This window comes from Pseudonaja textilis, chromosome 2 (genome assembly GCF_049901715.1).
Source record: "Pseudonaja textilis isolate UNSWEBS1 chromosome 2, rPseTex1.2, whole genome shotgun sequence".
Taxonomy (NCBI): domain Eukaryota; kingdom Metazoa; phylum Chordata; class Lepidosauria; order Squamata; family Elapidae; genus Pseudonaja; species Pseudonaja textilis.
The window spans coordinates 205,773,852-205,918,030 of record NC_141991.1 but is presented as its reverse complement, the minus strand read 5'-3'; the positions used below and the strand labels follow the sequence as shown (position 1 = coordinate 205,918,030).

The window sequence follows — 144,179 nt, the reverse complement described above, 5'->3', positions numbered from 1 at the left end:
TTTGGTTGGTATTGGTTGGAGAAGGCCAGGGGTCTTCAAACTTGACAGCTTTAAGACTTGTGGACTTCAACTCCCAGAATTCCTCTTCCAGTCATGTTAGCTCAGGAATTCTGGGTGTTGAAGTCTACAATTCTTAAACTTACCAAGTATGAAGACCCTTGGAGAAAACAGTCCTCTAGGTCCTTCAGTGCTGAGGCATAAAGAATTTATAGGACAAAACTATTATCAAAAATTGTACCCAAAAATAAATTAATAATCAATGCAGGGCCAGCAGCACTGGAGTTTTATGTTCTCATTGACAATTGGCAGTGAATACATGAGCTACTGCAGTTTATGAGTTGTCTTTAATGGTATCCCCATGCGGTGATGAGGATATGAGTCACTAGATAAATGCTTCTGCCCCAGGTAAGCCCACATTTGGCATAGCTACCAAAGCTGGGGGTAGGCCCCAGTCTACCAATTCCATCTACTACTGTCAAGCAGAGCCACATGCCTGTAAAAGTTGCCTGAACTTGTTCTTTCATGAGTATCAATTGGTGCCAATGGGAAATCCTGATGCAGAAAAAGCAACTCTAACTTATTTGAATTTAACTTCAGCTACATTACCTATTACAATTGTTTGCATTGGAAAAGGACATTGACTGATAATACAATTGCTCCTAAGAAAAAGGAACTCCTTTTGCATGAAAACGGTTGTTTGCTATTCGGCATCATAGCTCTATTCAGTTTCCAGACAAAGAGAAAAGCATATGGTGCTACATTATTGAAAATATCTTTTAAAACATGTTGTCTTATCCTCAGGAACAAGGACTGTGAAGCATTCTTGAAAGAATTTCCCTTCCCCAGTGTAGTTCTTAAACTTTATATAATAGGTATAAAGATGTCTATATGTATCTGTGTTTATAACCATCTCCTAAGATTTAAGCAAAATATGAAGTCCAAAGGAACTAAATTGTCATAAGATTTTTAACCAGAATTTTATACTTTTAAATAAATAAGGCAGGAAATGTGTTTTTATCACAATATCAAGGATCTTGAACATGAAACAAAATGGGTGGAGGACAAAACTTGTCAAATAAATCTGTTGAAACATGCTGTCTTTCCATAGGCTTCTCACCTCTTTTAAAAGATAAGGACAATCTTAGCCTTATCTAATTCCTTTAATATTATTCTATTCTGCTAGGCAAAGGTAAAATAAATATATTTGTAAAAGCTTTACAAGGTGGCAAGATCAGGCACCTATTTCATACCAAATCCAAATTATTTATTATAGTCCTTTGCTTCATAATACTTCTCCACTATGTTTCTATTTAGCACCAGTTAATAAATTAATTTTCTTGTTCACTTCTGTTACTGATTTTCATTCCGTTTCATGAAAGAGGATTTGCTTTCAGATTATTTCAGAAATCCTCCTAGGTGTGGCATTCTTGCGCTGAATTAATTATAAGGAGGGCAAAGGGTTTAATAAATCTTTTCATTTTCCAATCTTCTTTCCTGTGGCCTGTGCTCCTCCCCTGTGCTTTTGGTGTTTCAGTTAAATCTGAAAAGAAAAATTCATAAGAACATTTTTCCATTAATCATTGTTAATGTTATTGATCCCACAAAAGGGTAGAAAAATTGTTAGAAGACTCCTCCTTCCCCTGGAGAAATTCAGAGTCATCTTCCACCAAATAACTTTGATTGTAAATATGCTTAGATAAAAAGAACAGTGGCAAGATCAGATAACTGTATTATGGTCTATTCTGAAATGGTAACGATAGGCAGTTCTAATATTTTTTTAATCACTGCTAAGACATTTATTAAACAGGATACTGCTAAAATTGCAATACAGCAGAGTATTACAAATCCATTAGATTTCTTTTCTGAACCAAAGAGTGCTGAATTAAGTTAATTATGGATCTCTATGCATGCCCATTATAGTTGAACCTGTACTGTGTTGAGAATACTTACTGTAATTATAAATACTCTCTGATACTCTTAAAGAAAGCTATATTATGTATTTATATAGTACAGAACAACAGGAATTTTTTATATCATATTTCACAGGTAATATATCTTATGCTACCTTAGAACTAAAAATCTTGATTGCTATTGGCAGCAACGATTGTTCAAGATCAAAAATTAATTTACAGAGAGTTTTCTGCAAATAAATGAAGATTCTGTATGTACACTGTTCTGTATGGACATTTACATTCTTGTAATCCTGCAACCCAGATTGGACGAGCGCGCAGCCACCGGATTGGTCGAGCGCGCGGCACTGATTGGCCATTCGGAATTGACCGCGATTGGCCGAGCCGATCGCGGGCGATTCGAACGGCTGTCATTGGCCACGGCGCCCGGCACCAAATCCATATAAGCCGCCGCATACCCAGCCGGAGCCATTCAAAAATCTTAAATAAATGAGCTGAACACAAGTCACTGCCTCGCGTCTTTTGTGCGTATCGGCCGATACGACACTGGCGACGAAGGTGGGATTCTGAAACAAGTCCCACACCGCACGTGGCACGCGAAACCGCAACCGGCAACATGGCCAGTGGCACCGCGCCACCCGCCCCCTTCAACCAAGCTGCCGAGGACTGGGAATCCTACATAGATAGATTCCTCATGTTCTTGGAGAGCAGCAATCTCAAAGACGCGAATGGGCAGAAGAAAAGGGCCGTCTTCCTGACTCACTGCGGGCCCGCAGTGTTTAAAATGGCGAAAGCCCTCGCCAAGCCCCTCGACGTAAAAGCGATGGACTGGGCCGATCTCGAACCCCTGCTGCGAAGTCACTACGCGCCCGCCGTGCCCACCCTCATCCGCCGACACGATTTCTACCGGCGTGATCAAAAAGAGGGCGAGAGCATCAGCGACTTCATGGCTGATCTACGGGACCTCGGGGGCCTGTGCGGGTTAACCGATCTCGACGAAGCTCTGCGAGACCGCGTCATCCTCGGCCTCAAAGACCCCATCCTGCAGAGCCGGCTCATAGCAAGGGGTGACATATCCCTCACCGACGCCCTCGCCGAAGCCACTGCAGCGGAGGCAACCCGGAGATCAGCAGCCCGGATGCGGCAAGCAAGCACCACGGAGCGCCCAGCCACGACCGAGACGACTCCGACCCCCGAGAGGCAACCCGAGGCCAACTGCCGAGCGACCACCTCCACGCACCACGGCGACCTCGACTCCCCCACCGACTCCGAGGACGACGAGGAGGACATCCACCGGCTGCAGGCGGAGCGCGACTGGCGTGAGCAGCGGAACCGCAAATCGAGGTTCCAATGCGGCGGGTGCGGCGGCGATCACCCACGGTCGGAATGCCGGTTTTTCGACGCGATATGCCGGCACTGCGACAAGCAAGGCCACATCGCCAAGGTATGCCGTGTTAAAAGGAACTACAGCCCCCGGCGCCGAGACTGCAGCCCACGGAGGCGAGACGGCACCCCCCCGAGGAACCGAGACCGCAACACCGAGAGCCGATGGAGTCAGGAAGGGAGGAACAGCTGTTTCAACGAGGCCCGACAACGCGAGGAAACCCACCAGACGGTCGTCATCCGCCATTCGTCCAACTGGGATGGCTGAAAGGTCCACGTGGAGGTGGCCATTGAGGACCGCCCCTGCAAAATGGAAGTGGACTCCGGGTCCTACCTATCCATGGTCGCATGGCGGGAAATCAAACGTCTAGTGCCAACCATACAGTGGCGTGAGCTGGAAAGCCAAAAACTCATCCTCAAGGATTACCAGGGGAACCGCATCCCCGTGGTAGGAATCGGACATTTCAAAGTCACGTTCAAAGGGCACACCGAGATACTACCCCTGACCGTCGTCGAGAAGGACCGCCCCAGCCTTCTGGGACTCCAATGGTTCGCGCCGTTGGGAATAGAGGTGACCGGCACCAATCACGTCGCCGAGGCGGACTGGGAGGAGCAGCTCATGCGGGATTTCCAAGAGGTCTTCGACGGCAGCCTAGGCAAGTACCGAGGGGCCCCGATAACTTTCAGCCTAGACCCCGCCATTGCCCCAATCCGCCTCAAACCCCAGCGAGTACCCTTTGCACTCAGGCCCAAGATCGATGAGCAATTAAATAAGCTCATCGAACAAGGAGTACTCGAACCAACGGACCATGCCAGGTGGGAGACCCCTATAGTCACCCCAATAAAGCCAGATGGCTCAGTGAGAATTTGTGGTGACTATAAGGCCACCCTCAACCGTGCACTGCAACAAAGCGCCTACCCCGTCCCAGTAGTGCAGCACCTCCTACACTCACTGGGGGGGGGCAAGGTTTTCGCCAAACTCGACCTGGCTCAAGCTTACCAGCAACTGCCGGTCGACGAGGGAACTGCAGAAGCGCAGACCATAGTCACCCACCGCGGGGCATTCCGCTGCAAGAGACTCCAGTTTGGAGTCAGCGTAGCCCCGGGGGTGTTCCAAAGTTTAATGGAGAGGCTCCTCCAGGGCATAAAAGGGGTAGTGCCCTACTTTGACGACGTGCTGGTATCAGCGGCCGACCAAAAACAATTGGAAAGCCGTCTGAGGGAGGTACTGCAAAGATTCAAAAAAGCAGGGCTAAAAGTCAAGAGAGAGAAATGCCAACTGCGCACAGCAAGAGTCGAATTCCTAGGGTACCTCCTAGACCAGCATGGAATCCACCCAACAGAGGGAAAAATCAAAGCCATCAAGGAAGCCCCAAGGCCCAGAAACAAAACCGAATTACAAGCGTTCCTGGGGTTGATTAACTTCTATAATGTTTTCCTGCCCCAAAAGGCAACCGCGGCGGAACCGTTGCATAGGCTGCTCGACAAGGCAGCCACCTGGAGTTGGGGAAGGCAAGAAGAAGACGCATTCAACAGAACAAAAGACCTGCTCACATCGGAGGCTGTTCTCATCCAATACAGCGAGACACTACCCCTCACCGTAACATGCGACGCATCCCATTTCGGCGTCGGAGCCGTCCTCAGCCACACCCTCGCCGATGGAAAAGAAGCACCCATCGCCTTCTTTTCAAGAACTCTCTCAAAACCGGAAAGGAATTACAGCCAGCTGGATAAAGAGGCCCTGGCAATCGTCGCAGCCGTAAAGAAGTTCCACGAGTACTTTTACGGCAGGACTATTTCCATCATCACAGACCACAAACCGCTGCTTGGAATACTGGCGGGGGACAGGGCCACCCCGAACATCCTATCCCCAAGGATGACGAAGTAGTCTGAATTCCTCGCCGCCTACAATTACCGGCTGGACCATCGCCCCGGTAAGTCAATCCCGCATGCAGATGCATTGAGCCGCACACACGCTGACCCAGCACCCACCATGTCCACCCTGAGCATAGAGACTTTGCCCAATCTCCCCCTAACCGCGTCAGACATTGCCCTGGCAACAAATAAAGACAAATGTCTGGTGCGGGTTCTAAGATGGGTGGAGAAAGGGTGACCGGAAAAAGACGATGATGAGCAATTCAGAACCTTCCGGAGCCGCCAAACAGAACTCTTCACACAAAAGGGTTGTTTACTGTGGGGGGACAGAGTCATAATCTTGGAAAAACTACAGAAAAGAGTCCTGGACATGCTGCATGAAGGGCACCCAGGCATCGTCAGAACAAAAGCCCTGGCCAGAAGTCACGCCTGGTGGCCAGGGATGGACAAAGAAATCGAAGCCTGGGTGGCATCGTGCAAGCAGTGCCAAGAATCCAGACCAAGCCCCCCCGCCGCCCCGGTCCTAGAATGGGAAACCCCCAGAGGGCCATGGTCCCGGATTCACATAGATTTCGCGGGACCCACCAGAGGACACACCTTCCTGGTGATGGTAGACGCTTACTCCAACTGGCTGGAGGTAAGCAACATGAGAACAACCACCACAGAAGCCGTCATCAAGGAGCTCAGCAAGCTATTCGCAACCCACGGCCTCCCAGATGTCATCATATCGGACAACGGGCCCCAGTTCACCGCACTACCCTTTGAAAGATTCCTAGCAGAACGGGGGATCCGGCACGCATTGACAGCACCAGCTCACCCGGCGGCGAACGGAAGGGCGGAGAAAATGGTCCAGTTCACGAAAAAGACAATTCAAAAAATAGAAACCGGGGAAATACAGGACAAAATCAACAGGATGCTATTCATACAACACATAACCCCGAACACAACAATGAACAAGAGCCCGGCAGAGCTGCTGATGGGAAGAAAGCTGCGATCACCACTCGACCGCCTACACCCCACATACAACCCAGAGAAGCCCCCCGACTCCACCAGCAAGCACCGGGCATTCGCACCAGGAGACACGGTCTATGCGAAAAACTTCACTGGGGACCCACTCTGGATACCGGCAACGATAACCCAGGTAACGGGTCCCCGCTCGTACCGGCTACTAACAAATGACGGGCGAGCATGGAAACGACACATCGATCAGCTAAGATCGAGAACCACCACGGGAAACACAACCGACACGCAAGCACACACAAACAGAGAACCAGAAACAGAGAGGGACCGCCAAGACACCAACCAAGAGGGGAGGGAAAACCCCAAAGAACAAAACAGACAAACCCACCCAAAAAGAAACCAGCAATACTCACCTACCAAAGCACCAGGGAGCGACCCACTCAAAGCCTCACCCGGAAGGAGCAGCCAAGCCAGCTCAACCAGCCCAGGAAGCCCGAGCGGGAGCAGCCAAGCCAGCTGAACCAGCCCGGGAAGCCCGAGCGGGAGCAGCGAAGCCAGCAGCTCGACCAGTCCGGGTAGACCAGGAGGGAGCTACGGCGAGAGGCCCGACTCACCCTTCCAGGCGGTTCCATCGACGAGGCGGAGAGCGACAACGATCCCAACCGAACCAGCCGGCAGCCAAGAAACAACTAATCTGCGCAGGTCCAGTCGGCAAGTATGGAGCCCCGCCTACTTACGGGACTAGGTTACGTAGGACTGAACCAAGAGGGGAGGGGTGTTCTGTATGGACATTTACATTCTTGTAATCCTGCAACCCGGATTGGACGAGCGCGCAGCCACCGGATTGGTCGAGCGCGTGGCACTGATTGGCCGTTCGGAATCGACCGCGATTGGCCGAGCCGATCACGGGCGATTCAAATGGCTGTCATTGGCCGCGGCGCCCGGCACCAGATCCATATAAGCCGCCGCATACCCAGCCAGAGCCATTCAAAAATCTTAAATAAATGAGCTGAACACAAGTCACTGCCTCGCGTCTTTTGTGCGTATCAGCCGATACGACATACACTACAGTTAGCAAAGACTGCTCATAAATTGCCAGTTGTGTCTTTGCTTTCACTGAACAGCTAAAAATTTGAAAAAGTGGCAACTGTTGGGTATATGGATACACCAACTAGGTTTGGGTGACTAAATATATAAACCTAGGTCTAAGTGTTTGTAGCTTTAAGCACCAAACTGCAATATAATTAGATAATTAAGGGTGCGGTTGCAAGCAGCAATAAAAGGCAGTGAGAGTAACGTAACACTTCCTGGTTACTGCTTCCTGGTCACTGGTCGCTGGTCTCTCTGCTATCTGCTGCCTGCTGTTTACTCCTGTATGAGACGTCTGCTTGTTGGCTACTGTGCTGGATACCGTTCCTACTGAACAAAAGGACTGTTTACTTGGTGAGCTGATATCCTGTGCATACTCAGCGTTGTCTTCGAGAGAAAGGTATCGGAAGGAGAAGATTTACAAGCAGATAAAGACATTGTACTGACTAGTTTAATGAACTAAGTTACTGGATAGATATATTGGATAATGACATATGGACTGATTGACTGCTTAAACTCTGTGTGAATTAAATAACTATTTAAAACTACAAACAGTGTTTTTGTCTCCAGTGTGTGTATACTCTTGGGCCCAGCCTCTCTCTCATTTGGCTGTCTGGCTTGACTGCTGCTGTGCACTCTGCTTGGGGGTTTGTCCCCAAACACTAACAGCAACAGACTCTCATCTCACAAAATGAGAACTACAGGTCTCTGATCAGTCTTAGAAGAAGCTTTCTAAGAGAAAAGAACTGCAAAGGAGAGAAATTCTATTTTCAAATAAATTGTGTCCGTATTATCATATTTAATATGAACAGCAAAAAAGGCGGGAAAGTATAATTGGTTGTTTGATTTTGCAGCCTTTTTAAAAAAAAATCCTATTCATACAACAGCCAACTATTAATTAAAAATAATAAAAAGCTTAACTTCTCATTCACATTGAACTCAATTCTTCTAATTTCCATGGACAGATCTTTGTAATTTTCTTGGCAGCAATTGGAAGGGGTTCCTCACTGACTTTTTTTTGAAAAAGTATTTAGACTTCCTAGTTTCGATAAAAGTCCTTGGATTTCCTACTTGCCTCTCTTCTAAGACCTAACCAGTCAAACCCTGCTTAGTTTCAGAATCTAGATATGATTAGAGATTATTATTATTTAAATATTTGGATTTTTGCATTGTTTTGCTTAATATATTGCTGAACCATCTTTACTGGAAAGTTAGCAAATGTATAATGACATTCCAGTTTAATTGGAAGCTAGTTTGCCTATCAGGTCTTTTTTCAGTTTTAAACTGGCATTCTTTTTTATCCACTAATACTTTAATAAATTTAGCAAAATTTAATCCCAGATATATAAGTTTTAGTTATTATACTATCCATCTGAATTACTGTTGTATTATGGCTTTCAATGACATTGAGACAAAATATTAGTAATCCAAAATTGGTGCTAGAATAGTTTTATATTTTAGGTCTTACAGTTTTAAAAAAATTGCTAATTGCTAGTTTGTCTGCTTTAAAACCTTTCTTTTCCTCATGCAGATGCCTTTTAGTATTAAACTAAGACAATTCTGAAGATTTATTCTCCCAACTAGGATTATAGCCCATGAAGAAAGACAAAAGAAAATACTTAAATGTCAAGAGGCCATTTGCATGTATGGATTTAAGAGCCTGTCCACATACTATTTTTACTTTCAGACAAGGAAATGGCATTTTAGAAAAGTACTGCATTTAATTATATGCCCTGAAGCTTGCAACTTGAAGCTTAGTTTGCAGCTAAGGCCTATATATTGCTCCAGAGCAAATTTGCAATTAATTTCCCATTCTCCAGCAATAAATAAGGGAAGGAGTGTAAGGCTGTATGGTGACTTCCACTCTCATGAACCACTATATTCCTCCCTTCATATTCCTTGCAACATAATCAAGTGCTTTTTGGACCAGCAGTATGAGATACCTAAGACATTTTGTAATTTTTTAAAAATAAATAAAAAACCTACATTAGTTTTTATAGATATTTTTTACCAATAAATCAAATTTATATGTAAATGTTAATATATTAATAGAATAAAGAATTATAGTTTCCCATATTGCCTGAAGAATGGGAGAGTGTCTTATCTTCTATAGCAAGATCATCAGTGGATCTGTAACTATGATTTATTTAATGGGATATAATATTTATAATTTATTAAAGTCCATTAGGTTTGTATAGAAAAGGACTGTCAAAAACAAGCTTCTATTGGAATACAAATAGTTCTCAAATTACAACAATTTGTTTAGTGACCATTCAAAGTTACAATGGCACTGAAAAAAAGTGACTTATGACCATTTTTCACACTTATGACCATTGAATCCCCATGGTCATATGATTTACATTCAGATGCTTGACAACCGACTAACATTTATGATGGTTGCAGTGTCCCGGAATCATGTGATCACTTTTTGCAACTTTCTGACAAGCAAAGTCAATGAGGAAACCAGATTCACTTAACAACTGTGTTACTAATTTAACAGCAGCAGTGATTCACTTACCAAATATGGCAAGAAAAGTCATAAAATTGGGCAAAAGTCACTTAACAAATGTCTCACTTAACAACATAAATTTGACTCAATTGTGGTCATATGTTGAGGAATATTCCTCAATGTACGACCACAATTGAGTCCAAAATTTATGTTGTTAAGTGAGACATTTGTTAAGTGACTTTTGCCCGATTTTATGACTTTTCTTGCCATATTTGGTAAGTGAATCACTGCTGCTGTTAAATTAGTGTGGTATTCAGCTTTGTTCGGGTATTTTCCCACATCATTATAGTTGTGCTTTTAAAGTTGCAGCAACGTTTCGGTAGAATCTCATCTGCCATCATCAGGCTTCTGTATTGTGTTCGTCTGTGAGTCAGACTTTTACGGTTGTTTCAGTTTTAAATTTGGGGCTAGCCTACTGCTGTGCCAGAATGGTTTTTGCTTCATCCTGATTGGTTGGGAGTCTTGGTCTGTGTTTATTGGTCTTGGAGTTTGCTGTGTTCTGCTTGATTGGTGTTTCTAATACCTTCTGTCTGTTTTGTGGCTTTTTTTGTCTTGGTTGGTTAGCAACATTGTGTTCCTGTATTGGAGGCTTTTAGTGCAGCTTGGCTCTGAGTAAATGGATGGCTATCATTTGTTAGGAAGCTAGGTTTCATCTGGGTGCCTGGTTGGGGTGTGTTTGAGCTGGAGGTATCAGGGGGGATCTGTTTGTGCCCAGGTGTTTGCCTGGCTTGTGGTGTGGAGATTTTTTTGTTTGTGAGTGGCACAGCAGTAGGCTAGCCCCAAATTTAAAACTGAAACAACTGTAAAAGCCACAGATGAACACAATACAGAAGCCTGATGATGGCAGATGAGATTCTGCCGAAACGTTGCTACAACTTTAAAAGCACAACTATAATGACATGGGAAAATACCCGAACAAAGCTGAATACCATACATGTAAGTACCTGTGAAAACTTAAGAAAACACACACACACACACACGTATGTAAGAATGTATGTATGTATGTATGTATGTATGTATGTATGTATGTATGGTATTCAGCTTTGTTTGGGTATTTTCCCAAGTCATTATAGTTGTGCTTTTAAAGTTGTAGCAACATTTTGGCAGAATCTCATCTGCCATCATCAGGCTTCTGTATTGTGTTCGTCTAAAAATAAATAAATAAATAAATAAATAAATAAAACATAAATAGGATTGAGGGGTTCTTGGTGCTCTCTGAGCTTGATTGTTCTCTTTAAACATTTCATTACACAAACTAGGTAACATCAGTGCTAGCTTTGATGACTAGCACTGATAATGTTACCTATTTTGAGTAATGAACTGTTTAAAGAAAACGATCTAGCTCAGAGAGACCCCTCATTTTCAATCTTAAGCTACAAATATTTCCCTTTATTGGTACAACATATAGGATTTGTGGTGATGTCACAAATATCAAGTGAACAAGCTTCATGGGTAGCCAAGTCTATTAAAGATTCATTGACACAGAAAAGTAACATTTGTTTAAAGGTAAGCACTTTGCTACCAGTATCTGTAATTAATACTAATGTGACATTAATTTAATGATAAAGTTAGTCTGTTGACTAGAGAGACAGAATCAAAGTGTAAATTCATTTAATGTAATTCATATATATTAGCATATTTATATTAGCATATATAAAATGCTTACAAGACATTTCTTACAATTAATTTCACATTAAATAGCTTGCTGAAATATGACAATGGAATCCCTAATTCATTTGAAAGAGAAATTGGTGATAATATCTCCTTTTATCAAAACTGCCAAACATAAACTTTCTAGAGCTAGCAATTTTAAATGTACACAATACAAAAGAGATGACAATACAGTATTTTCTGTTCAAAATAGCTTTTATAACGAGATGTAACTCTCAGAAAATATGTCAATAATTCTCAACATGTTCAGTGCTCTGCATTGTATTGCAGATGTTCATGTCCCCACATGTTGAATATCAATAGCAATTTTTCTATGGTGAGGCCATCAGAATAAATAGCCATTGGAGTTAAAGCAGGCCTCCCCTTTCCTTGTTTTACAATTTAGAAAGCGGCTTAAAGCTCACCTTTTATTAAAGATTTTTTCTACGTTTAATAAAGTTTTTACGTATTCACTCTGAATACGTGTGTGTGCGCGTGTGTGTTGCTTAGAGCTACTGGAGTAGGCAACATATGAAATTATAAACAGAGAGACAAATACTGCCTCAGACACAGTAACATGTTTTTGCATATCAATCTAGCTGAAAAAAAAGATCAAGCAAAAACTTATTTTCCTGATATAATTTTAGGCTTTTGGAAGCAGCTGTTACTGAATAAACCACAAAGAACATCTCAAATGGAAAACCCGTAAATAAATTGTTGGAGATAGTGAGAAATTCAGTATGGAAAAATAGAACCATTATGAGAGCCAGTTTGGTGTAGTGGTTAAGTTGTTGGCCTAGAAACCAAGAGACTGTGAGTTCTAGATTTCTAGATTTCATTAGATATGAAATTCAGTTGGGTGACACAGATTGTTATTGTCAGTGATGGGATTCAAAAATTTTACTACCGGTTCTGTGGGCGTGGCTTGGTAGGTGTGGTTTGGTGGGCATGGCATGGGAAGGATACTGCAAAATCTCCATTCCCTCCCCATTCCTGAGGGAAGGTTACTGCAAAATCCCATTCCCTCCCCACCCCACTAACCTGCTTTCCAGCTCCATTCTCCTGTGCAGGACAACAGAAGAAGACCCAGCTGATCAGCTGGAACTCGGGAAGTAAAGAATAGATGGGGTCAGGGCCAGTCAGAGGTGGTATTTGCCAGTTCTCCAAATGACTCAAAATTTTCACTGCTGGTTCTCCAGAACTGGTCAGAACCTGCTGAACACCACCTCTGGTTGTTGTGGGGGAAGGAAGTACTTTTGGTGCCTTGGGATACTTATAAAGTAATAAAGACAGGATAGAAAAGTCTAATAAATTGTACCTACAATGTACACTGTATACTGTATGTATACTGTCGCCCTGCCTATTTAACTTATATGCAGAGCACATCATGAGAAAGGCAGGGCTAGATGAATCAAAAGTTGGAATTAAGATTGCAGTAGAAATATCAACAACCTCAGATATGCAGATGATTCCACTCTAATGGCAGAAAGTGAAGAGGAACTAAAGAGTTTCTTGATGCAGGTGAAGAAGGAGAGTGCAAAAGTTGGCTTGAAACTCAACATTAAGAAAACTAAGATCATGGCATCCGGCCCTCTCAATTCCTGGCAAATAGATGGGAAGAAATGGAGGTAGTGACAGATTTTATTTTCCTGGGCTCCAAGATCACTGCAGATGGGAACTGCAGCCAATAAATTAAAAGAAGAGCCTAATGCTGGAAAAGCTTGAGGGCAATAGAAGAAGGGGATAACAGAGAATGAAGTGGCTGGATGGAGTCACTGAAGCACTAGGCGTGACCTGAAATGGACTCCAGAAGATGGTAGAGGACAGGAAGGCCTGTAGGAATGTTGTCCGTGAGGTCATGATTGATCAGACATGACTTTGCAACTAAAAACAACAACTTACAATGTAGAATGCATTTTTGAGCGATTTAATTTTCAATTCTTGTCCTTTTCCCCAAACCTTACATTTTAAATTGTTCATATGCAGGTCTTTTTTATTATAACAGCCAATAAAAGGGGCATCTTATGTAGCTGGTAACGAGCAAATGGAGGTAATGGAAAAATTAGGATAATTGAATACTATAACACAGAAGATTTGACAAAAATATAAGCTATAGCATAAATTTGGAAAAAATAAGTTGTTCATTCATTCAGTATTTTTTTTCCAAACCCTTCTTTCAATTATTAGTAATTCAACTTTGTTCTTCCAAGGAGCTAAAGGATGTGTAAGACATTTTTCTTCCCTACATATAACAAATAACATTGCACATTAATTATATTGATTCAATTAACATCTTATTGAATGTGGCCTTGTCTATAGACTAAATTCCTATTATTATCCAAGAATCCTTTCCCTCATCTAGTGAACTCATTAAACAGATGCTCCTGAAATAAAAGTGTCTTAGGTTTCTTTCTGGGAGATGAAGAAAATAATCAGGAATGATAGATGTCGTCATCATCATCATCATCATCATCATCATTTCTTGTAAAGTTTGAGCCACAAGAAAAATATAGGTTTTCTCAACTGAAAATCAATTTACGAATGAAGAGGAAATATAAAGTATGTGTCCCAGGATAATGTTGCAGGATCCAATCTGGATCAGTCACCAAGACATTTAGTCTTCTAAGCTTTCAGGTTTGTGCTGGAGCCCATCCTTCCTGCACTTCCTGCATATCTGAAAGCAAAAGTCAACTTCCTGAAAATCAAGCCATTTTTTAATTATTATTAAAAGTCAAAAACCCAGACTAAGTAAAACTTGTCTTTTAATTTGGAGGACATGGGGAGGAAAAAAATTAGAAAGGGAGTAAATGCAATTTCAGGGTAAAGGGAATGAAGTGTGAAATATGTTCTTATTAAACTAAACTGTATTTACTGACTTAATAACATGAAATGCATAATGCATTACTCAGCAGGCAGCACATGAAATTACAAATGCTGTATGTGCATTTTGCATTAATTCTAATCATCATTACAACTATGGTCTGTAGTCTAAATAGAGCTGTAAGTATGTTGGAGAAGAAAAAACACATAAAGGCACTATAGAATAATTCTCAGTTTTGGTTCTCATTTCTTTTCTTGCTCATTTCAATTTGTTTTGGTTTTTCATTTTTAAGCCCTCCTTGGAAGGAAATAAGGTCTAGGTGAGCTGATTAAGAAGGCAGTGACCAATAGGATCTGGTGAGAGAAAACTCATCCCTTACTACTTTCCAGTTTTCCTATCACTGTCTTTTTATTTTTATTTATTTATTTATTTTGTCAATTGCTTACAAGATAATAAGTATAAGTAAAAACATAGTTATGAATACATGGATACATATAAGAAAAAAAAAGAAACAATAGGAGGGATGGTAAGCACGTTGGTACGCTTATGTATGCCCCCTACAGACCTCTTAAGAAAAGGGTGAGGTCAATAGTAGACAATCTAAGGTTAAAGTTTTTGGGTTTGGGGAAGAAACCACAGAGTCAGGTAGAGTATTCCAGACACTGACCACTCTTGTTGCTGAAATTGTATTTCCTGAAATCAAGTTTGGTGCGGTTAACCTTGAGTTTGTATCTGTTGTTTGCATTTGTGTTGTTCTTGCTGAAGCTGAAGCATTCATTGACAGGTAGGACATTGCAATGTATTATTTTATAGACTATACTTAGATCGGACTGAAGGCGGCGTGGCTCTAGATTTTCTAGGTCTAGAATTTCAAGTCTGGGGGCATAAGGTATTCTGCAACAAGTAGAGGAGTGGAGAACTTTTCTTGTGAAATATTTCTGGACTTTCTCAACAGTGTTAATATCAGATACATATTGTGGGTTCCAGACTGATGAGCTGTATTCAAGTATTGGTCTAGTAAATGTTTTGTATGCTCTAGTTATTAGTGTAATATTACCAGAGAAAAAGCTAGGTAAGATTAGGTTAACAACTCTTAACGCCTTTTTGACTAGGTAGTTACAGTGGGCTCTAGCACTTAGGTCATTAGAGATGTACTCCAAGATCCTTGACAGAGTTTGGATCATCAACAAGGTCTTGACTATTCAGCCTGTATTTTATTTTCTGATTTTTTTGCCAATATGTAGGACAGAGCATTTATTTGTTGAGATTTGAAGTTGCCATTTGTTTGACCATTCTGATACATAGTCAAGGTATTTTTGAAGGATAGCAGTATTGTCTATGGTGTTGAATAGCTTTACATAATCAGCGAAGAGAACGCAGTTGCTCTTAATATGATCACAGAAGTCATTTATGTAGAGTATGAAAAGAGTTGATCCTAGAACACTGCCTTTGGGGACATCACTGTTGACAGATACATAATTTGATAGGACGCTCCCAATTTTGACCATTTGTTGTCTGTTTGACAGGAATGCTTCTATCCAGTTATTCAAATGTCCAGAGATCGTGTAAGATTTTAATTTTAGGAGTAGTTTGTCATGTACTACTGAATCAAAGGCTTTACAGAAGTCAATGTAGATTGTGTCTATTGCTTTGCCCTGATCGAGTTGTGTAGTCCATATGTTTTTGCAGTGTAAGAGTTGCAGATTACATGATAGTTTTTTTCCTGAAACCAAATTGTTTATGAGAGAGTAGGTTGTTTGTTTCTAAGTGGAGGATGATGGATTGTTTAATAACAATGACCTTATGATTCCATGACTTTACAGGTGATGCAGCATAAAGAGATTGGTCTGTAATTTTCAACTAGGCTGGGGTCTCCCTTTTTGAAGATGGGGATGCCTTTTCTGTACAGCTTTAACTAAAGGATGCATGTGTATTTCTACTCAGTTAATATGCATGTCTATGTCTGCTAAAGAGGGTCCAGGGACTATCCTTCTATACATCTAAATGTATATATTAGAAGGGACAGATTTGAACCCCTGGAATGGAATCATTGAATGGTATACCCCTGGCTTGAAGTTTGGCAAACTAATTATCTGATTTATAAAGAGCAGTTGCAGGAACTGGGTATGGCTAGTCTAGAAAAAAGAAGTACTAAGGGTGACATGATTGCAGTATTTCTGTATTTGAGGGGCTACCACAAAGAAGAGGGGTCAACTTATTTTCTAAATCATCAGAAGGCAAGACAAGAAACAATGGATGGAAACTAATCAAGGAGAGAAGGAACCTGGTGTCAGGTTTCCAAGTGATGAAATCTATTTAAAAAGAAAACCAAAGCCCATCTTCCAAAACAAATTCTTTTATTTAGGAAAGCATCAAATTGGCAAAGTCCATGGTAATTCCAGATCTGACACAACCCGCAATATTAAAAGTTAGAAACAATTCCCCAAAGTGTCATTTTCCAATAGAAGTAATTCAACGTCATAAATCTCCACCTCAAGGGGCCCCAGCATGGACAGTTCATTTCCCACGGGAAGGATAATCACCTAGCCAAAACAACTCTCTATCTCCACTTCTCCCCCTTTAGGAATGCGGCAAGCCCTAAACCCTTCCCCCCATGACTGCCACAGAGAAAGTAAGAAAAAGAATATACATTAAGCCTAACTAAAATGGCTACACATATGTTAATTTCAGGTTGGAATTAAAAGAAATTTCATAACAGTAAGAAAAATTAACCATTGGAAAGCTTGTCTTCAGATGTTGTGGGTGCTTCATCACTGGAGGTTTTTAAGAAGAGACCTTCTAGAACAACTACAATAATTGATTTAGGAAAGTTAATCTGAGCTGCTGTGCTCCTCAAGTGTGAAATAGAAAATGTGTTTATGTCAATGGCAGTGTCTACATTACTTTTGCTACAGGACTGGCATCTCTGGGACAAGTTACCCACATAATTTCAGTAGTATCTTGAAGCAGAGCAGAACACACTGAGTTATAGTACATATTATAACCAAACCACTACAAAATACCTGTGTGTTTTACTTCGGAACTGTTCATAAACTTTTTACAACAGTTTTCCGCTTTAATTCATAGCACATCGTTTAGACAAGGTCATTTATCATTCTATTACATTGTCTATTAATTTCTTGCATAAACAAATAGCATAATACTTGTCATGTATTCAGCTCACACATTACAACTAGCAGAGAATAAAGTCATTACGAAGATTACTGAAATATCAAAGAGAACATCTATGGAGATTTTCAATTATCTAAGTCAAAGGTGCTTTTTTTCTTCTTTTTAAAAAAAGCAACTGAACAATGTTTTTCCTTGAGGAAGAAGAACATGTTCTGCTTCTCATCCAAGAAGCTTCATCAATTCTGGCTAGATGATGGGAGGTGGGGCTGAAGAATGAAAGGATTAGTTCTAACAGGATGGTGTGTGGGGGAAATGGAAGAATTATGTTTCTTTGTAGTCATCTGGTCATTAGAACTCTCTCTGAGACTGTTTGAGGCCTCTTGAAGGTTTATTGCAGATATGTTACAGAGGTTATAGAGCCTCAAGTGGCCTCAATGGCTCAGACACAGTGTTACCATCAAGATTACTACAAAGAAATATTAACCTTCCATTCCCACAACACCATTTCCACCATCCTATCAGATATAATCCTTCCATCCTCTCCACCATCCAGCCAGACTTGATGAAGCTTCTTGGATGAGAAGTAAAATGTTTTCTTCCTCAAGGAAAAACATAGTCCAGTTCAGTGGTGGGATCAAACTTTTTTACTACTGATTCTGTGAGCGTGGCTTGGAAGGCGTAGCACGGGAAGGATACTGTAAAATCTCCAGTCAGAGGTAGTATTTGCCAGTTCTCCGAATGACTCAAAATTTCCACTTCCGTTTCTCCAGAACTGGCCAGAACCTGCTGAATACCACCTCTGATCCAGTTGCCTTTTTGGGAAAAAAAAAAGAAAAAACATCTTTAAGACAATCAGATTTATTTACAGCTTTCCTATTATGAGTGACATATAACAGGCATTTATGGTATATATTAACAATTTAAAGATAATATTTATAGACATCAATAGATTTCAAATATATATATTTAATTGAACTAAATTGTATTTTCTAAAGGATAATATATAAAAACCTGAAAAATGCCAGACTTTTGGAGCTGGTTTAACACTAGGAAAATATTTGGTTGGTTTAACACTAGGAAAAAATGCTCCTAGGTTTAGATGCTTATTGGATATAGAATATTATATTTCACTTATATAATTATCCATATCTCTGCTTGCCCAGTTTAGCCTCAAAGGAATAAGCATTATCAACAACTGTACTGCAAATTTATCTGCTTTCAAGGATGAAAGTCTTTTATCAAAGGTAACCTATGTCAAGAAAATAAAAACGATGCTCCTTTGAAGTGATTCATATCTTGGATGTAAAACTGATTTCCTGTCATCTGAAAGATATTCTACTAGCTGAAATATGATAAACAGTGATTTGACAATAAAGCACTGAAATATGGGTTTGTGGCAGACATATTAATCATGTAATGCTTTGCTAATCTGGTACAATGTTTGCAGTGATCACCTGTCATGGAGATAAACATTTAGTTACTATGATATTTAGGTTGGTGCCAGTGCAGCATTCAAGCAATATGCAAAGAAAAGTGTACCCTGAAGAATAATATAAAGTGACTATTTACTTTATAAGTAAGTAAGCCAAAGCTTACTAGTTGGACAATAACATATTATGTGCATTTTGCAGTGGCATCATTAAATGGATCGTAGCCAAAATAAAACTGATTTTAAAGCTGTTTTTTTTTTTAAAAAAATGACATGTTTCCAGGACACGGAAGCAATATTACTCTTACATCTGTCCAAGTAAATTGGGGGAAGTATATTTTAAGTTTCATTTAATAAACAGAATAGATGAACAAGCCTCTTAACAAAGCTTATGAATAAACCTCAGTGGAATTGAAAAATAAATGACCAATTTTCTCAATAAGAACCAACACCAAGCACTCACAAGGAATTGAACTACAATTCAAATTGATTTAGTCCTTGTAAAGATTTAAATGTCAGTGATTACTATGATTGATTTGATTGATTCTATATCATCAGTCCGGTATCACCTTTTAGCAACCATGTAGATAGATTTTGCTCATGATAATCTTTCCCTAATCTGTCCTTCAAGTCTTCCAACAGTGCACCCATTGGAACTGCAACTGAGTCCATCCACCTGCTGCAGGTTGTCCTCTTCTCTTTTCTTCCACCTTTCCTACCATTAGAGCAAGGGTCCTCAAACTTGGCATTTTAAGACTTGTGGACCTTAACTGCCAGAATTCCTGAGCTAACATGACTGGAGGAGGAATTCTGGGAGCTGAAGTCCACAAGTCTTAAAGCTGTCAAGTTTGAAGAGCCCTGCATTAGAGCCTTCTCCAAAGAGCTAGGTCTTTGTTATGTTCCAGAGTAGAATAATTTAAGCCCAGCTCTAATCTTTATTAGATGGCTCTAAGAATTATTTTGATAGCATATGAAATTCAGGAAACTGCACAATAATTTTTACACTTTATTAATTCTGTTTTTTAATATTAAAATCTGTATAGATTGACCTCTTCCATTGTGTTAGCCATTGTGTTATTCTCCAAATTTTCTGGAATAGCTTGGTTAGAACATTTCCTAATTTTTCATCTGTTGCTTTGCATATTCTGTGGACATTCTAACAGTTCCTGTAACTTTCCATCTGTAACAATCAGGAATCCTCCATTCTTTTGGAACTGATTTACTGATATGGTCTATTATTCTATTTGATAGAGCTTGATACTGCATACTATCACTTGAAACAAACTATCATTACAACCACTCTTTTTAACAGTTATGAGCCTGTGTCATGTTTCCCATTCTTATCTAAGGTGTTTGAAATAATGGTAAAATAAATCCAAGAACTTTGGAATTTAGTTCTGTTTTAATCTGATTTCAGACCAGGTGATTTAATCTGATTTCAGACCTTTGTCTCTCCTGGATAATGAAACAGTTCAGGATTCAGACAATCCTTTATTTAAGGGGAGTTGCTCAATACAATACATTCTTGAGAGACAGATATATTCCTCTCTCCCTTGTTTCATTAAATTTGTACAATTACAATCAAGAGTCAAATGTTAAATGTTGAATCAGTTGTTTGACAGATCATTGGCTATGGATGATCCAAATGATACTGATTATTTCAGTCTATTTCAGTTGGATTTTAATTTGTGAACAATAATGAAGTTGTTTTAGTTGCCTGGTGGATATAAATAGCAGCAACTGAATGAACATGTTAATCTTCCTGAAACTATGCCACTCAGTAACAAACATCGCATACTTCAGTAAAATTAGGTAAGATTCACCTTTGGATGTAATGTCTTGAATTGGTTCCAGTCCTTTAAGTTTAGCAAGGTCCAGAAGATGGTGTGGGAAGACTATTACCTAAAGACATGTGGAAATGACCTTGGGAGCAGAGGTGGTATTTAGCCAGTTCGGACCACTTGTGGTGTACTGGTAGCGAAAATTTTGACTGGTTCAGAGAACCAGCAAATACCACCTCTGGCTAGCCCCACCCATCCACCCTCGCCCTTATCTCTCATATATTCCCTTGTTTGTTTAGCCCAGCTGATTTACATGGCAAGTAGATTGCTGTGCCTCAGCTGAGCTAAAAAAAAAGCACAACTCACCAGCATTGATACAGATACATTGATACTCTCTCTAAACTGGTAGGAAAAAAATGGGAAACCCATCACTGCTTGGGAGGCAGGAAGCAGAGCCACAGACTAGAAAATCAGCATGTAAAAGATGTGTCAGCCCACAGAAGGGAGGCTGGCATAGGAAATGCTTCAGGAGGTCCCTACCTATTTTTTTCTGAGAATAAAAATAAAGGGGAGACTAAAAGGAAAGGAGAAAAGAAATGTTTACAGCCTTGAAAGATTCTGTTACTTACCCTTACAATGAAGATAAAGCTAATACTTCTGGTTGTGCTTCTTGTCTGATATACTTTGCAGGGCAAATGCTAAATTAAAGATCCATTACGTTTCATCCTTGTTGCTATGTTCGTCCTTGTTGCTATTCAACACCTGCCTAATGTCATGGTTCTAAGTAATCAATTCAAGACTCTGAGGCCTTGGCTACCTCAAAAATCCTGTTTATTGGGTACATCATATCGGCACAGTCAAAGAAACCAACACTGAATAATTCCCTCATTTTTTGTACAATTAAAAAATAGATACTGGCCATCACCCTTATGTCACAGGTCACTTTAGCAAACCAAACAGATGAACTTCTCAGCACTCCCTCCTGCCGTTTTAGGGCACGTTGATCTGGCCTTGGTTCTCAGGAGGCTTATCGTTGTTATATTTGGCACAGTGGAGGAAAACATTCTACATTCCACAAGTCTCCCTCCCCGCCCCTTGATATAAGTGAAGATAAAATATGTATGGTGGAAATCAAACATGTTTACACAGATTTTTTTTGGCAGATAAATGTAATTATTCCAAATTGTAAAACATAATCATTTGTGATGTTTTCCCTTCAGTCATTATTATTGTTAAATGACTGGGATTTACCAGACTCTAAAGAGACTGTCTCATACAATAAAGCTCTGTTCTGTTATTTTATTTATGACCAGCCAATTTATCAGAGCCAATTTTAAAATTCTTGCAGTACGTCTGATATTTTGGCCACAGTAAATATTATTGTTAAGGTATTATACAATGCATTTTTCTGTTTAAATAAAAGTTTCACTGGCATCTGATCAAGGGTTGTGGCTCAGTCCCCAGTCATAGACAAATTCAAAGGAGAATACTATTTGATTTGTTGATTACAAAATACTATTATTTTTGTAATTGAATAAAAAGAATTGAAACTGAAAGAAGTCAGTGTGTTTCACTGACTTCGATCATGTTTATTACTGTGGGAAGTGTAGGAAATGATTTAATTTTTTACAAAATTCACACTCACTCACACACACACATGTACACACTCTTCTGAGTTTTGTTCTTGATGTGATATTCGACCTTTCAGATGACATAATGAAGATGTTGAAATGGATGGAAATATTTGCAAGTAGATACAAAAAAGTACAAAGAATTAGTGAATGTGTATCTTCACATGACCAGTAGAAATTAATATAGGATGTTACATAGCAGGTTCTATTTTTCCCCAAAATATGACTATATAACAGCAGGTAATCCTCAACTTACAACCATTTTGTTTAGCAACCATGCAAACATACAATGGGAGAGAAAAAAGTGACTATACACCTTAGGACTATTATAGCACCCTCACAGTAATGTGATCAAAAATCAGGCCCTATACAGCCATGTATTTATGACAGTTGCAGCATCCTGGGAGCACATGATTACTATCTGTAACTGGCTTCCCGGTTGACTTCTAATAAGCCAAGTGAAGCAGGGACACTAGATTTGATTAATGGCCGCATGATTCAGCTTACTGCAGAGAGGTGCTTAACAACCATTGCAAAATATATCATACTATCAGGTGTGATTCACTTAACAACTGCCTTGCTTGGCAATGGAAATTCTGGTCCCAATTGTGGTTGTAAGTTGATAAGTTAGATTTATAAACAGATGCTATCCCTATTGACTCTTTAGAGTTCATGCTAAAGGTGGTGATCTTCCTGGATTCACAGCCCATGCTTGAGAAGCAGATGACAACTGTGGCCAGGAAAGACCAGGGGTGTCAAACTTGGGTCGTCATGGCTTCATCACATGACGTATCATGACTTTTTCCCCCTTTGCTAAACCAGGTGCGGGTGTGATCAGTGTGTGAAGCATCCAGCTGCGGACCACGAGTTTGATGGCCTTGCTTTACACAAATTCATTCAGTTTGCCAACTGTGCCCATCCTTAAACCAAGAGGCCCTTAATACAATCATCCATGGTTTAGTTATCTCATGTGTGGACTGTTGCAATATACTCAATGTAGGGTAACCCATGAAGATCATTTGGATGTTACAGATGGTCCAGAATGCTGTACCATAGAAAATAATGGGTATGCAATGGTATGCCCACATTAAACCCTGTTTTGTGAGCTGAATTAGTTACCACTAGGTTTCTGGGTTCAATTCAAGGGGCTTGTTATTAACTTTCATACTGCATATAGCCTGATTATCTGAGGGACTGATGGTCTTCCACAGTTGTGGCATGACCTACACAACACAATCAGACAGAGTCAACATGAGCTAAATTCTACCAATTAAACCATGTGATCTTATGGGACCAAGGAAGTGGACTTTCACTGTTATAGCACCTGCCTTCTAGAATGATATCCTGACCTTATTTAAATAAGACCTTAAAATCTAGTTCTCCATGACCATGGGCTAGAGTGAGTGATAGACCTCTGTGTATGATTGATCAGATAGAGTTTCTTTTTCTAGACATTTTTTGCATAATTTGATATCACATGGTTTTAGATTGTCTTCATTGTACACTGCCCAGAATTGTCATGTAATTGGGTGATCTGTAGGTTAATTAAATTAATAAATAAAGAGAATGGTTCTACAGTAATTCAAGAAGTACTGAACAGGAGAATCAACATTTGTAGAAAGAATTATGTTGTTTTAATGTGGGACATTTCTCATATGTAAAGAAAAAAATCTTTTACATTTTTACAATTCTTTTACATTTTCAAAAATGAGGATTTTTTTTTCTGGGAAAGTATGAAAACTAAATAGAGATTGGTCCTACTAGTCTTCAACTTCCATGGATTTGTAAGGAGTGAAATAACTAAACTCACTCCTGAAAAATAAATTTACATCTGAAGAAGCAAATCTTTAAAACTTATATGAAATTATATGAAGTACACAAAATCTGCAGACTAGAAGTGGTATGTGACAAAAATGTTTAAATCTAATAAGCCTTCTTAAATATTCCACTAGGGATGCCTGATATTACCAACATTTAAATTATTCTAATTGTTTTCAATTTGCGCTCTGAATTCTTAAATATGATCATTAATTTGTTCCAGCTTTTTTCCTGCCAGCATCAAAACAAAGAACACTGCTTTAAGAGCAGACCAAAGTTGTGTTTTTCAGATAATTAAATTAATCAAAGACTTTATAGAAAAACGAGGGCCTACAACCAAGTGCTTAATTGCTCATAAAGAGACATTTTTGTTTATTAGACATATGCAATTACAATGTGCATTGGCTGCATGCAGATATATTTTTGTTGACAGAAGTTGGAAGCTGGGAACAAAATTGATGCCAATCACAGGCTGCTTCTTTCTAATATTTTTTTCAAGCCATTTTAAGAGATTCAAACATTTACCAGGCATGCTAAAGAACAGTTAGATTCCTCAACTTTTACTATTAGTGGTATGATAAAATATGTCAACGAAACAAAGATACAGATATGAAATGTCATTCATTATATCTCACTAGCAATAGTCAAATCCCCACATTTACAAACTATGTTATAGAAAAATCCTGGATGAATTTGTTAAAGCCACTTAAATCCATGTTCAGTAGGCCTGCACAAACCTTAAAAGAAAAACTCAATCTTGAGTTTTCTAGAAAGCTCACATTAGAATGTTACTTGGTGATATTCTCCGTATGCAGACCAGAAGAGCTGCAATCAAGGAAGTTACAAAAATATCAAATAAGTTCTTTAAAAATCTTGTTTGAAGTAAAAAAAAATTTTTTTAACTTCATGCTCAAATATATATTAACTCAATCATGTTCATGGTTTTTTAATTGGTTTTAGGGAATGTCCTAAGTTTTAAAGACTTTCTCTAAGTTCAGTTGTATTTTAGCAAATTATTCCATTGTTCCCTTTAATATCTAAGATTAGAAATAACATTTTAGAATGATGATAGCTGCCCCTTTATTCTGACTTATGATGATAAAACTCATCAAATATCTCAAGCAACCCTAAAATAAATTTAATTTTGTATTAAAATGTTCCCAGTAATATAAAACTGCAGGAAATAGTGCTAGTTTAAAAACAAGCAAATAAAACTGCAGCAAATAGTTGTAGTTTAAAAACAAGCAATCCCTAAACTTATACAAGGTGGCATTCTTTGAACATTCATTTATACCAAATATACTTCCAGCTTAAATCACTGGAACTAACAGAAAATGATGTTGATTACAGTGTGATTGATCACTCTGATTACAGTACAACAGCCTACAGGACTTTTATTGCTGACTACATGAACTTTGCTGACAGAACCATTTATATGCAGCTCTGGCCCTGCATGAATTTCTCCAAGCATTGAGTCAAGCTGTTGGGTGAACCCTGCCTTGGTGTTCCTGGTTGTCATGTTATTAAATTGCTCCAAACACATTGTGGTATTTTAAATCATTTTTCCCATTATTGTTGATTTTATTCAATGGACTGTTAGCTGCCCAGTATCATACGTTGAATAGGAAGCCGAGTAAATCAAATTAATAAATAAAGTCTGTATTTTATTATTATAAAGACGAAATACCCTCCTCCCTCCCCCCAAAAGAAAAAAAACCTTAAGACAAGCAAAAGTGAAACAAAGGGGGGCTAAATTGCTTTCATACTTATTCTTTGGTTCAGAGATGAAAATTACTCAAGGTGGCAAGTCATGGGAAAATTTAATGTGGAACTAGACAACCCATGCCCAATGGGACCATCATTTCAGGGATATTTTCTTATCTAAACAGAGAAACAGAATGGCCATGCATGGGCAAAAAAGCAGTAGGAGTAGAAATGACTTCTGACTTTCTGTCAGCTTTCCCATTGAGTTATCTTTGGGGAAGTTGGCAGGATCAGAAATTCTTCCTCCTTCCCTGCCTCCCTCCTTCCCTCAGTTTCCTGCAGTTTTCCATTTATTTTTCTTGTGGAAAGCTTGCAGGGAGAAGTCAATGGAAAAGCCAGCATGAGCTTACAAGTCTAAGGCTAGCGGGCAGGAAAGATGTGCTGCCAGGTGGGGAAGATTACACAAGGTTTCAGGTCAGGAATGGTATGTGGTAGGTTGCTTTGTAGATTGGGAACTCCTAGGGATTATGCTGACCAAGTCAGGTAGGGCACATGGGGAATGGTATGAGTCAAAATAGTGCCTGCGGGTAAGAGGTACCATACAGATCAGAAATGATGCATAAGGAAGTGGTGCAGATTAGGAAGAATATGCGAGGGCGCTGAGGAAATGCTGCATAGATTGAGGATAGCAGGCAGGAGGTGCACAGGTTGGGGAGGATGTGTGGCAATGCAGAACAGGTGTCAAGAAGAGTGCTTGAGAGCACACTAGAGGTACTATGTGGGTCTGTGATGACCCAGAGAATAACACAAATGTAACAAAATCCAAAACATAAATAAATATCCTTTAATGCCTCCAACTTGGCCCCACTGCTCAATAATTCTCAGTTGGAGATAAAAATTATTCAAAATTAGTCTTCAAAAGAAAGCAATACAGTCTGAACTTAATGAGTAGATAGAGGTGAAATTAAAAACTAAAACAAACTACAATGAAAGAAATTCCACAATGGACCAAGATAAGTAACTACCAACTTCAAGGAGATAACAAGGCACAGTCTGTTGGAAGGATGCCAACCAAGGTAACTTCAGCCCAAAATAAAATACACTTTGCTTCTGGCAACACTGTGTTTTAACCGTCTCTCTTATATACTATTCTTCCCAGCTGCAACCAATGAGGGGGATCATGGCCACTCTTGTAAGCCTAGTTGTTTCCTTTTGCATTCCTCCCTGCATGTCCTAGGATGAAGAGGGGATGGGCCTCTTCTTCTGACTGCCCAGCCAGCCTCTGCCCTTCCCCAGCCTCCTCCACAACCTTGGGCGCCACAGCTCCACTCCCTGTTGGCTGTTCCTCCTCTCCCTCAGAATCCAACTCTAACAAGGGCATAACAGGTTTAGAGAAGGTATTGAGGGGGCGCATATCAGGGTCAGTCTGTGGGGATGTGCAAGAGGTGCTCTGTGAGTTGATACAAGCATGCAGGCTGGCACAGTTCAGGGAAGGCACAGAAGAAGGCAACACCCAGACAATTGCCCATCAGCCACATTTCAAAATGAGTTACAGAGAACTATGCGAGCACGAGAGGGATAGTAATTAATTAACTATGATTTTTGTAAGACATTCCTGTAGTCCAAAGGAAGGTTATGCTGAAATTGCAACTAATAAAGATGACACTGGAGTGAGGATTTGTTTTAAAATAGGCTCATCCTGTGGCTAAAAGGCATGGAAAAGTATTTTCTTATGGGCAGTGATCCATATGTGATAAAGCTAAATAACATGTCATATCTAAATCTGAATATAATTTGAAAAATAAAGTTCAGATTATTTAGCTTTTAATTTATATTGGAGATTAAGGAAGGATTAAAATCATTTGCCTTTTGTTGTAAGACAATGAGAATTAGACTTTCCTGTGCTTGCTCTTTCATTTAACACTGGAATGAGCTTTCATTAATTCAAATAACAGACATGGAGAAATTCGGATGGGATCTCTAGTAAGGAGCAAAATTTAAATACCAGCTAACTCCATTCCAGATGCTAAACTATATCAACCAAAACCTATAGTCATATTTTTTTTTCCTTTTCCTACAGCATGAAGTCTGTGAAGCAAGCTGGATATGATCTATACCTGGAGGGAAACGTATCTGAAAATCCAGTATAAGTTCACTGGAAATTATTATAAATTCACAATGATGGATGAACAGCATGAGAATTTTCAAGCTTCTTAAATTGGTAAAATAGTCAAGGTCTTTTTGCCTTTCAAGACTATTATTTAGTGGCCCATGTTATATAAATAAGATGTTAAACGGAACTGTAGTTGTAAAAGCGTTTATGTAAGATAATGTTATGAATGTGTGTGCCTTCATGTACACATGCAAACACACTCACATTGAACTAAAACTATAACTTTGAGGTGCAGGAAGACAAGCACACTTTCTCTGGGATGAGAATATTCTACCCAGCTCCTTAGGGTAACAATCAGAACAGAATGTCCCAAAGATGCTTTTTCAAGAAACAACTGGATTTTCTTGTTTTTCTTTGAAGATGTTTTGCTTCTTGGATGAGAAGCAAAATATCTTCAAAGAAAAACAAGAAAGTTCAGTTGCCTCTTGAAAAAGCAGCCTTGGGGAAACCATGATATGGATGACTGAGAATCTCCATAGACTAGTGGTCCCCATCCTTTTGAGTACCAGGGACTGCTTCCATGGAGAAAGGCTTTTCTGTGAGCCGGAGGGTGCGTGATTTTGCATGCTGCCTGTATCCCATGAATGGGGCTTCACTTGTTTGCATGGACCGGTTGCTGACATGCCGCGGACTGGGGTAAGTCCATGGATGGAGGTCAGGAACCCCTGTCATAGACAATTAGAACAGAATTTATTGTTCAAAAAGAGGATCTATACAATTATAGATGAAGGGGTGTTTATCATGCTACAAGATTTAAAATAATGTCTTGCTGTTTAATATATGAGTAGAACTTGAATATACACAATGACTACTTTTCATTATAAAACTTCCTAAAAATGGAGGGAAGATTAATTATATGATTTTGTTTCCCTATTTTAGAGCCAAGAATTTTCATGGTATTATTGTAATGACAGTTAAGAAATTACAAATAAATTACAACTACACACACAAACACACAATTTATCTTATTTTATTTATATGTCTTATTTAGAGACCATTCATCTCACTCACAATATATATTAGAAGCTTCCAGATATATGAAACTGCATACTCCATCACTTTCGTTAAGCATATTGTCTGGGAAACTGAGAGTTTCAGTAGGTTCCATATATTTAAATACTTTATAGTTGCGATACACATTTTCTGCAAATTTTACTGTATTCTTTTTGTAAGAGCAAAGTAAAGGTCAACATTTTCTTTTAAACTAAATGTATTCCAAGAATTTGTATATAGGTTTCTTTGCAGTCTTTAGGAGCCAGACAATCATTGCAGCTTTGATTTCTTTCTGTTTCAAAGGAGACATGCTAGCATCCCATTGATTTTAAAAAATAAATCAACAACATTGTCCATTGTTGTCTCATTAGCCAGCATATTCCATTTAACAATTTTATGTGTTGGAAAACTATGTGTAGACACTATTTTTCTGGGCAATCAATGAAAAATATTCCTATGTTGTAAGTAGTGAAGTGATTTATTGCATATTACTGAATTATCAGTAATGTCTTTTATAGCCTATATCTTAATTGCTATTTAAAACATTTCATAAAATAGTAATAATAATACTTATGACCATGCTGGAAAATCTACACAAATTCCTAATGGGGGATCTGATTTTGAAAAGCTAAAAAAATCCTAATCTTTTTAGGAAAACTAAATTTAAGATTATCATGGAAGGATGACTCTGGATGGATGGTCTTTACCCTGTGAAAAGATATCTGTGGCTACCATGGAAAGGCTTCTGTAATTTGGCTTTCTGAATTTATCTGTAAACAGATTTTAATCCTGGTCAGAAATTTGAGGGGAGCCAGAAATCAGAACTCAGCTATCATAAAAGCCAGTTGGCAAGATCAAGAATTACACTGAGGGTCAATGCAGAAAGCAAGGGCACGAGGTAAACCAACATTAAAAAGTAAGACAGAATCAAAGGATAGCAGAAATAGGACGTTTCTCAGTGAGAATCAGAGTGGGTCCCCAATTAAGGTGTTAGTCTAGGACTTGCAAAACCCAGGTTCAAATACAAGTGGAAGCTCACTGGTTCTTTTTAGCCAAATCAGGAGTCTCCAAACTTGGCAACCTTAAGACTTGTGGACATCAACTCCCAGTGTTCTGGACTAGAAGGCTCATAGCCTGCAAATCTGATTGGCCCGCTGAAAGCCGATTGTGATTGGTCGCCATAGACTGATGCGATTGGCCAGTAAACGGGCTGCCGCGATTGGCCCTGCCAAGAGCGGCAAACTCAAATCGCCTTCATTGGCTGCCTGGCTGCAGCCAGCCCTATATAAGGGGCTGCTGCGGCTGGGGTTAGTTGCTCAGATCTGAAGTCACAAATAAAGAGCTTTTGTTACTATCTGAGTCTTGCCTCCGTTCTTGAACCATCCTCCCAGATATAACACTGGCGACGAGGATGGGATGCGGAGGCAACAGAAGCTATTGAATTGAGCTAGCCGAAGGAACACGTGGCTGACAGAGCGCAACGACGGCGACATGGCCAGCAGCGCTATACCACCCACACCATTCGATCCAGCTAGCGAAGATTGGGATTCATACATGGACAGATTTCAAATGTTCCTGGAGTCCAACAACCTCAAAGATGCCACGCCCAGCAAGAAACGAGCCTTTTTTCTAACCCATTGTGGACCAGCTATTTTTAAGATGGCTAAAGCCTTAGCCAAGCCAGCTGAAGTTAAAACCATGGATTGGGACACCCTTGCTCCCATCCTGCGCAACCATTACGCCCCAGCCGTGCCAACTCTCATTTGCAGGCATGAATTCTACCAGAGGGACCAATGTGAGGGTGAGAGCGTTGGGGATTTTGTGGCAGACCTGAGGAACCTGGGTGGTTTGTGTGGCTTCGCCAACCTTGAAGAAGCCATGAGAGATCGCATCGTCCTTGGCCTCAGAGACCCAACCGTCCAGAGCAAGATCATGGCCAAGGGAGACATCTCGCTTGCAGATGCCATAGCAGACGCCACAGCAGCCGAAGCCACTCGTAAATCGGCAGCATGAATGCGTCGAACCAGCGGGACCAACCGCCAACCCACCAACAATATTGGGAAACTTTCAGACAAGTACACATCAACCGCCCATCACGAGGATGTCAAGTCATCCTCAGACAGCGAGGAAGAAGAAGTCCACAGGCTCCGGTCAGAACGTGAGCAACGGGACCAGCAGGGCCGCAAAGCCAACTACCAATGCGCCGGATGCGGGGGAAACCATCCCCGATCCGAATGCAGATTCTTAGATGCCACATGCCGTTTTTGCGAGAAACGAGGACACATCGCGAAGGTATGCAGAAACAAGAGAAATTCCAGCCCCAGACGGAGAGGGAGCAGCCCAAAGAGAAACGATGACAATGCCACCATGCAGAGGGACCGCCCTAGCAACCAGTGGAACCAGTACAGCAGACCCTGAAGGTTTAACGACGCCCCCAGATGAGAGGAGGCTCATCAAACCATCACCATCGGCCACGCTTCATCACTTGACGCTAAAAAGATCCAAGTAGAGGTCACGATTGAAAACAAACCATGCAACATGGAAGTCGACTCTGGGTCATCACTATCCATGGTATCCTGGAGAACACTCAAGCAGCTGGTCCCCAACATCCGACGCCAAGACCTCAGCAGTCAGAGACTCATACTAAAAGACTATCAAGGCAACCGGATTCCAGTCGCAGGTACCCGCCATGTGCAGGTCTCGTTCAAGGGACATAAGGCAATTCTACCACTCACCGTCATAGACCAAGACCGGCCAAGTCTATTGGGTCTTCTGTGGTTCGCGCCACTAGGAATCGGAGTGGCTGGCATCCATCATACTGAAGACAATGACTGGGAGGCGGCTCTCATCCACGATTTCCGAGAAGTGTTCAACGAAAGCCTAGGCAAGTACAAGGGGTCCCCCATTTCATTTAATCTTTGCCCCGACATAGCACCCATTCGTCTAAAGCCACGCCGAGTTCCCTTTGCTCTTAAATCCAAAATTGACGAGCAACTGGACAAATTAATTGCGCAAGGCATGTTAGAACCTATTGACCACGCCCGATGGGAGACACCAATCGTCACCCCCATAAATCTGCGGTGACTACAAGGCCACCCTCAACCACGTGCTACAGCAGAGCGCCTACCCAGTGCCAGTTGTTCAAAATCTCCTGCATTCACTTGGGGGTGGCAAAATATTCGCAAAATTAGATCTGGCCCAAGCGTATCAACAGCTACCAGTTGATCCCGAGACTGCAGAAGCCCAAACTATAGTCACACATCGTGGTGCATTCAAATGCAACAGGCTCCAGTTTGGTGTAAGCGTAGCCCCAGGCATCTTTCAAAGCCTGATGGAGAGACTATTACAAGGGATAAAAGGGGTCGTGCCCTATTTTGATGACGTATTAATAGCAGCACCCACAAAAAACCAATTAGAAAAACATCTCAGAACAGTCCTACAGAGGTTCAAAAACGCTGGCCTCAAGGTTAAGAAGGAAAAGTGCCAGCTTTGCACAGAAAGTGTGGAGTTTCTTGGCTACCTCCTTGACAAGCAATGAATCCACCCCACAGAAAAAAAATTGGCAGCTATCAAAAATGCCCCAAGACCTAAAAACAAAACCGACCTCCAAGTCTTCCTGGGACTTATTAACTTTTATAACATCTTCCTGCCCCAGAAGGCGACTGTTGCTGAGCCGCTTCATAGACTACTCGATAAAAGGGCATCCTGGAATTGGGGACGTCGGGAGGAACACGCCTTCCAGCAAGTAAAAGAGCTCCTTACCTCAAAGGCAGTACTAATTCAGTATAACGAGACACTACCTTTGACTGTCACATGTGACGCCTCACCATTTGGGGTAGGGGCCATCCTGAGCCACGTCCTACCAAATGGCTCAGAAGCACCAATTGCATTTTTTTCACGAACTCTATCAAAAACAGAAAGAAACTATAGCCAATTAGATAAGGAGGCCCTTGCTATTGTCTCTGCAATAAAACAATTTCATGAATATGTTTATGGGAGACCGTTTTCTATTATAACGGATCATAAGCCACTACTTGGGATCCTGGCGGGCGACAAACCTACTCCACACATTCTCTCCCCCAGAATGACGCGATGGTCAGAAATTCTTGCTGCCTACGACTATCAATTAAAGTACTGCCCAGGGAAATCTATTCCCCACGCAGATGCCTTGAGCCGCTCACCGCTACCCGAGCCACAGGAAGACCCAGCTCCCACACTCCCCGTACTGCAAATAGAGACAATGCCATCACCTCCACTAACGGCTCAAGACTTCGCTTTTGAAACCAAAAGAGACTCTTGTTTGGCACGAGTTCTTGGCTGGGTGGAGAGGGGATGGCCAGATTATGACACTAAGGAAATGTTTAAGCCATTTAAAAACAGACAAACGGAACTTTTTTCACAAAAAAGGTGTGTTTTGTGGGGAGACCGAGTTGTTGTACCAACTAAGTTACAAAAAAGGGTCTTGCAAATGCTACACAATGGACACCCGGGCATTGTACGTATGAAAGTTACGCCTGGTGGCCAGGTATAGATAAATAAATCGAAACCTGGGTCGCCTCTTGTAACAAATGCCAGGAAAACCACTCAGCTCCAACTAAAGCCCCACCAACAGAATGGGAAACACCCAGGGGTCCTTGGTCTCGCATTCATATTGACTTTGCGGGACCTACGAGAGGCCACACCTTCTTAATAACTGTTGATGCCTACTCAAACTGGCTTGAGGTCAATAAAATGAAAGCAACCACTACTGAGGCGGTCATTAAAAAACTGAACAGACTCTTCGCCACACACGGGTTACCAGATGTCCTGGTCTCTGACAATGGGCCCCAATTTACTGCCTTAGCCTTTGAACAATATTTAGTGGAACGGGGCATCCGACACGCACTCACATCGCCAGCTCATCCTGTGGCGAATGGCCGGGCTGAATGAATGGTTCAGTTTACAAAGAAAACCCTACAGAAAATGGATCAAGGCAACATCCACGACAAAGTCACTAGAATGCTGCTCCTACAACACATCACACCAAACAGCACGACCAACAAGTGCCCAGCTGAACTCCTGATGGCCAGGAAACTCAGATCGCCTCTAGATCGTTTGCACCCTGCCTACACCCTGGAAAAGCCCCTGGGTTCCAGCAGCAAGCACCGTGTTTTCAAGGTAGGAGACCTTGTTTTCGTAAAATCTTTTCTGGGGATCCCCTTTGGATTCCTGCCCAGGTAACTCAAGTTACAGGCCCCCGCTCCTACCGTCTACTCACCACTGATGGCAGACCATGGAAACGCCATATTGACCAACTGCGCTCCAGACTAACCACATCTTCCAACCCTGACCCTAACTTTGACACTAGGGGGGGAGGGGAAGCAGTGAACTCAGAATTAGAACCAACACCTGTCTATTCCGAGCTATCACCGAGATCACCGCACCATGGTTGGCAACACTCACCAGCTGCAACTGAGACTGGACAGTCGAATGCTTCACCAGGAAGCAGCAACCAGGCAGGTTCAGCAAGCCCCGGGAGCCAGAACAGTAACAGCGAGGCTGAGGACTTCATCACCCCAGAGGCACCAGAGGAGAGCCCTGACCATGACACCGGTTCACCGTTCCTGTTTGATCCAGCAAGCAGTCCATCTGAACCCGGGTTTGAACAGGGTCAAGCGGAACTGCATAAGTCAGGCAGACAGGTGCAAAGACCTGCTTACCTGCAAGACTATATTACTCAACCCCTTAAACAGAACCGAGAGGGGAGGGGTGTTCCGGACTAGCAGGCTCGTAGCCTGCAAATCTGATTGGCCCGCTGAAAGCCGATCGTGATTGGTTGCCATAGACTGATGCGGTTGGCCAGTAAATGGGCTGCCGCGATTGGCCCTGCCAAGAGTGGCAAACTCAAATCGCCTTCATTGGCTGCCTGGCCGCAGCCAGCCCTATATAAGGGGCTGCTGCGGCTGGGGTTAGTTGCTCAGATCTGAAGTCACAAATAAAGAGCTTTTGTTACTATCTGAGTCTTGCCTCCGTTCTTGAACCGTCCTCCCAGATATAACACCCAGAATTCCCCAGCCAGCTATATCATGGAGAATTCTGGGATTTCCCTTTGTCTTAATAAAAATAGTATTTTAACAGGGAGAAAAGTCTTCAGGTTAAACATGTAAAATTAATTTCCTCAATTCTCTGTGATTGAAAATAGATTTCTTATTGTACAAAACTGTAGTATAAAGGTAGAGAGATAAAAAGCAATTTTGATTCTTCCAAGCTATATCATACTGCTCAAAAGATAGATTCTTCAGCCAAAAGCAGCTAAATCTCAGGGAGAAGTAAGAATGGGTCAGAATGTATTTATTTATTCATTTCATATTTGTAGACCACCCATTTCCCTCAAAGAAGAAGGATAAATTCAAGAGGAAAAAAGAAGAAGAGAGAAAGAATCAGAAATAAACCACCAGATGGGAATTAAAATTGGAAATTTGGGTTTGGGAAACATCCTTCAAAGAATTTTTAATTTGTTCATTTACTTATTTAATCAGCTTCTATGGCCATCCCTTTCAAACATATCAGTCTTGGAGGCCATATAAAACAAGGTAAACAGGAAGGAGTGTTAACTACGGTATATTTGCTAAGTTGAATTATTTATTTTTAAAAATAGTAAAGGTGGGGTGGAAAAACCCTTTAAAATCTCCAAAGGCTTTAGCCATTTGGGGGGCGGGGGAGTTCTAAATATCATATCTAGAGTTTCCAGATGGTAACTTGTTAGAAATAAAGAGTTACTGCTTTCTGCAACTCTTTACTGCCGTTTAATGGTGCCACAATTCTTACAAACCAAATCTGGTAGCCTGAACCCCATCCAGAACTTCTGGAACTACATGTGATCCTGCAAATTTAGTTACCGTAGTAATAACTGAAATGTTCCCAGAAAGCTGCTACCTAGTATGTTGCATATCAGAAGGAGCCTAGAAAGCAAAATTCATTCAAATGGAATTGAAATGAATATGCAATGAATATCAGATTGCGTGATGGGAATTCTGGGATGAAAATACAGAAAAATAGAGAAGAAAAGGGAGCTTAATTTTTATATTATTATAAGTACAAAATGTTTAAGAACATAATTCCAAATTGTAAAAACTATTAACTGATAAAACAAAGTATAATCCTCAAGCAGAATAATAATTCTAATAATATATCAACTTGCTAAATAATATTGACCTTTTTTCACAGACCCCAGGGCCTTTTAATTATAGTAGAAATACGTATGCCAAAATGTATTAAGTAGCTTGAAAGAAAACAAGTATCTTTAACTAACCTGGTTTCCGAAAGGTGCTGAAGTGCAATAAAAAATTAATATCATTTATTGAAGCAATAAGTATGTTAGCCTGACTGAACACTGAATAATGTATAAAGTTCACACAGGAATTTAAGATGAAGACATGTAATAGATATATACATATTGCATTAGTTTTACTGGCAGTGGATGTTATTTCTGATGTTTATTTACAACACATACACGCACACACACACGCACACACACACATTCCTTTAACTACATAGGAAAAATTTCACAATAGCTCTTGCTAAAGTTGATTAAAAACAGACTTTACAAAATCAAATGTAAATTGTGATACATAAGAAATAAGATTCAGATTCTCGACTTGTAAATATGTATTACTAGATATACAAGAAAAAGACAAAAATTTAATCATTTATAATGGCTTATTGAATGAACTACAATGGGGTAGACTAAGCCATAAACAATGTTTTATAAATCACAATGTCTAGGTCAGAGAATACTTTTAGCAAATGCCAAACTCAAGTGTGGGCAATGTGAGAACCTGGTCCAAAAGAAAACTAATAGTTGTTTCATTCATATGTATATACACAAACACATACACCCACACACATATATACAGAGAGAGAGAGAAAGTGATGTGTGTGTGTGTGTGTGTGTGTGTGTGTGTGTGTGTGTGTGAACAAGGGAGCCATGAGAGAAAGCAAAAGAGACAGCAACATCCAACATACACTAAAGGATCGTATTGTGTCATGGGAAAGAAGGGAGCCAGAGACAAGGGTCTGCAATCAATGTTTTACTGGTAAATACTCAATTTCAACTGCAACACACGCTGGCTAATGGCTGGTGGGTTCCCTTATATAGCAGTGGCCTGCCATGCCATTAGCCAATTAAGTAACTGTATTTCCCCACGCTACTAACAGCAGGCTATTCTGTATCCGCGACTGCGCGGACACAACAGATTAGACAAGTCCTGAAGAATCAGCTCAATGGGAAGACCTAGATCCATACCCTTCCAATCATCAGATACCCAACTAATATAGTGAGCTGGCCAAAGAAGGACATTAAAGATGCCAGTGTGAAGACCCAGAAACTCCTCACAATATACGGAGATTTCCACCCCAAGTACAACATCCAGATTGTACACCAGGCAGAAAGAGGGCAATCAAGGTCTGGTGAGTGACAAACCCAGTCACGGTTGAAGCCTGGAGCATCCAGAAATATATCTGTAAGTTGGTGTCCAAAGATGAATTGCTGAGAGAAAGTCTGGGTAGCAGCAGATGTGAGAGGAAGATCAAACAGAAGTATTTCCATGGCAAGATAAGACTCTGCACTTTCTGTGCCATCAAAAGAAAGATAAATCCTACCAATGTCTGGAAAGGGCTCGACTAAAAAGCAACACCGAGGCACTGATCATAGCAGCACAAGAAAAAGTGCAAAGCACCAGATCCATAGAAACAGGAGTCTACCACATTAAACAGGATCAAAGGTGCAGACTATGCAGAGAGGCCTCAGAGATAGTCAAAAGCGTAGTGGCAGGGTGTAAGATGCAGGCAGGAACAGCATACACTGAACGGCACAACCAAGTACTATACCTAGCATTGTGTACAGGAACATCTGTACAGAATTGGGCTAGGCCCTTCTAAATCTAGATAGCAGATCCCACAAAATGTTGTTGAACATAAGAAAACTAAAATTCTGTGGAACTTCCAGATCAAGACAGGCAGGCAGGTACTGGCCAGTCAACCAGACATTTTGGTAGCAGACAATGGCCAGAAAAGAGCAATGGTGATGTAACAGTAGCAAATAACATCAACATCAGGAAGAAGGGTAAGAGAAACTGGAGAAGTACCAGGTCCTGAAGGAGGGACTAACATTTCTAAAAATGTTTCTCTCTAGTGAATGATTTGCCAGCATTTTCTTTTTACTCTGAGGAGAGAACAAGTCAATAATGTAGATAAGGAGACTACAATAACAGAAAAGGTTTAAGAGGAAGATGAAAATGATTTTTCCCTCAGTTATCATTCTGTTGCTATCAAAAATGCTGCATAGCCATAAAATAAATTTCTTGTCACTACATGGAACAGATTGTTCTCTTACTCAGGTTCTTTCAATTTAAGCAGTTTTTCCTGAGAATATTTGCAGTACAGAATTGTTCTATGTGGTATGAGATATGATACTTGAGTTGAACAGTCCACAATATTACTGACAATTTTGGTCAAGAGGAAGAAACATGTAATTGTCCCTGTTTCCAGAAGGATGTTTCTGTGACTGTGTGTGTGAAACCAAAAGAAAATGCTGTAACAGAGGTGGGATTCAAATTTTTGTACTATCGGTTCTGAGGGCATGGCTTGGTGGGTGTGGCAGGGGAAGGATACTATAAAATCTCCAGTCAGAGGTGGTACTTGCAGGTTCTCCGAACTACTCAAAATTTCCACTACTGGTTCTCCAGAACTGGTCAGAACCTGCTGAATACCACCTCCGTGCTGTACCGCTTTCAAAAGCAACAGAAAAGTAAGCTGTTCTAAAGAGTGTTTGGGTGTTGACACCAGGTATAGTTCTAATGTTAAGTATTGCATTGTTCTTCTTATTTATTAAGTTATTCCTCCAGTTGTTAGCTGCAAGTGTGTATTTATGATTGCAATAGGCTATAAATCTTATTAATAAGTAAATTATAGATTAATTTTTACAATAACCTTTATAGTCAGACTATTACTGCTGATACACAGAGTGGATACCCTGAGGTTCTTCTAAATTTTCATGTTTAAAGATGCCTTTTTAAAATGTAGCATTTGGGAAGAAAACCATGCAGGCTGAATACTGCCGTATAAGAAAAAAAAATCACTATTTCAAAAGAATAATATGTCTATTTCATTTTCAATTGGCAAGACTGCTGAGAGGTCACAAAGGATAAGGGAAGCAGAAAAAGATTGCAGGACTTCTAAAATTAAAAAAAGAGAAACAGAAAGAGATGTGAGAAAGCTGAAATAATACCTCATATCCCAGAAGCCAGGTATTTGAGTAATTGTCACCATCAAAGCTATATTACATACTATGCCTGGAGTATCTATTAACAACAAACTGTATTCAGAAAAAAAAAATCAATGTCACTGAATACCTTTAAAGTCAAAAACTTCAGAAGCAAAGGTGCCATGATTACCAATTGCCTCTTAACATCTTAACATCTCAGTCTTTTTCCATTCTTCTATAACAGTGTTTTTCATCCTTCACAACTTTAAGATGTGTGGATTTCAACTTCCATAGTTTCCAAGGCAGCATAAATTTTCCAGCTAAATTTGGCTGAAGATAGATAGACAGAAAGACGGAGAGACAGACAATAGGAGACAAAGAGATTTCATTCTCTATTCCTGAATTCCTCAGTTCCTGAAATGGTCATAAAATTTTATGTTTACATTGTATAACTGGAGGAAAAAATACTAATAAGATTTTCTGAATATTTTTTGTCTGTCACAGTATAATAAATAAAACCTTCAAGCACACATAAATAAATCAAATCAAAGGGACTTTTCTTTAGTTTCCTTTATGGTAGCCTTCTATAAAGGCTCTTATCCATTTTCATCTTTTTTTTTCAGCTTTTCAAACTAGCTTTAGAACATGGCTACATTAATTTAATGAACCCAAAATAGTCTCAGAAGTTTCCTATATTGGTGGTTCAAGATCTGGGACCTTTTATCAATCAGAAACTTTCTTAAAATACTTTCACTGGTAAAAGCACAAGAACCTGACCTAATGTAGGATGAATCTGCATAGTTTCTTTTGTCTACATTCACACAGCTTCCTCAAGAAATGATGATCTTCTTGTTCTCTATTGGAGATCATCCACTGTCTGCTCTCTAGGAAATTTTTGGTCATATCTTCTGCCAATTGACTGGAAACTATCAGTTGCACATACTGTACCTTTTTTCTTTTAAATTTAGGGTGCTATTCTATATCATATCATCTCTTGATTAATTTTCTCATTAGTTCCTTACTCCATTTCTCCATATATGAAATCATCTTGACTTTTTACCATGTGTGTAAATATTTTGGATATGGGATAGGCCATGGAAAAAAAAAGATGAAGTCAAAAAGATGGAGGTTCTTAATATTTTTTTAACAATTATATTAATTTGTTGGCAGGCAATACAGGTAGTCCTAGACTGATGACCACAATTGAGCCCAATATTTAAGTTGCTAAGTGAGATATTTGTTGAATGAGTTTTGCCTCATTTTACAAACTTTCTTGCCACATTATTAAGTGAATCATTGCAGTTGTTTATAACACGCTTGTTAAGTGTATCTGGTTTATCCATTGACTTGGCTTGTCAGAAGCTCACTAAAGGTGATCACATGATCCTGGGACACTGCAACCATCATAAATGTGAAACAGTTGCCAACAGTCTGAATTTTGATCACATGATCATGGAGATGCTGCAATAGTGTGAAAAATGGTCATTAGTCGCTTTTTTCAGTAATGTAACTTTGAACGTTCACTAAATGAACTTTTGCAAGTCAAGGATTACCTGTACTCCAGTTAGAGTCCAGAATTTTTTTTTCTTTCCACTTTCCACTTACTTGAACTTAAGGAGTATTGCAATCTTAAACTGATAGGCTCATTTTCTATGTTATATGAACAGGCACTCAGTAATTTAAAAGATCAATTAAATTCATATTCCTGTATGCTCATCTTGATCCTGCAATCCAAGTCAGTTTTCTCCTGTATCAGAATAGACATCTCACATTTTAGAGTCTTTTCTCATCTAGCAGTTATGATTTGGAATTGACTGCCTCTGAACAGATTTGGGATCCATATCCTTAAAAAATCATGCTTCTTTTTTTCAGGAACTTTATGAAACTGGGGGGGAAAACTATTCAACTGAAATACTCAATAATTGTTAAATTAGGATAGGTTTGATAAATTTGATAATGTCATCACAAATAAAAATGCTAAAATATTAGTATGTTAACTTTACATGTAGGCTAAGCTTGTAGGAATTGTTTGCAAGACTAGTAGCCTAGAAATTATAATCAAAAACTGGGACCAAAAGTAAGAATAGTACAGCAACTTTGAATTATAAAAATGAAAGCAGGAGTCAGATCCAAAGGATACAAATATGTAGTATGAAAGCTTAGGAAACCATTGTCCCTGGATAAAGTTTACCTGGAACAAGAACTCTTTCTATATTTATTCTTGTTGAAGAATGTTTAATAGTCTGCCTGGGTTAATGGCACTAGACTGAGGTCAAAAACTTAATCATTGTCTAAATAAATACTGCAATCTCAGAATATTTAGAGCAGCTGCACAAAGATCTAACTATGGAATTGCTGCAGTTCTGACACTACTTAAGAGATATCATGATTAAGAATCTCATGTAATGCTGAGACCCCAAAAGTTGCTATATGGGTGAGTACCCAATATAAGTATAATGAATAGTCTAATAGTTAGATTAATAGTTTGAAAATGGACATTATTTTCACATCAAGCAATGCAAGTTCTGCCTCTTTTGTACATGCATTATATGAAAGGCTTGGTGCTTGTATCATGGTGGTACAAATACTACTAATATACTCTATATTAAATTCTCGAACCAATTATTAATACATGTCAGATATTTAAAACTACACAGTTTATGAAAAGATTAATTCTTTAATTACCTAGCATTCCATGGGTAGATTGGAATGGTCATTAAAGTATCTCCTAGACAGAACACAAATAAGGCAGAAATAGCATGCTCCCCAGATATTTTGAAGTTCATCTCCTGTAAGTCCATGTATTTTGAGATCAACTGGTGTTTTCTTCCATGGTATATAACATAATATAATAATTATTGTTGTTGTTCTTACTTCTTTATTTAATACATACAGTACAATAGAATGGCTTTGACTATCAATTCATCCTTTAAAGGATATGCATAGCCTTTAAAATTAGTGTACCTTTAAAATTAGTGTACTTTCTATTGGATCAAATACTTAGTTCATTTAATTCTGCTTTTGTTTTTATCTCTGAAAAAATTGAAAACAAATCTTGGCATTCATGTGTTAAATGTTATTACACTGACATATGAATCAAGATCCTATTTTAGATCAGTAGAAAACCGACTAAGTGACAGGAAAAGACAGAGCAAGCAAATACAGCAATAAAAACAGCTGTTCTAAATTCACAGATTTTCAGACACTATTTCTGAAATTCATTGCTTTATATTTAGCATAGTGACTCCACTGGAATCTCACAGGCATATTTTCTCACTAAATCATGTCAGTCAGGAGGCAATGAAAATAATGACACATGGTTGTCTCCTCCCCTCCCCTTCCCCTTAGCCAAAGTAATTCCTGGACTGTGATTAATTTCACACAATTATCTATTGTAATTTGAAAGGCAACATTCACAAAATTGTGTGCCTTCTGGATGTGCTATACTTCCCCTTTCATAGTCTCAGAAGGCAACAAAGCCAGACTGAGGCTTCCTTGAGAAACTTTCCCTTGTGCCTAAGTTCACATAAATAATTCTTTAAGACATACTTCCCTCAAAGCGTGAGGGATGTCTTATCAATATCACTGCATTAAATTATTTGGAACTTTTGCTTTAATGATGAGATATGAACCATACATGATGTGATCCTCTTAGATTTCATCCTGCTTAAAGCATAATTTCTACAAAGTCACTTGTAAAGCACATGTTCTACTGCTTCTTGGTCAAAACACCATATTTAATTGATACATTATATATAATCCTGATTATTTTGTTTTATTATTTTTTCAGAATTATAAAGTTTAACAGCCTCATGCTAAAAAGAGAGACTTATAAAAACATTAGTAAATAGATGTTGATGCCATGTTCCAGAACAATATTTTAGAGGTGGAAATGTAGGGACGAATACTCAACCCCAAACTTTCATTACTGCATACAAAATAATATGAGTGGAAGTGGAGAGAGATTGCAACAATTATTAAAAAATACAAATGTATAAAATCAGTAAAATTGCTGGGCTATTAAATAAGAATTTTGATATATTCATGGGAGGACTGAAAAGAAATATGCCTTAAATATTTAATTATGCATTTGGCGTCCCAGCTGACTGCTCCAATGCTGGACTTTTATTATAGAAATGAAATTTCGATTAACTTGGCACCAACACCAGAAGGATATCACTTAGAGTTTTCAATGATAAAGAAATGAAAGAAGTAAATTTAGGGAACCATTTGCAATAAAGATGGCTTTTTGCTCATTTAACTTGTTAACATTCTTAGAGGCCCTTGATAATATAAATGGAAAGGCAGCTAATTTAAAGAAGAAATGCTATCCCTGCATACTTATCACTCCCTCCCAAAGTATCTCTTTAGCTCCTTCAGAATTTCATGATAAGCAAACTCTTTTCCCAAGAAACAGTACAATTCTTGGAAACCATGAGACAGTTGGAATACCAATTTTTCATTATTGGTACACAATAATTTTTACAGATGTTCCTGTGAATCATTTTGGCAACCATATTATGTCATTGCTTATAGTAAATTTTTGTGATCTTTTATTTTATTTATTTTATTTATTTATTTGATTTGTCAATCATTTACAAGTTAATAGGTATAAGTATAAACATGAATAAGAATACAACAAATAGGTACGAATAAATGGGGACAATAGGACAGAGACGGGAGGCATGATGGTGCACTTATGTACACCCCTTACAGATTTTTTAGGAATGGGGTGAGGTCAATGGTGGATCGTTTGAGGTTAAAGGAATGGGGGTTTGAGCATGTAACAACAGAGTCAGGTAGTGCATTCCAGGCATTGATCACTCTGTTACTGAAGTCATACTTTCTGCAATCAAGTTTGGAGCAGTTAACATTGAATTTGTATCTATTGTGTGTTCTTGTATTGTTGCGGTTGAAACTGAAGTAGTCATTGACTAGTAGGACATTGTAGCAGATAACTTTGTGTACTACTGTTAAGTCGAATCTTCTTGCACAAGCTGAATATATGAGCTGTTTCTTTTGCTTCTTTGCACAATCTGCCCTTTAAATCATTTGATATTCTCTCAGTTCTGACCTTGATTGCACTAGTTTGAATAACTTGTTCTTGAACAGCCAAAATCAAGCCTTCAGTTTCTTTTTCTAATGTTCCAGTTGTGCCTTTCATTTTCCCTTCAATAATTCACAGCAATTATAATGCTCTTTCTTGAATGCATTCTCTTTGCATTTTTATTATACTATTGCAATATTGCAATATTCATGTTTTTGTTTCCCGTATATTCAATAAGTTTCAATCTTATTGAATACACAGTTAACATTATTCTTAACAATTATTTTCATGATTAGCCAATGCATGCTTTTATTATTTGACAATATGTTTGATTTGAATTACAATTATTATTGTTACTGTTATAGCCATCTCAAAAAAGTCCCCAGAATACAAGAAGATGGAACAATTCCTGGGAGGGAATGTCACCTGACCTAGTAACCCATCACAAAAAAAAGGGACAAGATTGGACAAAGCAATAGTTATAATCCGAGGGGAAATAAATAGCTGGATTCTGCTTATACTCTTTCCATATATCTTAGAGAACACTGAAGAATGGAAATACAGGGTGGCATGAAGAAGTAAAAGTCATTCTGAAATAAGTCTTGAAATTCCCCACTGTTTCAGGTAAGTAATACTACCTAAGTTCCTAGAGTTTTATCTTGCTTGCACTATTTAAGTTTGTGTCTCAGCTATTTTACTGTTGTCAACTACTGGAATGAGTTTTTCTAAACCTTTCAATGTCTTTTTGTTCTTTCCTATTCTTTTCTGGCTCTCTTTTTCACACTCACCATCTTTATCAATTCTACAATGTATAAAATTGTACCTGTTAATCAATTCTATCATTTCATTGTTTTACATTCTTCTGCTTTTCCATTTGACATCTTTTTTTTGGATGTTCAAGGACACATAAAAACTGAAATCCCATCTTACTTCTAGAATGATCATTCTTAGCTTTTCCTCAGTTTCTACAACCACAAGGTAGCATTGCCTGTATATCTCAGGTTCCTTCCACTGATTTTGACACCAGCCTTTATTTGTTTCAGACCTATGAACCATACGATGTATTCAGTGCTTAAACTGAAAAGATAGTGATAGAATGCAGTCCTGACTGATTTTTTTTCCTGATAGTAACCATTCGCTTTACCAATGATTTTCTCATTGTCCTTTGCTCAGTTGCTTTGTAGAGATTTATTATCAGAAGAATCAGGTGATAGGTATGCTCATTCCTTAAGAAAAACTTCCAAAATTTTGAATGGTCAACATACCCACATAATATTACTGTATATTGTTTGGTATTTTCCTGTTCTGGAGCCTGTTTTTTCATTTCATTGCCACATTTTTAGGCTCTGCAGAATGTTCAGCAATATCCTGTTGATGTGTGGAATAGGGCTATTGTCCTGGAATTATTATTTTTTTAATTTCCCTGATTAGGGATTGGGATAGAGGCCAATCTTTTAGCTAGGCTATTGGGGTCCCCCCCAATGTTTGTTGGCTGATGATCTTTTTGATTTCCATGCCAGTTGCCTTTAAGAGTAATATATGGATTTCCAGTTTGCCAGTTGTTTTAGAACTCCTCTAACTTCCTCCTCAAACATCACTGGTTCTCTTAAATGCCACCTGACCAAGTCTTCTTGTACAGATTTCTGTGCTTTTTTCCCCTTTTTTTCACATTATGTTCCATCATTAATTCATTTCCATGTTTATCCCTTATGATATTCACATGAGATTGAAAAGTTTCTGTGATTTCTCTGATGCTTTTAAACAGTTTCCTTGTTTTCTCATTCTGATATTTTGTCCTGTTTGTTTGTACTCTGAGTTGAGATAGATCCATTTAATTTATTCTTTCTTCTTTTGAACAATATGTGTCATGGTTTCTATTTTTTTCTAAATCTCTTCTAGCTTTTGTCAGCTTTCTTTCCTTAGTTATTGCTATGAACTTCTTTGACAGCCAGTGTGTTCTTCATTTCCTTCTGGTTCTATATGTGCTTTCTATCTTTGCCTTTTACAATCATTTATCTTCTTTCTTCTCTAGTCCAGGTCTATGAATGTGTTTCCAACCTCAAAGTTATATTCTTTTGGAAAGGATTCCAGGTTGCTTGGTTTATATCTTTTCTAGTCTTTTTTAGACTGATGTGTATTTCTGTAATTAGTAGGTGAAGGTCTAATCTGCAGTCAGCACCTGGTAGCATTTTGCAATTCAACATAGAGCTTTTCCATCTGTTCCTACATCAGATGTAATCTATTGAATGCAATGTTTCTCATTTGTGTCCAGCTATGGAGCTGAGTTTTGTTCTGAAACATTAGCAGTGCACAGTCCATTTCCTACGCTGTAGTCTATCAATCATTGCCCTGCTTCTCTGTGAGTTCCTAATCCAAATTTTCCATTTCCAATCCAGATTCATGTTCAATGTTTTCATTAACATCACCAACAATTATTATAACATACTTCTTTGGTATATATTTATTCTTTGTATTTATTGCTTGTTGTAACCCTTCATAGAATCTCCCAACTATTTCTTTAGCTTTTATTCACTTTCTCTTAGAATTTTATTCTTGTCTGTATCATTTAACAATATCCTGCTTTCCTTGATTCCTACTGCAGATAGTCCATGTTTCCACTTTGTTTTTAGTGAACTCCAAATGTTTATTTTGGTTCTGGATATTTCAGCAATTGAATTGGCTGAAGGTTTCAATCCAGTTATAACATAATACTTATGCCTATTTGATAAAGTTCTTGTTGTTTTTCCAGTACCTAAATAGTAACTTCCAGATATAGTGGTATTGTTCTTCAATAACACATTTTCTCTTGATTTCTTTTTCCAATGAATTTTCTTGGTGGATGTAAAGAGGTTGATTGCCATTACTTTATTCTTTCTGGTGACTCAATAAACAGAATTTCAGAAACTTTACTTGTGATAGGCTGGCCATACAGATTATTCCCTGTTGGTGTTATCACTGCACCATTGCCAACGGTCAGTGAAGTGGGCTGGATTTTAAGATAGTCTCTGCTCATCCTGTCACCATGCCATCTTTGGATTACTGTAGAATTGAATTCTGACCCAACAGTTCACCACCTCCTGCTGACAATGTGTCTCAAAGTTTATGACTGCTTTTTCATCCTTACTTATCGCACTTTTATCACAGCCAACCTTCATAGATGTAGTCCATCTCACTATCAACCACCTGAGGATACAATCCATTTCTTCAAATTGAAGTATGTACTTGGTATTAGTTTGCTTCAGTTGGACTAATTCTTTATATTCTTTGACTTGTAAAAGATCAGGGTCAGTTATAAAAATTATCTTTGCAAGATAGAGTTGAGTCAAAAATTATATAAAAAAGGAAATTTTGTGTTTCTGGTGAGTAGCCTTGTAAGCTTATTGTGATTTTTAAAAGCTGGCATTTCTGTGGCATGTCTAAGATCAATGAATTAATTACATATTCTGAAAAAGTAGATTATTGTTGGGAGAGAGAGGAGATAGAAAGGAAGTGAAAAAAGATTAATGAAAAGCTGAGAGACAGTACTGCATAAAGTATCAATGTGTAACACACAAATATTCTTGTACTGAATAGGGAATAGCCATATGCAATTTGATAAGCAGCTTGAGGTCTATATTTAATCTATGTGAAATGATACTGACTTTTCTAATGGATCTTATCTCATGTTTTTCACAGTCTAATCAGTCTTCATAATTCCTTTTCTCAAATATCTTCACTTTCAGATCAAAGACAGAATTCTGATGTTTCCCCAAAAGCTGTTGGGTTTTGACATTTCTGATCTCAGATTTTTATCCATTTCTTCTGTACATACAAATTGATTGATTGGCTAATATAAAGGTGTCAGGCTGCTGACAAATTATGGCACATAACTGGGGGGAGGGCAAGCCACCTTTATGTTCCCTTGATTCTGAGAGGTCATATTGTTAGATTTTTAAGTAGTGTTGCCAGAGAAACTTGTACAGAATTTTGCTCTTGTACTTACAGCATAGTCTGTTGCTGATTAGTACATTTTTGAGATTAGAAGGTTGCTGGTAAGCAATAAAGATCTACCACATTAAGTCACATTTATCTGTTTTTTTCTAATTCACAAAACAACACCATCCATCACCTTTATTTTTTTCTGTAAACTGTAAATGTACTTGGTCAGCATTGCCTTTTATTTACTATTTAATGTTATCCTAGAGATTCTTCACTTTCTATTTTCCCTTTCATAATGAGCACTTCTAAATCTCTTTTATTTTCAGCTAACAAAGCAGTTCTGTCTTCTTATCTCAAACCAATAGTGTTCTTGCTTTTATTTTAATTCAGTTGTCATCTTTACTGGTCCTTAAATTCTTTTATTTACCATACAATTAGACTTGATTCATACCTTTTGATATTCTGAACCAACTGTTTCTTCAAATTCAGTTTTACAGTTGATTGAAAAGATTCTTCAGATGAATAATCATGGGTTCTGATATATACAATAAATTTAATAGATTCTGTCTATTGGCATGATAGGCTCAAGCAGTTTTGCTATAGTCAATAGAAGAAAAATATACCTTATTGCTTATATACTCTTTTCTCCATAGTCTAAATTAGTATCATGTCTCTTTGTCTCTTAAGAAACCTGATTCAATTAGCATTTTCCTTCTGCTTATGACTATTCTTTGTAAGGGCCCTTGATCTACTATTCACTGGCGCTCCCTCTTATTGGCAAAGCTTCCTGATCATGTCTTCTATAGGAAAACATTTTTTGTCCCTCTATAATCTCATTTGTAAGAGGTTTTAATGTATATTTTTCACTTTTCCTACACCTCGTTTGTTCTGTTTAATCTCTTCTCTGGATATGCTTAAGTATTCCTGTTTTACTTATAAATTTTCCTGTAATTACTTTCATTTTCTTTGGAACTCCCAGGTTTTCTTTTCATTATTTTTCCTCTGTTTGTTCATATTGATTGATACTTTTCCTGGTCCTTTACTTGAAGTTGAAAGTTTGTGTACTTTCACTAAAAGTTCTCCAATCTGAATTAATTTTGGTAATTCAAGAGGTATTAAATTCTCATTTGTGCTCTTAATTCTCTTTTAGTTTCTTCAAAAATTATGAAATTTCTCACACTGCAATCTGTCTTTTGCATATAATTTTTCTTAGGACTCACCCAGAATATCTTACAATTACCCCACAACAAAGATGACATATAGGCATCTTGTAGTGCTTAATGAGAGCAAAAGAAAATAGTAAATACCTTGAATATCCATTAAATCTGATTAATGCTTCCAATGCTTTTGATACTTAGAATTAACTAAGATGTTTCAAGAATAAAACCAAGTCTGGATTTCAAGCCAATAAAACTGCAAAATTGGGTGGCATGAGGCCAAAGTGGCATAGATTCTGGGAGAGCTAAAGCAACCTTGGGGGTGGACTGACATATTGATCACATGGGTAATGAAACAATTATAATTTCAGGCACAGGTTGTAATTCCATTTTATCAGCACCATTGTAACTTGGAACCTCTAGGAACTGAGCAGGCTGAGCTGGAAGGTGGGGTTAAATGTGTTATCGGTTAGAGTAATTGTGCAGCCACAAGAGATCCAAGTCTAACCTCCCATGAATTCTGTTGATTCTTATCTGTTTCACATGCAAATAATAACAAAGGTTATTCTTTACCAGATAAGTGGGATGCCTAAATATGATCTAGCATGGAAAAACAATCACTGGAACTTCTATTAACATTTGGTGGTACAATAGTATATCAATCACCCTGGATTTCAGACTGTCAGTGTATTTCCTTTATGAAACTTTCCACAGAGTTTTGTGACAGCAGATGTGCTAATCTAATTATGTTGTGATAAAGATCCAGTATAATTATGTATTTTGTTGGTTTTTAAAAAATGCATGAAAAAGTAGGTTCAAAAGGATTGACAAAAGAATGCATCAGAAAGATTTGAATTATTTGAGGAACTGAGGAATTTACACTAAGAACATATGCAAGGAAATACTATACAAAGGCATAGAGTACATTGCCAAAGAAAATTGGTGTATATTGTCATCTTCATCTCGAGCTTATCTTAATTACCACTATGTTCTATAATACTAACTGCACTACTATACAAACAGTAAAATCATTTCACAGATAACATTTTTCCTATTCTAGCCATACCCTTAACTCAGGGTATGGCTGCAAAGAAAATAAGAAAACAGTATCATCAACATTGCCTTCACAATATCTGCCCTTTTTGTACAGTAGGAACTTCAGCTCTAAAGTTGTTTAAAAAAACAAATTGAAAGATTAAACACTATCAATTCTTATGGCAAGCCCAGTGGAAGAAGGCACATATAATTTGTTAGCTGAACTTAGTACAGAAGATGAATTTAACCTAGAGACTTTTATTTTGAAAAAAAATCACTGGGTAGTCTCAACACATGACACACCAATTGCAATCACAATGTAAGATATTTAAGGTCTATATACCCTGTTTCTCCAACAATATGGCCTCCCCCAATAGGAAGTCCCAGCATGTTTTATAGGCATGAAATGAAATTAAGCCCCTCCCCCCAAATTAAGGCCTATATTAAAACATGCAAAATGGGGGGAATGGTGGGGGGACTTGCCGTTAGGAAGTACTTTTGTTGCACACCCGGATATGGTGCTGCCTGTGTTGACCCCAATACGAAGTGCCCCACCGTCGAGGTCAACATCCAAGCCATTGCTGCCCGCCCGCCCAAAGATGCAAGGGGGTGGAATTAAGTCACCCCTGAAAAGACACCTAGCCATTTTTTCAGGGCTCAAAAAAATAAATAAAACCCAGCCTTATTATATGAGAAACACAGTATTTGCGAAGAAACTATGATCACTGCTAAAAAAGCAAAATTATAATGGGATGCTGCAATTGTGGCTTATACACATGGATAATCACCATTATAGATGAAACATGGAAGGTAAATATACCAGTACACTACTGTAAAGCTAAAAGTAACATTTTGATTGTTAGACATGTTTCCTAACGCAGGGGTCCCCAACCACCGGTCCCCGGACTGGTACCGGTCCGTGGATCATTTGGGACCGGGCCGACTACTTTGCTTCGGCGCCATCTTGTTCCGACGTGCTGGATGAAGTGCTGGTTTTGATGCTGTCCCTCAGCCTCACTCGACCAAAAACGTCAGCTCCACGCCGTGCGTGGCTGGAGAAAAGGGGACGTGGTAGCCACGGAAAAGCTGCTCTCCCTAAGAAGGAGGCTCCCGATTCACCGGGCTTATGCCAGGAGTTCTGCGAGGTGCTGGTGAAGGGAGGCTACGCCGCCGCTGATTACCTGGATCCCAACCTGAATGAACTGCCCTCGCCCTCTTTGGAAGCGGCCGGCAACCTGGTCAAGGCTCTGGTGAAGCTGTTCTTCGATCGCCTCACTGACACGCGGCTACAGGCCACTCAGGTGGCTTTCCAGTGTTTGGGAAAGGGGCTGTTAAATCTCGAAGCGGGTAAGCCAGAACAGAGCAATGGGGGCAGCAGGGAGCCAAACTGGGTCCTCTATTTAAACTAGGTGGAGGCAAGGGGTTGCAGCGAAATGGGGAGAGAGAGATCCGGAAAGAAGAGGGCTCTCCAGGTATTTGGAATGAATCCTCGGAATTCCTTATATGCCTGGATTTTAAAATATTCTGAAAGAAGGAAATGTGTGTTGGGGGGAGCAGTATTAAATATCTAAAACATATACATTAACCATGAGTATTAAATCCAATCCAACTTTGATTATAATTAAATTAAGTCATAACTAGCTTTTCAATGAGTGGAATATTGTCTCCATATCATGATCAAATGAACCAAGAAGAATGGCGGCCTACCAGCATAGTAGCAGGGATTATGGAAGAGACTGCGTTTGGACCTTCATTCACCCAGTTAGTGCATGATCACCTGTTGCAGCTTTCCAAAGAGTTTGAGCATTACTTCCCCATCGCAAAAGACCCCAGGCTGGGGAAGGAATGGATCCGGAACCCATTTGTGAACAAGCCAGGGGAATCAACTTTAACCCTACAAGAAGAGGAACAACTAGTTGAAATTGCAAATGATGGTGGCCATGTTTGAAACAACTTCAAATCTCTTTGCATTCTGGAGTAAAGTCAAAGCAGAACATCCTGACATTGCCACAAAAGCACTTAAAGTCGTGCTTCCATTTTCAACCTCTTATCTTTGTGAGGCGGGGTTTTCTGCATTGACAGCACAAAAACAAGACTACGGAGTAGACTGGATATAAAGAGTACAGTTCGAGTTTCACTGTCTCCCATCACCCCCAGATGGAACTGTCTAGTTGCAGGAAAACAAGCCCAGAGCTCCCACTGATTCTACATTTTGGTGAGTCGATATTATAGTGTAATAGTAAATAAAATAAAAAATAAAAATAATAAATAAATAAATAAACAAACCCTAACCGGTCCTTGAAAAAGTGTTTCTGCGTGAAACTGGTCCCTGGTACAAAAAAGGGTGGAGACCACTGTCCTAATGCCATAGACTAGAAATTATCAGTAAGAGATGGCAATTATCATAATTTTCTGCAATGAGTCTGTCTGAGATATCCATCAATACACAGGATTTTATGTTAAATAGACAATTGTTATGACGTGCCAAGTCACTCAAGCCTTATTTCCAAAAAGATACGCATTCAACTGTTATACATCAGTTTAACTAAAGAGAAAAGCAAGATGTATAATTCAAAATAATGCAATTCCTAAACCACAGTGCCACCCAAAGGTTTGTAAAACATTAATCTACAACCCAACACAGAAATATTTGACTAATTATTCCAAACCATGCCATCTAGGGACCACTACTGATTAGTACACAGATGGTCATGGGGTAACCAGATTATTTTAAAAAGTAAATTGTAGAGATTATAAATTCATTAATGTACCATGCTTACACATTCTCCATTGTACCATAGTTCTGTTGATACCAAAGTCTTTATAATGGAAACATTCATGCATACATTTTCAGAACTGATGTATAAAATATTGATTAAAATTAAAGTATAGCATACCATGCCACCAAATGCTGTAAAAGCAAATAATTTAAAGTGGTATAAATTATTACAGATCAGATCCAAAGCCAGTTTCTGATACTTGAATGGGATTTTAAAAAGAGATAAACTAGAATAATGTGTGCATGGGTCCTGGTGACTCCTAGGGTTTTTTTTTTTAAGTTTCAGTTATAGCAGCACTACAAGACTGGGAAACTATGACCTCTTAATTTTATCAATCATCCTGTCTTAGTAAGGTAGTCTGAACACAATAGTTCCTCAATATCCTGAGGAACGGAGGATTCTTATTTTTAATTTAGCTGTCATTCTATGACCTCCTTTCTCTTATGGAACTTAATTCCATTGTTAATTTCTACAGGACAAATTAAAATATTGTATATTGGGTCATTTCACTATATTCATTGACACAGTAATTACACAGAGATACATTGAACGTGAACACATATGGTTTCTGCAATATACCTTCTTTTCCCTTCCACATGTTTTATTTGACATAAAATACCTTTAGTTAAGATAAATATGACAAATTAACTTTACATAAAATTAAGGCTTTCTTTATCCCTTTTATTTTGAAGGATTTTATACTATTATTTTACATTTTCTGGAAAATTCCATGCCTATCACACACTTCTAAAATTCCTTTTAGTAAATTTCTTTTATCTCCTATGTTACTATTAGTTTTCTCTCCCTGATTTTAATGACAAGGCAAGATGAATATTCTATTTACTTTTTTATTACAAAAATTATAGGTTGATGCTTATCCTTCTCATCTTTCCTATATCTTCTCTTATTGGTATCTTATGATTATATCATGTTGTTGTTTTAATGTACATTTGAGACCTTCTGCACTGGAGGCAAATTCCTTGACTGTCCAAAGACTATTGTATTTCTATTATATTCTTGCATCAGTAACATGTGGTTGGTTCAGTTTAAAAATAATGAAGTAAGGAGTATTAGTGAAATGAACAATGATAAAGTGAACATATAGAATAAATAATGAATTTTCAGCTTTCGTTTGCAGGTCAAATCAGTTCATACAACTGATTTCATTTTAAAAATTGGGCAAAACCTCTTAGTCAATCCCAATCCCAGTTAGAATAGCTCCCATAGAATGATTAACTCTTTTGAGAGGCAAAGCAAAAATAGTGAGGTTTTTGTGACTGACAAGATCATAAATTCCGTATTCTAAATAATTTTTTTAAATAGGGAGAAAAGCAGTCCAAATTTTTGCATAATAGGATCAAAAACAAAACCACAGTAACTCTGGTTTTTCATTGTTTGTTTTTTAAAAAAGTATTTTTATTTCTCAAAGTGTCTTGCTCAGTGTAATCCAATGACGTCATCTTGCCTAGAATAAGCCCAAAAGAACTCAAGGTCGAACCGCTTCCAGAGTTCGACTGTACCATAAGTGGGCAACGTTCACTTAACTTCATAAAATCCATGTAAGGAATAACTCAAACTGCATTTCCAAAAAGACACTAAAACGGGATAGGATGCTGTTATCTCCGCTACCTAAATAAATCGTAGTTCAACTGATCATAGTTTGGTTCCAATACCGCTCTTAAATTATGATTTTTAATATAAAAAATATTTCAAATGCGCCTTCTATTCAACTTTCCGGGCAAATCCTCATAGTAGACCCACGTTACCTCAAAGGTGCTTTTTCAAAAATCCAGTTGCCTCTTGAAAAAGCACTTTTGGGACAGCCATGACTGGGATGACTGAGAATCTCCACAGACCAGCATAGGTGACTGGAGAATTCTGGGAGTTGAAGTCCACAAGTCTTAAAGTTGCCAAGTTTGGAGACCTCTGCCATAGATATTTAGATGCGCGTTACTTTCTTCGTAACGGTAAAGATAAAGCTAGAGCGTCGCCCGGAAGCCGAGCGAGTGAAAACGGCGCAGGCGCGTTGTTTCGTTTGCGGTGCTGGGCGGAAGCGTGCAGAGGGAAGAAGTTGTCCGTGTGAGAGGCCGGTGCGTTCTTGGTGAAGACTTCGGAGCGGCAACCATGGCGCAGGTTTTGAACCTCAATAATGAGGTGAGCTTCTGCATGGCTGTTGCCACATTGCTAAGGGATAGCCTCCGTTGTTAGGGTGGCCCTTCGAGTTGATAGGGAAGGAAATTTTGGATTTGAAATGTTGATAGAAGTTGGGGAGAGAGGGTGAATGCGTGTGTTTCTCGGTGGGTCGCTGGGCGTCTTCTGTCTAAGGATAATGGACACGCTGGCTTCGGATGGTGGAGGAGAAGTCCCAGAAGGCTGGAAAGGGTCGGAGAGGAGAGCTGGTTCTTAAGAGGGTAGGAGTGGAGGAAAGGGGATGCGGAAGATCCTAAGGGTACCCCTTCCAAGAATTTTAGATTAGGTCATTGAAGATGTCTATGGAAATTCTCAGTCATTTAGCTCATGGTTGTCCCAAAGGTGCTTTTTTTCTTTAAGAGGCAACTGGGCTTGCTGGATTTTTTTTTTTTTAAAGAGGTTTCACTTTTCACCCAAGAAGCGTCTTCAGCTCTTTAAAGCTGAAGAAGCTTGGGTGAAAAGTGAAATGTCTTTGAAGAAAAAGACAGCAAGTCCAGTTGCGTCTTGAAAAAAAAGAAACACATTTGGGTTAGTGAGGAGGGTGGCTCCTGCTGGTCACTGGGCAATAATTAGTGGGTGGAACTGGCCTCCATGAATGCACTAGCTAGCAATACCAGGCCCAGAATGCTCATTTGAAAAAGAATGAAGGGGGGGAGAATCTGAAGATTACTGGAATAGCTGGTACTAAAGTACAGTAAATAATCACTGAATTGTGCAGGTGGCTACATGTGGGCAACGATACACATTTTACATTTCTATGGTACTTTTCAAAGAAGTAACTTGCATATGAGTTTCTTGAAGTCCACTTTATTAGGCTACAGATAACAAAACAGGTGCTTTTTCCTGTATTTTGTTCAACATTTTGCATTGATGTCCTGTCTTTATTTCTGAAAAAGATTTTTTTAATATATTTTTTATTTTTTAATTATACACCCGTATTGCATGTGAACAGAGTTGGTTCTGGGTATCATTCATATTAATCAAAATCACATTAACAATATTAGTAATCTACCACATTTATCCAATTTAAATCATTAGGTTTTTCAAGTATAAGCAAAAAATGCCTAACTCCTCATCTTTATTTTTATTTTCATCTATATCTTATTCAATCCAAACATTTCTCTATTATATATAAACACATTTAACTACGTTTCATTCCATATTGATCCAATTCACTCTAACATTAATAGTCTCTCTCAGGTTTATCAAATTTATGTAAACCTAATATTATTTTAGCATATATCTCCCTTTTTTGTATTTCAATTTTTATCCATTTTTCATATTAATTGACAACAGTATGAAGAAGTTTAACTTCATATCATTCATATTAATCCAATTCATGCTAACATTATTAACACAATCAAATTTATATAATCTAATATATACATAAGCTAAAAAAAACCTAGCTCCTCCATCTTTATCTTCATCTGTATCTTCCTTGTTCAATCTAAACATTTCTCTATTCTATCTAAACAATTTTAACTAATTTCCATTCATATTGATCCAGTTCACACTAACATTGTTAATCTGAAGCACATAAAGCTGTCTAACATCTATAAACTTCTAATCTTTCTATTTTTATTCATTCTATAAACAATTTATGTTCTAATATTTCCCCTATATAATTTTATTTCTGCCTCTCTAACTTGTAATCAGGCTACTTTAATATTTAAAGGGCAATTTCCTATCCGTCACCACTTCTTACCCATTTTTTAATTAGCCTCCTACACTCCTCATCTTTATCTTCATCTATCTCTTTTTTGTTAAGTCTTTTATTCTAGACTCCCCATGTTAAATTTTCAGGAGTTTAGGAGTCACTTTTCCTTTGGTCAGTAGATGGTGCTCTCAACTTACTTTTCAGCTTAAGTCTCTTTAAAATTCTTTTCCACTGACAGAGTTATTTTTAGAATCTCTTTTAGGATTCCCTCCCCCCCTCAGGGTAACTTTTAAAATAAGAATTATCTCACCAGCAAGACAGTCTCTGTTCACCAACTTTGCTCCAGCACTATTCTTGGATGTTCCATGATGATCCCAATTTCATGGCGGTCATCTTGGCTGTCTCTTCTCTTTGTTGTGGCGTAGAGGGAAAATCTCCTGAACTCAACAGGAGATTGCGATCTCTCTTGTGGCCTTACACAGCACTCCTCCTTAGCTTTGCCTCCCCTCCATCCCACAAACAGGGAGAAGCCAGAGCAGGAATGGAGAGGTCCGTTTCACTGCATCTGGTATTGTAGCAATGTCAGCTGGACTCTATTTCTGAGAAAGATGATTTGCAGGGAGGGAGGAAGAGGTTTTCCTTACTTTATCCTTTTTGTGACAACACTGAGAAATAAGATGAGCTTACAGAGACTGCTGCCAAATTATCCAAGGAATTTTGTGGTAAAGTGTGGCCTTGAACCTAGTAAAATCTTGTAGAAAGTTATGCTTCCATTGTAAAACTAATGTTTTATATGTGAAATGATCTGTTTAATACTTTCTAGAAGAATTTAATACATTCTAGAAGAGAGCTGTGGTGGTGCAGTGGTTAGAATGCAGTACTGCAGGATACTTTTGCTGCCTGCCAGTTGCCTGCAATTTGGCAGTTTGATTCTCACCTGCTAAAGGTTGACTCAGGCTTCCATCCTTCCAAGATGGGTAAAGTCAGAACTCAGATTGTTGGGAGGCAATATACTGACTCTGTCAACCACTTACAGACTGCTGTAAAGCACATGAAGCAGTAAATAAGTGTAAGTGCTATTGCTAGAAGCATTTCAAACTTAAAACAGAGCAGCTCTAAACTCGAGACAGTCTTTGAATTTCATTGCATCTCTATTAGAACAGCAGTCTCATGCTTTGGTTGAAAAAAAATATCACTCAAAGCATTTTGTATACCTGTAATAAAATTACTACATAGAAATCTCACTATTTCATATTTTTTCCTGTTTAATGAGGAGATGTGCTTGCTTCCTGCCTAATCAGTAGGATACAACATTCAGTGTTTCTCTGCTTTTACGTACCATCTCTGACTGACTTTAGAGACCAGGGAAATAACATCTCCAACATCCTGATATTTTAGGTGCTCAGTGATATGTTAGAAAAGCATGGAGACTTTTTGCATTGAGTGGTAGTATTCTTTCCTAACCAGCACTTTTCTGGGTTTACTTAGAGACATATCCATAATCAGTTTGGAGAGAAGCAATCTTTGTAAAAATCAGGTTTTTTTGCCTATTATTTCTCAGTAGGAAATAGCAGTCAAAAATCTTCCGCAATAAATAAATCTAGGTTACACAAATAATAGTAACTATACCACCCCATGTCTTTTTGCCCTGCCATGCAGTGCTAGGACTCAACTATTGGAGCAAAGACTATCTCCATTATCAGCAAGCCACTGAGCTACCATGTCTCTTATGCAGTGCATTATACATTGTCTATTATTAAATTCATTTTTTATCTGTCTGAGGATAATTTATTAAGCCATAACTTACTTGGATTTTATTGTTTTACTCCATCCACTCTGTTTTCATTTAATTCTTTCATTTTATGTTAGGGTTTGATTAGCCAAATTCACATTTAGCAAGACATTGAACTACTGGGGAAAAGAAAGTTATGTAATATGACATTAAATGTTTAACCCATTAATTTTGAAAATTTGCTAATTTAGAGTGTTGTTAAGCACTATATTGCTTAACAGATTTTTTGCTCATGTTCTGTGCGAAAGCATTTTTTCATCTTATATAGTTGAATTTCTAATGTATTTTGTTATCAGAGCAGACAAAGAAGTACACTGCATCACAACACTACCAATTTTATTAGCATTCTTGTGTTGTACACAGTCGATTTGCTCAAGTTTCTCAAGCTAAATATTATCACCTTCAGTGCAACTGAATATGTCAACTTTATTTCTACTAATAGAAAGTTCTTTTGCATAAGGAGATTGGGCAAGATAACATTTTAACACTCTAGTAACAGTAATGCTGTTGCGTGTGTGAAAGTAAGTTGGAGAGAGGCTGCACAACATGATGGTAAATGTGAGCGAAGGTAGAAAAGTGTTCTCAGGAAATAATCTTGACAAGTTTCTAGACCAGGTGTCAGCAATATGTGGCTCTTTGGGACCTCTGCTGTGGCTCCCTGTCAGCTGAACCCATCACTAACTCACCATGCCCCTCACCCTCCCCTCCCAGTCACTCCTTGCCTGGCCTGAGAAGGTAAGGGCAATGCCCGGGCTGATTCTTTGGCGCCTCATCTCTTGCTGGTGTGTCTTCTGGCCCTTGTTGGTGCTGGGTCACTTAGTCACTTGGGGAGACATGCAATCAGCTCTCCAACCCAAGACACGGCCAGTCCAGCCACAACTGATGCCAGCCTCGCTAACATGAGGTCTGGCTTGGTGGGAATGGGATCAGGGAGGTGGGGACGACGGGAAAGTGGATGGGCCCACAGTGCCTAGCTGCAGCTTTAAAACTTGCACAGGGGACTTTTTGCTGCCCGGAGGTCACTTTTCAATCAAATCCTCTGGTGGCACCATTCCGCTGGAGACTAAAGAAGCTTGGGGCAGTGGGAAAAGGGGGCTGGCCCCGCCAAACCTCACCCACCCACCCCAGGGGCCAGGCTTAGAAAAAGCTGGAGCACCCTTGCCAAAGATGCTTGCCTGGCAGCTGATCAACCCACCCGCCCTGCCCACTTTTGCTGCACTTTGGCTGAACTGGACGATTGCTTGAGGGTCTTCCGACTCGTGCGCACCCTGCCACAACTGGTCAGGGAGTCACGAGAGATGGAGGGGGAGGGTTGTCTTCGGGGAAGCTGATGTTGTTCCTCAACCAACCTGGATTTTCAAAAAGTTGCCAAGAAGAAAGGAATAGTGAAGATCCCCAAGGAGAGCTCGGGGGGGTTGACCCAGCCTCAGCTTTCCAAGAGAGAAGAGGCAGATAGACACACACACACACACACAAAGAGAGAGACAGACACACAGAGGTGAGAGGAGAGATACACAGAGGGGGGAGAGACATAGATACAGAGAAGGGGGGAGAGAGACATAGAGATACTGGGAGAGATGGGGAGAAGGGGAAAAGGGGAGGTGAGAGCATGAGAGACAGATAGAGAGATAGAGAGTGGGAAGGAGAGATACTGGGAGAGAAGGGGAGATGGGGAGAGATGTCAAAAGGGTTTTGTGGTTCCCAGTTCTCTGGGAAGGGTTTTGTGTTAACACCCAGTTCTCTGCCCTAATGACCATCTGGGTAGGCATAGTGAGGGGTCATGTGACTGGGTGAGAGTGAGTGACATTGAGTTGGCCACACACACCCAGATTTTGCGGCTCCCAGATTTTTCTGTGGGCAATGGGTCCAAGTACCTGAGTGTTTAAGGTTGCAGATCCCTGTTCTAGACCTTTGGTCTTTCTAGGCTACCACATATAGCATAAGATAGAGTATTTTTTCATATAGTGGATTTGTATCCAAAATGAAAAAGAAAATTATTATTCTCATAAAGCCAGTACACATAAGGCAAGGGAAGCCTTTATTTGTTTTCCAATTGGTTTTTCATTCATTCACATTAAATTCACAGACCACCTGGATATACTAATTTTGTGTTGGTCATTCACTTTTGTATTGATACATTTTCATTCAGCAGACATTGATTCCTATAGGAAGAAGGAGAATCTGGCGCCTAAGTGAAAAGGGGAGTCAACCTAGAATTCCTATGTATCTGGAAGATAACTAACTCTAACACTTCATGAGCATGTTTGACCTTTATCAAAGTCTAAGCAGGTGCCAACCATGAGTTGATTCCTGCACATGGGCTTTTAGCAATAAATCAATAATTGAATCTCCATGTGTTGATCTGGTTTTTCACACCTCAGCAATTCCTCATTCTATCTCTTTATTTTACCATGAGTAAATTTGGAAGTTATTTGGCTGCAAAATAAAAGCAATAACAATGAGTTTTGAATTATTTGCAATTAAGAATAGGGTAACTCAAATCTGACTACCATTTCTATTTTCTGTATGGGTATGTTTTCAGCATTGAATTTAATGATTTTTTAAATTATACTATGAACTTTTAAATAAAGGGTTATCCTGGAAGTGTTCTTGCTTCAGTTTTAAAGTTAAAATTAAGGTATCCATTTGAATTTACATAGGTAAGATTGAAGCAAGTGGATATAAATGAACACATTTTAAGAAGTGTTGCATATATGAACTTGTGCAAATATTTCTTGAAAACATTGCTAGGTGGCAGCACCAAATAAGCAATGGATTTCTCATCTTTTGTCAGTACTTTGTAAGATTTCTTACAAATAAGTTAATTTTTCCAAGTGATTAATATAAATGGATCAATTTGAACAGCTTTCATAGAAAAATTATGGAGGCTGTTTTAATATGTGGCTTTTTACACATATAGAAGTATATACTGTATTTGACTCCATTGGATTTATAGGTTTGTTTGAAATAAAATAATTTCATTCTTTCTGGTAAATGACAGGGATATAGTTAAATATCTTAAATATAGTTTTGAGAAATTAGGAATGGAATAAATACTTCTGCTTTGTTTCTTTTATGGATGCTTTTCTATAATTTTATTTATCAGAATTGTAAATTGGTCTATTGTTCAGTTGGTCCAAACCCTGTGTCAAAGTATATAATATTCGGTGGACCAAAGGATGGGTATTGATTTAAAATTACATATGAAACCCTTTTCCAAAAAGGTAGTGAGTATGACTACAATGACAACCTCTATTTGATTTCATTTATAACAAAGATTCTATCTAATTCATAATGATTACTCTTAAATTCTTTATTTCAGTTTCTTTCTATCGTGTTCAAAATTACTTCGTTGTAATTTTTAGAGATCTTTGAAAATTATACCGAAGTCTTCAGGAGCCCTGGGCTACATGAAAAAAATTTTTAGAATGACAGAAGGCAACTTTTGAAAAATGATTTAGTAAATCAGTTTCTAGCCTGAGTTGCATATTTGAACAAGTTACGCACTTCTAGGAAAAAATCCATAAAATCTCTGAGTTGAACTCACCTTATGATGATTTCATAAATATGTCCATTTGGCAACAGTATAAAAGAATTTTGTCATTTTTTTCTAGAGCCAAACAATAAAATTAAAAAGGCATGTTTAAGAAGTTGATTGAAACACAAAGTACTTATTTTTTAAAATTAGTATAAATTTAATGTTGAATATAAAGCATTTTCTGTGTTGAGTATTGCATCTGAATAGTTACAAAATTAGGTACATTTTGTGTTTATACAAATGTAGACTTTTGTGTCAGAGTTCAGCATTGTTTTATTATCTGACATCTCGTTTTCCTCCAAGGGTTTAAGCCAGTGGCCCCCAACCTTTTTTGTGCCACGGCCCAGTACCGGCATCACAAAATGATCCGCGGCCCGGTACCGGCATCAGCACGCATAGCAAGGCGAGCCAAGCGACCGGCCAGCCAGCCGTCCCCCGCTTCTCCCCATCACCTTCAACTCCTCCTTTGTACCTTTGTCGATGGGCTTTGGGATGGTCGCTCGGCTCGCCTTGCCTTGGGTGCTGAAAGAATCCTCGTGCCTTAGTTTCGCTTTGAAGCCGCCCCCGATGAAACTAAGGCGTCAGGATTCCTTCAGGACCCAAACGCCGCTTTCCAACCTGAAAAGCTCACCGGAAGCACTTTCTCATCAAAACAAGATGGCGGCACTCAGCAAACCGGCAGCCCGGTAGAAAATGTTCCACGGACCGGTACCGGTCTAGGGCCCGGTGGTTGGGGACCCCCTGGTTTAAGCCATATTCTATGGAGATTTCTCTTCAATTTATTATAATATTTAACAACTATTTATGGACTTTAAATTCCTTGAAGATAACAAAAGAAGTCATATATAAACTGGCAGCTATAGCATTCTATCTATCATCTATATCTATCTATCTATCTATCTATCTATCTATCTATCTATCTATCTGGAATTTCCATTACTAAGTGATGTAATTATAAAGTGCAAGGTCTTGTCACTGCATTGCTAAGCAACAACAATTCCAGCACTCCCTGTTAACCAGTGTTAACTGAATTACATTAGTTGTTGAACTCACCCCAATCCAAACCATTTCCTGGCTTGGTTCTCTTAACCCTCAGTCTCAGTAGGGTAAAGGATTACCTCAACCCCTGCTCCCCTCGACCTATGCCCTCCTTTTCTGCTCTTTTGTCTGCACCGTATCTTGCCTTCTGGGATAGAAATCAGCCCCCAAACTGTACATTTGGGGGTGCTTGCCATTCTATGGCTCGGGCTTCTTGATGTTTTATGATTCTGGTGTTGCAAGAAGCCTCTGAGCAGTAGTGTGAAGTCACAGCCACCTTAGCAGTGAGGTGCAAAACCTGGGAAGCCTGAGCTGCCCTAGCCCAGTCTCAGTCACCATCATCACCCAGGCCCCTGCTGTCCAGCATTTGTCTCAGTGGACCTTCATCCCACTAATGATGAGACATGTCTGAGCTGGTATTAAATATAAGCCAATTCTTGGCCATGTAAGGTCATCTTCCTCAGGTCTCGTGAGGAAATCGCCATGTGCAACCTTGGGAAGAAAGTTTTGTGCAGCCAGCAGCTGCCTTGCAAAGGCCTTGGTCAGCAGTGGGAGCAACAAAATGGAAAAGGTAACTAGGACAGCAGCGACCAAGAGTGTAGCAGCCAAAAGGGCATAGATTGAAGAGGGGGAGAGATAGGTGGATGGGTTAAAGTTCCCCTGCAGTCAAAAGTGTGGGTAGGCTGCCAAGCCCCAGATTTTTTATTATGCAAGGGTGGGGGCACTGCAAATGGCTGTGATTTTGGGGACCAGTGATAAGTCCCTTTGCTCAATGCCACTGTAATTTCAAATGGTCTCAGTGAATGGTTATAACTCGAGAAATGTCTGCAGGCCATTTCTGGAGTTTAAAGCTCGAGGCTTTTCCTCACAGTTCATTGAGGTTAACAGACTCTTTGTTTTTCATTCTGCAGCCATAAGATTGGAGTGTACTTAGTGGTTATAGAACAGCATGTTGCATTTTGAGGAGTCCTGATTCCTATCTCGCTAGCTTCAGTATGAACTGAATTCTGAAACTTCATAGCTCATGTTATTTGTTTTTACTTCTTGTTATTTCCAAGTCCTGATAAGATTTAATGTCCTTGTTCCTCTCTTTGGTACACCATCACTTCCTTACCCATCTAATCACAGGATCCTTATTCAAAAACACTCTCTTATTCCTATAATTTGTTAAGTAAATATATTTTTTTAAAAAAACAAGTCTAAATTATATCCATCTGACGTCACTGTATTTTCATAGTCTATTTTCCTATTGCCAAGAGTAAATCAAAGTACAGAAGAAAAAGATAGAACAATTACAACAAAGTCCAATATTTTGAGATGTTTATTTTTAGAGTTCTACTATAGCTCCTAAGGTCATTTGCAACTACAAAGAGACATTTTGGAGGATCTTACACGACTTGAAGTTTAAAAAAACTCAATCCTGAGTACACAGGTTCTCTAGTCAATATTCATAATTCTTCCTTTTATCCAACAGGATAAAAGGCATTCAGCTCATCGGTTTGAGGCTAGGCATCTGTGTACCCCTGTGGTTAAATTTATTTCTAAGGATGTCTTATTCTTTATTATTGCTCCTGGTTTTTTGTGCCTACGGCATATGTACAAGAGAAATTAACTTTGCTAATTAATAAGGGACTGAAATTAAGTGTGTTTGTTTTGTGTCCTTACAATTTTAGTGGTTTTATAATATGGAAATTGATCATTTTTGGTTTACATGATTTGTATAACTATATTTTTTATAATTGAAATAAATAGAAACTAAAAACAAAAATCTCACAACTGTAGATATTATCCATAATGTATGGCTATCATAGCATTTTATTTTCAGTTCTTGCTGATTGCTACTGATTTGTTGTCTCTCTACATAGGCTTTTAATCTGGCAAAAGAAACTTTTTAGAAATTGGAATGTTACTTAATAACTCTGTTCCTTGTATTTATGTCAGGGTAGGCGAGGTCAAGAAACAGGCCTGGCAGGGATTTCAAGGAAAAATTATTTATTTATTTATTTGTTTGTTTATTTCAATATTTTTTTTTCTGAAAGTCTCCCGCCCCCCTTTTTTAATGGCTCATTCATTCTTTAACCATTTCCAAGGACAGGTCTATATTCATTATTAACTTAAATACATTATAGAACTTGAAAGCCAAATGGATTTATAGATTATAGATTTATAAATAAACAGTCTTCTTTCTCTTCCTGCTTTTTAATGGGATTAGCAAATTTTTGACACTTCAATAGATTGCAAGGTAATCCTGTGGAAATCAATAGATATTGTTATTAATAAAGTTAATGTAAACTATACTCATAGTATGGTGGAATATTTGGAGTAATCCTAAATATTGGTTTGCATACTCCATTTTATCTGAATAAACTGTGAATGGAGACTTGCTAAATGGAATCAGTGCAGATCCATTGTATACTCCAGAATTAATTCACACAGCCATCTAAGTCACTCAGTCTTTGGGAAGCAATGAAAGGTCAAAGAGACCTTGAATTCAGTGTATCTTCTGCCTAATCATTATTATGCTTCCTTGAGTATTATCAGAGGTTGGGAGTGGCTGAAATGGCAAAATTGACTATTTTGATTAAAGAAAAGAATATAACTGCTTTTGTTTCCACATGGAGACCACTTCTGAACTTTGTACTTGAAGTAGAAAATAATGAAACTTTGACTTTGGTTTTTGCCAATTAGATTGATAGATTTTTATACAAATGGCTTGTTTATATTATGAACAAACAAAAAGTTGTGATTTGATGTTAATGCCTTATTTTACTACAACAAAGAGAGTCAGAAATCAATGTTTCTTTTTTCCTACCATTCCTCACTTCTCCCCCGCTTTTCCTTCCACCGTTCTCTTATTTACTTTTGTATTTTGCATCTTACCTTGTAACTCAATAAAATGTTAAACCAGAAAAAAAAGAATTATCAAAGATTGGGAAAAGGGAAGGGAAGGGAAGGCCTCCAGGCACTTTAACAGTGATGGCTAACCTTTTTGGCACCAAGCGCCCAAAGCGTGTGCACGCATCCCCTAAGTTTAACACATGCATGCCATGCGCGTGCACCCCACGCGTGCGTGGCACAGACCTGAAGACCAGCTGGCCAGTGGGAAGCACGCGCATGCGCAGCAGAGCTGAGCTGTGCCCAGAGAAAGGGCTCTGCATGCCACTTCCGTCGTGTGTGCCATAGGTTCGCCATCACGGCACTATAAGATCGCACCCTTTTAAAAAAAAATCAGAAATATTTTCATGAACAGTGTCTTGAACATGATGGCTTACAGTTTTCTGATTACTGAGAATACAGCACTAATAGGACTATTTTTTTTGAAGATTAAGAGAAAGAAACATTTACATCTTTTTGTTGTGTTCTCGTCATCCCAAATCAATTCATTGCAGGATGAAGTTATTCTCATGAAGGTATATGAGTGTAATGTAGGCGGGAAGACACGTTTTTTCAATTTTCCAATCTCAGGCAGAGAGTGAATGATTGCCCCTTCAGATAGCTTCTCTGCTGGAGTGGGAATTAGAATTTGGATCTCCAGTCCTAACCATTACATTACAGTGGCTCTTATGCACAGCTTAATAGTGTGAAATATTGGAAAGAAACTATTCTGTTGTCTCAGTGCTTTTTTTGATTCTTTGGCAATACAAGTAATAAGTTCATAATTATGAATGTATGTTCATTAGTAAGAATTTTCTGCAATGAACTGAACCATGCTTTTTTTTTCATTGTCTGTGAAATAATGTCAATGTTGTAAGCAATCTTTCTTTAAAAAATTATGAAATTTCCAAGCTCAGAATCTCAGATGGAATTCAGGCAAACAGTATTTTGTCCTAGGAACCTTTCCAGCAGCTCTCCTTCAAGTTCAGATTGCCACATCATCACCATCAGAACATTAAAGTCAAATTGTGATCAACATTTCAGGCATATTTGCTTTCAACAAAAGCAAATTAATTTAAAGTTAAAGTGTAAGCATAGTAGGCATATTTGCTATATGTTAACATTGTTAAATGAGTGTGTGTCTCAAGAGTATTATACCTCTCTGACTCTTTTACTCTGAGCAGTTTGTATAAAGTGTGTGTGGCTGGGCCACGTAGGCTAGCTAGAAGTTGACAAAAATAAAACATGTGGCTTCTTACTTGGCTGATGCAGAATCAAAATATGCAAGCTAGGTCATGGGAACTTGCTGTAGACTATATTTAAATGTTTTTAGCATAGCTGTGATGAAAATGGTGCTTATTCAAACTGATTTATCTACAGGTGTCTGAAGTATGAATTTAAAAGGCATCTGGCACAGTTGACCTGTAATTATTATTCGGATCTGTCATCACAGATATCCCTCTAATTCGGTGTAACCAATCCTAAACTCCTGTGTGTACATTATTCATTCTACTACAACCTCCCTCTCCTTTTACATTTGGCTCTTTGCCACCAAAAGATCGTTCTGATTTGCTTTAATTTTGGCTTCTGGACTATTAATTAGTGTAGTATTCAAAATACATTTAATTAATGGCTTTCTAATTGGAATAAATAAACTTGTATATTTCATCCCCAGATCTTTATGTAAACAATATTATTGGGATTCATGTAATCTTCCATTTAACTTTCCTCCAGTGCCTGGGCATTTAGTTCAGTGTATGGAAACAGCAATTTTGACTTCGAAATTTAAACAAGGATCAAGCCCAAGTTGGTACTTGAATTAAAAAAAACAAGGTACACACACTGGGATGAAGGGCAGGCAGAAGGAAGAGAGAAGAAAGAAGGAAATTGCAAACATCTTCCATAATGTGCCCAAGGAATGTAGCCATTTGGTGTCAAAGTCAACTCAAAAGGCATCTTTGTTTATATATACATATTTGGAAGATTCTAATGTGTATATTGGAATAAGTTTTCAATTCAGTTGTGTAACCTCAATTTGGTGTTTCAAAGATATGTCTGATACCACCATCAGTCCCTAACTTTAATGCTTTGGTGACCAGAATCATTTCCACTTAAGAGTTTGACAAGGTGCTCGTGCAAATAGTGTATTTAGGGGACAGTGGGATCCCATATTTTGAACAAACATTTGAATTGTTTTGGAAATTACAATTAAGCCTATTTTAAACTTACACTAAAGTGGAATGTGTATTACTGTGTACCAGATGGATGAAGTTGGTGCTGTAGAGATAATTCTATTTCAGGAGAGTATACAGGTGAAAATAAGTTTCACTACTGATCTCTTTCTGGAGATCTTGGCCCTGCTTTGGTAAGAAAAGTGATGGCCAAGATTGATTCCAAGATCCGGAATAAGACTTGTTTATTAAAAAGTAGTGATATAGTGAGCAGGAAGACAAAAGGATTTGAAGTTTCCCCAATCTCAAGGTCATTTTGTAGAATAAGGATTCCCTTTCCCATGCTGTATGGTTTATCAAGTGAAAGATTAAGGACAGTGGTCTAGTTATCATAAAGAGACTCCAATGAAGCAAAAATAGCTGCACATCTCAATCCCAGGCTGACCAATATCCCATGGCTGAAAATTATTGAGATCTGGGTAAGGAGGAACAAGCTTAAATTCAACTTGTTGAATTTAAAGAGTGACTCTATGTTTTTGGCTATGAAATTTCCATCTTTAGTTTTGAATGAGATATAATTTCCCCAGAAAGAATTGTTGTGCAATTTTAGGAACCTCCTAGATTCACAGCTCCTGTTTGAGGAGGCCATGGGTTCTTTCCCCCATATATGCCTGGTGCATGAATTCCAGCCCTTAGACTAGGAATCCTTTTTCACAATTGTTCATGCCTTTGTCACTTCATGTTTGGACTATTGCAGTGTGCTATTTATGGGATTATAATAAAAGACCACTTGGAGCTGGATCAAAGTATAGTGATAGGGACATGTACTGACACATCTCAATATCCCATGTAACTTCCATTCCATTACATGAGAGCCTTTAGTTATCAGTAAACCTCTGGGTACAATTCAAAGTGTTGATTGTGACACATAAAGCTCTTAATGAAATAAGATTTGTATCTCAGAAATACTATTTTTCTCCCAATGTTTCAATTCCTATCCAGTAAGAATTGAGAATTGGCATGCTCCAAATTCCATATTTAAAACGGTGTCCATTGATGGGAGTTAGACTTCTCAGGCCAGGGTGCCTGCCATCTGGAATAGTTTCCCTGTGGTAAATTCTTTTTAAAATGTGCTGTTTTTTTGACTGTAAGTAGTTAATAATATGTAGGGTGCTGCCATGTGTTGCACTTTTGTGCATGATGTTGCATAATGTTGACAAGTGTAATTTGGACATTCTCCTCCACGCTGCGATGAGAATCCAGGAATGGGATATGACTGCTCCCTCTGATGTCATCAAGCTGAGTCTGCCATAGTATAAAAAGCCAGCCTCTGCTGTTAGCCCCAGCTTTTTGACTCAGCTCTTTCCACATCAATGAGCTAGTGTCTCTGGAAGTTTTGCATACTCAGTAGCAGCATCGAAATAGCAAGGAAAGAAGAAAAAACATCATCAGCACAGTTCCCCGGGACCTGGTAGAGCTGTGCCATCCAGGAGAGCAGGGGTCTGCTCTCCTGCAGCATCGAGGCTTTGGCACTGACTTCAGCTCGCTCTTTCAGCAGAGCCTCCCACATAGTTTCTCTCAGCGCGATCCTGGAACAACCACTCCACAGTTGATTTTTGAAGCACTGTTATCTGTGTCTCTCAGTGTCAGGATTCCAGCAGTTACTCCAATTAAATCATGAGCCTCGAGCCACACTCCCAAAACTAAAAAGGATTTATTTGAAGTTGACATTCTGGCATTAGCCTGGGCGTAGCCAACTCTGAGACACGTAATTCACTGTCACTCTTGATCCTGCTTCCCCACACTACCCCTCTGGGTGTATCATCCAATGAAACACATCCATAGCCAAGAGTCATCAATCATGCTCTACAATTAGATTTTTGCAGAGCAGAAGCTTCAGTCATCTAATCAGTCCTGAAGAAAATATGAATAGAATGTACTTTTGATTCCACCCTGCTGCCTGCTCTTTGAAACTCCACCCCCTATAAAACGTGCATACAAAATGTTTTATGAGTTGATACTCAGCTGTTTTCCCAAGCCGCTATGATCACTCGGGGTCTTTCCTAGACCTAAGGAGCATGTTCTTCAATGAGGTGATTCTTACGCATAAATTAATACCTGTAAATAATGCATGAATTATTGTTATAAGATAAGCACTACAAATTGCTGTTATTGAGTGATATATTTTTTATGTTTTTAATGTAATAAATGTTCAATCAAGTTTGAATAGGCCTCAAATTAGAGCAGCTACCTTTGGGCCTCACAGGAGAACCAGCTTACCTGGCCCAGGCATTAAGGCAACACGTTCTTAGAGGAAGCTCACAGCGCCTCTTGTGTTGATCCTTCTGGCAACATGGAGAGTGATAGGGCCCATTCTGATCACCCTGGCCTTGATGAAGCCCATTATTCAGAGGCACCCATGAGAAGAGAAAGCAGTGAGGCCATTCTGCAAAAAGGGAACCTGCAGACAAAATTAGAACCAAGGCCTTTGCGCCCAAGAAGGTGTCAAAATCCAAACTCGGGGCTGAAAAAAGGCATGCTGCATTGGAAAAACCATTTGCCAAGATGAGAAGGCGGAACCAACAATCCTTTCAATCAGCAGAATTGCAGGTCTGTCCAGAGGCTGTGACCTGGGCAGGGGAGGGTGAAACTAATTCTACCAGCCATCTACAAGCATAGTCCCCAGAGAGAGTAGATGAAGACATTTTCCCCAAGATTTGAGTAAGTCTGGACCTAACTCCAGACAGGCAGTCTTGGTTCCAGGAACTTCCAATCCTCAGGGTTATATGACACAGGTTGGCCAAGCCTTCGCCCACTGGATCCTCCCACAAGCAGCAGACCTAATGATATCAAGGACATGGTTTCGGTGGCCATCAGATAGGGTCTAGCTGAAGGGTTTCAACAACTCCTTCATCCTTTGGGAAGGGTTCAATCCTTATTCCCTGCCTTTTCTCAGGGGGTCCCTCCTACCCAGAGGGTGTTTCCTAGACCCCATGAGTATAGTTGCCCTTCCACCCATTTTGAATGGGGTGACTATGAGGATAGGGACTATATAAATCCTTCAGAACATAGTCACTCCCCTACATCAGAGGAGGAGGAAGGCGAGATCAGGGTTTCTAATCTGTCAGAGGAGGAAAGGCTTAGGCCTGAGCAGCCCTCCTCTGCACTCCTACAGAGCTGGAAGATGTACTCAAAGCTGAAGACGAGAGGTCTGAACAGACCCTCAAGCGCACCCACCAGGCCGTGGCTTGGGCGGTCCGGGCCTCTATGGTAGCAGAGGTTATCGCTACGCTGGCTGCATCAACTGCAAGATCGTTTGCCAATGACTGATTTCAGGTCTCACCAAGATCTGAATAAGATAATCATGGTGGCACAATTTATGGCTGACGCCACTTTAATCTCGGCAAAATTTGCCTCAAGGTCATTGGCATCCTTGGTGGCAGTGAGATGTCTTCTGTGGCTGTGAAATTGGCAGTCAGACTCTCATCGCAAATGGAAGCTGGCATCAGCTCCATGGTCTGGTGAGAAACTGTTTGGGGAGGGCCTGGACCCTTACCTGGTGAGACCAGGGACAAAAGAAAGGTCGTTTCATTGGGTTAGGTTAGAGTAGGAATGTTGTCCCGCTCCATACTTCTGACCTTCCTCCTTTCAGTCTGAGTCCAACATTCACCAGAAGCAGCAACCTGAGAGTGTGGGCAAGCAGCAGCAGTTTGCTGGTAAATGGCCCTTTCGAGGAGGAGGAGGTTGTCCATTCTGACACACGAAGTGACTGCCTTCCCTCCTCCCATTGGAGGCTGTCTGGCCTTCTTCGCCTCCGGATGGGAGGAGTCAACATCAGACGCCTGGGTGCTCAAGACAGTGAGGTTGGATCTTCAATTCGAATTCCTCTCCCCCCCCCAAAGTTTTTTGTTTGCTGTCCAATATCTCAGGACAGGTCCAAACATTTGTGGAATCGGCCATTCATTATCTAGTGGACATAAGGGCCATACAGGCGATTCCAGTGAATTAATGGGGACTAGGGTTCTACTCAGCTCTTCGTGATCCCAAAGGTCTCGGGGGGTGGAGAGCAATTCTCGAATTCAAGTCTTTGAATAAGTTCATTCCCTACAGGTGTTTCACGTTGCAGTCCCTACATTTCATCCTAGAGATTGTTCGGGAGGGTGACCTCCTCTCATCCATAGGCCACAGAGGCAAACCTCCATATTCCTAACTGGCTCCATCACTGCCAGTTTCTGCACTTCCGTTACAACAACACTACCAGTACCGGTCCCTTCCGTTCGGCCTCTCATCAGCCCCCAGGGACTTCACCAAAATCTTGGTAGCTTTGGCAGCATCTCTTTGAGCTCTACCGGTGAGGGTCCAATGCTAGCTAGATGACATCCTGATCCATTCATCTTCGATCCACTTCACCCTTCACAACCTTCAGTCCATGATGCGGCTCCTGCAAGATCATGGGTTTTCCATCAACTTTAAAAAAATTCATCTGCTTCCAATGACCTGGTTTCTTCATCTTGGGGCGATCATTGGCACGACTCTCCTTGCAAGGTCTTTCTGTCCCCAGATTGGAAGGAGAGTCTAAACGACCTGATCCACCAGATTCGACAGCAGCACACAGTTCTTCTGTCTCTCCTGTCCCAGCTCCTTGGGAAAGTGATTTCCTGTATTGGCATCTTACTGTGGGCCCGTCTTCATGCCTGGGCTCTGCAATGGTTCCTGCTGCCATTTCAATGGGTGGGAACCAGCTTCTCTACCATCAGAGTCCGAGTTCCTCCATTCTTTCTGGTGGTGGCCTAACCCAGGCCATCAGGAAAGGACAATTTTTCAAGGAACTGAAGAGGATCATGATCATGAGAGATGCCCAGTCTTTACAGCTGGGGAGGTTCATCTACAAAGCAACATAGCTCAGGGGAATTGGTCCCAGACAGACAGGTCCTGCTCCATCAATTGGCTAGAACTCAAGGCATTTTCCTGGCTCTAAAACACTTCCGGGACAAGGTGAAGGGGTCCCACGTGTTGGTCATGACAGACAATGTGGTCGCCAAGGCCCATGTCAACAGATGGGGACCAGGTCCAAGGCCTTGATGTGGGAAGCCAAATGTCTGAGGCAGTGGGTGGAGAGACACCTTCTATCCCTCAGAGTAGACCACATCTTGGGGGTCGACAACACCCAGGCTGACTGGCTGAGTCGGACCAAGGTCGACCACTCAGAGTGGAGTCTCCACCCATTCTTGTTCCAGGAACTTTCCGACAGATTCAGATCCCCAGCAGTAGACCTATTTGCCACTCCCCAGAATGCACAGGTAGTCAGATTCTTTACCAGGTGGGCTTCCAGTGGTGCTTCCGTCAAAGATGAACCAGAGACCGTGATTGTGTGTGGCTTTGATCTGTGCTTTTTCTGTTGGAGGGGTCCTCAAGGGACTGGATTCATCTGACCCTTGGAGGGGTGGGGAAGAGGGGGAGACCACCAGCTGGGTTGAGGGGAGCTACATCTCCCCTCCCTGGCTTGGTATACTCTCCTAGAAGATAGGGAGATGTGGCAGTTTAATGGCTGCCCTGAAGATGGGAAGCTTTGGGACAAGTATGTGCTGGAGTGGTGAAGAAGACTTTGAATGCTTTTTGACAACCCCTAAAATCAGAAAGAAAGAGTCCTCATTTGGAAGAGTGGTAGCAGCGAATGGGAAATAAAAGGAAAATATAAAGTAAATAAAAAAACGGAAATAAAAGAACTATAGGAAACCAGAGACTAAATTTGGAATAATATACAGAATTGGGCACTAATTAGGCATTGGATAAAATGCTGGACTTACCTGGAATGAATAAAATTTAATGTTAATACAACGGAAAAGAGAATTTAAAAAAAGAACTTTGAAAATTGAAGAAATATAGAGCGCCATCTAATGGTTAGAGATATTTCCTCTTCTATGATTTTATGGAAAATTACTGGTTCTATAAATATGTGAAAGAGAAAAGAAATGAAATAAAAGATTAGTAGCATAACAAGAACCCTGGAAGTCTTTTAAAAAGTGGGGATTGCAGCAAACTATAAATGAATGTAATATTTTGGGACTGTTTGGTGTTGACTGTGACAAGAAAACAGAAGAAAGAGAAAGTGAGATAAAAGGAGACTTTTGGCAAGGACCATAACAGAAAGTTTGACTTTTAATAAAATAAAGAATAACTCAAAAGATTAAAGAAATGGAAGAAATAAGCAAAGAATTTAAGTCGGAACTGCAAACTGTGAGAGGAATGTTAAAAGAAAGAATGAGACTACTGGATATATTTGTTGGCAAAGTAATGGCGTTGCAGTTAGTAGAAGAACAAAGAAAGTTCAGAGAGGAGGTGTTAAAGGATAAGGAAAGCAGCCCAGATGAATATGGAGAACAAGGGCCATTGCCAAAAGACATAAAAGGATTTAAAATAGAGGTATTAAAGACAGAGGCAACAAATAAAAGACAAAACGCTCCCAATACTAAGCAAAAGACGATTCAATACAATTCTGTATTGAATACAGAAGCCTGATGAGGGCAGATGAGATTCTGCCGAAACGTTGCTACAACTTTAAAAGCACAACTATAATGACGTGGGAAAATACCCGAACAAAGCTGAATACCGTGTGTGTGTGTGTGTGTGTGTGTGTGTGTGTGTGTGTGTATTGTATACAAATTTTACTGTTATGAATCCTTTCCTTTTTATATATACATATCCTAAAATAGGTAATTGACTATTCAAATGATATTAGAAAACAGAATATGACAAATTTGGGGAAAGTCAAAATATGAATTATAGGCTATGGAAGCCAAAAGGGAAACTTAACTTTCTGTTTTCTTTTTTTTTCCATTGGTACATATGAAATATAAAATGTAATTGACTATAGAAAGGATATGAGAAAATAGAAAACATGATAAATTAGAAGGGGTCATGTGGAAATATAAAGTATTTATAATGAGAGTATTTTTTATGATTAAAACGGGAATGAAAATATATTAAAATATATAGATAAACTTTGGCTAAGTGGAAAGAAAGAAAAAACATGATTATTATATAATTATAAGAAAAGCAAAGATAAAGTGAGAGATATTAAGTTACTATTGTGATTTTTTTATAGATATATACATTTTAAAATATACAGTTGATTATTTAATGGATAATAGAAATGTATAATGAGAGTACTTCATTATAGTATTTACATACAAGCCATGCCCAGCCAGTCACATGACCACCAAACCACACCCACAAATTAGGCCATGCCCACATAACCAGTTAGTAGTCTCTAGGATTTATAATTATGAGTTTGATGGTCCATGAGGTCCAAAAGGTTCTATTATATATTGGCCTAGAGAAAATTAAGGATGATAACTATGTATAAAGCAAAATAAAATAGGTGGTAAGCTGAAAATGGCAATAATAGGGAATAAAGAATTGAAAATATATGTGTGGATGAAATGATATTGATACTGAATTAATGAATTAAATATGAAATGGAAATTTATTTAAAATAAGTGGAATGGATAATGACATGAGGTGATATACAAGATGGATGGAAATGTAAGTATGACTATGTATAAACGTTGTAATCTGGAACCACATTGCTCACATGAAGAGATATGTAAAAAATAAAAATCTCTTTTGGAAAAAAAAGATTATTCACCAGATTTCCTATTAAGGGAGCGGAGGAGACCAATGCACTTCAGAGCAGATGACTTCCAGGTCTCCTCTATGCCTTTCCCCTCTTCCTATCATTCCGGCCGTACTTTGGAAGATGTTGGAGGAAAAGGCGGAGCTGATACTTCTGGTGCCTGATTGGCCCAGGAGGCTCTGGTTTGCCGACCTGGTGAATCTGTTTGTTGCCCAATCGTGGAAAATCCCAGCCAACAGGATTTCCCTCCACCAAAGAGCCTTACTCCCTGGACTATCAGTGGTTACGGTTTGCCATATGACATTTGAATGGAAATCTCTGAAGGACACTAATCTACCAGACAAGGTGATTCAAACTGTCCAGGCATCTCGTAAGCCTTCAATCCACCGCATCTATGATGCCACCTCGAGGGCCTTCTGTAGTTGGTATTTGAAGGCGGCCCAGGACCCCACATCTGCTTCAGTTGTAGATGTGCTGATGTTCCTCCAGGATGGTCTAGATAAAGGACTCGCCTAACACTCTTCACTGTTAGGTGGTGGCTTTGTCATCAGTGTTGTCATGGGAAAATTCTTCTTTGTCCCACCATCCATCAATTCACAGATTTTTGAAGGGAGCCTTCAATCTTCATTCCCCCAGTAGTTCATAGATATCCCACTTGGGATCTCCAGAAGGTACTCCAGGCCCTGACAGGACCCCCGTTTGAATCTTTGAGATTGGTGAGCCTACGTTTTTTGATGCTCAAGGTGGGCTTTCTGGTGGCTATAATAACATTGCCCAGAAGGGTTTCTGAGTTGGCAGCTCTCTCAGTGATGCAAGATTTGTGCATCTTTCACGAGAACAGAGTAGTTTTATGTTTAGACCATTCTTTTGTTCCAAAGATTAATTCTTGGTTCCACAGGGCATAAGACATAGTCCTACCAGATTTCTGCCCTAGGCCTCAACATGAGTTGGAACACAAGTGGCATATGTTGGATTTGCGGAGAGCTCACTGTATCTATGTTAAACGTACTGCTACATTCGCAAGACAGAAGTGATGTTCATGTCCTTCCAACCGGCTTCCTTGGGAAGTAAGGCTTCCTCATCCATGATGAGCAGATGGATCAGGGCATGTATTTCCACTGCCTACAAGACTTTATCTCTTCCAGTTCCCAAGAAGCTCACAGCTCACTCTCCTAAGAGTGCAGCGACCTCAGCTGCCTGGGCTACCCAGGCGTTTTATCAAGGAGATCTGCAGGGCTGCTACCTGGGTATTGCCTTCTCCATTTATCCAGCACTGTCAGCTGGACTCCTTCGCCTTTGCAGAAGGAGCATTTGGGAGAAGGATGCTCCAGAAGGTTCTTCCAGTGTTGGACTGAACCCTTCCTTGGACATGGAGGCTTTGGTATGTCCCATTCCTGGACTCCCGTCGCAGCATGGAGGAGAATGGGCGTTGGTATATTTACACTGAGAATGCCCTTTCTATACAAGCTGCTAGAGAGTCCCACCCTGTGTTCATCTGGTCTTGGTTGGGAAAGGTTCTTTTCACTGTTTTATCTTCCAGAGACACACTAGATCTGTCAAGTTTCTTCACCAAAAAGCTGGGGCTAGCAGCAGAGGCTGGCTTTTTATACTGTGGCAGACTCAGCTCGATGACATCAGAGGGAGAAGTCATATCCCATTCCTGGACTCTCTAGCAGCATGTATAGAAAGGGCGTTCTCAGGTAAATATATCAGTGCCCAATTTAAAGCAGCACTTTGATGGCCAAACACAAAATATCAGCAGCTAGGGATTTTGAATGAATTACTTTCTGCATATTTATTCTCAGAATTGCAATAAAATAGACATAGTGACTTCCAAATGTATATTGAATGCTTAGGATCACACTTAAAGCTGTCACTTTATTTTATAGCATGATCCACTAACATTCAGTGTTGATATATACCTATTAGATTAATATTACTGTGAAATTTTCTTAGATTTTGGGAATTTTAGCTATGTATTCAAGACAAAAATTCTGATCTGGGAAAGATGGCATAACTTGATAACGCTTGTAATATTTTTATTCCATAGTGGCTTACTCTATTTATACCTTTATTAAGATCTTTTTCCCCATTTGGTCAAACTTTTCAAATAGTGTCTTACATTTTTGGCTGTGGGTTAGCTTAAATTGGATGCCTTTCTCTGTTCAACTTAAAAACAAGCCCACAATGCAGCCAAACATAACATTTTATTCTAATGCAATATTTCTTTCCAATATTCGCCACCCCTTACAAGGTCTTTACAATGTATAAAATTTGGATGTGATTCAGAGAGAGTTTTTTAAATATAATTTATATATATTTTTTATAATTTTATAATTTTTTATATATATTTTAATATATCCTCTTAACATTTCACTGTCCTCCTTTTTATTTTGTTTTAAATTTTCTTGCAGGTTATTAGATTGAGTTGAGTGACCTGGACACTTTTTATTTTAAAAAATGTAGGGTTGTTCTGGGTGTAATTATTAAATACCTGTCATTCTAGTGTGTGTACAAGTAGAAACTGGAAAGTATATTTGATCCTCAAAAAACTTGATTTTTTTTAAAAGTTTTATAGAATGTATTTTTTGCTAAGTAAAAAAAATTTATAAGAGTAATTTGAATTTGAAATATAAATTGTAGTAACAGTGTAACATCACAAAATTAGTGGTTACGTGTAATATGTGGAAATCACCAGACTGAATTAGAAAACAGAATTTGAAAAATAAACAGAGTAAAAGGTGATTTATGACTATGTCATAGTGACAGTTCCCCTGCTATGCCTTATAATTGATTAGGTGTCACCAAGTCAATGTAAACTATTGCAAGCCACACAGGTGTGTGGTCTGTCCCCAACCTGGTCCTTGCGATCTTCTAGTTTTGCATCCTTTGCCACTGTAATTGAATTTATCCCAACATACTGGTGATTGTTTTCTTCTCTTTGTAATTAGAGACAGAATGTCTGTGAATATTAGATAGTGTAGAACATGACCAAGAAGGTGCTGTTGCTTTAGTGACTTGCTTGATCAAAGCAGGAAGAGAGTGTGAGACTAAATAGCCCTTTGGATTCCTCTAGGTTGGCAATTTTTTGTTCGTGATCAACAGTTAGAATTTGCTTTTGGTTGAATTAGTTACTAAAAATACACTCTTCCTCCACATAGTGTTCTAGAAAGGAGTAAATATTGGATAGGAAGTTAAATATATATGTTTTAGTGCATAATGATCTGCTGTTATTCTTTAAATTGTAGGTTTTTGTATATGCTGGATTATTGTTACTTTTACTTATTATAGTTTGTGAGCTTTTCACTCACAAGAGCTACAACATTCTGTGCATTATTATAGTTGATGTACTTCTTTCCTGTAGATGTAAGGTTTTGAAATTTTATTTATGGTGACTTTGAGTATTTAAAAAGCTACATGCTAGGCAGAAATTCAGTTGGTACAGCTATTCATGCCATGGACATTCTGTGAGGAAAAGAGCTGTACTTGTTTAACTGTTGATTACATGCCAAAATCCAATGTCAGGAGACATTTGGCTAAGCCTGGCTAAAATAAAGTTGAACCACCAGATTGTTTTAATGCATGATGGGAAACATGGATGAGTGGGCAAAATATGATAGAAAACTTGGTAGAATGTGAACCTTGTTGGAAAGCTTTTAAAGCCTGGCCAAAATCTTGTAACAAGAACCCCAATTTAATTAACTGTAGATACTTTTTATCAATAAACTCTGTTTTCATATCCATACCTAAAATAGCCAAGAAATCTTCTAAATAAAATATGTTTCCTTTTTACATGATTATTTATTGACGTTATGTTGGTTTGAACTTATTTCCTGAAACATAATCTGGAATAATATTTAAAGAAAAGTATTTATTATTACAGAAATAATTTATTTAAATATGCACTCTGTAAGAGGATTTCTTAAAATACAGTTCTTCCTGTTTATATTAACAAAGTATTGGTTAATGTGAAATAGTCCTCTTGGATAGATTTCTTATTTATGGCTTATGCTTTTGAAGATGTAAACTACCTTTCTACCAGGCAGTTAACTTCTTAAGAATTTTTATAAGTTTAATTTCCTCTTTAAAATCAAATTTTATTTGAGGTAGGTACCATTGCCCTATATTTAATTCACCTTTTGAAAACTGAACAGCATGAGGAATGAATATAACTCTCATGCCCTTAAAATACAGCATTTCCAGACAGGTACCTGAAATGTAGGAGTCCACTCAATTTAGTGCCTTTTTCAGTTGCTGCAGTTGTATAATTGTGGGTTTTCTCTGTGAGTATGGCTAAGAATTCTTATTTTTGGAGTGGCATTTTACAGATGTTTGGCACAGAACTTTAGTGGCTTGCTCATAGTTTCTAGATCATGATTTTATATTTCCTTGCCCACTTTTTTTGGGGGGGGGCAGGGGTTGGAGAGGGATGGAAACCATATATTTTTGTCATTCAGAGATTTACTAAAGTCATGTAGGAATAGAGGCCTTTGTTTCAGTTGCTTTATGGAAAACAAATCAAGGTGGCTGGCTCAGTAGATTCATTCATCTTCAAATTAAAATAGTTTACCTTCTCTTTTCTAAAAGTATACTTAACAGATAATCAGCTATGTATTCCCTTGCTAATTCAAATTTTCTTATATCCATTATATATGGGGAACTTTTTAAAAGTTCGGTTATCAAGGATAAAAGTTAAAGTAATACCTCTTAGTTTTGATGAAAAAGCTAGATGATTTAGCAAAATAGCAAGATGCTCTTATAGTTGGTCCAAATCAAAATTGATACCAATGAGTAAAAAATACCTATTCATTTAAGGAATAGCTATTTGTACTGGATCTATTACATAATTAGGTATGTGTGTACCAAAGGACATAATTCAGTAACAGTTAATAAACAGATTTCTTCAGATATTAATAGATGGGAGCCATTAAACTCATTACAATTTGGGGAAAGATGAAAGATGATTAAATGATGAAAAATAAAATTAATTTATATTCTGAGGAAATTCAAATTTATATACCTGGAAAATATCTTCAGAAAATATATCCTTTGTTTAGAACATTTCTGTGGTACTCTAGAAAATTCAATTACTATTTAATGCAGGAGGATTTTGGTTTTTCATATGTGGAATTATATTACCATGCTTAACTATTATCAAGTATTAACTATTGATTTGGGCCACTTTGTAATATACATATATAGTAACTTTATTGGCTGGACAAGATTTAACTATTGAAACTCTGGTACTTTGGGGAACAATTGCATCCATTAGAAAATTATGAAATGTAATGTGTGGTTTTTTTTTAAAATCGCCCATTTTTCCATGCCAAATTTTGCTGGGATTGTCATTGTTAAGCAATGCACTCATGTAACATTGTTTTACAATTGCATCACTTAGTAATGAAAATTTTAGTCCTGGTTATCATTCTTAACCAAGCTCTACCTGTATTCCTTAATTGTCTGACAATTTTGGAGAAACTTTTTCTACAATGAGGAAATTACTTGAAAATTTTGGTAAGTTAAGGAGTGGTAAACTGGTATTTTAGTGTAAAGTATATTGATAATAATACATCTCTTCCTGCCCTTCTCATTCACAGGTTGTCAAGATGAGAAAAGAAGTGAAGAAAATCAGAGTTTTAACAATTCGAAAACTAACAAGGCATATTGCTAAACTGAAGGGAAAAAAGTAAGTTTAATTCTTTTTTGTACTTCTATGATTTTTGTATAGAATAAATGGGAAAATATAATTGTGTCTGATTTCTGACCATGTAAGCTGTTATATTGGTGGAAGAAGGCTAATTCAAGTCAAACATGTCCTCATGTTTTGTATGCTTTTAACATTTAAATTATAGTACCTGAAATCCTATTTTATGATAGTTTGATAGTCATATATCAGAATGGGTTAGTGGTCTGTATGAAAGCATAACATGTAAAAAATTGTAATGGCCATAAATGACCTTACATGAAATCAAGTATTTTTTTAAAAAAAATTTTTTAAGTCTTTTTTAAAAAAGACTCTGATTTTAACATTGTACAGTGTGATAATCTTTACAGAATAGTAGGCTATTACTTTAGTGGGCATGCATTTATCGGAAACTATTAATACTGACCAGAAAATACATTAATTTTAGAACAAGCAGACCTAGACAAATGTCAATTCCTTATAGAGAACAGTTGTATTATGTCTGAGTCTGATATAGTTGGAAGAGAGTTAAAAGAATATATGCTGCTTTTATTGCTTTAACAGCCACATTTGACTTGTTTTCACATTTCTTACTTAGAATCAAACTTGCTTCCAGTTCAGTTAAACTTTTTTTTAAGTAAAACATTTTATGAAAATATTTCAGTTCTAATTAGATAGCAAGGAACAGTTAACTCTCTAACAGTTATTGTTACTTTAGGATCAAGAAGGAAGAATATTTATGCCTATTATTATGACTTGTTGCACATTTGTTAGATATTTAGACTGAATTTGACATCTTTTTCTACCTATTGAGTCTTTTCATATTATGTGAAGATGATGATGATTAGATTCAGCTAGGTCACCCAACATTGCAATTTTTCTACTTTAGTTCCTCTTGATGATACTGCAATAGCAGAAGAAAATTAAATTTGTTTTTAGCACTTGTCTCTTAAGGTATTTCTTTAAACTGTTTGATCTATCATTTTAATTACAAATATATTTAAAAAGCTGATTTTTTATGCAAAATGAAGAATTGTCCCCATAAAACTTTGTCTCATATATTTAAATGTTATGTTGTATTTTTAATTATTAACAATTAAGGCAAAATGAAATTATATTTGTTACATATGCAATCCAAAATTTTAAATATCCTTTTATTCCAAACCTGGGCATTCTATGGCCCATGGCTATCCCTTTCTGGCCCATAGTGATGGCAGCTCTATTGGTTTGACCCTCCACAATAGTCCCAGTTTCACATATGTCCCCTTGGGAAACTTAATTGCCTGCCCTTGTTAGTATTGCTGGAGATAAATTATCTATAAATATGGAAAGAAAATACATCCCGAACGTTTTTAAAATAGTTATTTTCATAGTTGTAAAAGTACTAATATTTATTTATATTACTCTGCTAGTTTCCAAACACTTGGAATGTAATTCAAAAGAACATGCCTAGCAAGCATCACAATAAATTTAATACCTGAAATAACTTCTTCTTAAAAGGGAGACATTAGTAGAATTCCCCATCATATGAATATGGGTGTCTTTTGAGAAGTATATCTCTAACAGTTAACTGATCTCTTTGTGCTTAAAAAGATTTATAGGTTTCCAGTAAAAATAACATTCTATTCAAGCAGGTGAGTTCTAAGTTAGGACCATGAATATAAAAAGTTGCAATTAAATTTGGAGATACTTTTGATAATATTGTAAATAAAACCATTGATTGGTCCTTAAAGTCATAGAAGCACCTAAAACTTAACAAAGCAAGTACGTGTAAACAATTACATAACTTTAAAAAGAACTTAAACATAATTATTAAATGTACTGTGTTAACAGACATCCTTTCATGGTAAAACATGTATGTAGCTATATTAGGCCTGCATGAAATATATATTTTGGAATAATATACATACACACATACATATACTAGGCCTGAACATATGGCCCATGAGACACATGCTACCCACAACCAGCCTTGTGCAGCTCACCAGTGTTCTTTGAAAAGTAACCAATTCATTACAGCCCAACATCACCATCACCTTGGCTTTTGTACCACTTCTACCCTATAGAGCACCTCCAAGCCTCACAGACATTGCCAGCTCTATTTCTGCTGGTGTGAAACAGCTGACTGGCATGCCAGTTATTATTTGTGGCCCGCAATTATTTTTTAAGGTATCAATCTGCCAGTTCCACTCTATAAGTTGTGCAGACCTGAGAAACACTGTCATTTGCATGCTAGTAAAATAAACACAGAGGATAATCCAACACAGATTAAATTCCTACTTGGAAAAAGAAATACTAGGTTTTCAAAACAGCTTTAGAGAAGACAAGAAACACAAGACATTATAACCAATGTATAATGAATAATTGAAAAAGCCAAAGAATAGCAAAAAAGAAACCTGACAAAGCAATGATTGTGTTGATGATGTTAAGCTGTTGATGTCAGGTTGTCAGCCTTAGGAAAATGGGAACACCAGAACAATCTCATTGTCCGCAGGTGAAATCTATAGGCCAGGAAGGTATACTATGAATACAACATAGTGAAACAGACTGACTCCAGTTGGTAAAGAAATAAGAATAGGCTGCATTTTATCCTTTTATTTATTCAACCTATATGCTGAATATATATTAAGTAAAGCAGGATTGGAAAAAAATTGAGCATGATTTTAAAATTAGAGAAAGAAATATCAATAATCTGCTCTATGCTGATGACACTACTGGGACAATGCAGTAGTGCATTAATAACAATATAGAACCCCTCTGCAAGTTCTATTAATAAAAGTTGAAGAACAAGGTGAAAAAATGGGACTAAACTTAAATATAAAAATCTAAATATAATAGTAGAACAATCAACCTTAGAATTGACCTTAAAGCTACTAAAGTGATACATACCTTCTGAGTTTTAGGCTCAATCATCAATAACATAAACAAGCAGTCAAGAAGTAAGCCACAGACTAGCACTTGTTAGAGTAGCCATAAAGACCTTGGAAAAAATATTGAGATGCCAGATGTGTCTTTACTTACAGAGATCAGAATTCTGATATTCTATGAAAGTGACACTATAAAAGCATATATTAAATTGTGAAGAAATAGGATAGAAAGAGTATTGATGCCTTGGAAGTTTGGTATTGGAGAAGAATCCTGAGAATGCATAGACAGCCAAGAAAACAATCAAAGGATTGTTCAACAAATCACCCAGAGTTCTTATTCAAAACACGTGTAAAATATTTTACTTCAAAAGCTAGGTCTTTTTGACGTTAGTCATCACAAGAAAACCTGAAGGACCAGGTCAGGGACAGATCACTATGGAGGAAAACCTATGTGGCTACTAATAGTTAAAAACAATTTGATCACATATAATCAATGAATCATATACAGATGATCCTTGTCTTATGATCAGTTGCTTAATGACCATTTCAACTTAAAATAGACATAAAACTACTTACAACCCATCCTTGAAGTTAGGACTAACGTGTCTTCCTGTGTAGTCACGTGATTACATTTCAAGCTCCTGGCAATCAGCTCACATTTATGATCCGTTGCAGCATCCTGAAAAATAGTAGAAAATGTCCATTAATATACTGGATTTGCTTAATGCCTGCAGTGGCTTGATTTACAACCATGTAAAAATGTAAAATTGAGTCATATCACATGTTGACCTGTTTAACAATCTTAGTAACTTTTAATGATCCAAATTCTGGACTCAATTGTCATTGTAAGTCAAGAACTATCTGTATTGTTATGCACAGTGTATAACATCAAGCATTCTTACAGTTTTAAACATAATTTATTGTCTATAAAATAATAATATGCCAATTGATAGATGATAGAGCTTTGGAAACCAATTAGGTGGCTTTTCAGAGCACTACTCCACATGACAAAGGTTGCAGCTTTGTCAGATCTTCAAAGGTAATACTGTGAGCAAAGCGTTTCCCTAAATGGCTTAAGAAAGGTGGGGAGCATAGAAGATAAATGTTTGTGATCACATATGTAGGTATGTGATACAATATGAAGTACATGCCTTTCTTTTTTAGGGGTAGTAAAGATGCAGTGTTGAAAAATCACAGACGTGCGCAGAGATTACTGGAAGAAATTCATGCTATGAAGGTAGTGCCATGCCTATTGTAAACAGCTCAAATTGCATGCAATTTAAATTCTACATATAGTTTGAAACTTTTGGTTTTCAAAGCTTTTTCATTTAAGTGAGCTTGTGGTTATAGCTCTTGTATATGCCAGGTTTGTCTATTTATGTCTGAGAAACGACCAGACTGTAAATTTGATGAGACACTACTGTAAAAAATTTTTATTTATTTTATTTATTGTTTATTGGTATAATTGTCAAGGTGATAGTCAAGTTTGATTTTAAGTGTTCCAAAATTACATTTTTCCAACATTACTATGAATCTCAGACTCCGTTCTTGAGGTAAACGGTTTTGTTAAGTGTGGCTGCTGCTTAAAAGCATGGATGGCTATTACAGTGGGTGACATCATAGTTCTTAGTCTGTTTCTTACCAACTCCTTACATTTTTATGTGGTGCTGTCACTGTTCTAATACACAAAGCAGCAACTGACAAAGTGGATTGAAACCATGGCATTTTTTTTAAGCTAAGGCATTCATTAGTTTCTGCAAGTCTTTTATTTCTTTTACACAGACATGATGGGCCATTAAGAGACTGGCAAGCTCTCAGCAAACATTTTTATAGCAACTGTTAATTATACAATGTATTTGTATCATACATCAAAATATAAAAATAATCTTTGAGGTTTACCCTTATGATTAAACTGCAGGAATGTTCTTTCTCCCTATTAATGAATGCTTAATTTTGTCTCATAATTAGATCAGCAATGTTAATTTAGCTTTACATACTAATCCTTGCAAATATTTCAAACTGAGAAATTTTAACCGGATTAATTAATAATAGCTTAAAACAGTCTCTTCAAGTGTGTAGCCTATAGAACAAGTTAAAATGGTGTGGAACAGCTTTCAAAACAATACATATTGAGGACTTCATATACTTATCATGCTTGAAATCTCCTTTTTATATAATTGCATACAATGCCGTCCCACCCAAGCAAAAGCAACAGAGTGGAGCTTCAAGTCTTTCTCTTTTAGATGCCCTTTGTCCAGTTCAACCTATTACATGTACAGATAGTCCTTGCTTAAGGAAGTTACTGTATTTTTCGCTCCATAAGACACACCTTACCATAAGATTCATCTAGGTTTAGAGGAGGAAAACAAGAAAAAAAAACTGAACTGGAGCCTGAGAGGACCACAGATAGGTGTCCTCTCATGTGCCAACTCTGTCTATTGACTCCTGTACTGCAGAAAAGAGACAGACGAGGCGGGCAGTCACAAAGACAGAAGAAGCAGGGTCCAACACTGTATCTCAAAGGTCCAAAGCCCAGACCTGGAACAAACAGAAGCAAAGGCACTCTGGAACTGTGTAGCAGAAACCACATTTATTCAGGCACTCATTACTCCTGTCCAAGTTTGGGTGTAAAGTCAGCTTTGGGAGCCTTTGCCTCCCAGCATCTTTTGTAGGGGGGTCCACATCACTCCGCCTGTCCACACCTCTAGCAGTTCAACCATTATCTGGTATTCATCTGGCTAGCATGAATTTTCATGAAGGATGAATTTCCTTGCAGCAAACAGCCTGGTCAGCTTCAGCATGTTATCGCAGCTCCAGCACATGGCTCACCAGGGCTCCGTTCCATTGTGCCCACCACTGGTCAGCTGAGTGATGGCTGGATCCTGGCCTCCTGTAGCCCCACCTATCAGTGGGCTGGCCAATCAGAAACACTGTCATTGCCTCCTCCGTGTCTTCTGCCTCTGCCAGGGAATGCTGGAGCCTTCACCATCGAGCAGCTGCTCGGCGGTTGGATCAGCCTCCTGGAATACCAGCGATCAGTGTTCCAGGTGGTAGGGATCACTGCTACCATTCACCTCCTGTCACTGCCACAACACCAACCCCAGGTATGGCAAACCCCCAGAGGGGGCTTGACACTCTAAAAGGACCCTACCGCCGCAGCCCGGTCTGTGATGCAATATTCATTCCATAAGACAGACATTTCCACCCACTTTTGGGGAGCATAGTGCGTCTTTTGGAGTGAAAAATTCAGTAATTGGGACTGGAATTTCTGTTACTAAGCAATATGTTCTTTATGTGTAACATCACATTGTTTTACAACAGCAGTTTCAGTTTTCTCAGTTGTGGTTTAGCTAAGAACCTGCCAGTTGTGCCATTGTTAGGACCTCATACCTTATTGTGCTTGCCGTCTCTTCTTTTACCTTGTTGTGCTTGCTTCTGCTTCAGTTCCCCCCCCCATCTAAATCGCTCCACCTCTGCCCTTTTAGCCACCCTACGTTCCATCACTCCTACTGTCCTGTACTCCACTGCACATCACCTTGCACTCCACCTTTCATCCATGCCACCTTTGGTCTCTTTTTCTTCCCACTATTGAGGTGCACCAAGCTCTTTGCAAAGCATCTGCTAGCTACATGTGGCTGTCTCAAAGTGGCATGCAGCATTCCTCATATAGCTAGCAGCTGTCTTGTGGAAGGCTAAGCTAGGCATACCTGGTTAGACATAGGAGGAAGAAGATGGCAGAAGTCAGCTGGTGGAGGCAAGGGAACAGGAGTGGGGGAGTGGTAGACTGTAGGATGGCAGCCAAAGGAGTGAAGGACAGTGGTGGTGCAGGGCATCCCAGGCAGTAGAGCACATGGAGTGCAAGGCAGTGAAGACAGCAGAGGTGGCAGAATGAAGGGCACCCAAAGCATCAAAAATGGGAGGAAGATAGGTGGGTGGGAAGAGTTAAAACATACCCAGTGGTTGTAAATTTGGGCATGCTGCCAAATGCCAGATTTTGATTATATAGCCACAGGGACACTGCAACAGTCATAACTTTGAGGAACAGGTGTGTCATTACTTCAGCAATGTCATAATTTCAAGCAGTCTGATGATCCAGGTGGGATACATATAAACACAGTCACAAAAAAACAGGTGAAGCCCCTTTTATTCCTTCACTTTGCTTCCAAGCTCCAAATATCCTTGACTGGAGACAAAAAACTCTCACCTGAGCAGATACCAGAAGGAGGAAAATGCCATTTAAATTATAAAGAGTAAAAAACAACACAAACTAGGCAAGATAAGGGCTGGAGGACATCCACAGATAACAGAACACACACTGGGAAGGATGCCAAACTCAGAGAGGAACCATAAACGAGATATTTCCATGCTTTGTTTCCAGCTCTCGCCAGTATGCATGTCCATTCTCTTATCCAAATGTCACAGCTGCAGCCCATGAAGAGGATCAAGGTGCTCTCCTTCCAAGTAGACCACGTCTCTCCCTTATCCTCTCCTCCCTGTGTGCCCTAGGATGGAGAGGGGATGGGCCTGAGTCCTCCTCTGACTGCTCAGCTGGCCTCTGCCCTTCCCCAGCTTCCTCCACAACCTCTGGAGCCACACTTCCACACCCTGTCAGCTGTTCCTCCTCTCCCTCAGAGTCAGTCTCCACCAGGGACATGACGCAGTCATTGAATGAATACTCATTAACCAAAGACTGCTGGTAAACGCTTTGTTATCTAGAGAATTTAAAGATATATCTCTACTATTCTTACTCATTGGGCAAGTATTTATTTATGGCCTGCTTTTATTTTATAAATAACTCAAGGCAGAAAACAGTTCTTCCTCCTATTTTCCCAATAGAGATGAGTTGTGTTGAAAGAAAATGACTAGCCTAAAATATTGTCAAATTTTTATCCCATCTTTATTTTATGTATATTTTATTTTGTATGTATATGTGTATGTATAAATATACATTTGTGTGTGTGTGTGTGTGTGTGTGAGAGAGAGAGAGAGAGAGAGAGAGAATGAAAAATGAAGCCTCATGATACACAAGAAGCTATTTTATTGAACAGAAATAGTTCTTTCAACTAGACAAGTTCCTTTTAAGGAGTCAGGAATAGATAAAGTTGGACTTCATAAACTGAAATGTATTTTGTAAGAGCATATGCGAATTAAGCATCTGTTCAACTCTAGTTTTCTTTTCCAGCCCCTGTGCCCAGAGGTGGTATTCAGCCAGTTCTGAACCGGTAGTGGAAATTTTGAGTAGTTTGGAGAACCGGCAAATACCACCTCTGGTTCCACTCCCATCTATTCGCTGCCTCCCAAGTCCCAGCTGATCGGAGTCCCAGCTGGTTGGCTGGGTCTTCTTTTGTTGATCTGCACAGGAGAACAGAGCTGGAAAGCAGCTTAGTGGGGTGGGGAGGGAATAGGGATTTTACAGTATCCTTCCTCAAGAGTGGGGTGGAAATGGAGATTTTTGCAGTATCCTTCCCCTGCCACATCCACCAAGCCATGCTCACCAAGCCACGCCCACAGAACCAGTAGTGCAAAAATTTGAATACCACCGCTGCCTGTGCCTAGTAAGCTAACCTAGAGAAGTAAAAATTGGCTTAAGAACCATGTGCCCTCAAACATTTTTGAATAGTCTTTTTCCTCTGGAAATAGTGTAAAACTATCAGAGCCAGAATTGCAAATTATATTACATTTATTTGGATCAAGTTGTTCTGACAAAAACAAATTTAGTGTGATAAATTGCAGATCAGCTGACAGTCATTTGTCAGTGTTTCTACTTCTAAGAGAAGCCAGCTGGATTATTAAAGCAGCCACCATTATTCTTTTCATTGCTACAAGATGAAATTTTGATGAATTCCAACTTTATGATAGGTGCAAACACAATTCTTTAAAGAGGAAGTCCTTGATCATCTTAGACCATTGGACACAACTGAAATTTGAAGTACTAATATTAAAAGAATATAGAGAGAATGCCCATTTAGAAATGGTGGATGTAACAATTCCTGAAATATTAGAATGCTGCTCGCTATTATTTTTATTGACTATTCTCCAGAATTCTAACGGAGCCCAAATAATTTTTTAAAATTAAAAAGCACCTGCATCTATCTATCTGTCTGTTGCTATTATTTCATGCTGCTCATTTCAAATTGGCTCCGAGCAACTGATTTTTGCAGCATGCCAATTTCTAATATTGTTTAATTTAGACAGTGTCATTTAAAAGCATGCGTACACACCAAAAGATTATGTCAGTTGCAAGTAGCTTGGAATATGAAGAGCTATTGAATAGTTACTACTGTATTTAAAGTGCATGGATAAATATCTAGCCTCTTGAATATTTACATTACCCTCAGTTTGCCATCCAAAAGGTATAGTTTATATTTAATTATATCAGATTTACTCTTAAGAATGCATTGCAACAAAGTGGGTTGGTATGAGAGATCTCTTTCCCTTCTGTTTTATTAAGGAAGAATAACTACTACCAGGTTTCTCATATAATAAGGCTGGGTCTTTTTTTTTTTTTTTTTTTTTTTGAGCCCTGAAAAAATGGCTAGGATGTCTTTTCAGGGTGAATTAATTTCTTCCCCCCCCCACGCACCCTCACCTAGAGTGCCCCGCGGGCAGCCACGCCTCACCACCAGCCACTCCTAATGGCCGATCATGGTGGAGCGCGAAGGGCTCCCTACCCCCGTCAAGCGCTTTTGCTGCAGACCCGAGTCAGCGGGCGAGCGGCATTGGCGTGGATGTCCGCCAGCAGCGGTTCAGCCGTTTCCCAGGGCTCTGTAGCTTCCACAGTTCCCGTCGGCGCTGGCGCCTCTCTTGCCAGCGCCGTCTCTAACAACAGTGTCTGAGTCGCTCCCGCTTTTCCCCCTGTCCCCACAACAACAGATGGAAAAAAACATTTTCAGGCACCTGGGAGCACTGCGTGCTGCGTTTTCGTTTAATCCCGAGCGTCTGGTTCGGCGTGAGAAGAGCCGAGCGAGCGTCTCTGCCGCTGCTACCCTTGGTACTCCAGCCTCAGGCTCTGCAAGTTTCCAAAAGTCCTGGTGCACAGCCCATTCCTGCATTCCAAGTGTGCCCAGGCCAAGCTGCAGCTGTCCCTCTCTTGCCAGTGCTGTCTCCAACAACAGCGACAGCAGCGGCGGGAACTGTGGAAGATACGGAGGTGGCTCTGCTGCCTGAAAAGTAGCTGAAATGCTTCCACAATTCCCACCGCTGCTGCCGCTGTTGTTAGAGATGGTGCTGGTGAGAGAGGGACAGCTGCAGCTGGGCCTGGGCGTGCTTGGAATGCAGGAATGGGCTGCTCACCAGGACTTTTGGAAACTTGCAGAGCCCGAGGCTGGAGCACCAAGGGTAGCAGTGGCAGAGACACTTGCTTGGCTCTTCTCATGCCCAACCAGCCGCTTGGAATTAAATGAAAATGCAGCACGCAGCACTCCCAGGTACCTCAAAATGTTTTTCCCCCCTATTGTTACCCTGGATGTGGATGGGGGGAAATCGGGAGCAACTCAGACGCTGTTGTTGGAGATGGCACTGGTGAGAGAGGCACCAGTGCCGGCGGGAACCGTGAAAGCTACGGAGGCCCGATAAGCGACTGAAACGCTGCCAGCAGACATCCATGCTGCCGCTGCCCACCCGCTGACCCGTCCTGCAACCAGCACCATACCCGGGTCTTCAGCAAAGGCGCTTGGGAGTAGGAAGCCCTCCGCCATGATCGGCCATTAGGAGCAGCTGGTGGCAAGACGTTGCCTGTGGGGCGCTCCTAACGGCAAGTTCCCCCCCCCAATTTTGCATGTTTTAAAATTGGCCTAAATTTGGGGGAGGGGCTTAATTTCATTTTATGCCTAGAAAACATGCTGGGTTTTCCTATTGGGAGGGGCCATATTGTTGGAGAAATATGGTATTAGTAAGATTTTTTATAAAATATTCAGCTTTACTTATTTAAAACCTAGAAATGTCCTTTTGTGAGGAAAGAACATGGCATAACATGAGCTAAGTGGATGAGAAAAATTGGGTTAATTGTTTGCAGGAGTTCTTGAAGCTATTGGAACTAAAAGTGTTTATAGTTTCTTCAGACTATTTCATCAGAACTGTATGAGACATTTATATTAAATACCAGGAACAAAGAACATTATGACCTTGGTTGAATATTTTTTTAAACTTGAGGTTAAGGAATTTTTCCACTATTGATGTTAATGGTACTTAAAGTTAAAAAGTGACACTACCTTCAGTTAGAATTTGAAATAGATTAAGTAAATACTACAGACTTGCAGATTCATTATTTTTAAAAATAAAATCTATTAATCAAGTTCAACTTCTAGTAACTATGTGATGAAATCAATAAATATCTTTGGATAACTATATATAACTATCATACACACGTGCACACACACACAACAACAACAACAACAACAACAAACCTAGTATTTGACTTTTCCTTCCTCTGGTTATTTACAGTATTTAGACTGGAATTGTCAAGCTAAGCAAAAGCCCTGTGAACAGTTCAGTTCTACCACCCCTCATCCCAAATAATGAATATTCTAATTTGGAAGGATGGATAACTATGAGCAAATTAATTTCTAATTTTGGAAACAATGGTTTATATTTAAGGGTGGATGGTCTTACAAATACAGACTTACGCTGATAAAAATATTTATGATCGGAAGCACTAGGTCCCCCCCCATGGCCTTCCCCACTCTGAGATACCTTGTGCATCAGCAAGGAGTGATCATATTCAAGTTATGTGATTCACACCTACAAATCCTCGGATTACGAATGTAATTGGCAGGCTCCATGCCATTTGTAATTCAAGGATTACCTGTATAACGAAAATTTCTTATGGCAGAAGCCTCCACACTTTATGGAATTCCAAGAATGAGCCAGGAAGATTGTGGAACAAAAATGCAAATATAATTGGGAAGCACTTATATTGTAATATTACCCAGGAGATCTATATTCCTCTATATATTTGTCAGCAACACTTTTAACCAAAAAAAAGGTTATTATTTTTACCCTGTGCATGTTAGACACTAAGCAAATATATATAGTGTAGCAGAAATTTTGAGTTGTTTGGAGAACCAGCAAATACCACCTCTGACTGGAGATTTTACCGTATCCTTCCCCTGCCATGCCCACCAAGCCACACCCACAGAACCGGTAGTAAAAAAAAATTTGAATCCCACCACTGAGTTGAAATTATATAGAAAATACAGATGAATATAAAGATAATCAGAAAATGTTAAAGAGAAAAAGAGGCAAAACACAAGTGAGGGAAAACAAAAATGCATTGACTTCCAACTTTTTTTAGCTCAGTAAAGTAGAAAATAGAATTATAGCTTCAACTTTCCCAACTTAATAATTACTACCCTTTTCTATAACAGCAAACTATTAAGCAAAACGCAAAGTCAAGACCATCTTTTTCTATTTCAGTCATAAACTCCAGAAAAAGTTTCCAGGTAGAAACCAAGCTGAATATATTCTTTCACTAATTAAAATAGTCAATTTTGCCTCTCTCCTAGTTCCATCACGTTTTCCATCCATTCTTCTATTGTGGGGATTGATGTATCATTCCATTTCTGCACTTAACATATACAATAACAAAGCTCCAAATCATTTTTCCAGTCCCTCACCCAATAATGCCAAAATAAAAACTTCAAGTTTCAGTTTTATATTCATTTTTGAGACTCTTCTGCATTATAGCATGGATCTGTCCCCAATATTTATTTGCCTTATCAAGGCTTGATATTTATTTGAAAGTTATCTATTAATTTTAGCTTTACTTCACACAGGTTTCCAAGTGTTTTTTTTTAAATCCCTGAACATATTTAGTTGTAGCAGCCTCTTTCTCTATTGTTTTTTTAAGGTTTTATCTCCTGAACATTGGCTAGCTTTAAGTTTCCAGAAGTCAACCATATTTAGGCTTCAGGTGTAGAAATTAAAGGATTTAATTTCCCTATAATTTTCACTTTATTGAATCAATTTTTAAATCCATCAATAAGTAAGGTTGTTGAGTGGTGTGCTTGTGTATACACACACAGATACACACACTACTGTAGTGACTTCAGTGGATATATATACATACGATTGGTCTCTGTCAAATTATTTTTTGTTTCATGAATTAGTTGGCGTAAAGCAAGAGATGACATCATTGATGGGTTAAAAAAAAATCTGTCTATTTGGCAGGAAGAGTTTAGGATGAAAATGATCCTTATACCACCACCACCACCCAAAAAAAATTTGAAAAAGAAATGAGGTGCTGCGAAGAATGCCAAAATAGGAAAACAGTAATGGGGGGAAAACTTCGTAGGACTGGGTATAAATGAATCCTAACTGCAATTTTCAAGGAGATGATAAAAGACAGCACTTCAAATGAAAAAGAGAAGATACCATCCCAACTAAATGCTGACTTTCAAAATGGGAGTATTTTAGGAAATAGAACATTTAAACATTATAATTTTGGCTTCTTTGGTTGCCCTGCTAGATAATGTTATGATCTAGCTTTTCCTTTTGCATAATTTAGTTTTTCTAAAGTTGATAGCCAAATTACTTTCCTGCAATAGCTAGCAAAGAGCATTTTGAAGAACTGCTGTTTTTAACATTACCACAAAATTACTATCTTGTTCATTGATGGTTGCATCTTAAAGAGAAGACATTAAATTATGATTCTTCTATTTGAAATAGTTCCTTTAGTGATTTCGTCTAAAAAGCTCAGATCATAATTTCCAGTTTAAAGTTTAGTCTGAAGTCATTACATCATTTTCTTCTGGTGACTTCTTAAATAATAGGTAAGTATACAACATAAACTCCTTAATGCACATTTGCAGGATTTATGAAGTATCATCCTATGTGTAGTTCCCACTGATTTTGGTGGAGTTTACTCCTAAGACTAAATTGAAAGTTCATTATATAGTTTATTTTTCATTTATTTTAGTGCCACATATTTAAACCTATGAGCAGAGACTCTCTTCTGTTTTTAAAGAAAGGTAAAGGTTTCTCCTGGCCAGTCGTGTCCGCTTGTAGGGATTGCTGCTCATTTTTGTTTCTTAGCTTGAAAGGAGCCAATGTTGTCCGAAGACATTTCCATGATCTGTGGCCAACATGAACATATGCTTTTTAATAGGTACTTCTTGTAGGCAAATTATATCAAACTTTAATTTCTCTAATTCTCATAGATCCTTGGTTCACGTTGTTCTTTGACTTCCACCTTTACGCCTACTGCACCTTCTTCCTTTTCAGTCGCTATTTGGCAGTCCTCTTGGAATTCAATTAGTGACATTTCTTTTTCTGTCTCCTCTCTTTTCCTCCAAAATATTCTGTATAAAATAATTCTGCTTTCTCAATTGAGTCAATTCTATGTCTCTGTTCTTGCCATGTGAACATTAAACCTTCTGGAATCAGCCATCTATAATTCACCTCTTTTTTAAGTAGAATTTTAGTCAGAAATCAGTATTCTCTTCTCATCTCTCTCACTCTTCTGGGTACTTGTTTCAGGACCACAATCTCCTTGTCTTTATATTTCAATGTTTTCTCTCTTGCCACCTGCAATATTTGCATTTTAATAGCTTTCTTTGTAAATCTGATGTGAACTTCTCTTGGTAAGCTATTTCTCATTGCATATCTTGTGAAGACTCGGTGAACCTCGTCTATTCCATCCATCATCTTCTCTTTGGTTATTTCCAGAGCTTCAGCCAAGATTTCTATCATTATCTCAGCTAAACTATCTCAGTTTGTCCCTTTTCCTCTGTGTTTTGAAATCTGAGATAAAATTCTGATCTATCCATCTCCCATCTCAACATCCCACTTTTATCTTGTTCAACCACAGTTAATCTGCTATCAATATCTCCAATCTTATCTCTTTGTTTATCTTCTTCAATTTTTTGGAATCTGTCATCATACTTCATCGTTATTTGTTGAATGTTCTCCATCCTTTCAACAGTTTTTCCTGTTTTTTGTTCAATGTTCTCTGTTCTCTTTTCAATATTCTCTTTCGTTCTTATTTGTATATTTTGAATTCCTTGCATAATCATCTGCAGGGTCACTTTTTCCTGTTCTTTTTCTTGCTGTAACATCATCTGTATTGAGCATTGTCCTCCAGATGGTGAAAAGGAAGGAGTAGAAGTTGAGAAATCAGGGGCTGTTAGTTTCCTACTCATTTCAGACAATTCAAAATCTTCAGATTCTTCTAGGTCTTAATCCACTTGTGAAATAACCAATTGTAATTCCAAGTAAAAATAGTGGGAAAAAAGAAGCCAAATAATAACAATAAGAAGAAGAAAAAAATTCTTCAGGTTCTTGTATAAGTTAATCCAATTGATTGGTTAGATAGCAGTAAAAACTCAAAAATTGAAGAAAAGACCATAAACACACAAAAAAAGAAAAAATTGTTAAATCCTGGAACGGGCGGAAAAATAAAAAATAAAAAACTAAAGAAGAGAAAAGAAAAGTTCTTCAGGTTCTTCAACACCTTAATCCAATTAAAAAGTCTCAGGTATATAAGGATGCATAACAAAAAAAAAGAAAGCCACAAAAAAATACCAATATGGAAGGTAAATAGAAAAAAAAATACAAGGGAGGGAGAGAGAAAAAAGAAAAGAGACTACTCCCTTTAAAAAAAAGAAAGAAAAAGGAAGGAAATCATTAATACTAAAGCTTTTCCTTCAAAATAAAATGCGAACGTAAAAATTAGACTTCAAAAACAAAAAGAAAGACAAAAACAAGTTCCAAAAGGACAAAGATCCAAATAGCTATTACAAAAAGTAAGCTAGTAAAGAGGGGGTTTGTTAAATAGCCCAGCTTAAAAAAGTAAAAAGAGCACACTGCACCTTGTTTGGTTATCCAAGGCTTTTGTTAAAATTTATAACTCTCTTCTCCAGAATCTTATCACCTTTTTTTTCTATAACCTTCAACACAACAGACTTCAGCTATTGATAGAAACCCAGAAGAGCACCTGCAATAATACTCTCCCATGCTCTTCCCTGTGTCTTATCAAACAGGCAATGTCCTTGAAAAGAAGTCTCAGTTTTTTCTCTGCTTTGTCTTGTCAAGAAAAAAAAGAGAGCCTCTAGTTGGCAGTGTTACAAAGTTTCTTCTGCTTTCACTTTCCCCCTCCTTTTCCAAACAAGATACAATAAAAATTATTTAAAAAGGGGAAAAGATATTTAAAAAGATGACTTGAAGGGAGTGTCTAGCCTAAAATATTACAAAGTCAAAAAGGAAAAAAAAAGGTGGAAGAAAGAAAAAAGAAACAGTCCAGTTTCAAAATCTAAAATCATGTGTAAAAAATCCAGGAATGAGAAAAAAAATAAAAAAAATAACTTTGACTTCCTGTTTAAAATCACCACTTAATCACTTCTGTCAAAATTGTTATAGATTCTTTCTTTTCCTTAGGGTGTCCTTTCAAATCTTAAAATAAAGAAAAAATTCTCACCAAACCGGCACACTTTCTCTTTCCGTTCTCTTTCATTTCGGAGCTGTCCCAACTTTAGCAGCTTTAATGGCTGCCTCTTTGCCGCTGGCAAAAAAGAGCTTCTCCTAGATCTACCAGGGACTTTGCGGTGTCCCTGGGATTGACAGGATGCGCTCTTTACATTCACCGTCGCTTCGGGACAGTTTAGATCCATTTGGACTGTCCAGGAGCAAAGATATCGGCAGCGATCTCAGACCTCCAAGATTGCATGCTGTATCGTCACGACGCCAGCTCTGCCCTCCTAATCAGTGCAATTTTTAATTAACGATACATTAAATTATCAAGTTAAAATTTGCACTGGTATACTACTTTTGGATAGCGCCTCCATCATGCCACTCGCGGGCTAACGGTAATCATTGACCTGAACAAAGTTGCAAAGCTCTACCAATAACACTTCCTATTTAGAGATTATTAATTAGGAGATGTAGAGGAAGGCAAGAATATTCATGAAACCATCTCCTTTTTCAATTTGTGCTGGTAAAGAGGTCTGAATAAAAGTTGTAAAATGTGGTCAGATAAACAGGATTCCTGTTCTCAGATTTCTTAGATGGATAATGATAACTGCATTTAGTATATGCATTGCATTCAAACTTATCTCAAAATAGTTTGATTTTGAAACAACCATTTTAGATGTTTCAAGATCAGGACATGATTTGAAAACTTTTCAAGGTTGGAAACATTTTACAGCTATATGCTGCAATTGTATGGAGTTGCCAGAGAATTCTGAGATTCAGTGGATGTTGGACATTACTTCAAAGTGGGTTATTGGTTTATTTTTAAATTTTCTAGCCTGCTGATATAGCACTGGAGATGGATCATATCTCTGGTACTACTGACTGCAGAATGGCATGCTGGGCAAAATGGCAGGTATTCAAGCAGCACATGATTCAGTAAAAAGCCATTCAGGATCTAGTCTTTTCTGCTTTTGGAAAAGATTTGGAAAACTGCTGTGATTCGGCTACAACTAGATTCTTATTGCTGTTGGATTTTAATAAGTACATCTTACTGCAGTATGTACTTTTAAAAAAAGTTAGGTTTTTTTATTGTATTGCATTAAAATTAAAAGTATAGCAGAATTTTAAAAATTGAAAGTGGTGTTGATATAGCTGATTTTCCTTTTTTAGCAATTCATTACCTTATAAAGAAGTGACATTTTAACCTAACTAGTATGTGAATGGTTTGCAGATATATTTAATATTGAGCATATTGAGAAATATTATTGCAATGTATCATAACAGGTTTGCCAAAGTAGAATATATTGCACCATCCTTTATTTATTATTTATCTTTGATTAATGGAAAATGCTGCCTTTTCCAGGCCAGATAAGAAATTATTTCCAAAAGCTATTCTTCAGTGTCTGGAATAATGCCACTTTTCTAATTTTTTCAACATTACTCTTTTAACCATTGCTCATGCATGATAGAGCCATAATTCCTGATAAACAACTTCCAAACATTTTGTACATAATTTAATACTACTTTGACATCTTTAACATTTAAAGGTGATTGCATAAGTTTTAACAAAGAAAACAAATAAAGGTTTCCCCTGTCAAGTTGTGTCCAACTCTAGGGAGTGATTCTCCTTTTCCTAGCTAAGGAGCTAGCATTGCCTGAAGTTGTTTCCATGGCCATGTGGCCAACATAACTGTACGCCGGGAATGCTGTTTTCTTCCCACTGAAGTGATACCTATTTAACTAGTTGCTTTTCCACACTTTCAAACTGCTAGCTTGGCAGAAGTTGGAACAAGAACAGGAACTCACTCCATCACATGGTGCTTGGGTCTTGAATTGCTAACCTTCTGGTTGATAAGCCAGTATCTAACTTCTAGTTACCATGCCCCTCCCTGCTTACATGCATTAAAATACCATTTCAAAACATTGACAAATGATCAAAAGAACCATATTGTATAGGTCAATATCACATTTTTACGCCTCCAACAGGAAACATTGATGTCCTGCCTTTTGAATTCATTATTTAGGGAGTCCAATAAACTCATATTAAAATTTTTGATGAATCAACTTTAATTGCAAATCTGTTCATGCAATTTTAATATTTTTAAGAGTTGGAGCCATTGGATAGAACATTATTGGATATTCCAATTCTTTAGATCATATTTAAATTATTCCAAAAGTGTTCACTTTAAAAAAAAAACCCTGCCCTTTTGATAGAAACGTGTTATGGAGTTTATTTTGTCATAGATACATTTCAATATGAAAGCTTCCTGGGCCTTTGAAGTGGTCAAAGTGTCTGGCTCATATTGAGCCATTCAAAATTCTTGTTGAAAACGTTACACTGTTGTGAACTAAAAGCTCAAATTTAACTTGAAATCAGGAAAAATCCTTAAAATAATCATTACATAATAATTGGTTTGCAGGCATAATCCCAGCTTCCACCCCTTCTATTCAATAAAACACCCCCTATAATGAAACTATGCTTTTTTTCTGAAGAATTAAATATTCATGAGTATTATTTTCACAACTGTTCTGTGCCACTATATGATCCAAAGATTTCTGGCAGCTGGCACTCCTGGAAATAAAATGCCTTTTTCTGGTACATGTTGTTCCAAGCACTTGCTCTGATCCCAAGGCAAATAAGATAATAGCTTTACAACAGAGCCCATAGAATATGTTAGATTCTTCTATTCATCTTCTTGTTATATCTGACCAAGCTCATATTATATTAACTCTTTGATTTATGCCAGTTATGGAAGATATTTTAAAACTGCTTGTTACCAAAGGAGGGGAGAGCTCTACTAACAATAGCAGCTAGGCAGATCTGTAAGGAAGAAAGTGTTCTCATAGACATTCAAGTCCCAAAATGCTTAAACCCAAGCTGTTTAGAAAGTTTAATATCAAAATCATTAAATTTGGCTATTAGCAAATCAATAATAGAGCTCTTTCAACATTTGTCTAATTTGGCACCACACAATCATTTATTCTCATCCTGTCTACAGTTCTACATTTTAAAAGTTTCTTGCTTAGTCTCCTAAGTCTTAAGAAGTAAGTCAATATTTTTTTGCAAATGTCTTTATAATACTACATGTCTCCAAACTTTATATGTTGCATATAATTCTTGGAAAGTACCCTGTTTGCATATTTTTACACATAAATAATGTTTGTGTTGCTTGTTACTTGCACTGAAACTGCTCACAAAAATGCATAGAGAAAATAACCAGTTCTGTTATATTTTCTAGGAAATAAAACTTGATCAGGTTACCAAATCAGCACTTGGGAGAGAAATTGACTTTGGGATTATTTGTAAAAAGGTATGATGCTTTGAACTTTTCTTAAAAGTTGTATTTTTGTCTGGAAAGTATTTTTCTACCATCAGTACATTAACACAATGAGATATGATTGCATCCCTTTTAATATAAGTAATACATTAAGCTTCCAGTGACGTGTCAATGCATCATAGGGAACATCTCCAGAGGCATATAGCTATGTCAAAATGGTAGGCATGGCCAGGTGATCAAAACCTTGGCACCTTTTATTGTGTGCGTGCATGTGTAACTATACAATAGACTTTTTTTTTTAAAAAAAAGCAAGGTTTTGAGAATCTAAATTGCATATTGTTGGTATTGACCATTCTTGTAGATATCCTTGGCAACATGTTATATCGTGTGTGTAGATGTTAGTACAGATTTTTCTTACCACTATTGTTCTTGAATTCTAGCTTTCTAGTTCCAAACGCAAATTTTGGCATGATTACTGCCAAAAGAGAAAATTAGTTGTGCAGATTAACAGGAAGGTACATTTTTTTATATTGAACATCTACCAAGACTATCTTTGGTCATTTTTCCTCCGTCAAGATTACAGTTGGGTTGCTGTAAAATTAAGAATTTTCCTAATAGATCTAAAGGTAATCTTGTACTTGATTGATTGTTGCAGTTATTTTAGAATGAGTTATATTAAAGGTCTTGCTTTAATACCTGTATATAGATAGATGCGTATTTATATTAAATTATGAGATTCAGTTATATCAGGATATTCGTTTAAAAATGGAGCAATATGTCACAGTACATTCAATCTTAATGCACTTTTTCAGTGAGCATTAAAGCTAACTGTCAAGTAATTTCAGAAATGTAGGAATGCAGTCTCACAAACCAGTATTGTTTTGATGGATTAAGACTCTTAACTTTGAAAACGTTATTTTTCAAATGCTTTGAAAAATGTTGGCATTTCTTAATGCATTAAAAACCAAACACATGATTACTTAAGTAAACTCTTTACATTCTTTTCTTTAAAAAATGTATGTGTAGTCCTGAATTCACTAAATGAATAAATAAATAAATAGTCAAATCTTTGTGGCTTAGCAGCTCTTACTGAATTAATGTAATCTTTTGATATTGTACATATACTTTATATTGTATGAACATGGAATTCCATCACAGTGAAGGGTTTGTTCTTTACTAGCATTTTTGCATCTGAAATATTTGCAGTATGAAAGTGGTACTTTTATTAATAAGGGACTTTGTTTTATTTTGGGTTTTTTGCTTGTGTTTTTAACTCTGCACACCTTTAGGGCAATACCATTGCTTAGTTATCTTAGTGTTTTTCAAACTTATCAACTTTAAGATGCGTGGACTTGGACACCCAGCCGGTTCCCATTACTACTCAAGAGTTCCTTGGATGCCAAAGTAATAATATTTAAATATTCTTACTTCCACAAATACAACAAGATTACTATTTTAGAGATAAATTTTACAGATTTAAAAGAGCTCTTTCATCTTGGCTGAAATGGAAATGACTGTGGATGTATAAAACCACAGTTTCCTGATAAATTTCCATGGCAAACAGATGTGAACTTTAAACAGAAATAGCTGTGATTACTTTGGGAACGTTGGTGATGAGAGAATGTTACGTGGAAGTGTAAAATTTGCCTGTTATGACTAATTCTGTTCCAGTAAGGTACGTGAATAAATCTTCTGATCCTCAGAAAATGTGTATATTTGAACTGTGATCTTAAATATTTTCAGAGCAGTAGAATTTTTTTCCTAATTAGTATCTCCTCCCATGCCAAAGAATATATCTTTTAGCAAAACTAGTTCAATAAAAAGCTAGTTATAAATATTCCTGTCTTGCATTACTATTTAAATGGAAGAATACTTAACTTGAATATTTTGTTTACTTAGTCTTAGGTTGCACTATGTTCATAATCTCAGATTCTCTGAGTGTGTCAATTCTGTTGATGATCATCTCATCTGCATATAAACCTTTTGATGAAGCTGCATGAATATTTCCCTTGCCATAACCTGCAGGATGTCCATGTCAATTTGCCCAAGTAGGAGAAATTTTCCCATTTTATATATCCTGCCCAGGCACTATGCACAGCAGCTGATGGCCTTGGAGAAACTCTGCAGTGATGGTTACAAGAATATGTTTTAAGTCAAGAAAATGAAGGCTTTAGAAAGAAAATCAAATTGATTGCACCTTAATTCCCTGAGGTATAAGAGGGAGAGGAAGGAAAAACATAATTAGCCTTTCAAGATTCTGTTACTGTAGACTATAAGAATAATCTGAGACCCAAGAGCTTATTAGACAATGCTTGGATTGTGAGCAATTATTATTATTTGATGCATGCATGGGGTTAGAAAATATTTATTCAACACCAGACATGGACAAAATCCATGTAGCACAAAATCTTTATTACCCCAGTAAGAATAGCTAATACAAAGAAATTATTTCAAGGGGCTTTTGTCTGTTGTGGTAATGTTCTTGAATAGATGTCAGGATTCTTTTCAGTTGATTTTCAGGGAGGGACATAGAACCAAAACAGTTCACATTTGTAGTTGACATCTGGACAGAGACAGGATAAAGATAGTGGCTCAGTGGCTTAATGATGCTGCAGATCATGTTTGCTCCAGTGGTTTGAGTCCTGGTGGGGTGAGCTGTCACTCTTCTCAGCTTCTGCCTACCTAGCAGTTATAAAACGTGTTATATGTGAGTAGATAAATAGGTACCATGTCAGTGGGGGGATGAAATGGTGCTTCATATGGATGGTTAGAACCCTGCTGATGCTGGATCTTCCTGGTTGCAAAGCGCATTTGCGAGGTGGTTTCAGTGGAAGGAAATGGCCTCATATGATATTTCAGGAAAGCCACTTATCTTACTGGTGCGGAGCTAGCTCACCTCCTATAATACACCTTAGAAAACATGTGAGTATGAGCCAAATAGGGCTAGCAGTCTTAGGCAGCCAAACTACTACTCTGCATTAGCATTGTCATCACCTGGCTAATGCAATACTGCCATACTCTAAATAAATAAAATCAATGGTTTTTGATACCACAGATAATGTTTTCTTTCTTAATTGATTCTGGAGATTAAGAGTGAGAGGAATGGTGTAGTAACAATTCTCCTTCCTCCATAACTAGTTGTATTCAGTGTTGATTGGGGTAAATGCTGCCAGTGCTTTTGTCACTCATGTTTAACATGAAGACACTGGGAGAGGGTATCTGCCAAGGTGCGGTCAGGAATCATCTGTACACTAATAATATCCAGCTGTACAGGTGAAACTCAAAAAATTAGAATATCGTGCAAAAGTTCATTTATTTCAGTAATGCAACTTAAAAGGTGAACCTAATATATGAGATAGACTCATTACATGCAAAGCAAGATAGTTCAAGCCGTGATGTGTCATAACTGTGATGATTATGGCTTACAGCTCATGAAAACCCCAAATCCACAATCTCAGAAAATTAGAATATTACATGCAATCAATAAAACAAGGATTGTATATAGAACAATATTGAACCTCTGAAAAGTATAAGCATGAATATGTTCTCAGGACTTGGTTTGGGCCCCTTTTGCAACAATTACTGTCTCAGTGCGGCGTGGCATGGAAGCTATCAGCCTGTGGCACTGCTGAGGTGTTTTGGAAGACCAGGATGCTTCAATAGCGGCCTTCAGCTCTTCTGTATTGTTCGGTCTCATGTCTCTCATCTTTCTCTTGGCAGTGCCCCATAGATTCTCTGTGGGGTTCAGGTCAGGCGAGTTTGCTGGCCAATCAAGCACAGTAATCTCACGGTCATTGAACCAGGATTTGGTGCTTTTGGCAGTGTGGGCAGGTGCCAAGTCCTGCTGGAAAATGAAGTCAGCGTCCCCATAAAGCTCATCTGCGGAAGGAAGCATGAAGTGCTATGGTAGAAGGCTGCGTTGACCCTGGACTTAATGAAGCACAGTGGACCAACACCAGCAGATGACATGGCTCCCAAAATCAACACACACTGGATTTCAAGCATCTTGCAGTGTGTGCCTCTCCATTCTTCCTCCAGACTCTGGGTCCTTGGTTTCCAAATGAGATGCAAAAGTTGCTCTCATCAGAAAAGAGGACTTTGGACCACTGAGCAACAGACCAGCTCTGTTTTTCTTTAGCTCAGGAAAGATGCTTCTGACGTTGTTTGCTGTTCAGAAGCGGCTTGACAAGAGGAATACGACATTTAAAGCCCATGTCCAGGATCCGTCTGTGTGTGGTGGCTCTTGATGCACTAACTCCAGCCTCAGTCCATTCCTTGTGAAAGTCCCCAGCACTTTTGAATGGCGTTTTCCTGACAATCCTCTCCAGGCTGTGGTCATCCCTGCTGCTTGTGCACCTTTTTCTTCCACACTTTTCCCTTCCAGATAACTTTCTATTAATGTGCATTGATACAGCACTTTGGGAACATCCAATTTCTTTTGCAAATTACCTTTTGAGGCTTTCCCTCCTTATGGAGGGTGTCATTGATGGTTTTCTGCACAACTCTCAGGTCAGCAGTCTTTCCCATGATTGTGATTCCTACTGAACCAGACTGAGAAACCATTTAAAGGCTCAGGAACCCTTTGCAGGTGTTATGGCTTCGTTAGCTGATTAGAGTGGGACCCTTTGAGCCTAGAATATTGAACCTTTTCACAATATTCTAATTTTCTGAGATTTTGGATTTGGGGTTTTCATGAGCTGTAAGCCATAATCATCTCAATTCCGACACATCATGGCTTGAACTATCTTGCTTTGCATGTCATGAGTCTATCTCATATATTAGATTCACCTTTTAAGTTGCATTACTGAAATAAATGAACTTTCGCACAATATCCTAATTTTTCGAGTTTCACCTGTATATCTCACATTTGGGTCAGCCAATGATCCCATGGAGGTCTAGTCCAAATACATAAGAGTTGTTCAGATCTGGATGGAAAGGATCAGCTGCCTGTTCCTGATTGTTCTGGTACTAAGAATTTTGTGTTTAGTTCTGAATGCAAATGTGTTTTTCTGGGCAGAACTGATGCTCAGTTTGTGGGTCTTCTAGACTTAGAACTCATGCTCAATGAAGCAATGATGGAAATGTAATTCCAAGATCAAGATTTTGTGGAATTTTTTTCTATCTGTAGTTGAGATCCTAAATAATAGCTGGATTCTCCAATGATGCATCATTGTTTTCATATATCAAATATGGAACATAATCCATATAAAATCAATTACTGTAATTCACTTTGGAAAAACTACAGCATCATTTCAGTGAATTACAATTTAGACTGACTAAATTCTAAGATGTGGAAAAGATAAAGCATATAAAACCAAGGTCTATTGAATTCAGTTCAATTTATTTAGTCAATAAAATGTCAAGCAGTAGATTCTTGGGTGTTTTAATATACATGAGTAAAGAGAGTATGTAACTTGAATGCTTTGGGGAAAATTATTTTAGGTGTTTTAACAAAGGCAAAATGCACATAATTTCCCTCTTTTGAAACCAGACATTCCACCACAAAAATAACTAGGAGGATCTGGGACTTTAGAGAGCGAATATCAGCTTTTGGTTGAAATGGTATTCTACCACTTTGAATGGCATATAGGCAGTTCTTAAGCAAGGTGACAGCTCTAATTTCGGATTGAAAGGTTTATGGACATAAACCTTTTTTGTAATATACCCTTGTTTCAAGGAATATTCTTGTAGGATCAAATACCTCTTTGTGTATTTTCTGTTTTACTGTTATGTTTTCATTCAATATATTTTTTCATTTTCCTAATATAGCCCAGTTCTACAGCAAGAGAGAGAGCAATTGCTAGGTTGACATCTCATTCATTACTGAAGACGAAAATTGCTAATATTAAAGGTAAGCAGAATTCACTGCAACTAAACTGTGTACAAGGTTGTGTTCTAAATTTGCAGTCTCTTGCTTGAATATATCTTAAATTATACAGCAATATGTTGTTAGCCTCTGAAGAACATTTATAGATACAATGCATTTTAAATATTTTTTCATTCTATTCACCTGAAGGAAAGGGACAAGAACTCCATCAAGAAAATTAGTTGATAACCCAACTTCACATAATCCAAATAATTGCAGTATTTTTGTGTAGAAATAAAGGTATTACAAGTCATGCATAATGTTGCATGTATATCTTCTAGTAGAAGATTGATAAGCTGCAAAACTTTTAATTCATATTCTTACTCTTCCTTGTGAAACTAAAAACTAATGAAAAGGATCAGGGATTCTAAAATCCCTAGTAATATACTGTGAAAGTAACACAATTAGTACAAAGGACGTATAGTTCATTAAATAAAGATTTTGGGGAGGTGTAAACTACTCAAAATTATAAATAGCAGGGTTGTTTTATAACTTCTTTACCATTGCTGTACTTATATACAAGTTGTTCCTATTTTTTTCTAATCAAACCTGCATTTATTTTTCCTAGCTGCGGTGGAAGACTTTAAAAATGCAAGACAGACACCAGCTAGAGCTATTTCTTCAATGGAACAACAACTGGAAGGGCAGCTCAATAAGCATCCTGGGGAGACCCAGCATTCTGTTAGCAGCGAAACACTTAAACAAGCTGAATCTCAAGATAAAACAAAGGCAATTGAAAAAATACAAATTGATGCAGGGGAAAAATATATTTTTGAAAGTGGAGTACAGAAAATGGCAGATAATATGAAAAAATGTCCCTCATACTCTTCTGCTGTCCCTGACATAGAAAATGACAAATTAATTCATCAGGATCAAAGTGGAAACTCTGAATATTCACAAGAAAAAGTATATTTGAATGACATTGTAAATAAGACAGTAGGTGACTCTGATGAAGATCTGGATAAAAGTGGGGATGGTGGAAAGGAGGAATGTTTTGATGACAGTACAGAAGAGAGATTCTGTAATCAGTCTTCCAGCACCGATGAAAGTAACAGCAATGATGATTTCTTCATTGGCAAAGTAAAGAGAATGAAAAAAAGGAGAGCAGCTAATACTTCACAACCTACAGAAAAAATTAAAACTATGCCTCTAAAAAAACCAAAGGATCCACAGTGTGACAGGATATTAGATCCAAATTCAAAAGCCAGTAAGCAGAGTTCAAAAGCAGGGAAGCTAGAATCTGTGTTTTATCATTCATTGTCCAACACTCAAGAACCCTTACATGTGAAAAGGTAGGAACATTTTTTTTTGCACTGAAAATCTGATCAGTGATTTGTTGAAACAGTGTTTTAAAATGTTCAAACTATAGTGTAAAAACAACTTAGATTTTTCTGATAATGAAATCGAAGAGAATAGTTTCCTCCTCAACTTTGAGAATCAAACACAGGATCTAGCGGTTTTCCTCATCTCTTCAATGTAGCATGTAGCAAAAACGACTTATGCCCTTGAGACAAAAGTAAAATGCCTTTATTTTCAGTGGGACTGAATTTGTGTACCAAGTGGCCAGAGAGGAAACAGAAGGAGCATTATAGTGGGGAAGACAGATTCTAGTTAGGCCCAATAAACATAGCATTAAGGAGCTACTATCAAAGAAACATGTCATTAAGTGCATGCCTGTAATTTATGTGCATATTTCAAGGTAAAATAACTCTGCCTGGAGTTCTGTTTTGGAGTTGTATATTTTTCCCCATAACAAAGTAAAACTGCATCTACTCTCTAGGCCAGACTATGTGTTTCCCCTACTGTCTGCCTTACATGATCCCTTCCTGGTTATTGCGTCAGTTTTCATATTGAAGTTATTCAGAGAAACTGGATCTTATTAGCACCATTAATAGATTAGGAAGAATCTAGATTAATTGTAGGAAACATTATAGTCATATTTGTCTTAGCTTGGCCATGTAAGTACACTTATGTAAATAATGCATGCATTTATGTATGTACATTAGATTCAATTTTTTGATTCACTAGCAGTGTATTGTTCTTTGCTTGAAACTATTGTCTTTTTTCACTGTTAACTTTTGTATTCTTTATTCTAGGAATATTAGAGGCCGTTTTATTATACACAAGACAAGTAAGTAAGAATACTAAAATAATATTCTTGGCATTTGGGCTCGCGGATAATAAAATCTAGTTTTGCATTAACTAGATAGTTAATGTTTTTATTCATCATGGGTTTTGAATTTTTTAGTATTGGTATGTTTAATAGTCTAAAAATGAACATGTTTAACAATATTAAAGTTATTTCTGCCTAATAAATATGAATGTTTGTGGCTTACTATCAGTTTATAATATAGTATAAAGTGTATGTGAAAAGTTACTTACACTTTCAGTCAATCCATTTTTATTTGGTCATAGACAACAAATGAAACAAAAATATCACCATTAGGGTAAAAATAAAAAAAGTTCTGAAATATCAAAGATTCAGAAAAAATATGGCATACTGTACAAACTACGTGAAAGTACTTAGCCATAATCAAGGAAATAACATCTGATTTGTCTGATAATAAGATAAAAGAAAATGGCCAGGGTATTAACTAAAGAATGGAGATGATAATACTTGATGAGTGTCTGTGTAGGGAGGACAGTATAAAATGTGTTTTATTATTTCTCCACCAGTGACAGTTTCCATTCAAAGGGGATCTTTCAGAATCTCCCTCCAATAATAAAGCCTGTTGGAAACAACATTGAATTTTTTCAAGAATAAAAGCCTTCTAAATTTTGGATTTGTTATATAACTAAGGTTGAGTGAATAACTGATTGAGTTACTTACACTTTATTCTTTTTAATTTTTGGACAGCTTTTGAAAAAAATCACCTGCAGAAACGGATGCCTAAAAGCTCAGCAGTGAAATGTACTACTGAGAGGAACCCTCCACAGCAACCACTTCATCCATCATGGGAAGCAAGCAGAAAAATGCGAGAGCAAATATCTCAAATTACAGCATTCCAAGGGAAAAAAATCAAATTTGAAGATTAGAATTTTCCTTTTAGAGATGGCATCACTTATTATTATTATTATTTTTTGCAATGTTGCATATTGACAACGTTGTAACGTATGTGAAGCAGTATAAGCTAAAAAAATTACTTTGAGGAATAATAATTTTTCACTGCAGACCATTCCTGTTTTGACATTGGCACTTTTGTCAAATATTTTTTTAGGTTATAGAGATCTTGCATAAAAAGATCAGTGGTTGATTCTGGTCTGTCAACACTCGTAGAAATCCTTCACAGAGAATATTTTGAATCTTCTAAAGACCCATTGCTGATGATCTGCAAGACACTTACTAACCAAGAGAGGAAGAAGGAAGCTCTGTATAGCTAAATTAAAACTAAGAAGAAAATGGATTTTTATTTACTCAATCTTCATTATAGCATTTAAATGGTAATTCAGCTGCAAAGTTTGCAAGGTTGATTTTATGATTTCTTTGTTTTTGCCATTTAGTCCCTACTCAACTCCTGTGGCCATGGATATGAAACAGAAACATATATACTGTCTGCAGAATAACATAAATCTTATGAAAGTAGACTGGTGCTTTTGAAAGATTATGCCATAATAAATCTATAATTTAAAATACCACTTTGCTTCATTTATGCAGGAAATATAGCCTTTGTGTTTAGTTACTATTTCCTAAACAAGCTGAGTGAATAGATGTGATGGCGTGATTAAGCACCATAAACTTTAAAACTAGAACGTGCAAGTTGGGCTCTAGAGATCATTATGAGATAATTGACATGTAGTTGGATCCAGGGGGTGGCCTTGACAGGTGGTCCCACAAACACTGAAAAATAAGGTGGTCCTCCCTCCCCAAAATACCATTGCTAGACCTGAGTATATTAGACAGCTTTCATCCTCTCCTATTGAGAAGGTAGTTGTGCTGCAGGTTCAAAGAAACCCATAGGAAACAAATTATCTGGACCCCACTTACTCAGATTGCAGGCTTAGGTACAAGACTGAGACAGAATTGATCACAATTATGGATGGTCTCAGGTAGAAGGGTGGGGAGGATGTGTTCATCCATGCCATTTTTAACCTCTCAGTAGCTTTCAGTATTATGATGGTATTGGGGGAATTAAGAGTGGTACCCAGCTGGTATTGATGGGAAAGAAAAATTTATCTCAGAGCCTCTTTGTAGAATTCTTCACAGTTCAATATACTCACTCTATTCTGTAATATCTACATGAAACTTCTGGATGAGATTTGAAATGTCTGTCCATAAAAGAATCTCAGATCATAGACATAAAATTTAACTTATTCAAGATCTAGACTATATTTTGGTTGAATCTAGATGAGACTTTGAGCATTTGAAATATTTTTATTTATATCATTTTCACATAAATTTGCAAACGGTACAAGAATATGGAAGTTCTGTGAAGAATACAATGTTAGTGTATGATTAATTATAAATTACTTCATAGAAAGATGTTTAGATTTTAAAGTTCTTGGACAAGTAAGATATTTACTTTTTTCAGTTCAAGTTAAATATATATTTAAGCACCTTATATAAGCACCTTTGTAATGTAGAGTGTGAAAATCTTTGTTGTGTTGAAAAGCACAGGATAGACCACTTTTAATGAAATTAGTATAGTACCTCAGTTATATCCAGCTTGAAATGATAGGAATGTATAAATTCCCATTATTTGTAATTAAAAAAAAAATCTTTTAATGTAGTGCATCATGCAGTATTTGGCACAGCAAAGGGGTGTTTTGTTTTGTTTTTTAGTAAAACTCACTTAGATGGGTCAACCTCACAGTGTGGAACATTCCTGTGACTTTTGCCACATTCAACGTTTCTTCCAGTTGAGTGGCCAAGTTGATGATAAAGAGATATTCCTTTAGGAATTCTACTTCATGATTTAGGGTGAACAAAAATTCTTAAATCACAGTATCCTTCACAAAATAGTATCCTTTTCTATTCAGGCTTTTTCCCGGATTCTGCACATTCCTTCTGTTCACATAATAAATAACAGATACTCTATGTTTATACATGAAAATATGGTTTTATCATAAAAAAAATGCATTTTATACATTTTTATCCTATATTGCAAAGTTACTCAATTGTCAGGCCAACTATCTCTTACATTACTAAAGAGAAGATCAACAACTTTCCTGAAGGAATGTCCTCTAAGTAGTTATTGGTGTCACAATACCAGTTACAGTTCCTTGCTACAAGTCTGGGTTTTTTAAAAACTGAAGCTTATGTATAAACAATTCAAGTGGTTGACATAATAGTGCAATGTATATGTTAATGTATGGTTGAGAATATGATCAGGACTGGCAGTTCAACATCCATCAAAAAGATAAGGAGTCTTAACAAGTGGATAGAAAGGATCCAGTCCTGTGATTTTGACCACAAACTTTTGGGTATGTTGCTCGAATGATAGAATAAATGCTTAATCTAAATGGATGGAACAAATTATAGTGTTCATTGGATGACGGTAAATTGCTATTTTTTTACTATGCAGTCAAAGGTGTTCCAGAGCAGATTTTGGGAAATTTGCTCTAGAATGGAAGGGAATCTCATCGCAGACAACTGGACAATGAAAGTTAAAAAGCACCCAAATGTTTCAGATTCAAACTATAAAATCTTTCCACAAAAAATTATTTCATATATCCAAATGTTACATGTCATATAATAGCATATGAGCATATCTGTGCTTTCATGTATGTATAAAATAATTTATTTTGATTTCCTAAACAAACACTTTAAAAGAACGTTTTCTTGTATGTTCATGAGGTACACAGACAAATCTAGGTAAGGCTCATTTTATGACTTCACCTGAATTTTTTTATTTTTTATTTTTCATGTAGCTAAAAAACTAGATTTTATAATGGAACATAACATAAAGCATCAAACTTATGAACTCAGCCTTTTTTTTTCTGGTAAGCATATATCATTTTCAATCTGTTATCCAATTCCAATTCATGAGAAGTGGTTTCTAAACATCTGTAATTCAAAATCTTTCCAACATCTTTAATTGAAACACTTTCCAGTTAAAAGTAGTGGGGGAGAGAAAATGCAAAGCAGTCTGCAGGAAGCACTGGAAATAGGCAAATCTGGTGTTTTAATATTCTAAGTAATGTATTAAAATACTGATACACTTTTTGGTTAAAGGTTATTTGCCTGCTAATGCATTAAAAATAGAATCCTTTTATATTCAATGGATGTTTAAGCATAAATCTGTCCTTTAAAATGAATCCTACTTTTCTATCTATTAGACAAAAAAAATGAAGCTTTGGTATTTGTGGAAGCTTCGTCTTCCCTACCAATTTGTTCCACAACTATAGTTTCTTCCTATACTCTTCACAATCAGTATTACACGACTGCATATCAAAGAACTATGAAATTGCTATGTAATCCCAGAGGATTTGGACACTGGTACCATTGACTGTTGGTAACAAAAAATATTGCAAAAAGATGTTAGAAAACTTTCATGTTACTATGAAGCGATGGGCCTACTGCTATTTAAACATAAATGTTTAAACTCCCATTAGACGTGCCTCAACCATCCAATGAAATTAAAAGCAGCTCTTTGGATATCTGCCTATGCTAGCACCCTTTATATTTCTAAAAAGCACTTACAAAATATGCTGATTTCCAGTAGTCAATGGAAAAGATAGGTTAACTTCCTTTAGAATTCATTATTCTTTCTATAGAGTACTATTGTCTCACTGGCTTCAAAAGCTGAACAGCTGAATCAAACAAGCATTTCATTTTGAAGAAGTTTTTAATGCTTCAGAGTCATATTCTATATATTCTGGTCCTTCTCATTTTTCAAAAGTGTTTACATCCTATTCAGTTTATAAAATAATTGCATCTCCAAATCTTGGGTATCAGTAAACCAATTTCTTTCATCCTAGTATCTACAGAAAAAAAACAAGTTTATTATTAGGAACAATGCTGCACAGAAAATTACAAATAAAAATTTTAAAAATACAATAAATATTTTAGCTATTAGGAATGTGATAAATTTCAATTTAGAAATTCAATTTGGATGAGATTTGATTGCGTCATCAGAATGTTTTAACCAAGACAATTTAGCCTGAAGATTCAAATGATTCTGTTTATATACACATTATTCTAATTAAAACTGATGAGTCAATTCAAACTGGATTATTAATCTGAATTGGATTTGAGTTAATATGCCTACCCTTGTTGTCTTTTGCTTAAATTGTTTTTATGAATACTGCAAACAGAAGCACTGAACAGATAGTTCACTATCTGCATTGGCATGAATGTAATGTCCTTCATAAAAGCAAGGAGTAGTAATGTAGTAGCATCTTTTAGGAGGCTTTCAGAGCTGCTTTAAAGGCTATCCTCCTTGCTTGTCTGTGCATGCATATACAGGTAGTCCTCGATTTACAATAACAATTGAGCCCAACATTTCTGTTGCTAAATAAGATAAATGAGTTTTGCCCCATTTTACAACCTTGCTTGCCACAGTTGTTAAGTGAATCACTGCAGTTCTTTATACCATAGTTAAGTGAATCTGGCTATGAGTCAGTGCTAAGCATCTGAATTTTGATCACTTCACCATGGAGATGCTGCAACTGTTGTAAGTGTGAAAAATGGTCATAAGTCATTTTTTTCAGTCCTGTTGTAACTTTGAATAGTCATTAAGGGAACTGTGTATGTCGAGGACTACCTATACATTCTGCTGCTACCAAGAGCACAGACAGGGACAGCCTTTGGAACTGAAACAGACCTAAAGAATGCAGCTACTTAAACATTTCTAGGTTTATATTAATGTGCTTCACCAAACGCTTTTGAATGCTTTTCCCATACTTTAAATCCATTTGTATAAATCTTTTATAACTAATCTTAGTAGTCTGAGAATACATTTGCTCTTTCCATTTTTTTAAAAAAAAACCTGATTCTAAAAGAAGTTTAGCTTCTTTCAAAATAATTTCCAGTGTTTAAGCTTTAATTTTGAGAATTGAAAAATGTCAAATTCTCACACTTCTGCTAATAGTACTGGTGACATTTAAAGTCATTCACCCGGACTACAACAACAACAACAAAAAAAGGATGGTCCCTCCACTGATTCTGTAAACCAACCACTACTTCAAACTGATAGTGAAATTTTTCAATTTGTCATTTGATAAATAACATGTAGCAACAATATTGGTACATGCCAAATACTAAATTATTGAATGCAAATTAAAGATTAAAGGAAAACAATAAGGAAGTTGGCTCTAAAGAGATTAAGGCAAAAGTTACATTATTATAGATCATCTACGTTTGAAAGATTAATACTAAATCTGAGATGTGTAAATGCCGTGCTTAAGCAGCTATTTAAATATTCACACACAAAAATAATATGTTTTCAGATACATACATGTTCGAAAATGGAAAATACTAAACTTCCTAACAACTAATGGGTGTTCTCCTTTAAGATAATTTATAATTATATGATTTTGAGTGGGAAGTCAAAGTGGGTCATTATGATTATATTTTTAATAGATATGCTACTATTAGGAATTTGTAAGTGTGAGCTAGAAATAAAAGCAGCTGTTTGTAAAATCCATGCAGCAGTAGGGAAGTACCAATCCCTTTAAAAGGTTCAAAACATGATTTCTACAGAAGTATTTCACAAACAATCTAATTTGAGTATCATGCTTTGGCAAACAAAATCGAGTCTGGCATAATTCTAGGTTCATTTTAGGCCACTCAATTAAAGACAGATTTATGGAAAAAATGTAAGTTTGGCAATGTAATTTTTATAATGGAATGGATCTAACATGAAACCAAAACAAGTATAAAATATAGGCAGGCATAGGCCCAATTCCAGATATGTGAAATCACAGTAACACTGCACAGTACTCCAAAGCATGTAGGAGCCCAGAATGTAATACCTATCTGCAACTCTAAAGCAGCCATGCCTTTTTCCAGGATTGCATGTATTTCTGCACATCAGCTGGATGAAATACATCCTGATGCTTTGAAAAGTTGCAGACAAGTTCCATGTGCGCAGGAAAACCTCTTTGGAATTGAATCTGAAGTACTACACAGCCCTACTTTGCAGGGTTCCATAAATATGGCTTGCAAATGTAGCAAACTTTTAAAACAGCTTTTATCTGTTTCCAGGTTCGATCCAAGTCATATCCCTGAAAGCAATACGTCATGTCTTTAAGCCCTTTCCTAAAATAACTTCCACCTTATTGGGACAATAAATATTTTATTTTTAAAATGAGTGTAATTTCCAAGCATACCTCAACTTTTTTGGGGGGAAGGAGCAGAGGCTTTGGCTAGAAAATTATTCCCAACTTGGCATCCTCCAGATACTAGATGGCAATTTAATTTATGAAGTATTTTATAAAGCAATTGGTTAAGGAATGATAATTTGAACCATAGCAAGCTCAAGAAAATTAGGCTCCTGGCTTGTTTGAAAATTTATATTAAGATCAATGCAGAATTCTATTTAAAAGAGTAGCTAACACATGGGAAGGAAAAAAAGAGTACAATATTTATTGTCCCTTACAGAAGTATAGCACATAACTTTAGTTGAACATTGTGTCTGTCCATTTCATTTTAAAAAGTATTTTATATATACTTCCATCATTACAATGCTCTTCTATCTTCATGCTACATTTTATTAGTACTACTGCAAAATACTATAAACAAGAAAGAACTTACGGGGAAATTGTACACCCAGAGGCGTAGGCATGATGGCCGGTGTAACGGATATCACAACGTACTATGTTGTTGGAATAGTCTGATTCCGGTACCAAGTAACTAGGGTTGACGCTAACCTACAAAAAAAAAAATGCTATACTTTACAGGTTTCATACAATACTAAATATGTTTAGGTTTTCTAATTAACGAAATGTGATTACCTTTAAAATGTAATTTCCAGGTTTAACATCTGTAATATCAATCCACTGGCAATCTATATCAGCATTGTAGGTATCGTAACAACCAGGACTCAGCCCCTAGAAATGTAATGCTAATTTTTTAAAAAATTGAGAGAATAACTATTTAAAAATACAGTATAATAAGCATATATTACTTGCAGAATAAAGAAATAGTCACTTTTCTTCTGTAAAGATTATTGGTTTATTTTTGCCATATCTGGAGCCTTCACCAATCCTCAAATACCAGCAGATTTTTCTTCTTGAAGTATTTGAAGTCTAATACTTCCCCATGGCTGGTCTAAAAGCAAACAGTGACATCCATTGGAATAAGCTAGAAAAACATATGCTTATGCTGCTGTCCTCTAACTGCTATCATGCTTGAATATCCTGAATGGATAACTCCATTTAAGCTACATATATAGTCTTCACAACGTCCGATAGACGAAGTCGATGCCTTTCTCTGCCATGAAAATATTCTAAGTAATATCTTGACTGGATCTAGGAAAAGTATGACGTTTAGTCACAGACTATGTGTCATTTGGCAAGAAGAGTCTTGGCCATGGAAAGGAAGGTCATGGGTATATTGAAAGCTGGCAGCTGAATATATATTTTAGATTTGGAATCAGACTGCAGTCTTCAGTAATTGCTGAGGAAAATGCTTCATAAAATGAAGCTGTTAAAATAATCATCTTAAAGTGAGATGATGATTCTTTAAAAAATCCAAAGTATGATACTATATTTAAGGCATATATATTTACAGTTGGTTACTTATTTGTAATTGTGAGATACATGCTGCAGAGACTAAATACCCATCCAGACTTAATATGCTTGTAAGCGGTGTCAATCAAAATATAGTCAAGGACAGTGTTGCAATTTATTATGATACAATACAGTTCTATCAGCTATGAAAAAAATGAAGCCATCTGCTGAAAAATGTATATAGGAACAGAAGGATATGTCTATAGCAAGTCAAAATATCATAATAAAAGACAGAATGTAAGTAATTTTCTCCTAAACAAGACCCCAACACAAAAAAATCTGAATCAAAATTTCATTTATGGTCTATTACCTTCACTATTAATGCTGTTACTTTTAAAATTTCGGTAATATTTAATCATATTTATTAGATTTTTACAAATATAGATCTAGTTTGATGTAGATGATGTAAGAAAATGGTCTTTGTTGTTTTTTCCATTCAGCCCCTTATAGTTTTCTTGGTAAGATTTTGGAAGTGGTTTGACATTTCTTACTTCCTAGGGCTTAAGTTTTAAGCTTTGTGCCTAAGGCAGAACTAGAATTCATTGTCTCCTGATGCCTTCACCACTATAGCAAACTGGTCCTGTGATACTTATTTATAGTGCATTATATATTATAATTTGATTATTTAATATTTAATTTAAAAAAATACTGTTCATGAAACACTACTCAACAATATTGAGTATATACTGTAAGTAAATAATTCATAATAATAAGGGCAGAAAGATACATGCCTAAGTGTTGTGGTCCGCTGGCAGCCTACGAAGCTGGCAGCAGAGTCGGACAATGGGGAGGAACATGGGCCAGTCCTGGAGTCTGACGAGGGCTCGGATGAGGGATCTGCCTCCAACAAAGAGATGGGGCCAGGGCCATCTGAGAGTTATATGCAGACTCCGGAGCCTCCAGAATCTGACATCAGTGAGGCAGAGGAATTAAGGGAAGCCTGTTCCCAGTGCGCAGTTGCACAGAGCTGCCAGAAGGCAAGAACAGTTAAGACAAAAGGGGTGACTCAGGAGTAAGGCTTGGAGATGATTGGCCCCTCCCATAAGACATAAAGGAGAAGCAAAGGGCCAGGAGACTTTGCAGGAAACAACTTTGTTCATTCTGGTCAGTTTAAAATCTGAAGCTCCATGTTGACTTTGTGCTCCATTTGGCCTTGTACAGCTAATTGGCGATTTAGTCGTTGGCAGCATTTCAAGGTAGATAAAGGTGGGTGCTTATCAGCCTTATCCCAAAAGACTGTGGCAGACTTCTGTTGGACTATTCATAAACTGTTTGGGACTCATTACGGACTGTGAATGCATATAATTCACAGCTGTTGAAATTTAAAAAAAAGGTTTTTGGGAACAGCATGTGATTGTTATTGCCATAGGAAGCCAGGGTCAGAACACCAAGCTGATGATAATGTTGATATTTCCTTTAAACCAGTACACCAAGAAAAGTGAGCAAACTATTATAAAATCTCAAAGTTGATCTTAGCAAATCTACTCACTAAAATTAAAGCAACTCTTAACAGCTGCATCTCTTTTCCAGGCTTATGTGGAAGTTTCAAAAAATTGAGCTGCTTAAACAAATCACAAAAACAAAGAAAGCTGCCCTTGTGCAGAGTACAATGCATTTCTTTCATATCATTTTCAAAATATGAACAGCCCATCATCAACTACTTCTATCTTCAGCTAAGTCAGTGTTTCTCAACCTCAGCAACTTTAATGCTGACTGGGGAATTCTGGGAGTTGAAGTTCACCCATCTTAAAGTTGCCAAGGTTGAAAAACACTTGAGTTAAGTAATTCTCTGTACCAAGCTTTAAAGTGCAATAAACCGTTGAAAGGGGTCTAGTTACTGATATAATGAAATTTGAATTGAAAGTGAAAATCGTTTAAGGAAAGGCAAATTGCAAAATTTGAACATGATTATACTCAATTTGATGGTTAATCAATGAAAATTAATAGCATTCTGGAAATGAAATTTACTGAAAGAAAACTTTAAAGAACACCTTGATTATTTGCATTACATATTTCAAATGAGTAAAACAATTCATTTACAAACTATTGCTATGTACTAAAGGACAGCTGTATTCCAAAAGCCAATAGGATAATCAAGATTAGGTTCAAAATTATGCAGTCCTATGATTTTTATTTTCATTCTTTATTCTGAAGGATGATTATCAGGATGCCCATTTTAAAGAAAACTTGCAGTAAGATTCCCAGAGCAACTCTTCATGGATAGAATTCTTTATACCAGCGGTCGCCAACCGGTGTGGGCCGTGAGAAAATTTTGGTGGGCCACAGAGAAATCTCACCCCCAGAGCACCCCCCCAAAAGCAATTAATTCAGGTTGCATAAAAACACAAGGCTGTGCTGGCCACATGGCCCGTGGGAACCCTCCCCACCCACTCACTCCTTTTTCCAACCATCATCTGTTTTGCTGTGCCGGGAGATTTAAATTAGCTAGGAAGCAGGAAATGGTTGGATTTCTTGCTTTTTAGCTAGTCTTTAGATCTTCGGCTCTGCTTTTAAGCACAGCCGAACCTCCCTTGGGACTGAAGGTTCTATTATTCAGTGCAGACTCACAACAAGCAAATTTTATGTGACAGACTCAGGTAGCTGATGGCAGATAGATAGATCACAGAATGATTCTGTGAGCAACTCAATCTGCTGCCTGCTTTGCCTGATTTTGGGTAAAAATTGCTCTTTTTTAATAAAAAAATTTAATATTTACATACATGGTGTGTTGTGAGTTAATTTTGTGAGTTTGCTTGCTAGCAAATTTTATGAGTTTGCTTGCTAGCAAATTTTATGTGACAGACGGAGCTAGCTGATGGCAGATAGATAGATCTCTGAATGAATAACTCAATCTGCCTGCCTGCTTTGCCTGATTTTGGGTAAAAGATGCTCTTTTTTAATAAAAAATTCAATATTTACATACTCACAAAATTAACTCACAATACACCATGCATGCATGTAAATATTGAATTTTTTATTTAAAAAAGAGAAACTTTTACCCAAAATCAGGCAAAGCAGGCAGATTGAGTTTCTCACAGAATCATTCAGTGATCTATCTATCTGCCATCGGCTAGCTCGGTCTCTCAAATTTGCTTGCCATGAGCCTGCACTGAATTTGCTTGCAAGCAAACCTTCAGTCCTAAGGGAGGTTCCCGAAGATCTAAAAACTAGCTAGAAAGCAAGAAATCCAACCATTTTCTGCTTCCTAGCTAATCCAAATCTCCCAGCACAGCAGAACAGATGATGGTCGGAAAAAGGAAAAATAGAAATTTAGCAGGCAAGTTTACCGGGTAAGGAGTGAGTGGGCAGGGAGGGTTCCCGCAGGCCATATGGGCTGCGCAGCCTTGTGTTTCTGCACAGCCTGGATTAATTGCTTTGGAGTGGTGCTCTGGGAGTGAGATTTCTCTGCAGCCCACCAAAATTTTCTCACAGCCCACCGGCGGTCCACGGCTTTATACTATTCTATGAAGGATATTGGTAGTTCTTGACTTACTGTATTACTATAATTAAGCCCGGAATGATGGTCATAAATCATTGTAGTCATAAATTGGGGCACTCGTGTGACTTGGAAATAATTTTCCAACCTTTTTTTTGTAGAGGTTGTTCAGCAAATACTGTGGTCATTAAACAAATGTAGCTTGTAACCAATTGTTAACTCATTCATCTTAATAGGAAATTTTTGTCAGAAACAGCAAATGTCAGAAACCAGCAAACAATGTTGTGAATCCCAGTCAAGTGACTGCAGAATGTTGTGGCCAATCATAAAGTTTACCCACCCAACATATACTCAAGTGACACTGGGTCAACAGCACAACCATTTATGACAGCCAGGGTGATTTACAGCTCATCAAGCACAAATTTCATGGCTGCCTTAATTTCAGTCATAAAACAACTAGTCATAAAGTAAGGACTATCTGTATTTTACACTAACTCATTCTCCCTGGCAATAAATTAGAGATGTTACTCACCATTCCTAAATGAACTTAAATATCAGCTTTCATTCATTCCATTCCTAACTATTTTCTGGTAGATGAAGCACTTTAAAACTAAATCAAAAGGTACGAAACTGTTCATAATGTACTTCTTTGTAATGCAAAGTTTCATAGTGAGTAGAATTTGATAATTTATATTACCTTAAATTCTATCTAAAGAATAGCAATATTAATAAATATACATTACCTGTGTATGGGCTGTACATGCAAATCGCCTATAGTATCCATAGTCACAAGAAGTGTCTTCAAGACAAAAACTTGCTTTGTGTCCTTCAGCTACTCTACTTTGTGAGCTTGCTTCAAGTAAGTCATAATGACTGAATTCATCCATGCTATGATAATGTCTATTAATAAATTAACAGAAGATTACTTTAATTTATTGCGCCAGGAATCAACATCTTAATAATAATTTGGCCAATAAGGCCAAAGTCAAAATAATATTTCCCCATATTTTAAATATTGCAGTATTCAGATCTATTAGACAAATATTTTGAAGCCCAGTGATACTACTCTCTACATATTATAATTCCAATGATTATAATAAAATAAAGTTTTAAAGAAAGTTGTTATATATTGTTTGTTTAAAAACCAAACAATGAGCAACTGTTATTTCCAAATATCCTATTAGATTAAGGGCTTAAATATGGAAAGTAGATTCATCCACTATTAATCTTATTTTAACAATGTATCTGATTAAAAATATTTGTGTTGCTCTCATAAATTCAAGATCCTTCTCTTTATGAAATTTTTCGTTTTTTTAAATGGACCTAGTAAAATATGCAAAATAAATTAAAATTAAGGTTTTTGTATTTGTATAGTTTTTTTTGCATTTTGTTGTTTTTTGTTGTTCTATTGTCATTTTATAGACCAGTGGAAGTTTGTCCACCATTTTCTATTAACTGTGCTATGTTTATGGTCATTACATAAAGCTACAAAAATCTGGTTAGAAATATATTTGTACTGGCCTCTAATTGTCACCTGGATTTTTGCAGCCTAGGTATGGTGCCCCAATCTCAGACTCCCTTAATCAGATATCTGCTAGGCATTTTGGAATTGCAAATCCTAGAAGTCCCAAGTCACATATTTTCTCCTTACTCTGGCTGGAAATTCTGTCTAGTTCTGGTGTATATAAAAAGCATCTGGTTAGAGAACCCTGAGATATTGAATAGAAAATGAAATCATACACATACTTCAAAATGAATGTCACTTTTATGATCTAAAGTCATAAAAACTGACAACAGGTAAGGATTAAAAGCTGTATACTGATTTTTGCTAGTGTTTTTGTAATAAAAAATAAAGTTAACCATTATCTTTGCAGTATTTTTACATGCAGATAATTCATATTTACACAGAAGGAAAAGGACTCTGTATTAGGTACCTTTACCCAGTAATGCCTCCATTATAATATTTAAATGTAATTCATCCTTTCTTTTCAATTAAATTTGGTTGGTATTAAAGTTTATACAAACATTAAATTAAGATAATTGGTGCTACACACTTATTTTTAGTATTCTAGTGTTTACATCCAAGTTATGCACCAATTTATATATTAAGCTAAGCAGTTCATTTTGATATCTAAAACTTGTTTATTGAGATGTAAATCAAAGGAAAATGGTTATTCAGAGAGGATGGGTGAACTACCATTCTTGACAATTTCTTCAGGAATTTCCTGAATTTACACAGTGCAACTCAGGAAAAGACAAAAGGAGCTGCCAACAAGTGTGATATTCAGGCTCATGTTTGCTGCAAATTATCTTGATGTTTTTCACACAAGAGCAATAAGAAGAGTGGAACAGACAAAAACAGTAAATAACAAATGAACATAATTTAAAAGTGCCATACAGAACACTTCACTCACTGATGACAGCTGTGCCATTCCCATGAGTACCGTGGTCGGCTTGGTAAGAAATCTGATGTACCTTGATTTTTCACTCTCTGTGGAAATCTCAGAAGTACTCTGTTATCATAGTCTCTAACATCTGATCTGTAAGCTGAGCTGCAAGAATATGCATATGAAAAGAGTAAAATTGTTTGACAAGTAGGTCTTAGTTTAAAATGTTGTGTAATTGAATACATCCTCTTGGAATTCATCAGGTTTAATGCAGCTTTCATCAGTGAAAACGTGAGCAGTTAAGCTAATCAGAACTAACATAAATCCCATTAATTGCAGTGGTCCACCTTAAGCATGACTAACAAGGATTCAACCCAGTGAAAATCCACTGCTTTTGAGATTCTAAAGCTGCTAAACAATTTTTATGGAATGATTACATTAGAAAATGTTGTGCAATTTATGTTTCTCATTCTTCCTAAATAACAAAGACAGATTTTTTTCTAGTTGATTCAGACTTTCATTACAGGAAATATGGAAGTACTCTCAGCAGTATAACAATTTCTTCGATATCAGTATTCAAAACTTCAAAAATAAAGTTAAGACTATACATATCTCAATTTTTATTTAATTCTACATAAAAAATGCTATTGGTGGACAGACTGTTTTGAATACTTTTTTCTAATTAATATTTCTTTGAATAAAGTCACTGAGCAACTAGGTTTTCTGTTTCTTTCAGAAATTATGGAATTAAGAACTAAGGAAAAAAATTCCTGAACAATTAATCAGTGGAGTGACTTGCCTCCAGAATTTGTGGTTGCTCCAGTACTGAAGGTTTTTAAGAAGAGATTGGGCAACCATTTTTCTGAAATGGTACAGGATTTTCTGCTTGAACAGTGGGGTGGACTAGAAAACCTCCAAAGTCCCTTTCAATTCCATTATTGACCCACCCAGTCCAATTTTTCTACGGATTTGTTTCTTCCTATTATTTCTGTTGTTGACCCCTCCCCTTGATTCTTCACTTCTTTCTTCCCCATCGATTTCAGCAGAATTCATTTTTGTCAATGTTTTTTTCTGACTAAAAGAAAAACTGAACAGAAAACTATAGCTGGAATCGTATGATATTCTTAATTTCATCTGCAGTTTAACTCCATTTCTACTACAAAGAAAACCCATGTAGATTTACAACTATATCCAAGAAAAAGTACCTACCTCAAGTATAATATTAATCAAATCTAGACTAACATTGCTTTGAATTCATTTGAGTTATAAAAATTCATTTTTTTAGAGCTCTACGGTCAAACATAAATCAAATATGTGTAGGTTGTCAGAGCTCTGTTCATAAATTAGATTGCAACATCTCTACAGGAAGTATGTCTAATTCAGACAAGTCTTGTGTGTCTGCCTGTCTATTATTAAGCCTGTGCAAAGGATTCAAAAGCAATGCTTCACAAATTAAAGCTTTTTAGCATTTAAGCAGTGACCACCTTTCAAACTTTGTTGTCTCCTTTAGAAACTGTCCTTGGTATTTTACATGTGTGCCTAGGAACTGTAACTGCTAGACATATTACCTTTGTTAGCAATTGTGTGTCCATGCAAATTAATGGACAAACAACTAGATACAGCTTCCAAACTAGTAGCACAAACCTTGTATAGGGCACAGCTACTGGAGAGTTGTACTTTGCAGGATCCAATTTACGTCGGCCACTGGGACCAAAGGTTTATTCTTCCAAGCTTTTGGGCTCCTGCTGGAGCCTGTCATTAAGGTACTTCTCTTTCTCCAGAATATGTGCACTGGGGTGTCCTATGCGTTGTATTTATATGGCTCCTGATTGTGTGTAGCTTTTACTTAATTGGGGTGTTTATGGCTGGCTATTAAGTCATTAATTTTGGTTTCTTTGTGCCACTGCATCCTCAGCTCTTATGTACCTGATAGGCTGATGGTAGATCAGCACTCCTATTGACTGACAAGGGGCCCGTTTCTCAGGCTTCAATCATTTCTCTGGCTATTTTTGTCCCTACTCACCCAACAATTGGAGTAGCTGTGAAATTGAATATTCATTGTTCATAACGATGTGAGTCTACCAACAAGACCTCAACTCATTGGTAGCCTCACATTGCAGTGATCAAGGACATGCGATTAATTTTACAGCTAATATGAATACTGAGTGATCAGGGACAAAAATAGCCAGTGAAACGATTGAAGCCTGGGAAGTCAACAGCTCCTTGTCAACTTGAAAGAATAAGTCAGTCCTGGTGACCAACTTAGATTGGATACTGCAACATTATCTTGGGACACATATATTTACCTTCCTTTCTAACAGATGCCTTGGTCTGAAGGATTTCTGAGAGCATTGCTGACTCCTAGTGTCATGCATTATCAAAGATTTATCTTAATGCATGTTTATGAAAGCTTCACTGCATTTAATGTAACTTACTTCCACATGTATGCATTCGATTACAGCTTCATTATGAAATGAACTGTACTGATTGTGATTTGATATCTGATTATCAATTAATCTAGATGCTGAAAAGCAATGAGTTAAAAATAGATTAGAGTAGGGAGATAAATAATAAATAACTGGAAAGTACAATGATCAAACAGCAATTTAAAAATTACTTTCTTCTGTTGCATACAAAGCAATGTGCTTAATAAAGGCCTTCTTTTCAAAAATTAATAAAGCTCTGGGTTAATGAAAAACAGATCCTGGTAAGAAAATAATTCCTAAACAATCAAGGCATGGAAACCTTATGTAGTTTGGTCATCAAGCTTTCAGCAGACATTAATAAACACAGTATGTTTTATGAATTGGAATAGTAAAAGAATTTTCTCTGCTGCTTAAATTCTACTGAAATCATATCTATTTTCCTCTTGTTATGTTACCAGAGCAATTCAAAATCTTTGATAATGTATCCTGGATACAAAACAATAATGTTCAAACAATATGTGCCTCAGAAAGTTAATTCTTTTATAAAGCTGTTTGGCCTTCTTCATCTAGTGCTCTCCAAATATGTAAGGATTTGTTGAATTCTCAGTCAACATGGGGAAAGATTGAGATACAGGGAATTGTATTCTCCCAAAATCTTTACATTTCCTGATTGTGAAAGTTCATAAATTAGCTCATAAATAAGTTCATAAACTTATTCAATAATCTTTCCATCCAACAGGTTATTTTATGAGGATATGAAATCAAAGCCATCCCTGTACTTACCTAGCAAGACAATTCTCTTCAGCAGCACACCTCAGGTTGTACATGGACGTCTTTTGGACATAAGTGGCTGCTTGGATGTAATAAGGATCTGGCACTAAATCTGGCAACCCTGCAAGTACATCAAATCACACACAAATATACACAAAATAGATCAGATCCAGAAAACATCTACAAATTTCACTCTTGAAAAAGGCAGCCAAAGTTGTAGTTTCTAGTCATGGTGTGAGAAATGGGAACCTATACCGTGCACAGTCATTTAATAAGACCAAAAATCACTTTTCAGAAGATCAAAAGAAACATTAAAATACAATGTGTCTTCCAGATTGGAACTATTATACCACATGATCCTGTAAAATATTTTTCTTATGTATCTTTAAGGCATTTTCCTCATAAGGCCACCAGCTGAGGAAAACAATAAGTTTGTCAGATACCAGAAATGTGTCTAGAACAATAAATTATGCATGTTGTCTTAAGCAACAATAGATATTCTCAAACAAAAGGCTGTAAACATCCATTAAGTAGGTTGTATTAACTAAATCACAACCAAACTCAAGCCTCAAAATGAAGCCAACAACAGCCTATCGTTAATTTGAGTGTTTTCTAGACCTACATTTCTACTTTTCATGTTTGGTTCAGTCCCAGCACTGAACCCTCGGAGAGCAACACTTGAAATGACTTGACCATAATACCTATAAAGCTTCCTTTTTGCCATGAAATAGTCACATCTGAAGACAAGGGCAATCTCATTAAGTTCTAATAAATTTATATGCAGAGAGGACTGGAATCCATCTAAGAAAATGAACCACTGCTAATAATTAACACTCCCCCCCCCCTTATAAATCCCACTTCCGAATGGTTGCCGCTCTATTAGAATGAGGGACCTCTGCCTCCTTCCTCGTAGCCCTCACCATCGTGGTGTTTTGCATGACTTTACTCTCAACAACTTATTTCTAGCGCAAGATCCCGACCGACTACCGGGCGAGGGGGAGACTTGGGACCAGATGGTGATCAGCGGATGTGGGGCTGGCCGAGGTGAAATCCCGCAGGCTGCCGAGAAGGGAGGGACTTGCCACGCGGCTGGGTTGGATCTGGGGGTGGGGAGCGGCAACTCGCTTTTTGGAGGGACATCGTTACAGACTCAAACGGCTGAATTCGGCATCTGCGTGCAAGTATTTAAAAACTTCCTTAGGACAGAGGTGCAACTCTTCACTTCGTTCCTTTTAAGCTGCAGCCTGTCCCGCTATCTGGTGTGACTGGCTGAAATGCGCGCCCTTACCGTATTGAAAATAGCCGGTGCCGTACCCCGGCCGGTAGCGGCCTCTCTGTCGGGGCCGCTCATAGGTATCATAGTAGTTATAATAAGGGTTGTCGTCCGTATACTTGTACGGGTTGTACGGGTCGTCCCCCACCATGACGTCTCCGCGGGGCGGCTGTCGGAGATTGCTTAGAGAAAAGCCAGTCTCATTGCCCGTCCTGGCGGTGGCGCTGTCCGCGGGGCTCCCTTGCGCTCCGTCTCGGGGCCCTGCAGCCCTGCGACCCCCGCCCGTGCCATTTCTGTCGGACGGTTGCTCGTAGCCGGCTTGAAACCAGTACTGCGCCTCCGGTTTTCGAGTGGCAGTGCCGCCTCTGCCTGTTCCCGGTGCCCTGCGAGGAGAAGTGCCGTTGCCCCTGAGAAGCAAAACGTGGCCGCCTTGCGCGGGCTCCGGGCTGAGCCTACGCCTCGCGGGTTGATACTGGGAGCCGACGCTGAGAAGGCTGTACACCTGCCCGTTGTTCTCCCATTGAATCCGCTGTCTCCACACGGCGGGAGGAGGGGGCGGCGGATTCATCGGTGGCATCCCGTCCGCCGGTAGCCACATCAGGCAACTCCAATAGAAACACGCTTGCAGCTGGGCAAGGCCCAGGAGAAGCGAAGTCCGGGAATGGAGGCGCATGGCGACGGCGTGGGTCTCTCACAAGCGAGCGGGAACTCCACTCGACGACTGCAGGACTGGGGAACAGGAGTGCACCCCAAAGTCCCTTCCAACTCTCTTATTCTATTAGGTCAAAAGGAGCAGTTGGCGGCTTTTCTTTTCCCAGCTGCAGACCTCCGACTTATTTTGCGCAAAGCGAGAGAGCCCCCCTTGTTCTCTTTCTTTTCTTCCCAGCGTTCTCTTTTGCATTGAGATGGGTTTGGGGAGGAGGAGCAGCCTTCGCCTCGTCCTCGCTTTCGTTCAAGTCTGGAATGAAGCAGTGGGAGAGAGGGAGAGAATTGGAGGAAGGGCGGAAAGGGGGAGGAGATGAGGGATTTCAAAGTTTCTGGCATATTTGCAAAGTTACACAAGCCCATTCTGGCAGACGGATTCTCTATTTGTTCACGTAATGCCATTGGAAACGTGCAAGCCAGATCGTTCCTCTCCCTCTCTGGTTTTCCATCTTTTTTTCCAGCCTTATTTCCCCCAGTCGGGAGAAGCCCATGAAGACAAACCGCAATCGAGTGCCACTCGGGGTATTTAGGAGTCTCTGCAGTCGGCACGCTTCTCGCCGTCTAGGGTTAACAATATGCAGGCATTTCACTTTCCTCAGACAATTTAGTCTGCCAGGAGGTGGGGCGCTGCCAAAATATGCAGAGAGAAAAATGCTATTAGATCACCACCACAACTTGAGAGACAAGAAAGCAAAGTCAGAGAGTGAAGAAACATGTTTTCTGGGAAATATTTTCACCGAAGACATCTCCCACAGTTGGACCTCTGGTGAGGAAATTTGGTGGTGGCGGGATGAAAAACAACAACTGCACATTCCCCTTGCATTATGGCCCCAAATCCTCCTCAAATAAACTTGTGCATACCAACTTTTGTTTTTCCCTGGTGAATCATAGAAGTTCATGACAGATGTGAAGACATTACTTTTGCACAGAGGTGTATGTCAAATTGTCTTTTCCATAGAAATGACTACCAGAATTATTGCTGGGGTGGGTAGGAGAAATCATAAACAGTTTCCACCTCTTTAAACCTCCTCCAAGCAGAATTGTGAACCTGTTTTTCCCAGAATAATTTATAGATGCTCTTTCAATCCAATTAACATATAACTTCTATTATTAACAGTTTTTGTACCAAAAGTAACTCCATCTTGCTGGAAATCAGTCTATGTTTGTTTAGACTGTCTAGACTCACACAGATTTGATACCCCTACAGAAGGGGTGTCAAACTCAGCCCGTGGGGTGCTTAAATCTAGCTTGCAGGACTGGCCTGGAAATAGCAAGGGACAGGCATGCTATGCCTCTGGCAGCAAAACAGGGTGCAAGGATCTGTGTGAGGCCCCCTGTGCCCCATTTTCAGCCTGGATGGCCTCCTGCAGCACTGCTGGCCAAAATAGTGCACTAGGGGGCCATGTTTTGGCCAGCAGGAGGCTGTAGGAGGCTGTCCAGGGTGAAACTGGGGCACCGGGGACTTTGCGCACACCCCATGTCCCGTTTTGGCCTGCAAGGATGCTGCAGGAAGCATCCATCCCATCTCCCCCACCCACCCACCCTGCTGGCCAATGGAGGAGAACTACAATGCTGATTTGGCCCTTGGAGAAATCCAGTTTGACAACCCTTGTCCTACAGGTACTAGATGAAGATTTCCACCACATCACCTAGTCAGCCTGAGATTGATATATAATCATCTTTCATCAGTTTAGAAAAAAATAACTTGTCCCAAGAGATTGATGATTTCTTCCTGTGAATTTAGAGATATAGAAAAAGAATAGCAAAAAGGACCAAATGATGAAGACCTCAGCTTCCCTTCCTACACCCATGAAGAATAGAATCACTCCAGAAGCAGCAAAGCTGCTGTAGAACAGGGACCACGATGCCCAATCCTTGCAGTTGGTCCAAAAGGACACCATAATCAATGATACTGAGTACTGCTAAGAAATCTCCAGTTTCTTGGGGGTCCTGCCACAGGTCATCTATTAAAAAATGATTAAGGAGCTTTCCAGTCAATTCCCAAGCCTCACTGGATCCAGGAATCTAGATAATTTGCTTCATCCAGAATGGTTTTCAAATTCTGGGGTAACCTAATCTACAAAATAAAAAAGGCTTATAAAAAAAGGTTGGAGACAGAAGAGTGATTAGCCAGAATAGCCAGGTCGAGTAATTGATTTTTGAGGATGGGAAATATTAACAAGTATTTCAAGATTGCAAGGAAGCTTTCATCATTTCGTTTATCCAACTGTGTGTTACCAGTTGTATTAAAATATCTGAAGACCAGATTAGATATATTTCTCATAGAGTAATTTGTTCTCATTTACAACTAAGTAAAGTATCACTGAATTTTTCCCCCTTTTTTTTCCTCCCATACCTTTCTATATAGTTTTTATGGGGATTTCTAGCTAAAGCTTAAGTCTAACTAAACACTTTTTATGTATATCTTTTTCCTGATTTCTTCAAGTCATTAATTTGAGACATAATTGAGGAAAAAAGAATCTATATTAATACAAATAGCATCTCCTGCTTTTCTGTGCTACAGCTTCTGAGAAATAGTAATGGCGGGAATACACACGCCACATCTATTCCATATGTTCTCGTCATTGCATAGCATACACTCAGTTGAACATGCTGTCTTCCACTGCATGAAGGAGAACCAAGTATGCTGACAAGAATTTCCTCCATCAACATAGCCAGTCTTTACTTTGCCTCATTAGCAAGACTAGTATGTAGCATGGTCCTAACAAATTACTGTAAAACAAGTTAGGGTAGATTTACTTTGGAACAAGTTATTGGTGGATTTCCCTGCCAGAGAGGAAAGCATCCACCAATCCCCCTCCTTAACATAGGGTGGCTGGGAGAGGGTGCGAGTTTGACTAAAGATGAGAGAAAGGATGGTTAAATCCTTTCTGCTTTGCTAGGAAGACTATCCTCCCTAGAGATCAACTGCAGCAGCTGATCCATGGCAATAAGGGTGCAGATCTGTCAAACAGTTCCTGTGAGATACTGTGGGAGAGTGAAGAACCAGGTGTTTTAATATCTCTTGGAAGAGGCAACTGCTGAAGATCTGGAAAGAAAGTTTAAAAGAGCCTTAGTTAACTCAGTGTATATATGATAACTTCTTCTTACAGTTTTCAGAGTACAGCCACTATTAAAGTTGCTTTCTTAAAATGCATGTCATTCTTACTTTCTTGGTCTTATAGCTATGTAAGCTTCTCTCTTTCATGGATCAGGCATTTGGAGGAGGCTCCAGTAAAGCAGGAAATAATCTCTTTTCCTCTATATTGGAAAGCCCCTACCCACCTCCAACATTCTCATTTTTCTCCCTCAAGATCTCCTATGCACTATACTGCCAGATTGTATGCATGGAGTAGTAGCATTGTATATAGCAGAAAAATTCAGCAAGCGCCACCACCATTGATCTGCTGATATAGATATCATACATAGGATCTACCCTGGACAACATTTTAGCAGCTGTTTGGGAAAATCATAGGGAGGCAGCACTGGTTGAAGCTGCAGGCCTTTCCTGGTTTTACCAGCCTGGCATCCAGTAGAAGCTGCCAATATACTGTATTTCAATGAACCTCTTTTCTCCCTGATCCCCTGTGCAACCTGCCAGCCTGCTCCAGGAGTATGGCACTGATGGGAACAGAAGAATTATTTTGCTTCTGCCTAAGCCACCCCTTTGTGGTGTGTTGAGACCCATATCAGCAGTTTACATAGGGGTTGGAAGCACGTAAGCCAATGCCACTACCAGGTCCATAACAGCTGCTATTCCAGTTGGTACACCTTGAGGGGGATCTGGAAGAGAAGAATAGAACTATGAAAAATCATAATCTCCTGACATCACATAACCCACCTTTTAGCTCCTACTTTCAGTAGGTGATCAAATGGAAAGATACCTACACCAGCCCAAAGCAGCCAATAGTAGCTGGATATATCCCATCCCTGCCAATGTCAGAAGCTGTGATGGAGTGTTTAAGTGGAAGAGGAAAAATGGTGCAACACTCCTTATTAGGTATCCATTGAAATTGCATCCCTACATAGACAGTGAACCACAATTACTCACACCTGTTTCTAATGGCCTCATCTAAATGGAATTTGCCAAAGAGGAGTCTGTCTTGTCAAATGCTCCAAATGCTTTGTCTAATGCAGTCAAAAATGAGGTCATCAAAATTAGAAGCTTTTATTTATACTAGGTGATGATGAGACCATGTCAATGTTAAAAGGTATCCGTTTTCCAAAGTTTTTGATTGATAATGAGAAAGTTCATCCTATTTTTCACAGGTGTCCCACCAAGGATAGGGCAAAACAAAATATACCCAAATATAACCCTTTGATAACTAAAATAAATGCTTGCTTAATTCTGTATCATGCATATTACATAAGACTATGTAGTACCATGCACCATGGTAAATAAATAAACATCACTATCCAATTCCTACTCATCAATATTTTGGTAAAACCGACAGCACTACAGTACTTGATACCTTCTAGCTTAATAAACTTTGTGATAATACGCTGTTCTTCCACCATTGTTTTTTACTTTCCAGTTTTGCCCTCAAGTTCCCTAATGGTCTTCTGAGGGGGTTGAACTTTTTCAATAAGCCAAAGCCAAGTAACTGCTCCAATCAGGACGATACAAAAATTTTAAGCAACATATATCATTCCATCCAGGATTCATCATATTGGCTGGGGAACACAAGAATTATAAACTAGATTGTTTTAAGATTCCAGTTCTAGGTGTGAGATACTCTTTTCAGATAAAATTTCTCAAAATTCTCAACCTTTTTCATTTTGGTTATATAATTTTGTACTTCATGCTTTGTTCCTGCATACAGCAAACAATGACTAAATCAAAGAGGAAAAAGGGGAAGTCTGATAATACTGGGAAAGGCAACCATGAATAAAACGAGTGCTCTTTCTAAACTTTGCATAAGTCTTACTAATGTTACATATAGCTTATTGTTTTTGAATGTGTGATATTAGAAAATATTTCATAATGGAAATACTTTGCTCTGGGATTTGGGCCTTAGCTGTTCCTCTTCTGATGACTTTACTGCTTATATGAAAATGAAGACAGCAAAACAAAAACTACCGCTAGCACATTTTTACTATACTGTATTAATTCCAATATGTTTCTAATCAATATGGAGTTTTCAAGTCATAGATCAAGAAAAATCAATATATCAGCAATAGTCAAGACACATATTGCAAATTAAATATATTCATTCATAGATGGTTTATCATTTTTAAATGAAGTGAGCAAAGTTCATGAGAATTTAATACTCTGAATGCACAGACTAAAGTGTTTTCATCACAGGCTGCCAAACTTTAAAGGCAAAACACTGAACTCTTTCTGACCCACACTAATTCATTTCATACAATGTACGCTGCCTTGAGCTCCTAAGTGAAAGATAGGATATACATCTTGAAAAAAAGGACAGTTGGATGAAGAAACTTGTCAGTTCTAATACCTGTCAATTATATCTATCTACTGTATACTAACAAATTAATAGATAATTTAAAATAAATTATTTAAGATAACTTAACAGACTGTTTTAATATTTCCATATAAAGCACCGCCAGATTGGATGTAATAATAGAATTATTATATTCAACTCAATATATGTGTGTATTGAATTTAGATTACAGATTAACAGATTAACAGAATTGGAAGGGATTTTGTAGGTCATCTAGTCCAACCCCCCACCCAAGCAGAAGACCCTATACCATTTCTGACAAATGGCAGTCTGATCTCTTCTTGAAAGCCTCCAGTGATGAAGCTCCCACAACTTCCGAAGGTAAGCTGTCCCGCTGGTTGATTATTCTCACTGTCAGAAAATTTCTCCTTATTTCTAGGTTGAATCCCTCCTTTCCATCCATTATTCCTTGTCTGTCCTTCGGGTGCCTTGGAAAATAGCTTGATGGTCTTCTTTCTGTGTGGCAGCCTTTCAGATATTGGAACAGTGCTTTCATGTCTGCCCTGATCCTTCTTTTTTTATTATAATTTCTTTTTTATTTTAAGACAAACATACACAGACAATACATAAAAAAACATAAAACCATCTTCCATTTTGTACATACACTGTGTCAGTTGGTTTAGAATCTTTTGTGCAATCCTTTCATAATCATTGTTCACAATTTATATCAATCTTACATTGTCAAACTAGCATATGCTTATCTGTTTATCAATTATTAATTATCCTGCTATTTATTCCATCAATATTATATTATGCTGTCATCCAATGGTTATATATGTCTACATTATATTTTGTATCAGTCTATTAAACTTCTATAACAAAATTATATATTCTATTACCTTACCATGTCTTTTTATCCAACCATTGATAAAACAAATCTCATATCATATAAAATTGCTTGTCTTCTTGTTTCTCTAATTTCAAATGTCAGTTTACTCATTTCAGCACAGTCCATAATTTTTTAAAAAACTTCCTCCTGCATAGGTATTTTGTCATTTTTCCAGTTCTTCGCAAATACAATTCTAGCCTCTGTTAAAACATTTACAATCAAATATTTCAGTTCTTTATTGTAAATGTCCAGTATGACTCCCAATAAAAAGATCTCTGGTTTAAAGTCTATAGGTTGTTTTATCATGTTTTTCAACCATGTGTGGATTTTAGTCCAATATTTCTTTGCGTCCGAACATGTCCACCACATATGGTAATATGAACCAGGTATCTGATGACATTTCCAGCATTTATCTGATGTATTCTTAAACATTCTTGCAAGTCTCATCGGGGGTAGGTGCCACCTGTAAAACATCTTATAAAAATTTTCTTTATATGCAGTTGACATTGTCATTTTTATAATTTTGAGACCACAATTTTTGCCATTTTTCTAAATCAATCCCATATCCAAAATTTCCCCCCCAAGCAATCATCATTTCTTTAACCCCTGATCCTTCTCTTCACTAGACTAGCCATGCCCAGTTCCTGTAACTGTTCTTCATACGTTTTAGTCTCCAGTCCCCTAATCATCCTGATTGCTCTTCTCTGCACTGTAATCTGTAATCATATTCATTCCATATTCATTTCCTCAAGCCTCTAAAGTACCTACTTATACATTCAAAGACTCAGGCATCCATGGGAGGAGGGGTCAAGCAATGAAATATCAAGCACAATGCAAACTGAATTGTTTATGTATGTGTATGTGATTTCATAATGCAGGAATGAAAGAGTAGAGCTCTTTTCATGCACATTTCATCATTTCAGTGTCATAGTTGGAAATGGATGCCTTTGCCTCCAGATGTCTTCAGAATGCCCCAAACAACTTTCTTCTACCCTAAAGCATATTGGGGTAAACCATGATTAAATGTTTCATCCGCTAAGTAAAAAAATCAGACATATAATAGCTTTAGAGGGGGAACACAAATAGGTTCTGACATGCTGGGTAGGTGAAATTTGGAAGAAATTTTGCACAACAGAAATAAGACAGAATAAATAACTAAGGTAAACAACTAAGTATGAAGGACAAATGAATACCTTTATCATTTTCTTAAATCCCAATCATGCTTTTCAAAAGACAATGGAATAAATCCAAGAAAATTAACTTTAGTTCTGGAAATTCAGGGATAAAGAGCTTTGGCAGGCGAACAAGAGAAATCTTCATGGGCTAAATTGCAGGGCTCAAAGCAAGTTTCCTTCCCATCCACTCTCCATCCCAATCCCACTGCCTATCTTTTTTTTCTGCTCCAAGCAAATCAAGGACATACATATACGGCCAGAAATTTAAAATGGTAAAAACTAAAAACATAAAGAGTAACACTGGAAAAAGATTTAAAAGTCTAAAAGGACCCAAGTTTCAAGTTGCAAATTCATCTAATTTAATCAGAATTTTGGGACATGTTAAAAGCTCTCCAACACTATCATATCATTCTTCTATAAGCATTTTATTTGGCTACCCCAACTTGAACAGTGCAACTCTGGATGGCTTGCAACAACAAAAATTCCCCCCAAATCAGCAATCTGGCCCATATTTATATGCTCACGCAATCCCTAGAACAATACATAAGTTGTTAAAGCCTTTCTGAAGACCAGGTATGAAAAGGTTGGAGGGAGATCATTTGAAAGGCCAGGGGCCACTAAAGAAAAGGCACATTTCCCAGGACCCATCAATTGGTATTCTTTCTAGGAAACAATTTTCTTATGTCAAATCATGCTCATGTACCTATAGTTTTCCATACCATAAGTACATGTTTAACATTTGAAAAAATTAAGTGAGGGAAGCAAAGTAATTGTCCCTTATATCATGATATTAAATATAAAAATATTTGAGAAGGAAATGATGCTTTTCCTTGCAGCTATATACCTACCATCTGGAAATAAGGCTCAAATATCTCTGCTAAGCTTCTGTTCTTACTGCTCTGGAATTTGCAAGCAAAATATGTTTTTCATTTTCTGAGCAGCACTATATTTATTTTTTTATTTTAAAAATGGTACCAGGTGATTAAATCAATCATTTTATTTAAAATTTATTAAGGAAGGAAAAGGAATTTGGAACAAAATGATTGATTTGTTAAAATTTACATTTCATATTGAATATGAATAGTCAATTTGATAGTTGATTCAAACTATAGTTAAGCATTTATGCAGATTCAACCCACTGAACACAATCCAGTATTTTAACTTCTTTATTTCTATGCTGGAAAGACTGAGCGTCTAGCAATTTGTATGTAGGTCAGCTGTGGCAATTATCAGTGTCAGGGAGAAAATAGATGTGGTTGTGGTATATCTTTGAATATTTTTGAGCTATATGAACTTAATTTATTCTGATGATTGAACATGATCAAGAGATTAATTGTGTTATTTTTCTACTCTTTAATAGAAAAATACTATAAAAAGGCAGGTAAGAGAAATCTTCACTCGTGCTTTTATTTTTTATTTTATTTTTTATTTGTCAAGCAATTATAAGATAACAGGTATAAGTATAAACATAGTTATGAATACATGAAATGGATACATATAAGAAATAAAAAGAAACAATAGGACAGGGACAGTAGGCACATTGGTGTGCTTATGCATGCCCCCTACAGACCTCTTAGGAAAGGGGTGAGGTCAATAGTAGACAGTCTAAGGCAGTGGTTCCCAAACTTTTTCAGTCCACCGCCCCCATGGTGCTACAAACTCATCCTCAATGCCCCCCACCCAGGGGCGGGATTCAAATTTCTGTGGGCATGGTCTAATTTGAGGGTGTGGTTTGCTGGTCACATGGTTGGGAGGGCATGGCTTGCTGGTCACATGACTGGGTAGGCGTGGCTTGCTGGTCACATGACTGGGTGAGTGTGGTTTGGTGACTGGCAAACCAAATACAAGTGGTCCTCACTTAATGGCCGGTTGCTTAGCAAGTGTTCTAATTTATGACTGGTCACCCAGAACTACTTGACCTTTTTTGGAGTTTTGACAGCCATACACATACATATACACATAATCCCTTCCAACCCTGCTGGAGCAAGTCATTGAACTAAAATCAGCAAAGTATCTCTGATTAGATTCTAGTAGTGAATAAAATCTAGAGATGCTTTGCCAATTCTTGTTGATTTGTTTTATTTGTATGTCATTATTTTATGTTGCTGAATTGCATTGACATGTCTGTCCCTTCTTATGCACAACCCAGAAGCTTTTGTGATTCTTTGCAGCAAAAATGACTGATCTCTGGCTTTGCTCTACTTTTCAAACATGCCGGCACTGCCATGTTCTAGGTGCTGGCCCCGCAGGTCCACCCCATTGAGCCTGCTGCACTGGAGGGACCTGCCCAAGCAAGTCCGAGTGGAGCGGTGCACCAAATCAATGGGGTGAGCCTGGGAGAGGGAAACAGAGAGAGAGAAAAGAGAGAAAGAGAGAAGGAAGAAAAGAAAGAGAAAAGGGAAAGAAAGAAAAAGGGACAAAGAGAGGGGGCATGGAGGGGAGGGGGGGGGGAGGGAGAGGAGGAGAGAGAGAGAGAGAGAGACCTGATGCATCAGATTGAAATGAAGCCTAGTTTAGAGGCCCTTTTCCACATTGAAACATCTTTGCCAGCATCTTTGCCAGCACATTGAAACATCTTTGGCTTCTATTAATTAAAGGTTTTATGGACAAAACATGGCCAAGACTATCAGGAAGCTCTCACATTTTGTTGAGGCTTTAAACAGGATCCATTGGACCAGATCTCCACCCTAAAAAATTACTTTTCCCCAATGTATTACAGTGCCAGTTCTGAAGAAAGCAAAACCAAAATGTATTGGTAAATTACGAGAACACACACACACACTTCTAACCCTGCTGGAGCAGGTGATTGGGCTAGAATAGATATCTCATTATCTTTCTTCTCCCTCCCTCCCTCCTTTATTTCTTTTTCTTTCTGTCCCTTCCTTCCATCCCCCGCTCTTTCTTTGTTCCTTTTTCTTTATTTCTTTTTCTTTCTGTCCCTTCCTTCCATCCCCCCTCTTTCTTTGTCCCTTTTTCTTTCTTTCCCTTTTCTCTTTCTCTTCTTCCTTCTCTCTTTCTCTCTCTCTTTCCTCTCTCTTTCCCTCTCTCAGGCTCACCCCATTGACTTCTTGCACTGCTCTGTTCAGACTTGCTTGGGCAGGTGCCTCCGGGGCAAGGGGCTCAATGGGGTGGAATGTAGCGACAGCAGTGGAATGTTTGAAAATGAGAGCAAAGCCACTCTGGCTTTGCTCTCCTTTCCCAACGCTGCGTTCGGGGCATAGCTCCGAACATGCAAGTCAATGGGATGATCCTGCGGGGCCTTGCCTTGAACGCAGCAGTGGTGGGATTTTTTCTGACCCCTGAATTGTGTCCTGCCACTCACCTCCAGCGCCCCCTGCTGCCTCTTAGTGCCCCCCTGCTGGCCCCCTTGCCTCTCAGTGCTTTCCTAAGGCATTCCACCGCCCCCCCAGGAGGCGGTAGCACCCACTTTGGGAACCACTGGTCTAAGGTTAAAGTTTTTGTTATGGTTGAAGCTGAAGTATTTATTGACAGGTAGGACTTTGCAATGTATGATTTTATATACTATACTTAGATTGGACCAAAGGCGGCTTAGTTCTAAGTTTTCTAGGTCAAGAATTTCAAGTCTGGTGGCATAAGATATTCTGCAACGAGTAGAGGAGTGGATTTCCAAGATTTAGTTCCTGAGCCAGGCTTTTCTAATGAAGATTAAAAATTATTTTATTTTAAATATTTATACCTCACTTCCCCTGTTTATTTGTTCAGTATCATCTTCTAGAATCACTTTGAATTGGGAAATGGGTGGCATAATCAATCAATTAATCAATCCACCATAGGAATTCTGGTGAGGAAAATGGTGGGTTAGATGCCACTGTCATTCTTGGTTATAATGACTCTGCTTGTTTTGTTCCCTGCACAGCAGAGGGGCTTCCTTCCTTCCTCTGGATTGAAGGAGGAAAACAGAAATCAATCAACTTGATCCCTAGGTTGTTACTGTGAGTAAATCACAGAAATGGATGCACTTATGAGTTCTTGCCTCAAAACCTGATTGAACTTTGGATAGGGAAATTAAACACACACACACACACACACACACACACATACACACACAAAAAAAGAGGACAATCTGTTCTTGCTGAACCCTTGGATACAGAAGTATGATACCCCTAGGGAATATGTTTACTTTTCAGAAAGACCAAGATGCTTTTCAAGAATTGATATCATATGGATTTCTAAAAAATCTTGCAAGTAAGATTTCTGTGATAGAGCTTTTATTTAAAACTTTTTCTGGCCGCAGCCCCTGTCAGTTTGATATTTAAAAGAAAATCTACAACTTTTAGAAGGACACTAAATGATGTATTACAGAAACACTTGGTGGTGGACAGCTGCAGGAGGTTCCATAAGAAGTTTCTATTTGTTTATCTATTAAGCCCAAAAGAAAAGCGCTTGGTATAAATAGTACATTCATCTTTAAAATCCTCTGGATAAAAAAAAATATTTGAACTAATGTTTTCTACCTTTGTTGCATGTCCACCCAAAATGAAAAAGTGTTCCCTCAGTTTGATTACATTTTTGACAATTTTTTGAAATTCCCATGTGCCAACAATATACCATTTTATAAAAGTTCTCTTTAAAATTATAATGCAATGTATTTGTAAGACTTTTGGGCAAATAAAAACTTGCTGCCATCATCAAACATATGCTCAAAGGTGGCTGAATTTTTAAATATTTTCAATCTAAGAATGGATGTTGATGCTGGAGGAATTGGTGGAGAGGGTGAAATTGACAGCTTTGATGAAAAAAGAGATTTTAATTATTTTTACTTGGAAAACATTTTTCGACTTTTTGTGAGAAACCAAAAGAAATAAAAAGTTGATTTGGGGACTTGATGGTTAAAATTATAAGGGACTATAGAAATGATGTAAGCAAATTTTAATCTTAGAGTTTGATGCATTTTTAGTCTACTGCATATCTCTACTAAGGAAAGTCAAAAGTCTTTTTTCCTTTTTTCCTTCTTGCACTGTTATTTTTTTTCTCTGACTTCTTTCTTTTTTCAAATCTTTTTTCTTTGCTTATATTTTAATTTTCTACTGTTTTGAAAATCAGTAAATTTGTGTTTTTAAAAAAATCAATCATGAACTATGAGTAAAAATCTAATAAACTCAGACATATTAAATTACTAAATAAGGGTGGCTACAAAAAGAAAAAAAATGGTGGAAAAATAGTTAATAAAACAATTAACATACAAATAGCAAATTAATGAGTTATGTAAAATATCTGTTCAAAATCTTGTAGATATATTACCCATCTTGGAATTTTGGAAGGCTGCTTTAAGCCTTGTCACAAAATAGATTTACTCTTTTCCAAAATGGCTGTTAGGGAATATGTGGCCAGTTCAAAATGCCAACATATCCAAAACTAATGGTTAAGATTGCTTTCTAACTCTCCTGCTTTGTGGGTTTTGAGGAGCTCGGCAAGCAGTTGGTACAATCAATCACAGTTTCTGTCCCTCTTTGAATATAATTTGGGACCTTTGTGAACCTCAGTAGCTACTGATATAATTAGGTTAATACATGAATAAATGCAATATTACTTCACTTTGACATATGCACATTTTCATTTTATTTTTAATTAAAAGAATCTAATAAATAGGGTTGTGTTTTTATTTAGCCAGTGCGAAATGAGAAATGCATTCCTTCATTAGCTAGAAATAGTCCATGTTTTACTGGCATACAAAAGAGTACTGAAAAAATGAGCCTAACAGAACAGTATCTTTATTGTTCTATTTAGTTTAACACTACCCCAGCTATATATTATAAATCTGCAAGGAATAATTGTCTTTCCTGACAGGAATGTGCAATTACCCTTTAAGGGACAAGAAGTTATAGAGCCGAAAAAGAGCACTGAAAGAGAACTTGAAGCATATCTAGTCCAGAGATTCCCAATCTATGTAAAACAGCCTAGATTCCAGCAGGATAGAAAGAAGACACATCTTTTTCCCTCAAGAATTATTACGTATTATTGTATTTGTATTTGATATTATATTTATTGGTTATAGTAAGCTTATAAAATTTGCAATAATAATTTTTATTTCACTAATATTAAAATACAAAGGAATAATTTTGTGGAAAATGCCACAATTACTCTTATTTCTATGGTTCCATTTTCTGACTAGAATCTCAGGAACAAGTAAATTAAATTCTCCATTTCTGTTGCAACATTGAATAAACCTGACTGCCTCAGCATATATATCTACAAATACCTCCATCTTTCTTCTTCACTGTTTCCTTAGCTTCCACAGACTTCAGGAGCTGGGTCACACAAAGGATCCTTCTATCCTTCATTTCACCCATGATACACTTGTTACTAGATGCAAATAATTGTCTTAGAGACCAACCACTTATCAAAAACTGGATCTACAGTACAGAATGCAACAGCAGCAAGCTTACAGATTCCCATGCTCACCACATCCTATAACAGATTTTATTATTGAACAGCTTTTGGATTTTCTCTCAATATTTAACCTCCATTTAATTATCTGGACTCTTCATTCTCTGCTATCTATCTTTATATTGGTGGGGTAGGGTGGGTGTGCCTTAAAATGGTTTCTGCCATGGGAATGGCTTCACAGGGCTCCCTCTTGTGGAAGAATAGAATAATTGCACGACAGACAGTACAACAGTGTGAGTCCCAACTACAGGATTTTACTGTCTAATACAGGATTAGGATAAATAAAATACCTGAGCAATGCCAGGTTATTGGCTAGTATATATTAAAAAATGTGTGTGTGTGTGTGTGTGTTCCAGCATAACTCTGGAACGCCTTGAGCAATTTCGACCATGGTACACAGATGACTTACCCTCTGGAAAAAAATACTGTGGGAGTAAGACACCCCTAACACCCCTTGGGACTGTGTATGCCTTAAAATGGCTTCTACTGTACAGCACAGTGGAGTTGCCACGGTAATGGCTTCACAGTACTCCACAAGGCGCCTCCCTCTGGTAAGGAGGATTGGTTCTTACAAAAAGCAAGGGGGTCCCTATGGTAAGGGGCCTCAGTTTTAAGCAAAGAGGGCAAGTTGTTGGGGGAGGTGCCTGCTAATGCACATAATCACCTCAAAGGCTGTTCCCTGTATAATTTTTCTAAGGCTGTTGGGCAGAGCAATTAGGTCTCTAATTCTCACCACAGTGGTTGATGTAACAGGCCCAAGCCCAAGATGCCTCCAAGGAAACGTCAGGGGATTGGCCAAGTGCAATCAAAAGCTACAAAAATGAAACACCAGCATTGACAAAAACTCCTGAAGAGACGAATAGAAAACTTGCAACACTGCGTGAGAGAGCTACTACATCTAGAACTTCACAGATAGTGCAACAGCATGAGTCCCGACTACAAGATAAGAGAGATAGAGCTGCTACATCTAGACCAGTGATGGCTAACCTTTTCGTCGTTGCATGCCAAAACTGCGTGCATGTTCATGCGGGCTCACACATGCCTGCACCCATAATGCAATGCATGCACACGCTCCCCTTCCCCCCTGCACATGTGTGTGTGACCCCCGCACTCCCCCGTCCCCTGCGTGCGCAACCCCCCACGCTCCCCCTGACCCCTGCTCATGCCCCTGTGACCCCCCACATGCTCCCCTGCCCCCCTGCAGAGCCGTGCACATCTCCCACATGTACTCTGCCCCCCATGCATGTGCAGCAGATTCCCAACCATCAGCTGGTTGGCAGGAGGCACATGCGTGCATGTGCAGTGAAACTGAGCTGGGGTGATGGCTCACGTGCCGGCAGGGATGGCTCTGTGTGCCACTTCTGGCATGTGTGTTGTAGGTTCGCCATCACAAGTCTAGACATTCAGAGACAGTACAACACCATGAAGCCTGACTACACTATAGAAGCGGTTACATCTACAGCTTCCTTTATAATTTATATACTCTACTTATACTTTTAAAACCCTGTAAATAAAGTTACTTTGATTTGACGCTATAAATATAATTAATTCCTTTTCCTGTCTAATACAGGATTGGGATAAATAAATACCTGGGCAACACC

General features: G+C 38.1%; 2 protein-coding genes across 4 annotated transcripts; one reads left to right on the top strand and one right to left on the bottom strand.

The window, feature by feature from the left end:
• The first annotated feature begins 41,418 nt into the window (after nt 1-41,418).
• SRFBP1 (serum response factor binding protein 1) lies at nt 41,419-110,665 on the top strand. 2 transcript variants are annotated; one of them, XM_087926914.1, is made up of 9 exons: nt 41,419-41,535; nt 44,688-44,772; nt 81,532-81,620; nt 85,649-85,721; nt 101,128-101,199; nt 106,936-107,017; nt 107,601-108,324; nt 109,129-109,163; nt 109,890-110,665. In XM_087926914.1, exons 3-9 carry the CDS (start codon nt 81,541-81,543, stop codon nt 110,066-110,068), a joined length of 1,245 nt encoding a protein of 414 aa, XP_087783040.1. In that variant the 5' UTR covers nt 41,419-41,535; nt 44,688-44,772; nt 81,532-81,540; the 3' UTR covers nt 110,069-110,665. The 2 variants fall into 2 exon arrangements, with proteins under 2 accessions (XP_087783040.1, XP_026576181.1); XM_026720396.2 differs by lacking the exons at nt 41,419-41,535; nt 44,688-44,772 and adding an exon at nt 55,096-55,192.
• Nucleotides 110,666-111,740: 1,075 nt separating this feature from the next.
• Nucleotides 111,741-129,036, bottom strand: LOX (lysyl oxidase). 2 transcript variants are annotated; one of them, XM_026720403.2, is made up of 7 exons: nt 128,012-129,023; nt 126,736-126,844; nt 123,554-123,691; nt 121,883-122,039; nt 116,927-117,022; nt 116,727-116,842; nt 111,741-113,953 (listed from the first exon to the last, which is right to left on the bottom strand). In XM_026720403.2, the coding sequence occupies exons 1-7, from the start codon at nt 128,667-128,669 to the stop codon at nt 113,947-113,949; spliced, it is 1,281 nt and encodes a 426-aa protein (XP_026576188.1). In that variant the 5' UTR covers nt 128,670-129,023; the 3' UTR covers nt 111,741-113,946. The 2 variants fall into 2 exon arrangements, with proteins under 2 accessions (XP_026576188.1, XP_026576192.1); XM_026720407.2 differs by lacking the exon at nt 111,741-113,953 and having other exon boundaries at nt 116,723-116,842; nt 128,012-129,036.
• Between the last annotated feature and the right edge of the window lie 15,143 nt (nt 129,037-144,179).

Coding starts and splice junctions, on each gene's coding strand:
- SRFBP1 (XM_026720396.2), top strand. CDS start 55,163: ATGGCGCAGGTTTTGAACCTCAATAATGAG. Junction 101,200..106,935: donor TTGGGATTATTTGTAAAAAG/GTATGATGCTTT, acceptor TTCCTAATATAG/CCCAGTTCTACAGCAAGAGA. Junction 108,325..109,128: donor GAACCCTTACATGTGAAAAG/GTAGGAACATTT, acceptor TCTTTATTCTAG/GAATATTAGAGGCCGTTTTA.
- LOX (XM_026720403.2), bottom strand. CDS start 128,669: ATGCGCCTCCATTCCCGGACTTCGCTTCTCCTGGGCCTTGCCCAGCTG. Junction 126,845..128,011: donor CACCGGCTATTTTCAATACG/GTAAGGGCGCGC, acceptor ATGTACTTGCAG/GGTTGCCAGATTTAGTGCCA. Junction 122,040..123,553: donor GAATGGCACAGCTGTCATCA/GTGAGTGAAGTG, acceptor ATTTATTAATAG/ACATTATCATAGCATGGATG.